This window comes from Lissotriton vulgaris, chromosome 8, assembly GCF_964263255.1.
Source record: "Lissotriton vulgaris chromosome 8, aLisVul1.2, whole genome shotgun sequence".
Taxonomy (NCBI): Eukaryota; Metazoa; Chordata; class Amphibia; order Caudata; family Salamandridae; genus Lissotriton; species Lissotriton vulgaris.
The window spans coordinates 286,462,044-286,606,222 of record NC_141696.1 but is presented as its reverse complement, the minus strand read 5'-3'; the positions used below and the strand labels follow the sequence as shown (position 1 = coordinate 286,606,222).

General features: G+C 45.6%; 1 protein-coding gene across 1 annotated transcript; it reads right to left on the bottom strand.

The window, feature by feature from the left end:
- Window positions 1-77,940: 77,940 nt before the first annotated feature.
- HSPA13 (heat shock protein family A (Hsp70) member 13) lies at window positions 77,941-125,607 on the bottom strand. The gene is made up of 5 exons (XM_086934059.1): window positions 125,419-125,607; window positions 101,682-102,022; window positions 101,210-101,423; window positions 91,085-91,252; window positions 77,941-80,031 (listed from the first exon to the last, which is right to left on the bottom strand). Exons 1-5 carry the CDS (start codon window positions 125,441-125,443, stop codon window positions 79,313-79,315), a joined length of 1,467 nt encoding a protein of 488 aa, XP_086790185.1. The 5' UTR covers window positions 125,444-125,607; the 3' UTR covers window positions 77,941-79,312.
- Between the last annotated feature and the right edge of the window lie 18,572 nt (window positions 125,608-144,179).

Sequence of the window (144,179 nt, the reverse complement as noted above, 5' to 3'; positions counted from 1 at the left end):
GTGAGTCGTCACTACCCACACCTGTATCCTAAGATAGTGACGAATACATCTGCATGGGGTCAGATCCAGACAGGCTGAAAAGGTACCCAAAATTAGACATCCAAATAGGAGATCACCCTGCCAAATTTGTATTAGATTCTGGAGCTTCTTTAAATTACATCTGTGCTCTTGAATACCAAAGCATGAAGCCAAGGCCGAAACTAGAACCCGCAGCTGTCCGAGTATACACTTGGATGTCCAGAAAACCACTACCATGTTTAGGTCGCTTCAGCACAACTCTATCTTACAAGGATCTACAAATTCCAGCTTATGTTCATGTAGTTGAAGGCCCGGACCTGGCCGACTGCCTACTTAGCTTGCCAACAGCAGAACGCTTGAGACTCTTGAAACTCCTGTACATGACAGAGGATGCCCCAGACATCGTCTCCAAGTTTCTGAACCTCTTCAAAGGGCTAGGGAACCTCAATCAATTCAGAGTAAAGCTACACATTGACGAACAAGTGACCCCAGTGGCGCAACACCACAGGAAAGTGCCTTTTCACTTACAACAGGCAGTAGATGATGAACTTCAGGATCTATTGAGCGCACATCAAGGCCCACCCTGTGGGTATCACCAGTGGTGGTGGTGCCTAAGAAAGGGCAGGACAACAAAGTGCGCCTGTGTGTGGACATGCGCGCGCCCAACACGGCCATTAAGAGGGAGCGCAACCCAGGACCACACATTAGCGACATGATCGCCCGCCTCAATGGAGCCACTGTCTCTCGAAGCTCGACCTCAATAAGGGATACCATCAACTGGAGTTACACGAAAAGTCACAATAAATTACAACCTTCACAACTCACCAAGGACTCTTCCGTTACAAACGCTTAAACTTCGGTATATCCTCGGCTGCCGAGATCTTCCAGCAAGCCATCCGGCGGGTAATCCAGGGGATCCCGAATGTATTTAATTACAGCGATGATATCCTAGTGTTCGGAAAGGATCAAACGGAGCATGACACTGCTCTGGATAGAGTATGCCCGCACTACTGAATGCCAACCTAACTCTGAACTCAGCCAAGTGCGAGTTCCACAGATCAACCCTGAAGTTCTATGGCCCCATTTTCTCCAAAGACGGTTTGAAGCCAGACCCAGAAAAAGTATCCGCTCTTGCAACACTCCAATATCATGAGATGTCAGTGACCTTCGATCGTTTCTGGGGATGGCGAGCTACTGCGCTCACTACATTCAGGATTATGCTACCATCAGCTATCCCCTCAGGGAACTCACCCATCAAGGCCAGCAATTTCTATGGACACCTGCATGTGATCACTCCTTCAACAAAATCAAGAAAGCTGTCAGCTCTATCAACCTAGCATACTTCGACACCAAGAAGAAAACTGAAATCACTGTTGACGCCAGCCCGGTGGGTCTGGGCGCCATCCTGGCACAATATCAAGAAGACTCAGACCAACGCCACATCATCGCTTACGCCAGTCGCAGCCTCACCGACACTGAGAAGGTGTACTCTCAACCTGAAAAGGAGAGTCTTGCGGTGGTATGGTCCAGCGAGCATTTTCATCTCTTCGCATATGGCAAACATTTCACTCTCATCACGGACCACCAAGCCCTCATCACCATATTTGGTAACCCCAAAGCAAAAATGCCACTGCGCATTGAACAGTGGGGACTACGCCTCCAGGACTACGTGTAAACCATCATTCACAAATCAGGGAAGTCAGAAAATCCAGCAGACCACATGTCCTGACACCCTCAAATGCATACCAATGAAAAGTGCTCATTGGCAGAAGAGTACATCCATTTCGTTATTGACACTGCATGTCCGCCTACAGTGCCCCTGGAGGCAATCCGTGAAGCGTCCAGTCAAGACCCTGTTTTCCAAGATGTCATGGCTCGCATACGCAACAACTCATGGAGACATGTGAAAGAAAATCCCCAGAACTCTTCTCAGAGTGTTCAAGAACTCGTAGCATTCAAATACATCCAAGAAGAACTGTCCATCAGTGCGGATGGTTTGTTATTGAGAGGGGGTAGGATAGTGATCCCACAAAGACTAGGGCAAGGAGTGATCAACCTTGCTCATGAAGGTCACAGAAGAATAAGTGCTACCAAGAAGGCTCTACAAGAGCGTGTCTGGTTCCCGTCACTTGATCAGATGGTGGAAGCCACTCTCAAAGACTGTGTCTCATGTCAACTGGTGAGCCGTGATGAACCACCAGCTCTCTTGCAAATGTCAGAACTACCAGATGGAGTATGGCAACAAGTCGCCATTGACTTCTTCGGCCCCCTCAAATCAGGCAAGTACATGGTCGTCGTCGTCATGGATGAATACTCCCGATTTCCAATCGCACATCTGGTACCATCCACCACGGCGACTGCAGTAATCCCAGTCCTTGATGAGACATTTGCAGCGTGGGGTATTCCGCTGGGAGTGAAGTCTGACAATGGTCCACCATTCAATGGTCATGAATTCGCAGACTTTGCAAAGCACCTTAACTTTAAGCATAAAAAAATCACACCATTATGGCCTCAAGCTAACGGCATGGTAGAGCGCTTTATGGGCACAAGAAAGTGGTCTAACAAGCAGAACTAGCTCACCAAGACATACAACAAGCTTTAAACGAATTACTCCGAGCCTTACGCACTACACCTCACAGCACCACCAACCAATGCCCAGCCACCCTGATGCTAGGGAGAATCCCTCGCACCCGGCTGCCCACACTAGATTGTGCCCTACAGCCTCAAGCTGTAAACATCGATCATGACACACTGGTCAAACTGGACCATGACAAGAAGCTAAAAATGAAGACCTATGCCGACCAACAGAGACACGCGAAACATACAGGCATCCAAGAAGCAGACTGGATGATGGTTCGGCGTGACCGAAGAACGAAAGCGGATAGTCGCTATCTTGCCCATCCATTGAGAGTCTGCAGTCGGAAAGGGACCATGATCACAGCAGAGGCAGATCACAAATGGATAACTCGCAACATCTTGCACTTCAAGAAGTGTAACTCTAACAGTCATGACGAGACTCAACTATATGAGTCTACCACTGAGTCAATAAGTCAAAGCGAGAACAGTGACAGAGATTATTACAGTCTGGCAAGACATGGAGAAGCTGCGAGCCACCGAGTTAAGACACCGGAACAGCCCAGCCGTCCTCGGCGACATGTCAGACGACCAGCACGCCTCATTGAACAAATCTGAGAGACAGTAAGACTCTTTTGTATGAAAGGGGGAGGTGTCGTATCGTCATCGACTGACCCTGCGCATGGACAGGGCAGGCGGAACAGGAAGGGGCGTGGGAGGCGGAACAGGAAAGGAAAAGGTGAAAGCAGTTAGTTAGAGGTAGACACCAGTTTAATAAAGATGTGTCTGAAACCTACTTGTGGCTCCTGAGTTTATTTGGGGACAAGGCGACCACCACCTGTGCCATCTCCCATAGCGCATCTGTTAATCGAGCCAGGAGGCACATGGCAATGTTGGTTAGCTCCAACCTCCCAAAGTAGAAGACTTTCTTGTCCTTGCCCTCCAGGGGCCTCATTTATGAAAAGTGACGCATCGCTGCGTGAAAACAGCGATGCGTCACTTTTCACTGCGCCCTCTTTGTGACACCAATGATGCGTCATATTTACAGTATGACGCATCATGGCGCAAGGAGTTACAGATACGTCAGTATTTCTGACGTATCTGTATGGCGCAAAAGTGACGCATTGCCGGAGTGTGTCACAAAAGTGACGCAACTCCAGCAATGTGTCCTTTCACATGGGGCAAGCCGCATGTGAAAGGGCCTGCGTCAGCTTACGCCTGCTGTGAGGCAGGCGTAAGAAATTGACGCATTTGTGTCCTAGAAGTGGCGCAGTGAAATCTTATAGATTTCACTGCGTCACTTCGATGACCCTTTCTTGTGTCAGAACGCCTACATTATACCTGGCCTAGGAATAATGTAGCACAGGGGTTTACAAAGTGACACATCCACCTAGATGCGTCACTTTGTAAATATGGTGCAACAAGGCACATTTTTTACGCAGCTGGTGCGTCACAAAAAGTGACGCACCCGTGGCGTAAAAGTGACGCACGGCCTCATAAATGAGGCCCCAGGTTTTTAGACTCCTTATCTGGCGGAGCTGTGACAAAACAGCCAGGGTTTTGTTTCGAACAACAGGATACATGTATGATGAGGGTTTCTGGTGAAGAGTGCAGGAAAACAGAAAGTTGGATCTCCCGGTGCCAGTCAATACTGATGATCAATCTGCCAAGTCCCAGGTGTTGTGAATGTAGGCGTATCCCAAGCTGCCATAATAGGCTCTATTAAAGCTTCATTAAATGGAGCAAAGACTCTTGAATGGTAAGAAAGGACTGGAGAATAAGTTGAAACGTTTACCTCCATAGACAGAAGCAACTCTAGTAACCCTGTAGCTTACTTAATTACTGCAGTGAAGAATATAGCCCCTGTGGCATGTGGCCTCCAAAGACACTCCAAGTCCACTTCTGCAGCATTCTGCATGGCTAAGAAATGTACTGCGTCTGCGGTGGTAAATATGCCAGCTAATTAGCTGCCTCACTGTCATGTTGTATTACAGAGGGCATTTAGATGTGCCCGAATCTGTCCCAAATAAGCCATTCATTCTATGTAACTATATGTAACTGGCCGAACGTCTGGTTTGAGACTCAACTGTATAGCAAACCTCCTCTACCAGTCTCTGCACTCCTCTTCTTCAGTGCAGTAATATGGCTTTTGTCTTAGGTCCAGGATTCGGAAATGGGTCGACTCTGGAGTCAGTGCATTCGGTTGGAGTCTTGGCACTGATAAGGCTACGGCTAAAAAGGGCCCAAGAGTATATATAGGGTCAGCTGACACCAGGGGAGTACCCAGTCGGTGCCTGTGTCTGTTTCATGGGTCTGAGGGTGCACAAGAGGAAACTAAGGAGCCACAAAAGAGTGCCAAAATGGCCTGTGTGAGGTGATGACCTGCATCCAAATCTCTGGATACACAGAAGGAAACATTGTTACCAGAGTCTACATCTGCAAAGGTTCTTCTGCTGATGTTCATCACCTCTGGCTCCAAGGAGACGGATCCACTCAAGGATGGGAACAGAATCTCTGGGTGTTCACCCACCTGTGACACTACTGTGTCTTGGAACTTGATCTGAAAAGCGAACACTGCCATGCCTGCTGTTTATCGCGAACCCCATGAACTGCTCTGTTTTAAGTTCCTGTAAGGTTTAACAGTGCATGACGTGCAATGCTCACATGACTTGGAGCTCTGTGTTGTAGTCTCTTATTTTATTTCTGCTTGCATTTCCCTTTAATTGACAACATTCTTTCTTTGCTGATGTCATGATGCTACTTGATATCCTTGCATTCTCTGATTGCCAGTTGCTCCTGAGCCTGGACTGGGAACACCGGCTTCTACTCTGTATCTGCATTAAATCCCTTTATTATTTATACTGCTTCCATGACAATCTTCGAGTATATCAGATGGCGACAATTGGCTTCTGGAGCAAGTAGCATACAGAGTGAATTTATTTAATTAAACTCGACTGGTGGAAAAGGACCCATGCGGTGAAATCTATTGTTGGTTGAATTTCTTTTACTTCAAGCTGAAACCGTTCATTAAAGAGAAGAAATGAAGAATCTTCAGCCAAAGAAAGAAATATCTTTGTGACTTTTAAGAAACACAACAGAGAAAAGAAAAAAAAAACGAACAGCTAAACGGTAAACTGTCTGCTGCATCACTGAAAAGCATTGGACTGCCTGAGTACGAGAGCGGTCAGCACCTGTATCGGAATACAACGGTGAGCACGCATTTATTTATTCAAGGTAGTAAACCCTTTTATTTGTCAAGATTGGACATTATCGAACTAGTTTGATCTGCTGTTGTAAAACTTAGCTTCATTTAAAATTTACTCACTCGCAAGCCGGCCACTCGTTCCTTCCATTCTTCCTGACGCCGGATTTCCTCTTGACGCGGCACGTCCACGTAAGAAGCACAGTGCGCATAACGTGGCAGCCATTTTGACTCCTTCATGGTATCCTAGCAACCGTACAAATTAGCGCTTGGTTCACGAATATCGCTACCCTCTACACTCGGTGAGGTCCATAGTGAGAAGGAATAAGTGAGGAAAACATTACAAGAAGGAATAAGTGAGTAATTTTTGAATTATTTACATTTCTGTGTTTCTTCAGTTTCAAACGAGTTTCAACCGCATTCGTGATCTGAAGAAAGAAAACAAACATTGCGAAGCGTATCTCTTGCAAGAGAGAAGGAAGTGTATAAAGCGAACAAGAGCTTTATTAGCGGAGCATGGAAAACCCAAGCATCATAGCACCCCCAATGTTTTTACAGTCAAGTGGAGAACCGCCCATAGAGTTGGATGAGTGGATTGACATATTTGAAAATTATATAGAGGCTCTGGATGGTAAAGACTTTAGCGCAACAAGGAAAAAAGCTTTATTATTGAGTGTTCTTGCAAAAGAGGGTCAACATTCTTTCAAGTACTTGCCTTTCGGTTTAAACCACGATGGTAGGCCAATTAACAATGTTTATACCGAAGCTAAAGCAAGAATGAAGAAACAATATTCGAAGGAGGTGAATATTGTTATGGCGAGACATAAGTTTTATACACAGCCGCAGAGGGCTGAGGAATCTGTTGACCAATTTGTGACTAGACTGCGAGAACTTTCCTTAAAGTGCAATTTTGGTGAGATGAGGGACGAGATGATCAGGGATCAAATGATTGTCCAGTGTAAAAACAAGAAAATGCAGGAAAAACTTTGGGCGGCGAAGAATCCTACTCTACAAGCTGCAATAGATATCGCAAAAGTTGTTGAGGAATCTACTGCATGTATGAAAGAAATGGAGAAGAAAGACTGTGATAGAGAGTGGGGGTGGGTTAAATGTGTCATCTGTTGCACAGAATGAAGTTGCTGTTATGAACAAGAAAGGTTTTGATAATAATGAAAAAACGGAGAAGAGGAATTCAGGAGGGTACAACAGTGGTGAGAAAGGGAGATATCAAGTTAGGATGTGTAGCAGGTGTGGCAGCACTTATCATGGTGCTGATTATAAACGTTGTTTTGCTATTGATAAGGAATGTAGGAAGTGTGGGAAACAAGGTCACTTCTCAAGGATGTGCAAAACGTCAAATAGTGACAAAGTTGCGATTGTGGATGTGAAGCGTGAGGTTAGCGTGCAAGTCAGTGTGGAGGGTGCTGATAAAATATTATGTTTGGGTGAAGTGAATGCACTACGGATGGAACCTGGAAGGAAGAATAGACCTAAAGCTACTTTCAACATAAATAATAAGGTGGTTGAATTGATGGTTGACCCTGGTTCGTTTTGGACAATAGTACCAGAATCCTTATTTAAAGAGAATTGGGAGGGTACTGTTTTGTTCCCATAGGATATCCATCCCTGTGGGTACCAAGGAGAGTGTATTGATTTATTGGGCTACATGGAAGCTGTGATTGAGTTTCAAGGACGATCTATTCAAGGTAAAGTTTATGTTGCAAGTTCTGGACCTGCAATATTAGGATGGGGTCACCAGTATGACCTTCACAGTGTCATTGATCCTAGAGCGAGTCAACAGGTAATGGTTGTTGATGCGATGACTTCCGAAATGATTGTTGAGGGCATGCCGAACTTGTTTGCTGAACGCATTGGCGAATTAAAGGGGTATGTTCATAAAATTGTGCTTAAAGAAGATGCAGTTCCTATGCAGCACAAAGTCAGGAAAGTGCCATTTATCGCTAGACAGGAGGTGAGGAAGTTGTTGGATGATATGCTTGAGCATGGTGTGATTGAGCAGATTGAAATTTCTCGTTAGGTTTCGCCAGTTGTGATCACGACCAAATCGGATGGCAAATTTAGATTCTGTGTGGATCTTCGCACACTCAATCAAAATATTGTTGCGGATAACTTTCCACTACCTAATATCAATGAATTGATTTTGTCATTGAAGGGTGGCAAGTTTTTTTCGAAACTTGATTTGAGAAGCGCGTACCATCAGATAAAGTTGCACAGAGATTCTAAGGCATTGACTGCTTTCATCACCACTGAAGGTCTCGCGTCAGCTGCAGGGGGTATTTCAGAGGATGATGGGCTCCGTTTTGAAGGGGATAAGTAATGTTGTGTATTTTCAGGATGATGTTCTGTTGTTTGGAAAGAAGTTTGAACAACACAATCAGATTTTGAAGCAGATTTTGTGCAGAATGGAGCAGTCCGGGTTAACTTTAAGGAAGGAGAAGTGTAAATTTGTGGTGGAGGAGGTAGAGTACTTGGGTTACACGCTTTCCGCAAGTGGAGTGAGACCTAAGCGAGATCTTTTGAAGTCAATAAGGAAGGCTCCGGCACTCTGTGACAAAGACCAATTAAGATCAATAATTGGTCTTATAGAATACTATGCGAAGTTTGTGGATAATTTTGCAGCTAGAACTGAGATGATTAAACTGTTATTGAGGAAGGGTTGCAAGTTTGTGTGGGGTGTCGAGCAGGATGTGTTTTGTTAACATCAAGAAGGCAATATGTGAGGCAAAAATCCTAACCCCATTTAACACTAAACGGAAGTCTGTATTGACAGTTGATGCCAGCGCTGTTGGTATTGGCGTGGTGTTAGCGCAAGAACATGATTCTGGGTTAAGGACTGTTGCTTTTGCGTCGCGGACACTTACCAGTTCGGAAAGGAATCATTCCATTATTGAGCGTGAAGCGTTGGCGGCTGCTTGGGGCTGTGAGTACTTTAGGATGTACTTATGGGGATTTGAGTTCAGGATGTTGACTGACCATAAACCGTTGATCAAATTGCTGTCTCCAGGTGGTGCAGGAAAAGGGTCAGCGAGGTTGGCAAGATTAGCCACTAGACTTCAAGAGTTTTTGTATAGGGTGGAGTACATTCCTGGGTGGAAGAATGGTCAGGCGGATGGCTTGTCTAGGCTTCCTTTACCTTGGGAGGTTGTCGACAAATTGGGTGTTGAAGCTATGCAATCGGAAGGATCAGTGGCAGCTATTGATGAATTGGTGGATATCTGCACTGGTGCTATCAACAAAAGCAGATGGAACTCTTGTATGGCTAATGATGAGGTGCTAAGGTGTGTGAGGGATCTGATTGTGAAGGGTTCTAGGAGAGAGAGTTCCCTACCTTTGGCTGTACGTCCATATGTGAAGGTACTTGAGGATTTGTCAATTCTGGATGTTGAGGGAAATGTTATTATGAAGGATGATAAATTCATCCCGCCTCAGGAATTAAGGTTTGTCTTGTTTAAGTTAGCACACGAAGGACACTTAGGGCAATCTCTTACGAAAAGTAGAATTAGGGAGTTCTTCTGGTGGCCAGGAATGGACCAGCAGGTCTCTGAGTGGGTTGAGAAGTGTACAGAGTGCTTCGAGAGCAAAAAGAGATTGAGAGTTGGGTCTCAGAATGATTTTGGGAAAATTGATAATCCAAATTTGCCCTGGCACACTGTGTGTCTTGATTTTATTGGCCCTTTTTACTCTTTGAGTCAGGACATGAGATTTGGCTTGTTATGGTTGATGTTACTTCAAAGTGGTTGGTCGTGAAATTCACAAAAGAGATAACGACTAAATCGACAATCAATTTGTTATCTGAAGTTTTCAGGGAAGAGGGTTACCCTGTTAGATTCAATGGGACACAGCTTGTTTCAGAGGATATGGTCAAGTTTTTGGATGCTTGTGGTATAGTTCGTACGATGACCTCGTTATACAACCCACAGGTTAATGGTCTCGTCAAGAGGGCTAATAGAATTGTGAAGGGGGCCATCCAGATGGCTCTTAGTTCTGGTGGGTGTGTGAGAAGCATGGTTAACGACTTGGTCTGGGCATATAAGACTACAGTGAATGGTGTTACTGGTAAAGTTCCGTTTGACTTGATGAGGGGTCGTTTGGCTGGTACCAAACTAGTTCCAGCTTGGATGAAAGAGTGCATTGGACTTGCAGATCTGGGTGGTGATGTATCCAAGACAGATTTAGGTTGCAATGAGTCTAAGGTTTGTGCGAAAAGATTGGCAGTGAATGATTGGGTGAAAGTTAAGCCTGGTCGTGTTTGTTCGGGCTTAACCAAGTTTAGAGGCCCATTCAAAGTCAAGTCGGTCCATGACAAGTGTGTGACACTTTACAATGGTGAACAATGGAATTTGAGGAGGGTTGCTCTCTACAAGAAAGCAAATGGTGACAATGGTGGTGATCTTCAGTTTCATTCTTCAAATGATAAACAATCTGGAAGTGATTCTACCAGTTGTGGTGATACCAGAGTTCTTCCACCAAGGATCAGAAAGCACCCCAGTTATCTTCATGGTTTTGTGTGCCATTGAGTTTGTGTACGGAAAGCATGTGCATATGTTCTTGTTGTTTTTTTCTTTTATCTCCTTTGTTTTTTTTTCATTCTTTCACCTTTGGTTAGAAGGACCCAGGATATGTCGTATTCTCTTATTTTATTTCTGCTTGCATTTCCCTTTAATTGACAACATTCTTTCTTTGCTGATGTCATGATGCTACTTGATATCCTTGCATTCTCTGATTGCCAGTTGCTCCTGAGCCTTGACTGGGAACACCAGCTTCTACTCTGTATCTGCATTAAATCCCTTTATTTTTTATACTGCTTCCATGACTGTCTATCTTCGAGTATATCACTCTGCTTGGACCACACGCAAATCTCATGGAGGTGTGCAATGGCATTGACTTTTAGATGGTGACATCCTGCCTAGCCTAGCAACACATTACATAAATAGATTAATGGAAACCTAGGTATTTTTAGAAAAATGTTGCATGGAGAGCAAATCAAGATGTGCGTTGAGCGGTGTGGAGAAAAGGGTTCAGCTGTCAAGGTTCAGAAGAGGCATTATATGGCTGCAGGGATTACATATATGAGTGGTAACCAACACAGACCGAACCAACGCCACCTACTGGTGCAAAAGAGCTGTTGCAAAAAGGTTCAGATCCCGTCTGATGTCTGGGCATATTAAAAAAGGTGCCAAAACTGCAGGTAGAAGTATCCTTTAGAAATGCTTTCTTCAGATCCAAATTAGTCTTGGTAAATGGGTTGACTTTTCACTAGACCTGGAAGATCAGGTATATGCATAGTGCAAGGATATAAAAATGTTAATACAAGATGAAGCTGTCGAGCAGTATCAAGTGCAGAAAAAAATGCTAACTTTTATTGAAAACATATTTTAAGCACATTAGAGTTAGAAAGATCATAAATCAGTATGAAGTAATATTTTTTAAATGTATGAGGACCCACTAGTGTTTCTAAATCCTTGCAACTTTTGGCATGTGGCATATAGTGCCACTTCCACCCAAACCTGCAACAATACCCCTTACATTCAGGTGCACACAAGACGTTTTCAAGGTTAGATGATTTTCTAATCCCAGATATTGTGACCTGACTGCTGTGCTGTCTCCCAGATGCAAATCTTGGCTTTTGCCCTATCAGACTACTCACCAGTGGAGCATATATTGGGCAGCCTAAGCTGTAGAGAGATGACCATCTGGGAGACTTCATCAGGGTCAGAGCTATTGGTCACATAAACATCCATGATGGGTGACAGCAGGGTGAATTGACCAGCCTTAAATCATGCAAGACTATATTAGCACAAATCCTTAGCCACATATATCAATGGGAAAATAATGTCAGGAGGTTACTACACTGGCTTTGTCAACGTAAAGATACCAAACCATATCAACTATTTACAACATTCTCAATGTAACACGGTGATCAGGGATCTACTGATTGTTCAGGCATTTGCGAAGTATTCATAGAACTTATATGCCTAAAAGGACCCACCAGATCCAATCGAAGAATGTTCGTACAGGTTATCCCAAAGCAATGTCTCAGTGGAGGATAGGGTCTGCTTATAAGAGGAGGATAGTGAGGATGAGTTGTCAGCAGCTTTCAGCAAACTTCACAGTTGGAAGATTTCCTATCCCAATGGCTTTCACGCTGAATTTTTCCAAATGAAATTCACGACCACATACCCTTCAGAGGAAATGGTAGAGTGAGTGGTGCTGGTTAGTGAGCTTCCAGCTGACTTGCACAAAACAGAAATAGTATTTTTACTCAAACCTGATCAAATGCTTGATCTCACTCATCAACTCTGAAGCCAAGATAGTGGTGACTTGCCTTCTGGGGTGGGTCACTAAATCTATAATACATCCAGACCAATGTGGCTTCAAGCCCCAGAGGTCCATCAGACAAAATACTGCACTTCTAGAATGCACTGGCGCTATGAAAAGGAATTTAATCTGTTGGATGGGAGTATCTTGTTGCATTACTTGAAAAAATTAAACTACGGCCTAGATACCAGGCTTATATGTGGCTATTTTGTACCAATGTAGTGGCTATGGTGCCAGTTGGAGTAGTACTCTTGGCTCCCTTTCCAATAATGAGGGGCACCTGGCAGGTACTCTTTGCATAAAAATAATGGATTTATACTGGGGGGAATTTATGACATTGATCTGCATTGGTCCATCAATTGTTTTTTCATTTGTCACTCCAAGTGGGACGGGTATGCCCTGACTTCGGTCCTGTGCTCTCCATGCTACTGGAGTCAAGCTATCCTGGCTGATGAGGAGTGAAACCTCGAAACCAGTCCTAGAATGCTTGTTTCCAGTCCAGGAAGGACCTGGCCTGGCAGTTTGGCCTGGCCTGTTCCCATTTGGCACAGGGTCAAGACTGATTTGCATATGGCTGGGTTCAAACTGGAATGGCATGGGGAGCAAAAAACGATGGATTTAGGCCCAGATCTCTGTACTGGGAGGAATGTATGACATTGTTCTGCATTCTGTCCATCAATTTTTCTTTTTGCTGTTTGCCATAGAGCTCAAGCCTGTGGCAGAGTGGATTAAAACTGAACCACTTTTTAAGAGGCTACATGTTGGTCCTGGAGGGTGGCAGACAGATCAGTAGGTTGTGAAAATAGTCTCACCCTATCTACACCTTCCCAAATGGCCTACAGACATATACATGCATTCAACCATTGGCAAATTCTAAGGTTTAAATATAAGACAATTAAATTGTCAGGACAGGGAATGTGACTAGTACGCTGACCCACCTGGTAGGGGTTTCAATATTTGGAAATCTAGTCGACAGACAGGGACCATGCATTGAAATACACTCTCACAACACAAATGAACAGACTGCAGAGCGAACTTGCCTTCTGATACGTCCTTCCCACTTCCAGCAGCTATTTACAAGATGTTTCTTCCTGATGCATTTACTATTTCAATTCCCCAAATTACCCTTGTTTTTTCATTTATAAAGTTTTATATAGCGAGAACAAGATGCTGAAGGATAAGCGCTTTACAAAAGGATGGAAGGAAGGATATAAATGCAATATCGACATCAAATAAGAATACAACACAGGAATAATCGCATAATTACAAGACCAATTAATCCAGGAGAGTAATACAATAAACAGGTATATAGCGGGCTACAAAGGGGGGCACACTATGCAGTAAAGAAGAACCTAGCTCAATTAAGGTAAGAATTTGTTCATTAGGAATCTTTTGGCTTCCAGATTGAAAGCAGTCATTGAGGAGATTCTGCGTACTTCCAGTGAAAGAGAGTTCCATATATTTGGGGCAGTGCCGGAGAAGGCTCGGTGACAAGTTCTCTTTTTGCAAAGGTTGAGTAGTTTCAAGAGGAATGCTTTTGCGCACCACCACAGGATAATTCAAGCTTTTGCGCTAGGTACCTGGGAGATTTGAAATGCAGGGCTTTGTGAACCAGAACGAAAATCTTTAACTGAATTTGAGCTTCGTTGGGCAACCATTTAATAGATTTTAGGACTGGGGATATGTGCTAATTTCGTTTGGTACCTGTGACCAGTCTGGCCGCAGTGTTCAGTGATGGCCTTAGAGGAGCCAGGGTGTATTTGATAGCCACAGAGCATAGCGCTGCTGTAGTCTAGCCTTGGCAAGACAAGCACTTAGACCACCTGTTTGAAATCCTTTTGTGGAAGGAATGGTTTGATATTTCTAAGTGTCCTCATCAAGTGATTAGCTCCCTTACACACATTGCTGATACGGTTCTGAATATTCAGCTGCTTGTCCGGGGTGATTCCGAGAAATTTGGCTGAGTCTATGATGAGAGGGGTGCAGTTGAAAGCAGTGAGATGATTTAGCCAAAGGTCTAGCTTGGGGATATGGTTCAGAGGAGAGATGAGAATGAATTTAGTTTTGGAGGTGTTGAGCAGTAGATGGTTTTCAGTTAACCAAGTTTGAGTAGACTTTATGTTAGTGTTGAGTGAGATGATCTTATTCAGGGATGAGATTTTCAAATAAAGTTGTGTGCCGTCTGCATACATATGGAAGAGAATGTTTGTGGAATTTAATGAGGTAGCTAATGGTTCCAAGAAAAGGTTGAAGAGGATAGGAGATAGGACGGACTCTTGGGGGACACCCATGAGTACGGGAGAGGCCAACTCGCCACATTCATTGAAGAACACAACATCCTCGACTCCTCCCAATCCGGCTCCAGAAAAAACCACAGTACGGAAACTGCCCTCCTCGCCGCAACAGACGACATCCGCACCTTACTGGACAAAGGAGAAACAGTAGCCCTCATCCTCCTCGACCTATCAGCTGCGTTCGACACAGTCTCCCACCGCACCCTAATACGCAGACTATACGATGCAGGAATCCAGGACAAGGCCCTCGACTGGATCTGCTCCTTCCTCTCCGGCAGGACGCAGCGGGTCAGACTCCCCCCCCCCTTTCCTCTCGGACCCCACACCTACCACCTGCGGAGTCCCCCAGGGCTCCTCCCTCAGCCCGATGCTCTTCAACGTCTACATGGCTCCACTTGCCCCCATCGTCAGAACCTACGGACTCAACATCGTGTCATATGCAGACGACACCCAGCTCATCCTCTCCCTATCCAACGAGCCCAACACCGCCAGACGCAACTTTCGAGAAGGCATGGAAGCCGTCGCCAAATGGATGAAAAACAGCTGCCTACAACTAAACACCAACAAAACATAAGTACTCATCATGGGCCCAAACCCCGATGCCTGGAGCGACACCTGGTGGCCCACCGCCCTCGGAAACCCTCCAACCCCCACAGACCACGCACGCAACCTGGGAATCATCCTGGACTCCGAGCTCAAAATGGACCGCCAGATCAACTCTGTCTCATCTTCCTGCTTCCACACCCTCCGCCTCCTTCGTAAGACCTTCAAATGGATCCCCCTAGAACACCGAAAGTCAGTCACTCACGCCCTGGTCACCAGCAGACTCAACTACGGCAACGCACTCTACGCTGGAATAAACAAAAACCTCATCCGCAAGCTACAGAACATCTAGAACGCCGCCGCAAGACTGGTCCTCAACCTCCCAAAACACTGCCACATCTCCCAGCACCTGCGCACACTCCACTGGCTCTCTGTTGAGGCGAGAATCACCTTTAACCCCATCGATGCTGATGACGAGCTCAGCTCGTCAACAGCCACGGCGGTGGTGTGCGGATGACAAGCTGAGCTAGTCATCTAACGCGGCTTTTAGAAAAAAGCTGCGCAGCGGAAAAATAACCGCTGCAGCGATGCGGTTAAGATGCTCACCCACGCACACAAGGCCCTCCACGGCACCGGACCAGCATACCTGAACAGCCGACTCAAATTCCACGCACCCCAAAGGACTCTACGATCAGCCCAGCCTTCCTACGCCTTGGTCCCCCGCACCAGAAAGACCAGATCGGGAGGCTGCTCTTTCTCCTTCCTCGCGGCCAAAGCATGGAACGCCCTTCCGCTCCACCTCAGACAGACAACATTGCTCCCCATCTTCGCAAGAAACCTCCAAACCTGGCTCTTCGACAGACCCCCCTCCTTGATGGAATGGAACCTGCACCCACCCCACCCCTAGCCCCTTGAGACCCTTACGGGTGAGTAGTCGCGCTTTAACAAACTCCTGATTGATTGATGGAATGGTTTGCTTTGACTCTTTGTGATCTGTGGTGGAGGAAGGACGAAAACCATTGTAACACCCGACCAGAGAAACCCATCCTGTTCTTCAGAATGGTTAGGATGTTGTCGTGATTAACCGTGTCGAATGCGGAAGAAAGGTCAAGGAGGATTAAGAGGCAGGAGTCATTTTGGTCAAGCATTATTAAAATGTCATCCATAACGTGCGTGAGCCGATTCAGTACTGTGCCCCTTCCGAAAGCCGGATTGATGCTGGTCTAGGATTTGGAAATTCTCTTGGTGAGCACAAAGTTGGGATTGTATGCATTTTTCTAGTAGTTTGGCTAGGGTGGGGATGTTGGAGATAGGATGGAAATTATTTCGGTCAGCTTTATCTGCGTTAGTTTTTTTATTTCTAGTATAGGTGACACTTGAGCTTCTCTTAGGCTGATACCCCTTGTAAATTGTTCATACGCCTCATTGCAAAGATTCGCACCTGCCCCTGGGCAGGTGATATACTCTGAATTGCTCTGAAGCTCGTTCCTTACTCTGGGCAGGTGATATACTCTGAATTGCTTAGATACAGGATTACAAATACCAATAAGAGGTCAACATTAGAGCCACAGATAAGGCGGCATACCATCAGACTGCACACTTCATAGTGAATGAATGGCTTATTTACCCCTATCTCCTAAAACAACTCTGCATTCATAACAGAAATGGGCACTGGGGAATTTATACCTTCTGCAACTCCATGGGGGTGGAGATTTGACCCTACCCTTCCACTTGCAACGCAAGCTTAAATAGAATTTGGCAACGGTCTCCACAAAGCATTGTGCTGGTATAACTGGCTTACCAAAGAAACCCCTCTATGGATATTTTTTTAATCCCTGTAGAGCAAGTAAAGTTTTTGCGATCTCAAAACTCTGAAACATCATGGTGGGAAACAATGTGAGTTCATTTTTCAGATATCCAGGCCAACGTATTTTTTTAAATACGTTATTTTATTATTATTTCATAGAGCTACAAAGCAAATCAAACAAAAGAGTAGATAATGTACAAGCCTGACGTAGATATAGGATCTCAAGACCTGGCTCTTCGGAAGACCACGGCGCTGCCAGCACCCCCCCCCCCACCTTAAAACCCTTGGGGTGTGTAGTATGCTGTATAAGTCCCCGATTGATTGTGGTCAGCAGTAAACTCAGTGAACACACTACATGATAATTTATTGTATGTACAAAAATATAATACTGATGACATTTCAATAGGAGCAATTCAACAAAAAGCCACCTTTTAATAGAGAATAGTCACAATAAAGTTAAAAAAAAATTGTAAAAAGGCTTTAGTCACATTCAGAATGTAGAGGCCGGGGGAGGGCTGGATTTAAAGCGAGGTTCTCTAAATGAGGCCGTCAGGCAAGTTCGCATTATATACAATAATCCAGGATTTCGCTGCGCTGTATTTCGCTAGGAACAGTAACATAGCAGTTAATTCCCTATTGGTACAGGTAAACATAAAAAGGCGAATTTCACCTTTTTTAAGAAAACCCCTCACTCACCAACCTAGTTGGTGACATGCTTCATCATAAGGGTCCCAGCAGAGTGCCATCCGGGTGTGCTACAACACCCGATTACAGTGGAGCTATTTTTTTTTTTTGGGTGGTAAAAGGGAGTGAAAAAAGTGGATAAAAAAGTGGCCAGATTTAACTCCTTCAAGAACTTGTTTTTATTCTGGAGCAACTGGACAATTTTAAAAATCAGTAAGAAGCCGGTCTCGGTTAAATTGACCTTTGGTATCTTGGTAGTGAAACGAAGGTGAAATAAAATGGTCCATTTCTTTGTCTTGTGTAGTAGAATGGAGTTAAAAAGTATACTGTATAATCTTCCATTTGTAATTCATGGATATCAGCTTTATCGGTCTCCAAAAATAAAGATATTTAGTCATCTAAGGAACTGCCCAAGGCTAGTTCCAACTATGTTAAAGGTGGTTAGAAGAAAATTGTAGATGCCTCAACATAGTCAATACTATCTGAACACCTAGCCTTTGGAGTTGGGGGAAATGACCATAAGAACTCTCACAAGTTACGTGTCTGCCTGGGGGGGGTGGGGGGGGGGGGGAGGGAGGAGGGGGGGTGCACAGGCACCAGAAATCGAGGCGCATTTGCACCCTTGTTCTCCTTCACAGAGAAGGCGCTGCATGGCGAGACCAGTGCTGTTGTGTGGCACATAGGGCCTAATTAAAAATGGGCAGCCCACACTGGTCTTTCCTCGGACTCTCTTGACTGACGGCAACTTCACCCTAGTCCCGATGGGCTGGTGGGTGGAACCTGGGGAGAGTCCTCGCACGTCTCTTGCCTCCCCTTCATGGTAGACCAACACCAAAAATCAGGGAGTGTGCCATTTCTTTCCACCTTTGAGATAGCGCTGCAGGATGAGACCTGTGCTGATGTGAAGCCCTGGGGCCTAATTAACACCATGAGGCCCCCACTGGTCTTTCCTTTGTTTCTTCACCTGGCTGTAGCCTTGCCTTGGACATGCAGAGCTGCCGGTGGTACCTGAGGGGGTGCCTTCGCTCTTCATAGGTCACCACTGAGTGGTGCATCAGCACCATAATCAAGGCACAGACCTTCCTGTCCTGAGGCGATGCTGCGGGTTAAGGCCATCACTGGAGTGAGGCCCTGTGGGTCTGCTTACCAGTCGGAGCCCCTGCTGGACCTTACATTGAATTTGCTATCTGGCTGCAGCTTTGCTTTAAACCTGCTGGGCCGTTAGGGGGGCCTGAGGAGAACCCTTGCTTGCCACATGCATCCTGAGTGGTGCACCGGCACCACCACTGGGGCACGGACCCTCTTTCCCCGAGATGGCATTGAAGAGAGGCTAAGGCCCAGGGTTAGGGCTTCCCAGGGTTGGGTTCCTGCCCGTCCCCTCTGCACAGTTGGGCCGTCAGTGGTGGGCTTTCCGTAAGGCCTATTAGAGTGGCCGCAACGTCGCGCAGCCCCATGGTAGCATCTCTGGGCCCCTTGCCTCAGCCTTCCACTAGATACAGTCGACTGCTTCCTCTCCTCCGCTCACTAAGGACTGCCGCTCCAACATTAAGGACCTGCAGGTCCGAGTTGCACAGTTGGAGAACAGGGCAGATGATTTGGAGGGCTCCTCCCAAAGAAGCAGCATTGGCCTTCTGACTCTCCTGGAGGGAGTCGAATGATTGGACCCTCTCACCTATTTGGATTCCTGGTTTCACTCCTCTAATCCAGCTTCTAAACTCACCGCTTTCTACTCCTTGGAGTGGGTGCATTAAGTTCCGGTGCGGCGGCCGCGCCCAGGTTCCCATGCACATCTGATGTTGGTGAAGCTGCTCCAGTTCAAGGACAGAGACGCAATACTTTGAGCAGCCAGATGGGGTGGGCCTCTTCGAGTGGAGGAGAAGGATGTGCAGTACTCATTGGCATTTCCCACACATCTTAAGATGATTTTCGACGGGACCGCAGTGTTATTCACGGACACTAAGGAATTATGGGACTGGGCGGAGCAGCATGGGGAGACCGGCAACGGGTCTGGTTGAGCGCTCAGAGTGTCCACAAACCTGACAGAACCGAGGTCGGAAGAAGAGAAAAAGACAAGTCTGAGTGCATCGGAGCTCTCCGGCCTGGATCTCACCCAACCTGGAACAGATTATAGCAGACCACAGGATGGCCATCCAGGCGGCAGCAAATTTGAGCCCACACCCAGCGAACTCGGACGATGACAGGAGTCCACATCTGTTCTCCTCGGAGAAGGAATCCCTCCACTCCAATGATTACCGGGGCACCTAGCAACCGCTCCTGACTACAACACTCCAGACGGGGGACACCTTCATCTAGGCTCCTCTCCAGAGCACCCAATCTATAGCTAAAAAAATGGCTGCCACACTGCTGTTTGAACTTCATCTCTATGGCCGATAATCTTATATTGGACTTTGATGGGCACTTGGCTGCTCTATGAGCTGGACGTTGTTTTTTTAAATCATCTTTCAACCTCCCATGGTATTCTAAGTGTCACAGTAGAACTTAGGTTTGGGCAAATCGCCATTTGCGATGGGCGCTCAGTATTGGAATTCTAAGGTTATCTAGTTGCAGAAGTGTTTCCTTGCATTTTTTTCTCACATAACCTCACCGCACTGGGTGGCGGATACTGCATGGTCAACCCTGAAGTCCCCTTTCAGGAAATAAATAGGGAAGTGGACAAGGCTGGGCATTATGCCCTCCTGGGAGGTAGACTAGATCGCCGGCCAATTCTCCTGGGCAGCATTTACGCACGAGCACGGTATTTTTTTGGGACATACTTTCTGGCACACTTGCACACCGCAAAACATTGCCATTGGTCCTGGCAGGGGATTTCAATTGTGTTCTTGATATTGCCCTAGACCGACCCGCCCTCCACTTACCCCGTTGCCCACACATGTTTAGGTAGAATACTTTCAACCTTGGACACGCCACTGGTCCCTAGCAGATATGTAGGGTACCCACCACCCATCTCTACTCTAGTTACTCAGCCCCACATGACCAGTCTGTGCGCCTGGATCGTTTCTCTGTTTTTTGGCCCTGGTTCTCCCTACTCCGGCATGCCGATTACTTGGGTTGGATAATTCCTGACGAGGATGAGCACATCATGGACCTCTGGTGGGCACCTCCTCTGCCCCCCTTACGCCTGCCTGGAGGCTACAGCGAGACTACCTTGGGGGATCAGGTGTTCTGAGGAGAAGACAACTGCATTAAACAGTAATTCATGGTAAATCACAAAGCGACGCCCACTAGAATGATAGAGTGGGACGTCTTCAAGATGGTCATCAGGGGAGCTTACATCTGCCAAATTACTGGGGTTTGCAGGAACCTCGAGAGCGACATTGAGAGAGCCGAGTCTGTGCTAATGAACCCAAGTAAGGCAGCAAATGCACATCCTTCCCTCACTTTACAGCCGGTGGATGCTCAGATTGCATATACAGCCGGCTTGGAAGACCTGTATCGCTACAACTTCGAAGCCTACACTGCCAGGATGCACTGGGAGGGGAGCTGACCTGGCTCACTCTTGGTGTGGCTTGCATACCGAAACACAGCAACCCATCCTATCACCGAAATTGAGTCACAAAGAGCTGTCATCCTCCAATCGCAAGCGGACATTCTGCAAGCCTTCCATGACAACTATTCATCAGTGTATACCGTGCCGCAGGATTGGGGCACGGTTTGCCCCCAATGGCTTACTATCAAGTGTTGCGCTCCCCCAAGTTCCTGCCACTGTTAGAACCGCGTTCGAGGCAGCCATTAAGGCTGCGGATGTAACACAGGTGATTCGTGACCTAGGCCATAGTGAAACTCCTAGCCTAGCTGGGCTGCCCCTGGCGAACTACCATACATTCTTAGCCCTTTTGTCACCTAAATCGGCAGCCATGTATGAAGCGGCAGTGAAAGAGAGTCACTCCTTGCACGAGTCCCTCCAAGTTTCCATCCCGAGTGGCTTGCCTCTTACAGGCCCATTGCCACAGTTAGGGGTTACTACAAGATACTAGGCAAGACGCTAGCTGCCCAAATCCTTTCAGGTCTGGAATACCCAGACCAGAATGGGTTAGTCATGGGTAAAAATACCTTAAAGAATCTCTGTCGGCTTTTCCATATACAGGACCAAGTACGTGGAAAGTTCCCCGTGCCTTATCCTAGTCTAGCAGGTGTCCGACACCTTATGCTATCACTATCTATTTACTGTACTGGCCTGCCTGGGGATAGGGACAAGGCTTCTGACTTACACTAAACTGCTATATTCTGACCCAGTCTCCAGTGTGCGCCTGGGCCGCCTTATCTCGGCCCTGTTCTCTGTGCATCAGGGGACACATCAGGGATGTGGGTTATCCCCCTTACTGTTCACGCTCACTATGGAGTCGCTTGCCATGTGCCTCAGCAGGTTCAGCCAGGACTGGGGGTTCCCACTGACAGACAGGACTCATGCAATATCCCTGTAGGCGGACTACTTACTCCTCTATGTGCAAGACATAGCGATGGATCTTACACCAATTCGGGACACATGTATGGAGTTTGTCTTTGTGGCAGTGCTTCGGGTCAATTGCTTCATCCTGAGCAGATCCAACGAGAGGTTGTTATTGTTAGGTAATTTTATATAGCGCGCAGCTGCTTCAGTGAAGGGGCATCCTGGTGCTTGCAGCAGAGCCAATAGAAAGCAAGGGATAGATTGTATGGAAAAGGTAGGCCTTGATAGCCTTGCGGAAGGACAGCTGGCAATCTAACCGCCGGATCTGAACAGGAAGAGAATTCCATAATCTAGCTGCCAGCTATCGAAATGACTTGCCCCCCGCTCTGAGGCGTTTCACTCGGGGGATCACTGCAAGGGATTGCTCTGATGAGCGTAGCTGGTGAGTAGGGACATAGGGGACTAGCAGATTAGACAGGATCTCAGGGGAGAACAGCTTTAGAGTCTTGAACGAAAGGCATAGAGCTTTAAATTGAATCCTTTGGGAATGGGTAACCAGTGAAGGCGCCGTAAGGCACCCGACGTAGAGCTTAACCTAGGGAGCCTCAGCAGGACTCGAGCGGCCGCGTTCTGTACTCGCAACAGGCGAGTGACTTCAGCCTTATTGGCGCCTAGCATTAGTGAGTTGGCATAATCTAATCTAGATAGGATGGTCGCCTGGACTATCAACTGTCGGGTAGAAGGATCAAAGAATCCCAACAGGGGCCTCCGACCCCGCAGAATTCCGAAGCCAGTACCAGCGATCTTCTTTGTATGTTTCTGGAACCCAAGAGTGGAGTCAAACCAAATACCTACATTTTTTACTACCGACTTAGGGGTAGGGTAACGTAGAACAGGAGTCAAACCCATAGACCTGGTCGGGATCAGGGTAAGGAAGTAGAACAATGAACAATATCCCAACCCATAATATTCAGTAGGCAGTTACATATGTATGTGAAAGCATTACACGAACCGAAATAAAGGAGACAATTACTCAATTGGTCTTGTGTAGTTACTCAAATTGTAATTAGAATGGAAAAAAAGCGCAGGGTCATATTCATACAGTTGGAGCAGCACTGTATTGGACAAATCATATGACAACCGAAATTATACTTGGTGCTCAAAAGGTGTGCAAGTGAACAGTGGTGACGCAAGTGTTGAGAAGGACAGAGTGAACGGCGCAGTGTGAGCATAAGTGGAGATATCATACAGTGGGTGACTGGGTGAAGGGAACAAATCAAGTGACTTAAGTGTTCAATTCACGATTAGGAAACGGAGCGGAGTGCAAATGGATGACGCTGTGCAATTCGGTCCATCATGGATTAAACACCATCGATGAATGGAACAGTACTGTCACTATGTAATGGTCCCACACCTATTAGCTTCCTTTCTGTAATGACTCTTTCCCTGCCCTCACCCCTGGAGCTACCACCATCCATGCCTCGCTCCCTCTGATCCACTTCCATGGGTGCAATGCACAAGTGCTGCTCCAACTGTATGAATATGACCCTGCGCATTTTTCCATTCTAATTACAATTTGAGTAACTACACAACTACAGTAACTGCCTACTGAATATTACCTGTTGGGATATTGTTCATTGTTCGACTTAGGGGTAGGGGCAGTCCCCATAGAAGCCTGCCACCAGTGCTTGCTCCACAGGTAACTCTTGGCATCGCCCACCTCCACTGACAGAGCTGGGCACCCTGTTATTTAGGAATCAGCCTTTGCCATACTGCTAGCGACCTCTGTAAGTGGAATCTCCACATGCCACTGGCTAGTGTTCGAGCCCAGTTACATTTCTGGAAACCTTCCCTTTGGCTCCAATAGGGACGATAGCCCTCGTGAAAACGGTCGGGTTACCTATCTCCTCTATCACCTCGTGAACTTTCCGGTGGTTCCCCCATTTCTTTTTGAAGGAGCCAGACTACCTCCTAGAGTCCCTCATAGTGGCTGAGAGGTTTTACCCAAATTACATCTACCACCTGACAAGGGGGGGTCTTGGAGCGTCGTCCTGTGGGGCATATTTTTTAACAGCGCAGATACAATGGCTGTCCCGCTGGGAGTTACCTTTGTGAAGCCACTGCGGAGACCAGCCCTATACCGATTCCCGCTCGCAGACTACTACTTCTCCCTGGCTCCCACCCTGCGTCCACATGGCACCTGCAGGTGGCAGTGGCATGGATGTGTATGTCCAGGATCCACCGCCTCTCCCAGGCAGTCTCACCATACACTCCAGACTTACCCTCATTGGCCTGCCCTGCGGGCAAGACCATTACACCACTAAGGACTTATGGGTCTGGGCTGAGCACACTCTCCTTGAGGTGGAGGACCTCTTCATGGAACGCAACCCTCTCCTTTTGCCCAACTGGCAGAAGAGGGGGGCTACTGTTGGAACAGTTACTTCTAAATCTGCATATTCTTCACACATGTGGGGCCTTTTGGGACCCCTCCGACGGGGAACCAGATACAAATCCCATCCTGCAGAGTATACTGACCATGGGGCAAGGTCACACCTCATCACATGGCTGTACAAAGCCATGCAGGGCCGGACTGCTACCTCACTTCTTCCCACAAATGGGAAAAGGAATTCGGATGAGCCCGGAGTGAGAATGTGTCCTCGAATTCCCAAAGGCGGTCTCTTGCAATGCCAGTTAAAAAAATATCCAATCCACAGGGCATATCTCACACCATGCCAATTGCACCGATACATCCAGGATACACAGTTTGAATGCCCCTCTGCAGCACCGCGGACGCCATGCTTATGTACATGATATGGTCAGCCCTTCAGGATTACTGGTGCTCTGTACACAACACGTTTCAGGAGATCACCAGGCTCCTGGACATAGCCTCCTGGGAAGCATGCTCCCTCTGCATTTTTAAGAGAAGGAAGCACCATATAGTGCAAATATGTTTTGCCACCCTTGCACTACTGCTGGCAAAGCGCGCTATCACCCTGCACTGGTGACCCCATCAGCCGAGGCCTGGAGGGGCGCATTGCATAAATGGGAGCAGCAGAAGACGTGCTTCGTAATGAGGTCAGGTGGATACGTCCCAGGCCTATCACCTCGCGATGGCTTTGGCTTCTCCTGGGTTTCTGACAACTGGGTGAAGATGTTGCTACGGCCCTGGTGGCCTCTGACCTACTGCAGTGTGGTTAATTGGTACCTCCTTTTCTACCTGAACAAACCACCACCCGGTGTGCTGTCACCAATGAAACGCACCCCTTGCTTTGATTCTGGGAATACTATTCATGAATAGAATACCTCTGTCTGAAAAGATTCATGTGCCTCTATCACGAAAACTGCTCTACCACCTCTTGGTGTTAGGCCATGTTTTATAAGTTTTCGAGTGAAGGCTTCCCTTAGATTTGGAGGGATGTTTATAACCCCCTCATCAGTTTAATTAAAACCGGAAGAAATTACAGCGAGATGTAATGCTTCGTCGACTGGAGCATCCTCAGCATTATCCCTGTAATTAGATATTTAAAAAAAAAAATGCAGAACAAGTTTCAAGGAAACAAAGATAAGGTGCACAATATTTTTGGAACACTGTATCCTTCAACGTTGAACAAAACAAACAGCTAATACATAGGATTTTCATCCTACGCAGCTATGGCGGATATTATCCCTACCCACTCCAGACGTCTTATGGAGTATTACGAGTAGGGGTCTCTGAGAAAAGCATGACTGATTTACTTCAGTATCTAGCGTTAAATTAGTGTCTTACCAAACCGTTAGACGCCATGTAGTGTAGTTCCTATTTCCCTTATAGCCTCTGCGCATTGGAATAATATACACTATAGTTTTTGCATAGGACTGAGGTCAGTATGCCTCTATTGAGTATATTAAACCTAACTACTTGTGTGCCAGCTAACTCAGAGGTCACTAGAAACTTCTCGAATAAACAAAAAGGGAGTAGTTTCTGACAACCGCATAAGCATGACAACTTTGTTTCCCTTGGAATCGGAACAGTTCTCAGAATCGTGGAAACAATAGATAACAGTTTCACTCAGTCAATAGTGCATGCTTAGTTTCTTCAGAGTTACACAGAAATAGATAGACGGCCGTTTCAATAAAAGGATTTATTGAACAGTCTTATTTCTCGTGCAAGAGATATGAGTTGTTACAATCACAAGACAGTATGCGAAATATAATACGTACAGCGTGAGAAGTAAGAAGAAATAATACTGCAATAGCATGGTCTTTTAGCTATGACATATATTCATAAAACATACATAAATAACACAGGGTAAAATGTGAATATTCGTCTGGTGCTTCTAAGTAGTTCTACCCCACTGTACCTAACGGAAGTGTAGTACGAGGTTATTAGAAGTAGGTGCCTTTTTCTATAGTATGGTAAGCTATAGTTTTATTGCCAAGAGTCCCTCTAGGTTCTAGTCTGCTCCATACCTTAGAATGAGAGAGTTGGGAATCTCTTTCCGGATCTCAATCCCTAACACCGCAAAGGGAGTCAGGACACTGGAAGCTGGATTCTTTGCAAGCAGGATGACAGTGTCTTGTCAGTGCGTCAGGCAGGGACTCGAATTCCATCCGAACTTGCCATGGCGAGCCGTATCGGGCTGTGTAGCCGAGCCCTGGTTTGCCATTTGGATCGAAGTGAACCAGTCTAGGAGACAAGTTACCTGTTCTACGTACAAAGATTGCAGCTCCACTTATATATGCAATATACAAGGTGAGGTAACAAAATGGGACCCATGAAGTGGCCCAGTGTGATGATGAACCAGAAGGTATACGTGTCTCCTGCACAAATGCATATCTGTCTTATGGCACTCAAACATATTCTGAATTTACCTGGATTTTCAGGACTCAATTGTTTCAAGTGTTAAATGATGCGACTTGTGTTTGTTACAGTTGTATTCAAGCAAGTGCACCTGCACTGCTAAATAAAAGATTGTGGTGCATCAATAACTTAAATAGTCAACCAGGCCACCAATCAAAGTCATGACATTGTGCCTGAACCTTGGTAACATCCTCTACCCACCCTGCACTAAGAAGCCCAAAAAACAATGTCTCTGAAGAAATGAAAAAGCAGACATGAGAAAAACAGTGGACTGCACAAGCGAGAGTGAGGTGGTATCAGGCCTGGCTGTACACATATAGAAGTGCATCCAAAATAAGCATTAAGAACAGCTTTAGACTGATGGCACAGTTTATTTAACAATCTTAAAGCACTAGAATCAGAAGGGGCCTGCAGCTGTATTGTGGGCATCATTCAAAGAACCTATCAGAGGCCGTAATCAAGTTTTTTTCAACGTAACCACATACAAGCCTCCACACTCTGCGGGCCAAGGTTTGGTGAAAGTTAGTATTATTAAGTATCGCTAATTTATTCATGTGATTGTGTTACTCCGGTTACTGCTTACCTATCGTCAAATAGGGGATCACAAACTCTCTCATTCCTACTGACACACTTCGCCTGGGTGGCCCTACCCAGTACCCGCTGTTCTGTCTGTTTTATAGTTTGGATGATTGCCCGTTGTATTCTCGCCCTACTGGCGTTATATGTTTTTGATTCACGTTAGCTTAGTTACCCAACACACACCAACTCAAATTGATAGTAAGAACAATATGGAAATGATGTGTTGTGTGGCACTTTCCCCGTGCTCACTCGCAGGCACCATGGTTGACCTAGGGCCCCTCGCTAGTCCTTGGTTCCTATACCTTCCTGTTGAATAACTTCTATCAAAATATGCACATGGAGTGCTAGGGGGATACATATACCTCCCAGGAGATACCTGATCTACTTCTACCTCAAGCGACAACAGGCTCAAATAGCTCTCCTCCAAGAGACACACCTCACAATGCCGGAGACGCTGAAACTGCAAAGGAGATGGAGGGGACAGCTATACGCCACTGGCTGCTCAGCCTTTGCCAGAGGTGCACTTATCTGGGTCAGGCCAGGCACTCCTTTTTGAGAAGATGAATCGCTCATAGACACAGACTGTCGATATACCTTTGTAAAGGGTCGACTGGATAGCAGACCTGTTGTACTGACCTCTATATACACACCTAATACTGAACAGGCATCAATTTTGGACGCTCTATCAAGCAAGCTGTCAACATGGTATACCATGGCTACTTGGGGGGGGGGGGAGGGGTACTTGAATTGCGTACTTGACACATCCCTGGACTGCTCTTTCCCTCCTCTAACTGGGACACCCACTGTGGCAGTCATGAAGGCTTTAAACCCTTGGACTACACAAGGGCATTTAGTGTACGTTTGGCGGCACTGAAATCCCACGGACCGGATCTAGTCATATTACTCTGGGTCACATGACTTACATGTCCAACTTGACAGAATAGTAGCCGCAGAAGATTTATTACCAGTAATCACTGAACCTGAATACCTCGATAGAACTCATTCAGATAACTCACACACTGAATAACATGGGGTAACAAAACAACACAGATCCCCAGATGGTAAAAGCAACCCAAAACGTTAGAAGACAAACCCTTCCGAGACTCCTTAGGTACTGCCGTGCTGAATTACTTTGACAAAAATGCAGATACTGCATCCTCGGCCATGATTGAATGGGACGCCTTCAAGGCAGTGGTGCAAGGACACTGCCTAGGCACACAAATAGGCATGCGTAGAGCACTCGAAGTAGATCTAACAAAGTTGGAAAACAGATTGGCTCACCTTGAAAAACACGCATCCACAACACACTAACACAAACAAGACGGTGAGAAAGTAAGGCAGAACACACCCGCCCACTGGAAAAACTTGGCTGTCATAATTACACAGCACACTCAGCAAGCACCCAAAACGCTGCAGGCAAAACTGGCAGACTACTTGCGTGGTTCATCAGGCAGGATGATGCCAAGTCCCCTATTGCATCTATCTGCTACCCGCAGGGAACACTACTATACACACAACAAGGAATACACCAAGAATTCACATGGCATTATACTGCCCTATGCAAGTCCACAGTCATAGCTGAGGAGATCTGTCAGTATCTCTCGGAAATCGCCCTCCATAAAATAACCCATGAACAGACACTAGAACTGGACGTCCCACTCAAACAGGAAGAAATCCTAGCAAGCATGCACTCTTTAGCCACAGGGAAAAACACGGGCCCTGACGGTTTGTCAACTTAATTCTATAAAGCTTAGGCCACGATATTAGCACCTCCGTTCAAAAAAGTGTATGACGATGCACTATCGACGTCTACACTTACAGAAACACAACGAGAAGCACTATTGATCCCCACCCCCAAACCAGACAGAAACCCGACCCTCCTGGACTTCTATAGACCGCTGGCGCTCCTCAACATGGACTACAAAATCTTAGCTTCCATCATTACTTCCATCATTACTGTGAGACTAGCACCATTGGTAAAGAGACTAGTGCACCCTGATCAAAACAGGATTTGTTTCTACTCTGAACACTTCCTTAAATATACAAAGATTTTTTAGACTCCAGGAACATGCCACACATGTCTGACCCAACTCTGGCTGCATGGTGCTTGATCTAGAGAAGGCCTTCGCCTCCCTCAAATGGCCCTATCTCTTCGCGGTACTGGGCAACTACAGCTTCGGAGACACAGATTAAGCTGCTTTACACACAACTCATTGTTCGGATATGCATAGGCAGCATAACTTTAGACAGTGTAGCTACCAACAGGGGCACCAGACCAGGTTGCCCCTTGTCCCAGTTACTGTTCTCGTTAGCAACACAATTGCGTAGGAGGGGTGATGGTAGCATTTGGTCTCCCTATACGCGGGCAATTTCCCGCTATATCTCAGGGACTTACAAAATATCCCAGAAACTGTAGCAGACACATTACGGCAGCTTGAAGTGACATGAAAGTGAATTGGACCAAATCGTGTTTGTATCCCTTTGGGGTGGAGACCCGGAACCCCGATCTCCTGATAACTAACCCTTCTCTCAGTTGGCAGCCAAATTCCTTCCAATACTTAGGCATTTTAACATACCACAATCCCACTGACATTTTAGAAGGTAACCTGACCAGAGCGATTTCCTCAATCAGATCACAAGTAACATTCTGGAAAACGTTTCCATTAAATGTGATGGGCAGAATAGCCTTGACCTAAATGGTAATATTAACCAGATTGCTGTACTACTTCCCAAACATCTCTGTCTATGTCCAGATCAAAACGTTCCGGGAACTGGAGCAATTGATCAAGGATTTAATATGGAACAAAATTGCCACAGAATAGCACTCTGGAAACTGTAGGCGCCCTCATACAAGGGAAGACTAGGTGCCCTAAACATGGAGCTCGATTATCTGGCTGCGCAACTGCAGTGGTGACGAAGTGGCTTGCTGGGCTTAACCTAGCTGAAACAGCCATGACACAACCAACATGAACGTTATCCCAGATCTACCACTTGTTCCACCCAATGGCATGGCATGGCCCTCCATTCCATCGCAAAACTGTCTGGCCCTGGTGTACCGATGTCAGACATAGCCTATACTGGACCAGAAGCACAAGCCCCTATGCTCCAGTGCTTCCCCTCCTTGGCACCCCCGAGAAACAATAGGGGCACCTCAAATGGCGCATCACACACTGGCATGCTGCAGAGATACACACCCTAGGGGATTTGTACGCGGCCGGCACATTGGTACCCTTTGACGGGCTGACCCACGAGAACGACTGGCCAGCAGGTCTAAATCATAGGATCACTGGCAGCGGCCTGGGGGGACAAACACTGAACCACAAATGCACCTGCTGATTCAATACCTATACGTAATGGGGAATGGGAGCCACATTATACACTGGCTGACAGAAGCACTACTAACACACTCTCAAGCCGCTGACGTCATTGCGCACAACATGGGATGAAGACAAGGGAGGTCCATGGAGTATAAGCAATCAGACATAATTCTGGCCAGTGCAATGCAGTTCCCATGAAACGCCAAATTTCACGTTATACAGACGTACATCCCACACAGAGCATACTGTCACCAGACAAAATAAACAAATACTTTCAACTCAGCGTGCCCTCATTGCAAACAAGAGGGAGCAGACTTCCTCCACATGTTGTGGTCCTGCCCCATGCTACAATAGTATTGGCAGGAAGTAACAGCGGGACTGGCAGACTATACTGATCGACCCCAAATACATACATGGGAGGAATGTATATTGGTAGTGTTCCCTAGATCCAAAAAGCATAACGCCACCACACGATTCATAGATTTAGGGCACATAGTTGCTAAAAGACTAATTACAAAGCAATGGAAAAATAGCCCCCCCCCTGTCCTTAACAACTGGAAACGTTTGATGCGGTATGGGCACAGGCAGAAAGCACTACACTACACTACACTACACAGGGAAGAGATAGCGGGCTTACGTAAATATCCCATTGCACAATGTTGGGACACGATCAGAAATATATCATGCGTAACAAGAGTCAGAGGGAAATAACTCACAAGATGGAGATGTGGTCAGACAAGATACAGGTACTTAAACAGTATACAACCCAGGTTTCACACGCACTAACAACAAATGACATTGAATACAAGACTTGTACACAGATAACTCAGGGGTGTGTACAAACACTAACTTTAATGTAGGTTGGCTAGTAACGGTAGATAGCGGGGGCTGGGGTTGGGCATCCCCACAATACAGTTGCTACACTGGATTAAAATGATGTATGTGTGATGCTTGTTGAAATAAGTTCACTTTCAAGTTAACTGCATTACTCTAATATATTGACTATTGGCAATACAGGTCCAGCGAAAACTGCAGATGACCAGTTGTCTTATATGTATGTCAGGATAAAAAGATACTCAAGAATATGTGAAACATTTTATGTTCTCTGTGAAACACAATCTTATATAGTACCAGATGAAGGTACATCAAGAACTGCAGAACTTACCTAGCCTAAGAAATGTTTTTAAACTGTTATGCCTCTTCAATGTAAAGCGATGACTGCCAGCTGAAGCCTGCCGCATATCTTGTAATGTATAACCTGTGGACATTGTACTTCTAAATACTAAAAATGCAAATAAAGAAATTGATATTGTTGGAACCTGGGATGTCAGGTCACCTAGGGTAGCCTGGCCGAGGGTAAGACATAAATACTAGAGGCTCAAGTGTGAAGGTTGCAAACCACCCAGCAGTAAATCCACGCAATAACACATAAAAAGGACACTACACCAATGTTAGGAAAATACGTGCTTGTTTATAAAAATAATATTTGCTTTCTTGACTTCTAAAATCACAGTTCAGTATTGTACATTTATTCCTGTAAATAATCTTAGTCTGTCAAAGTTGCTAAATCATCACCTTAAGCAGTTTTCCAATTAAAGTAGACAGTTCAAAATAATTTAGTCATGAGATTACTAGTTTTCTCACTAATTTCCAAAACTTACACGTTACATAGCTTTGTCAAATATATCGTCACAATACAGCAATTCACAGTTAATTATAATTTGCAGTTTTTATCAGCTTTTCCCACCTACTCAGTAACGTTTTAAGTTCTTCACTGCCTAAATCCCATCCCAAACAGAGAATTATAATTGTCCCGTGCTCTTCCTATAGATGCTGATTATCCTTATACAGTAATGGATTTCATCCCCAACTGGGGTCTCCTGTAAATTTCAACAAAATGTTACTCTTAGAAGTCACAAGAGGAACTGACTGTACTCTAGGCAATTTAAGACTATAAAGCCTTAGGGGATTTCCAGCTTACCCCCTGCTCCACCACAATTATGTCAGTGCTTATTTCCAGTCAACATCAGGGTGTTTACCCGCACTCTCCCCTCCTCCTCCTCTTGACTGTATCACAGACTGACTAACCGGAGGCTACCTCCGGACCGGGAACCTCCCACCGTTATTTCCGAGTGATGAGTTGACTTGAAAACCCCTTTCCAGGGCCTTATCGGTCTCCCCGGCTCCTGCCTCACTTCCTCCCCTTGCTCCACACCTTACTTGCTTCCGGACCGGCTGTAGTCCAAGTTCCCCGCTTCTCCGGGGATGAGGGCTGTTCCTTCGCCCCAGACCTCACCAGGAGACGGAGACGCTGAGGAGCCCAGAGACGCGTTTCCGCTCGGGGATCCCTCGCTCCTTCCTGACTTAAGCCTCAGCTGCGCAGGCGCGGGGAATCAGTGGCTCGGCCGGCGCCGCCTCCCTCACACGGAGGGTAACACGCCTCTGCCCTTGCGTGGAGGATCAGTGTCTCGCCGCTTCCCTGCCCGCCTCACCTTCAGTTACACCGCGGGACTTTAGGCAGCTGACAGCGCCACTCTCCGCAGTCTGATCACCTCAACGCCCCCTCGCGCATCCAGCTCAGAGACACCTCAGCAGCGCGAGATGTTAGAACACACCGGGCACAATTCTTCCAGACCGGGTAGGCTGGGACTTCAAAAGGAAGGCAGGGAACCAGTTACTAATCTGAAGGGGGGTGAAGGCGGATGGAGAAGTGTGGCTCAGGGGTTAGAGGCGGCAGACCTGGAGCTTGAGTTCGGCCCGGGACCAGGGTTCAATTCCCCGCCTCGGCGGGTCTTGGGCTCAAAAATTCCACGGACTCGTTAATTCTCGCTCCGGTGCCTTCTCGACTCACGGGTTCACACTCTGCGACTCTGGGCAATAGCTTGCTTAATCTCCACAATGGCCCCTCGCGGTGGGATGCCTGGCTTTCACCTTGTGGATACCCTGCCAGGGTTATCTCACAGGGGAATACCAGGACGGGTTCCCTAAGCAAGCGCTGAGATGCCCCAGGGTAAGTCGTGCGCTATATAAGTTTCATTCATTTCATCATCATTTCATGTAGTACACGGCTCAAAACGGGAAGGTGGCCAAAGTTCACGATTGCCTGACTGTCCCAATTTAATGACAGACCAATGAAAGGGTTTGGTCAGGAGCACAAGGGGGAACGTCTTCTGAAAGATGTTGTCAATCCAATAGACCAACTAACTTCTTCTAGCGCGTCCTCCTCCTCACACCACTGCCTCTCTCCTCTCACCCTCTACACTACACAAAATGGCTCCCTGACCCCTGCCCTTTTATAGACAACCCACACAGGGTCCAGTAGGGTCCAGAAAGTTCTGGAAGGCCTAAGGTTAACCTATGGGGCAGTCTAGGATGTGGCAGTTGGAAACAGTTAGGGGCCACCATTTTGTGAACTTCAGACTATTCTTGTCAGAAAAATCCTCTAGGCCTGAGGTAAAAAACTATGAGGGGGGAAAGAACACCTATCCCCTTGACCAACACCTGAAAAAAACTAGTGGACACAAAAATTAACAAAGGTATGAGGGGCGAAAAGGGGACAAAATAAATAATAAGTTGGAGGGACTACGCAAAAAGTCAGACAAGTCTAACACGCGTCCCCCCCAGCTGAAAGTGGGGAGAACTACCCAACCCCTTGGGAGTCCTCATCACTAAGGCGGAAATACCTGGAGAGACCGTCTGCATTGGCGTGGTCCACTCCAGGCCGATGTTCCACCCGGAAGTCCATTCCCTGTAGGGAGATGGACCACCTCAACAGCTTGGGATTTTCCCCCTTCATTTGCATCAGCCAACGAAGGGGTCGGTGGTCAGTCTGAACCAGGAAGTGCGAGCCAAAGAGGTATGGCCGCAGCTTCTTCAGCGCCCACACCACCGCAAAAGCTTCCCTCTCAATTGCACTCCACTTCTGTTCCCGGGGAAGCAGTCTTCTGGACAAGAAGACCACAGGCTGATCCAGGCCCTCTTCATTTAGTTGCGATAACACTGCCCCAATGCCATGTTCTGATGCATCTGTCTGGACAATGAACTCCTTGGAGAAGTCTGGGGCCCTCAGGACCGGTGCTGCACACATTGCCTGCTTCAATTTCTCAAAAGCTTGCTGACAAGCGTTCGTCCAAACTACCCGTCGAGGTTGTTTCTTAGAGGTGAGCTCTGTGAGGGGCGCTACAATAGTGCCATACCCCTTCACAAAGCGACGGTAGTAGCCTGTGAGGCCCAGGAAAGCTCGGACCTCAGTCTGTGTCTTGGGGGGTTCCCAGGCCATGATTGCCTCTATCTTCGCCTGTAGGGGCTGCACAGTCCCCCTACCCACCAAGTGTCCAAGGTACACAACCGACCCCTGCCCAATCTGGCATTTGCTGGCTTTGATGGTCAATCCAGCTTGTTTCAGGGCCTGGAGAACTGCTTGCAAATGTTGCAAATGGTCCTCCCAACTGCTACTGAAGACAGCAATGTCATCCAGGTAAGCAGCAGAGAAACTCTCCATTCCAGAGAGAACCTGGTTCACCAGCCGCTGAAATGTGGCAGGGGCATTTTTGAGCCCAAAGGGCATCACGCAAAACTGGAAGTGTCCCTCAGGCGTGGAGAAGGCTGACCTTTCCTTTGCTCCATCTGTCAAGGAGATCTCCCAGTACCCCGAAGTGAGGTCAAAATAACTCAGATATTGGGCAGCTCCTAGCCGGTCAATTAATACATCCGCCCTAGGGATCGGATGAGCATCAGTCTTTGTCACTGAGTTCAGTCCTCGGTAATCCACACAGAACCTCAGTTCGGGTGTGGTGCCTGGTGGCACGGCTTTTGGCACGAGCACCACCGGACTGGACCAAGGGCTGTTAGAAGGTTCGATAACTCCCAGCTCTAGCATCTTGGCAACCTCTCCATGGATGCTAGCCTTCACCTTGTCGGACAGCCGGTAGGTCTTCGACTTCACTGGTGGGCTGTCCCCGGTGTCCACATCATGGGTACACAGGTGAGTCCTTCCCGGGACAAGGGAGAACAACGTAGAGTACTGCTCCAGTATCTGGCGGCAGTCCTCCCGCTGCTCAGGAGTTAGAGTGGGAGAGAGAATCACTCCCTCCACTGACCCATCCTTCTCTTGAGACGAGAATAAGTCTGGGAGAGGTTCGCTTTCCGCTTCCTCTTCCTCTTCCCCATCAGTCACCATCATCAAAATGACCTCGGGCCTCTCATGGTGGGGTTTGAGACGGTTGGCGTGCAGCACCCGTAGGGGCTGTCGAGGGGTCTTAAGGTCCACCAGATATGTGGCCTTACCCTTCTTCTCCAACACTTCAAATGGACCTGTCCAGCGATCCTGAAGGGCACTAAGCTCTCCAGGCTCCATCACCCACACTTTCTGGCCAGGCTCCAATTCCACCTGGTGAGCATTGTGGTCATACCACTCTTTCATAACTGCCTGGCTGGCCTCCAAGTTGTCAGAAGCCTGCTTCCACAACTTCGCCATTTGGCTCCTGAAGGCCAGCATGTAGCTCACCACATCCTGGAGGGGTTTCCTGGGAGACTTCTCCCAACCATCCTTCACCAGGCTGAGAGGACCGCGTACAGGGTGCCCATACAGAAGTTCAAAGGGGCTGAAGCCCACTCCCTTCTGTGGCACTTCCCTGTAAGAAAAGAGCAAACAGAGTAGGAGGACGTCCCATTTCCTCCGCAGGCTTTCGGGCAGACTTCTGATCATGCCCTTCAAGGTTTTGTTAAACCTCTCAACCAGTCCATTTGACTGGGGGTGATAAGGAGTGGTGAACCGGTAGGTCACTCCACACTCCTTCCACATTGCCCGCATATAAGCTGACATGAAGTTGGTCCCCCTGTCGGACACAACTTCCTTGGGGAATCCCACTCGGGTAAAGATTAAGCATGGGCGGAAAATCTGTTACGCTCGCGGATTTTGCGGATTTTTGGGAAATTCGCAATCCGCGAGATTTGCGAATTTCCTGCAAAATCCGCAAATTCGCACGCAGCGGATTTTTTTTGCGGCGCGCGGCGTTGGTGATACAATTTTTGCGGCGCGCGGCGTTTATCATCGTTTGCCGAGTTGTTTTTCTCGATAGTTTGCGAGTGCTGCGCCATTTTGGATCTTGCTGTGTGATCCCGCGGGAATTGGCGAGCGCGATTACGTCATCGCGGCTTGCCAGCGATAGTTTGTCAACGCGAGTACGGCGAGATCACGTCTCGCGGTACTTCGCAATTGCGAGATTTGAGATGCGGCGAGCAGCAAGAATCTCGCACAAGCGAAAATATAAAATTTGCAATTCTGCACAAGAAATCCACCAGCAAGCAGCATAAACCTTCTTGAAATGATGATTTTTATCTGAATAACTCCTTAGGTTGACATTTGCCTGCACTTTTTTAGCGAGGAGTCCATTTTGGGGAGGGGGGAAGGGGGGTGGGAGGAAGGAAGTGCCCCACAGTCTTCAACTTCCTGTTCCTGTTCAGCAGGCTCCTCCCAGTGCTTTGTCCATCTCCTGGTCACTTTTCATTTGGATCTGGAGCTGGAAGGATTACTTTTTGTGGATGCTGCTGGATCTTTGGATTTGAGGCCTTTTTGACTTTCTTTGGATCACTGTTGGATTAGAAATTTTACAAGTAAGTTTGTTTGGGGCATTACAGTTGCTGCAACTAAAATTTTGGAATTTTCGATTTTTGGGCTGTTTTGGGGCCTTTTGCCCAGGGGTACTCAGTGGTGGGTGGACTGAGTCTTTCTGTGGGTTGTCTTGAACTTAAACATCATGGAGGCCATGGATGGATTGGGATTGTGCTGATTTTTCAGTGATTTTCGTTTTTTGGGGCTGTACTTGTGGCCTTTTCACCAGGGGTATTTGAGTCTAGCATGGGCCTAGTCTTTCTGTGGGCTGTCTTGAACTTAAACATCATGGAGGGCATGGATGGAATGGGATTGTGCTGATTTTGCAGTGTTTTTCGATTTTTGGGGGTGTTCATGGGGAGGGACAGGCCATGTGGCTGGTGGCCATTTTGAGTGCAGCTACAGGCACTGGCCATGTGCTGGCAGGCAAGTGGCCATTTTGAATGCAGGCTTTGTTGTTAGGCCTGCAACCATTTTGCCTACTTTTCAACCTTTATTTATGCACAGGGGTAGTGAGTCTTGCATGGGCCTAGTCTTTCTGTGGGTTGTCTTGAATTTAAACATCATGGAGGGCATGGATGGATTGGGATTGTGCTGATTTTTCAGTGATTTTTGTTTTTTGGGGCTGTACTTGTGGCCTTTTCACCAGGGGTATTTGAGTCTAGCATGGGCCTAGTCTTTCTGTGGGCTGTCTTGAACTTAAACATCATGGAGGGCATGGATGGAATGGGATTGTGCTGATTTTGCAGTGTTTTTCGATTTTTTTTGTGCTGTATAACTGAACTGATGTTCCTCTGTCTTCCATTGTTTTTAGGTGCACAAGACTCAAGAGAACCACCAGTGCCAGGAAGAAGTCCTGCAGCGGTGTGTGTGTGCAGCATAACGTCACGCGACATCACGTCTGGCCTCAGACAACTCTACAATTCGTGCAACTGCGGCCTGCTGTCTGACCTGCTCTGAAGAAGATGGCCCCAAAAAAGTTCTCCGTAGCTCCTCTAGCAAGAAAGTTGCTAGTAAGGAGCAGAAGAAGCAAGTTACCAAGGAGGCTGATGTGCCACCCGCCACGTTTTTTGGGAGCAAAAAAAGTACGCCTGCAGCAGCAGGATCTGCTGGGGACCAAGCTGGGAGCAGCACCCCTGCTCCATTGGGTTCAGTGCCTCCACCACCACGCCAACTTAAGTCAAAGCCCTTGAGTGCTTCAGAGGCAGTCAGTGTACTTCTCCAATCACCATCGACCAGTGATGTTGGCTCATCGCAAGAAAGTAGCAGCAATGTCCCTGAATCAACACAGGCTCATCTGACAAGTGTTGAACAACCACAGCCGCAACAACAACACCATGTGCAAGTACACGCCCAAGTACATGTGGAAGGAGAGGCAGCAAAAGGAGATGCGCAAGCAAAGGTGCATGGAGGTTCACAAGTGCCCACAATAGTTGTTCCTCCCGAAGTAGGGGCACATCAGGAAATCGACAATGAAGCCGAGGTATTGGAAGCCACTCCTCCTGATGATCATTCATTGTCTTCCACATCCCTAGCAAGGAAAAGATCAAGGGAAGTGTCTACATCTTCTTCAAGCCCACCTCCTTCTGATGCAAGTGATCCGTCTTGGGAACCACAACTGCGGTCTGACAGTGAGGCACACCATGATCTGACAAAGGTACCTAAGCGTAAAAGGAAGGTCGTCGAAAAACTCATAGCTATGGATTGTGATGAGGCTCAACAAGAAGTGACAGATACTGCTGGTGATGAAGCCTCTCACGATGACGACGAGCCAGTCATCACAAAGGTCACTGCAGCCCCACCGGGCATGCAGCAAAGAGACATTTTGACCCTATCCCGAGAAGCTGCTGAGCGTGATGATGATGTCGACGAGGAGGCAATGGAAATGGAATCATTAGATTTGGAGTTAAGTAGTACACCAAAACCTACCGCTTCCATATTTCTTCCTCGCAAGAAGGTACCCACCTCGACCTCAATTCGTGGTGGTGAAAGTGCAAAACGTACTGAAGTTCGGCAATCCACATCCTCCACTTCATCTGGCATTAGCAGCAGGACCACCACCACCAGTATCGCCGCCTCCTCCGGCCCCCAAAGACATTTCAAGTCTCCAGTTTGGGACTTCTTTAGTGTTTGCCCAAAAATGGAAAACGTAGCCATTTGTAGCATTTGTAAGCTTCGAGTTGGTCGTGGTAAGCTTGGTTCTAACTATGGTACCGGAGGCCAGAGAGGTCATCTTAAAAGAGCGCACCCTGTCCAATGGTTTCCACACCTAGAGGCGTTTAAGCAAGCCGGAATTGCACGTAATGAAAACGTTGATTTTTCATCTGATGATGACGAGGAGGAAGAAGACGATTCAAACACTTCACTTACACCCAGTACCCCTGTCAGCAGCACACCCCATGTGAGGCACACTAAGAGTGTGGGAGAGAGTGAGACATCAATGCGGAAAAGTTCATCAGCGAGCGTAACTGGGTCGAAGATATCATCATCATCCCGTAAATCCTTGGTCCAGGGCAACATTAAAAAGATGTTGTTTACAGAAGCGCAATATGAACGCAACCACCCACTGACGCGTCTGTATAACACTAAGCTGGCTAAAATGCTAGCTCTGGACCTTCTCCCTTTTTCTTTTGTAGAAGGGGTTGGTTTTCTAGAATTAGTGGCAGCGCTCTGCCCTAAATGGAAGGTTCCTAGCCGGTTCTATTTTGCCCGAGTTGCGGTTCCAGCACTACATGAAGATGTTCTGAAGGTGATTGGGGCAGCTTTGCAGAAGAGTGCTGTTCACACTATACATCTGACAACAGACATGTGGACCAGTGGCGCAGGCGCTGATTACATGTGCATCACTGCACACTGGGTCTCTTTTTCAGGGGCTAAAGCAAAGCTAAACGCAGGTGTTGACGCGGACATTGTTTTTAAAGCTGCTCGGAAACATGCAACACTAGCCATGTTTGGTTTGGAGAAACGTCACACAGCAGATAACATTTTGGATGTCTTTAACACAAAGGTCCTTAACTGGCTGTCCCCACTAAAACGCCAGGTTGGTTATGTTTCCACGGACAATGGCTCCAATATAGTTAAGGCCATGAGGGACGGTGACTATTTCAGAGTGCCGTGTTTGGCGCACTGTATAAACCTGGTTGTCCAAAAATTCTTGGGTAATAAAGGCAGTGCAGCGTACAGTGTATTGGACACCTGCCGAAAAATGTGCAAGCATTTCAGCCATTCTTTTAAGGCCCGGAAGCAGCTGAGGAGCCTGCTATATCAACGTCAAATGCCAGTGAAAGCACTCATCCAGGAGGTGGTAACACGTTGGAACTCAACCTTCTACATGCTTGAGCGTCTGTATGAGCAGTATAAGGAACTCGATCAATATTTCCTTACAGAGGGTACAGAGGAGCTGAGGATGGGTGCGGCGCAATGGAACATAGTTCAAAGCCTGACACGCATGCTTCGTCCTTTTGAGTTCTTCACGCGTGCAGTCAGCAAGGAGGACTCTAATTTGGGAAAAGCTATCCCATTGTTGTACATGCTGGAGGACCAACTGAAGGAGGTGTGTTCTGTGTTTGAAAAAGATGAAAAAAACCAAGACTCTTTGCTTCTGGCTGAGAAATTATTAGAGCTCCTACAAGGTGATGAAAGTCTTAAAAAGATCCACTCAGAAGAGCATTACATTTGTGCTACTATTCTGGATCCACGCTACAAAAAGGCGCTGGCAGGCCAAGCATTCTTTCCTTTTGATGATGAACATGTTTCAAAGTACAAACGTTGGCTAGCCTTGTCAGCCAAGAGGTTTGAAAGAGAACGACTGGAAATTGAAGGAAATGGCAGTACATCAGCAGGCCATCCCCAGTCAAAACAATCCACTTCTGCACCTGTGGCTGTGGCACAAGTGACCTCTCAGCCGTTAAAGACACCGGCAACCGGATCATCTGCACGAGACACAACAGAAACATTGGAGGCTGAAGAGGATTGGCTAGCTCTGCGTGGGTTTGGTTCTCAAAAGGTCAGAGGCACAGCAAGAGCTAAGCAAAGTGGAGGAACCTTGGATGAGGACCTTGAGTCGATGGTGAAGGACTATCTGAATGACTCAACAAAGGTCTATGTTAATTCTGACCCATTGGCGTATTGGCATGGGAAAAAAGAATTGTGGCCACAGCTCACCAACCTGGCTTTAAACTACTTGTCTTGCCCACTCACAAGCGTGTCTTCTGAACGGGTTTTCAGTGCTGCTGGTGGCATTGTAACTCCCAAACGGAGCCGCCTCTCGCCCAAAAATGTGGAGAGGTTAACAATGATCAAGATGAATCAGCACCTCATACCACCAGATTTCAGAGTACGAGAAAGCGTGCCGGATGAAGAGGAGGTGGCCAGCAACATAGATGAGGGAATTTCTACTCTGTCAGGTGACACTGAGTTCACCCTGCCTGAATTCGCAGAGTATGATGACGAAGCCTTATTCTTATTCCTGGACCGTGATACCGAGCCCTGAAAATGAGACAACGAATCAATAACTTTCTTTTTCGTCCTTATTCACTTTTATTTCTGTGTGTCTGTCTTTCTTTGTTGTGCACAGTTAATATATTTCAAACTTTAATCAGATAATCACAAAATCAAGCCCATCAGCAGAACTGTCTTCACTGGTTTGCTAATTGATTTGAAGTTGCCGCAGTCTGCATTCCTCAGGTTCACAAGTTCAGAAGAACATGCTCCTCTATCCTCCTCCTCCAGACTCCTATTTCCATCAAACCAGAGGGCTGGTTTACGCCCAATGAAGAAAGACTCAGCACTTGTGGGGGTGTTGTTGTACTTCTTTGCAGGTGAGTTGACGGCTCTGGGATCATTGTTGGGAAGCTCTAATACCGGATAAAAGTGGTTTGGACCAAATCCCAGGCGGAAAATTTTTTGTGTTTTTGATGACTTGCTTGCCTTTGAGGTGCTCTTAGGGGGGGTTCCGTCTGTTTGTGGGTGAGTTTCGTGGTCTGGGAGCACTGCTGGGACACTAATCTTGATTGCATTTGCTTTTCAGGAAATCCGTCGTGGCAACCCCGACTTATGGCCTAGCTAGGCAGCGCGTTTGGACCGAAGGCCGAGAAATATTGCAAGTATGAGATTTTGCTTTTGGCCTGTTTGGGGGTGTTATGCTTCTTGGCGGGTGGGTTGGCGGGTCTTGGGGCATTCCTGGGAAGGTCTAATACCGGGTAGAACCGGTTGGGACAAAATCCTCGCGGAAAAGCCTTTTGGCACTTTTTGTAACTTAGGGTTCGTTAGGGTTAGCCCTAGCAGCAGGATTGCATGTGTTTCGGGGTGTTCTAGATTTTTGCAACTGAGTTCTGGGGTCTTAGAGCACTCGTGAGAATGTGTAATTTTGGTTGCAAGTCATTTGAAGAAAATCCATGGTGGGAAAGGGGGGATTTGGCATAGTTAAAGAAAGCCTTTGCCACTATTCTTAACTTAGGGTTTGTTAGGGTTAGCAGTATTTCTATTGCATGTGTTTGAGTGGGGGGGATTTCGAGTCTTGGAGCGATGCTGGCTATGGATACTTTTGCTTGGTTGCTTGCAAGTGGTTTGAATGCAATCCACGGTGGGTAAGGGGTAATTAGGAAGGGGGTACTTCGGCCTACTTTTACTTTCAAAGTAAGTTTTGTCACCAGTTTTCTGCTAGGCCTCGTTTTTTGAGATTTGATTGGGGGTCTTCTACATTTTTGCGACTGGCTTTAGTAAGGGTCTGGGTGGGAGCACTGCTAGGAAGATCTAATTTTGTTCTAAAACACAGTTTACAGTACACCTAGCTTGAGGGGGAAGATCCCCTACATTAATTTGCCCCTACTTATTTATCCTTCAAAAGGTGACTCAGACAGAGTACACACTTTCAAAAATATTGTACTGTCTACTAGGAAAATCAAATTGTAAATGTATTGGCATTTATATAGCGCACTACTTACCCGTAGGGTCCCAAGGCGCTTCGACCGCTGCGAAACCCTTCCTGGCTTCCCTGAGAGATGGTCCCTTAATGGGTATCTCCAGGGTGAGACCAGGCATCCCCGGCGGTCTGGTGGGGCCGTTAGTGAAGATGAGGCAAGCTAATGCCCAGAGTTGCCGAGTGTGATCGCTGATCAGAGTGGGCACCGAGGCGAGAGAATTATCTCTGCAATGGGGGGAAAAAGGATGGAGTCAGGCTTCACATTAGCGAGCCACAATTCAGCATCAGGCAGGCAGTGGACAGGGTGTCTTCTGGTGACCAACATCGATGGACGAAGCGTCGGCTGCAATGGAGGAGTGCCGCTAATAAGAGGATTTTTTTTCTGCAGGCAACTTACTTACCACTTCCAACAGGACAACTACAACAACATAGATACAGTATCCCTTGCCTTTTTCTCTGACTGTGACTGCATTTCTTGGATCCCTTAACACATCACTTACTCCACTCCACTATCACATCTGCACCACACATAGTCATTTGTAAGTGCTCCTACGTAATTCGCAAGTCGCAGCACGCCCCAGCCCGTAGAGGACTGGGATGGCCCCAATGATGAAGCATGTCACCAAGGGGCAACCCTGGTGAGTGAGGGGACACCTAGAAAAAAAGCTATTTCTCCTTTTCTATCTACTATACCTTCCAGACCAACCCCATTGAGTGTTGTTGTGAATGGATTTATAGTGACCAGCAAGGCTCTCGGGTATCTGGCTACAGAGACCTTATGTTGAATATCGTTATGAATAATTCCACACAGGCCCTGTACTGTCGCATTCTTTCTTCCACAGTTGTCGAAAGTACTACTTACTTTTCACTGACATGCATTGCAGTAGTGCATGCACTTTCAAAGATTGATGGATAGGTTTGTACCCAAATAATTGTTTATGTTCAATTGTTTGTCTATGCTGTGCTTTTTTTACAGAGTGTCTTCTGGTGACCAACATCGATGGACGAAGCGTCGGCTGCAATGGAGGAGTGCCGCTAATAAGAGGATTTTTTTTCTGCAGGCAACTTACTTACCACTTCCAACAGGACAACTACAACAACATAGATACAGTATCCCTTGCCTTTTTCTCTGACTGTGACTGCATTTCTTGGATCTCTCTCTGCTTCTAAATTGATCCCTTAACACATCACTTAGTCCACTCCACTGTCACATCTGCACCACACATAGTCATTTGTAAGTGCTCCTACGTAATTCGCAAGTCGCAGCACGCCCCAGCCCGTAGAGGACTGGGATGGCCCCAATGATGAAGCATGTCACCAAGGGGCAACCCTGGTGAGTGAGGGGACACCTAGAAAAAAAGCAATTTCTTCTTTTCTATCTACTATACCTTCCAGACCAACCCCATTGAGTGTTGTTGTGAATGGATTTATAGTGACCAGCAAGGCTCTCGGGTATCTGGCTACAGAGACCTTATGTTGAATATCGTTATCAATAATTCCACACAGGCCCTGTACTGTCGCATTCTTTCTTCCACAGTTGTCGAAAGTACTACTTACTTTTCACTGACATGCATGCAGTAGTGCATGCACTTTCAAAGATTGATGGATAGGTTTGTACCCAAAGATTTGTTTATGTTCACAATTGTTTGTCCATGCTGTGCTATTTTTTCTTGTCTCCCAAAACCTTTCCCAAAAACCCCCGTACCCATCCATTTTTCAAACCCTAACCCTCTTCCCCCGGGCTGTGTGGTTTTGATTGATGTGTGACTAAATTACAGCAATAAATCCACACACTTGCTGGGGAGGATAAGGTGATAGCAACAGGCTGGTGAAGAAATCCGAGGATATATTCTTACTCTGCTTGACAAAGACCCATGGCTAATGTCAAAGAACTTCAACCGAATTAGTAGTTATACTTTACCATTTGTTAGGCTACAATGTGGCACTGTTCTAGTGTACTTCTGTCACCTGCTATATTCTCAGTTGTACCGTTGAATTGCTCAGGAGGACAAACCAGATTTAATTTTCTTTTTTTTCATAGGCATGCAACTGCCACTGTGTCACACCACTAGTACCACCGCTATGAGGAAATTTTATCCGACCAAGATTGCCAACCTTATTCGCTGTTTCCCGTGGAGCCAGCCCTGGGTCTAGCCCTACTTTCAAACACAAATTACAGGTAAGATAAGCGTTTGGTGGTATAATGGAGTATTAGTAGGAGAGACAAGAGACTGACGGTAGTACTACTAAAGTCCTTGGACTCTTGGATTCACTTCACTTAGTCTGTGAGAGGCACTTAGTGTTGAAAACATTTGGGCATTTACACTTAAAGGAAGAAAATGGAACTAAACTTTCAGGAAAACAAAGTCACTGTTAAACCCCCACCCACCAGGCAAGCAGTAAGAAACGGGTATGCTCAGATAAAGTTTGAAAAAGTATATTTATATCCCTAACAAAATAATCTCCCGCAAGACCCTCCCTAACCCCAACGATTGTCCTTCAAAAGTCCCCAAAAACCCAACTCCCAATTCCCACCCCCCAAAAGTCTCTAAAAAAGGGGCAAGGGACACTATGGGTGGATGCTGTCTACTTTTTGGGCCAGGGCATCATGCTCCTGGCGGAGCAAGGCGTGCTCTACGCGGAGCCCCTCCAACTCGTTTGAAAAGTGGTGGAGCTCCTGCTGGAGGCGGGACACCATCAGGGTACTGCGGCGCAGGCGTGCCTTCAATGCCTTGATATTTGATATTTGATATTTATGGAAATTTGTAGAGCGCGGCTATCGCTCCGGGAGGAGCATCTTGGCGCTGTGCGTGCAGAAGAGGAAAACGAGGTGATAAGATGGATCATATAGCTGCTAGGACTGAGGTGTCAGATTGCTGGAACACCCAGGTTTTCAGAAGTTTCCTGAAATGGAACTCAGTTTCAACTAGCCTGAGATTAACAGGGAGGCTGTTCCAGGCTCTGGCAGCCAGGAAGGAAAAGGTTTTTCCCCCTTAGTTTTTAGCTTGAATCTTGGAATTGTAACAAGATTGGTTCCTGAAGATCTTAAACAGCGTGTGGGATTGTAGTAAGTGAAACGCTTGGAAAAGTAGAGGGGGCCTGTTTTCCTAGTAGCTTTGAATACAGTCAGTAGAAGTTTGAACAAAATTCTTTTGTGGAGTGGTAGCCAATGAAGGGCGTTGAGGGCTGCTGAGGCAGAGGACCTTCTGGGGAGTTTAAGCACGAGTCTGGCCGCGGCGTGTTGAACGCTTTGGAGTTTCCTGAGGGTGGACTTCTTCACCCCTGCCATTAATCCATTGCAATAATCCAGTCGGGAAAGAATTAAAGCAACCACGACTGATTTTCTGGCTGCAATGGGGAGGAAGTCAAAGAATTTCTTCAATGATCTAATAAGACTGAAACAGCAACCGGCAGTGATACGAACATGATCATCAAACGAAAGGGATGTATCAAATTGAATGCCAAGGTTGCGTGCCGAGGAGACAGCGCTCGGAGGGGCTTCTGAATTTTTAGGCCACCAATCTTTTGGGCAGAAGGATAAGTCTTTTCCTAGAGGTATTATTTCAGTCTTTGCACTTTTGCATCTAAGATGATTTTTGTTCAGCCATAGAAAAACCTCTGAGAGGCAATTCTGGAATCTAAGTTCTGCATCAGTGCATTTTCTATCAATAGTGACGACCAACTGAGTGTCGTCAGCGTACGATGTAACGAGGATTCCATGAGATTCAATCACTGCAAGGAGGGGAGCCATGTAAATATTAAAAAAGAGAGGACTGAGTATGGACCCCTGGGGAACTCCTGATGTGATAGGTCTTTCGTTGGATTGATAAGGGCCTAATGCTATCGTTTGAGATCTGTTGGATAAGAATGAAACTATCCATGTCAACACAGTGTCTGCCACACCAATCTCGCGCATTCTGTTAATAAGAATGGCGTGCGAGATGGTGTCAATTGCGGCCGTTAGGTCAAGCAGGATGAGTACAACCTGTCTCCCCTCATCCTGCAAGAACTTAATAGAGTCTGATAATTCTATCAAGGCAGTCTCGGTGGAGTGGCCAGGGCGGAAGCCTGATTGTTGTGGGTGCAGAATATGGTTGTTTTCTACGAAGGTTTTTAACTCCCCGTACACTAATTGCTCAGTAATTTTACCTAGGGCCGGTAGTAACGAGATCGGGCGCATATTAGTGAGATCCGTGGGGGATTTGTTCTGCTTCTTCATTAAGGGCTTTACAATGGCCGTGCAACGGCTTTGAGAGGAAGCTGTTGTCCTTGCTACTCGGCGGTGGCGTTTGGCTTTGGCAGCCCGGCTCAGTCTGGGTGGACCACTGTGCTGGGTGGCAGCCCGTGGGGGCACGGAGGCCGATGCAGACGACGTGGTTGTTGTGGTCGACTGCACACTTTCTTCGTCCTCCAGGGCCACCAGCCGCCGATATTCGGCCACAGTGGCGTCGATCCTCCGTTGCCGGGCCGCTCTAGCCAGCTCCTTCCTCCTTGTTCGTTTGGAAGGAGAACCTATATGAAGAAAGAAAGACATAGTCTGTAACCAATGCTCTTTAAGATTAACTCAATCATTCAGCAGAAATTTGTGTTGCACTACAACTAGCAACTTGCAAGCGCATTACATAACTATTGAGGCCAGTATCTATCTAACCTCACACTTCTTCGTCCTTGCTCTAACATTAGTGGGAGTTTAAGGAACAAATTCTATGAGCACTATGGACTTCCATTGGAGTCGACTATGAAAGTACACCAGTCTTATTCTTCTTCTTGTCTCTTGTTTAGGAAAATTGGTACGTTATCTTCTGCAAGCCGGCATAATGCCAGCGCAGTAAACTTGCACCCGAGAAAAAGAGACGCACGCCATGAGGAGTGACCTAGACTTGCGTTGCGTTACTGTACCCGTCCAGTTGAGGAAATAGAAATTTTATGATCAGGAATGTTCCCTAACGTGTACCCCACCGTCTCCATGTACGAGCTTAAAGTGCATGTAACTTCCCTCCTGTGCCAGCTATGAAGACGCAAATACATTTGCGTCCAACGTTAACATGTCCTCTTTCAGATCCACCATGAATGGGTCAGATATTCCGTTCCTAAGTATGCCTTGCCACCGTCTTTGTATGGTGCACTTTCTGTATTCCTGGCTCTGTGTGAGCTAGGCCCCGATTTCTGTCATCGAGCCTTTTCTTTTAACAAAGTCATCTCTGCCTCCTGAAACTGCAACGTGGGATGCCCCCATGAACTCTGTCCTACTCCCTGCGAGGCGAGCAGGGCCTGGCTCGGCCTGCTTGCCTGCCAAAGACAGTATTTTACCTTCACGTTATCAGCATAGCCAAGCTCAGCTTCCCGAAAACACATTCCAGTCTAGCAGGGTAGATAAGCAACCCCTCAGCTGCAGAGCAAAGGGCCCGGCCTTTCTGTCTCCATGCAAGTAATGCATAGCTCCCGTTACCATGGTAGGCCCATGGCCCCCTCGCTTTACACACAGACACGTAGGCACATATGCACGCATTCATAGTCAGTATAGGATAGCCTCTGCCCAAGAGACCTTTCCTTCTAGATAATATGGTTCCCAAACATCAGATATCGGATATGATATATGATATAGGAACGAGTTGATCTGACATGCCAGACTTCTGTCTCTTTCCTCTAGTGTAAATGTCAAGTCCCCTGCACCCTCCAGCTTCACGTCAATCACACGTCATGCAGCTGTGCGCGCATCCAGACCTCCGATTTCTGCTGACATTGCAAGATTCTGCTATGTACCCACCCACTTGTGACACTTTCATGTGACATTTCTAGCACACACCTCTGTGTACGCCCTAGTTCACGCCTTCTGATTTCGTATTTGCTAACACGTGTGTGTTCTTATCTTGTTCCTCTCAGCTGTTACGCCTTCTGTATTGGTTACCATTCTGTGCATTAAGTATAAAAGTTATGTATTGTCAATAAAGTATGCTCTATCCCTTCCTGAACCCCAGCGGTGTCAGGAACATGATATCCGGTTCAAGACCATTCCTTTTTAAGGAATAAAACCCCTTAGAACTCTAACACCACGGACTCTGTCTCTTTCTTTCCGACTGAGTTATTTTATAGTACTTACCTGCATAGAAATTAGGACGGTAATTAAATATTTACCACATTAATTTGGCGCCCGAACAGGGACCCCTCCCCCACCCCACGCGCCGGTAGGTGCGTTGCAGCCTTTGCCCCCTGCCACAGTCAAGACGGACAATTACGCGTACCCGCAGGATTTCCTGTATCTCCCTCAGGCCTACGGAGGTGACGGAGACTGCGATCAGCACCCAGACGAGGCGGTGAGGAGTGCGGAGGATCCCGACCAGAGCCTAGCCGAAAGAAACAAGGTCCGAGGTGTCAAGAGGCCCACCAGTTCCGAAGTATTCACGTGTCGAGCCGAGTCCAGTCCGGTCCAGTCCAGTCGAGTTGTCCGAGGCCTTCCGTTCCGTGCTTCCCGGTGAGTACCGTTGCTGGGGACGCATCTAGACGGGTGCATTATTATGTATCCGGTAAAGACGGGTTTGGGTACACAAACACGGTCTGCACTGTTTTAGACAGTGTATCTGTACTGTTTAGCAGTATATCAAGTATTCAAGGGTCCGATTTTTGTTCTCGTAGATAGTCCATATGTGTTCAAAATGTTTCATGTGATTAATGTCGTGGTATGAGTGACTGTTTTGATGTACATTACTGTGTTTTTGTATATTAACTGTGTTCGAGTTAGAGTAAGTAACAAGTATCAAGTATCAAGTATCAAGTACAAAGCAACAAGATGCCATTATTCAATAAATTAAGACAGTTAGGAACTAGGAAAGGGATACTAGAGGAAGCGATTCCTGTCCCACCTAGGGACACTCCCGGAAATTTTATGTACCATAAACATGGCCTAGATGCCATATTGTATCTAGATTTATGGGCCGATTATACCAAGCACCTAGAAGAGAAACATAGGTGGCCTGTTACAGGGACATGGGATGCCGAGTGCATCATGAGAGTAGAGGAAGCACTATGGAAAAAGAAAGCCAGACAATCTCAGAAAGACGCCATAGAATTGTGGCGTAAAGAATCGCATAAACGTGCAGAAAAAGCATTCCGAAAAGCAGAAAAACATAGAGAAGAGTCGGATGAGGTCCGAGAAAACGAATTAGTTGCTGAAGGTATCCGAGTACAAGCAGAACAAGTAGACCGTATACGAAACACTCTTGCAAATGGCATGTATCTAGTGGCCGAGGGTTCGCCTAAAACCACTCCAGAAATACCGAAAGATCTGCCGCCACCATTGGTTCCGACTAAAGTAAGGCACAAGACCACAAAAGACATATTCCTTTCTTCCTATCTAGACGATGTAGCTCCCGCTTATACAAATCCACGTGCCCACGTACCGCCTACTGACGGTGACGGAGATGGCAACCTACTCCAAGACAATGCCCAGCCAGTACCGCAACAAGCTACACCCGTTCAACATCCTCTACCACCTATTCCCCCACCACTTCCCGCTCCTACTATTAATCCACTAAATCCTTTCGGGCCTGATCCTGGTAAAAGACAAGTTCCGTTACACATACAGACTCCACAGACAAGCCATGCTCAAGCCTCCGCCTCAGGAGGTGCGACAGGAGGTTACCAGACCCCGCCACATACACACAGATTGACCCTTAGGGACCTAGCAAAGCAACGTACACCCCGAATCCAGAATTACAACCTACTTAAAGAACCCCTTCCAGATTACAGATACGATCCAGTACCCGGTAAAACCGATAGAATGGAGCTAGCATCACTACGCCTACGACGAGTTACAGATTATTTAATGTTATTACCAGGAATGACTGATCATCTAGACAGAATATATCATTTTATCCAGACAGGGGAAGGTCCTGAAAGTATTAAAGAGGCCATGGCTCACCAGAAAACTGACACTCAAGGTTGTATATTACGCTTCTTCATAAATTGTCTAATAAGAGAACAAGACAGGCCTGGTGTAGACAAGGACGAGATGGATGCACTAAACAAGTGGGGCCAGAATATAGCCGAGGGAAAGCATGATAAACAGAGCAGTATAGCAAATATGTACAAAAGAATCAGGAAAGCAGTAATAGAAATACATGAAAGAAAGGAACCAGAAAGGGAAGGAGATAGCGACAAGATTGAATCCTCAGAGGAGGAAGAACCAGAGGATAACGACACGACCAAAGAAATGATAGCATATGTAGGTAAGGGAAATTACCTTAAGAAAGGCATTCGTCCAGAAAGCAAGAGAGTTTTTCTCTCTGGCATCTCAAAAACGAGCTCTCCTGAATATCTGTTTCAGGTTACCGATAAAATACTTCAAGAACGAATGGGGTACCATGTACTCAATTCTATGGATGAACAAGAACTAGCCCGGTCAGCAGTACAATGGGCTGCCAATCCTAGCACATATAATGATGATACAATAGCTCAGACATTTTTAAATCTTTCCCCAGACGAGCAGAAATTAGCTGGTATGTACATGATTCAGCATCTCATCACGTTATACAGAAATCAACATTCTGATCCAGGCCCCCTACCTGATACATTAGAAGCACTACTTTTAAATAGATGGAGAGGCCTAAGTACCAAGTTAATTAGAATAATTCTAGAACAACGGCACAGATATAACGCTTTCTTAGGCCCACAATATGTTTCAGCTCCGCCCCCAGAAAGAAAAATGTTTTACCTCGACAGACAGAATCCTTTACGAGAAGTACATCCAGTCAGAAAAGATGATGACACGCTAGAACGCGTATTTGTATATACACCTTTAACTAAAATGGAATTGCTAGAAGTGAAGAAACTAGTACCATGCCACGATAAAGACCCGGCAGGTTTCCACCGAGAAATTAAAGACATGTTACTCATGGGAGATTACACGTATACGGATATTATGAAAATGTTAAAAGTACTGTTGCCCACAGGCATTTACGAGAAACTCAAAGAAAAAGAATGGGAGGTGGGAGATAAAAAGATTATTTGGACTGAAATAGAAGACGAGGAAAAAGGTCGCACTCCAGGGCTGGGCCTTGGGGAAAAAGCTAAAGCATTACCAGGTTTAATAGTACAGGTTTTGCCAAGACTACTGACAACTAAAAAGGAAGACTGGGACGCAATCTCAGCCTGTAAACAGAAACACGATGAAGATACTAGTGATTTCTATTCAAGATTCGAGAAATGTTTTATTATTAATAGCGGCCTGAAACCAAGTAGCGAGTCATACCCGCACCTTTTTGTAACAAAATTAGTCGAGAATTCCCTGACACAGGTTAAGAATCGTGTATATAAAGTCGAAAGCACTTGGCAAGCAAATACGCCATCCCAGATGTTACAAATGTTACAATATCACCAGAACAGAATTAGAGAAGAACAAGATCACGAACAGAGACGCATGAAAGACACGAAAATGAAAATGCTAGTTGCCCAGTCAGTTCCAGCTGACGGTCAGAAAAAGGGTATGACACAAACAAGTAATTCAGCGGCTCCCGTTAAAGGGACATGCAACTATTGCAAGCAGCCAGGTCACTACGTACATGAATGTTCGGTCCTAAAATATAATATAGCAACAGGTAAAACTAAAGAAAGACCACGTCAGCCTAGACAAGATCAGGTCCAGCAACAGACTTCACAGAATATACAGCCTACGCATGCTCCACCTCAGACAGTACAGACCGTAGCGGTATCACAGCCACAGCCTATTGCCGCGACGCAACAAGTTTCACAGCAGATGTACCAGTATGCCCAATCTGATTATCCCGATTATCAGAGATACACATGAAACAGCCTAGAGAGGGAGGTTGGCTTGCCTCTTATTGAAATTCCTGTAGATCAAGAGGGTCCTTATGTACATAGTCAAGTATTGGGAAAAGACAGAAAGTTTCTAATTGACACAGGGGCAAGTCGCACCACGATCAGTCATGACGAAGTTCCAGGGGCACCCCTCTCAGGCTCACAGAATGTTTCCCTTGGTTTTTCAGGACAGCCTATTGTAAATGAAGTATCAAAACCTGTACCCCTAGCAGTAGGTCCATTATCACGTGTTACAGACTTGTTACTCACGAAATCATGTCCAGAAAACTTGCTAGGCATCAAGACACTGAAGGCTCTAGGAGCAGTGATATGTTGTTCTCCGGAGGGAGTTCGACTTTTCTTACGAGACTTTAAAGGTCACTATGTACTACGAGAATTTGATGTCAGATTGAAAAATGTACCGAAACACCTGTGGGCACAAGGCCCAACCGATGTAGGTTGTATGCACATCACACCATACCCTGTTACACTCAAGCCAGGAGTTGTATTACCCCGAATCAGACAATACAAGTTACCACCCGATGCTGTAGTGGCTTTACTGGAAATCATTGAAGAGCTCATTGCCCAAGGAGTGGTCGTAGAAACCGACTCCAATATCTGTAATTCCCCTATCATTCCGATTCTTAAACGTACTGATCCCAATGCACCACCAGTATATCGGCTGGTGATTGATTTACGAGAACTAAATAAATGCATTGTACCACAGTATCCTGTGGTTCCCGACATCTCATCATTATTGACTGCTATTGATTCAGAGGCGACGTTCTTTACTGTAATTGACCTCAAGAACGCCTTCTTCAGTGTACCCATTGATCCGGAGAGCCAATATCTCTTCGGATTCTGTTTAAATGGCCGAAGTTTCAAATTTTCACGCGCACCTCAAGGATTCACAGAAAGCCCCAGCATCTATAGCCAAGCACTGACAAGACAACTTGACTGTATCCAAATGCCAGTTAATACTGCCTTACTACAGTACGTCGATGATCTGCTGATCACCGCACGAAGTGAACCCGAATGTGAACAAGCATCACTGATAGTTTTACATTTTCTGGCTGGCAAGGGACACAAGGTGTCTCCTTCGAAGCTACAATTCTGTGTTCAGCAAGTGGTGTACCTTGGGCACTTGCTGTCCAAATGGGGAGCTCACACCTGATCGCATTCAGTTAATTGCACAGTTACCACAACCCAAGACACAAAAGGAAGTGCGGGCCTTTATAGGCCTCACCTCGTACTGCAGACAATGGATTCCTCAATATGCATTTCTAGCTAAACCACTGATACAGTTGACAACACAGGAGGCAGCGACTTCGACTGTCCTCCCTTGGACTCAGGAACATACACAGGCTTTTGAGGAATTAAAGAAAGCTTTATGTCAAGCACCAGTTTTAGCGACACCATGTTACAGCAAACCTTTTACACTTTTTGTTACAGAACGTGATGGTACAGCATTGTCTGTCCTCACACAAGATCAAGCAGGTTCACATAAGCCTTGCGCTTATTTTTCAAGTACATTAGATCCAGTGGCCCAGGCTCTGCCTGCGTGCTTAAAATCAGTTGCAGCGACAGCTCTAGCAATCAGACAAAGCGATTCAATAGTATTAGGACATCCATTGACAGTACAAGTTCCACATTCTGTAGAAGTTCTGCTAAATAGAACACAGACTCAACACCTGACTATAGCACGATTGACAGGTTATGAATTGACGTTATTCCAGCCACACATAGAAATCAGACGCTGTAACATACTCAATCCTGCCACATTGTTACCCTCGATTATGACAGATTCAGCCCTGCATGATTGTATAGAGATCATTAATGCAGTAACAAAGCCTCGACGAGACTTGACAGATGTTGCACTGACTAATCCAGACCTGACACTTTACGTGGACGGTTCATGTATGAGAACAAGCACAGGAGAATTAGTGGCCGCATATGCAGTGACCACTGAAACTGAAGTCAAAGAAACACACCGTATTGATATACTGTCTGCTCAAGCAGCAGAGCTTATCGCTCTGACCCGAGCCTGTATACTAGCCAAGAACAGGAATGTCAACATATACACAGATTCACGTTATGCCTTCGGAGTTGTACACGACTTCGGAATGTTATGGCAAGAACGAGGTTTCTTGACCTCTCACGGAGCCAAGATCCAACACGGTCCATTCAAGCACTGTTAGAAGCAATACATCTACCTTCAGGCATATCCATCATGAAGAGTAAAGCACATACTAGAGTTACAGATTCTATTTCCCAGGGTAACGACCTGGCAGACCAAACAGCAAAACATACAACATTGACTCACACCCAGACAACTGATGTGACAAAGACAATAGTACCGACACACTGTATGACAGTTAGGGATCCCACACTAGATGTAATTGATATTCAGACACATGCTACTCCAGACGAAATCAAGAAATGGACTGAACTAGGAGGGATCCAGACAGACCAGGGATGGGTGACAAAAGGGAAAGCCACATGGTTTCTCCCCGACTCTATGGTTCAAGTCATAATTAATACAGCACATAGTCCAGCACACTTATGAGAAAAAGCTATGTTAGACAGTTTACAGAATCTCTGGTACAACAAACATTTACGAGCAGCAGCAAAACAGAAAGTGCGTACTTGCATGATCTGTTGTCAGTTCAATCCAGGTAAAGGCGTCCCTGTAGAGCAAGGTGGATTTCATCCTCCCGATCACCCTTTTGAAGTCCTCCAGATGGATTATATCCAGATGGAACGTTGTCGAGGATTCAAGTACGTCCTTGTAGTTGTTTGTGCACTTTCCCGTTGGACAGAAGCATATCCAGTCCCAGATTACACTGCTCCGACCACTGCCAAGCAGCTGGTTCGAGAATTCTTCCCACGGTACGGCTTGCCTCGTATCGTGTACTCAGATAACGGACAGCCATTCTCATCCGAGCTCATGAAGCAGGTTTCACTCTTGCTAGGATATCAGTGGAAATTCCATTGCGTCCGACATCCCGAGGCAGCTGGCCTTGTAGAGAGGCACAATCAGACACTGAAGAACACGCCTTGCTAAAATATGTAAAGAAAAAGGGGTTGACTGGATAGTCGCCCTGCCAGTTGCACTATTCTATATGAGAATGGTCCCACATTCGAGATCAGGACTATCCCCGTATGAGGTGGTCTTCGGCAGACCACCAAATATGTGGGGGACGCCCATGCCTAAGAGAATAACTGATGTTGATTGTAATATGCTGACAGATTACCTTGCCTCCTTGATGTCTGCACTCCAATCATGTCGTTCACAGGTTGCTGCAGCTTTTCCCGACAATACTGATGTAAAGCCACACGATGTCCGTCCAGGGGATACTGTCCTAGTGTGAAATTTCGATAGGAGGAGTCCGCTGGAGCCCCGCTGGCAGGAGCCGAAGCTCGTCCTTCTGACCACGAGGACTGCAATCAAAATTGAAGGCCGTAAGGGGTGGATTCATTCGAGTCATATTAAAAAATGTAATGAACTGTTGCCAGAGACTGACTCCTCCACCCCTTCAAAGGACTGCCCAGATTCTAGTGACTCTAAACTTCCCATGGTAGAGAAAACTCCGCAAGAGGAGTATAAATCAAAGTTGCGGTCTAGCAAGTCAGACAGTTTAATTGTTTAAGTCCTCCCCTAGGTGAATCGGTTAAATAGTTTCTGACATGTATCCCCTAGACCCCAATAGAGAGAGAGATAGAGAGAAACAAATCAAGAAGCAACGATATTGCAAATCTCTCAAAAGTTACTGTATTGTTACCTTATGGATCATGTTTTCTCTAAGTCTTACGATTATTGTCACAAGTGTAATCTTGCATATCTATTTTCCTATTGCTACACGTGCACATTCTTCTTCTAATAACACTGCCGAGCATTCTTTCAGCGAATTACCGCCTCACGAGTTGTCTTACCGACTTGCGCTGTGCAACAATACATTCATTAGTATGTTACATCACTCTCATCAGACCAGCAACGCTACAAATTGTTGGATATGTGGCCGACTCCCCCCTTACCAGAAATATGAGGGAGTTCTGCCCCTTTTTCCGTACCCGTTCACACACAATGGTTCATGTGGCGCATGGTTTAGTTTGATTAATTCTTTAGATTCAAATTCCGTAGTTTATCAGGGTAACTGGGTATGGGGAAACCTGAACACAGTTCTGCATAAAGTATGTTATCCTGACAAGGAGGGACTTCCCAAAAGGACAGGGACTGATCTAGAAAATGAAGTATATGGATTAGGAAATTTTACACTTAACCTTATGATTCTGAATGTTGAATCCGAAACTAAGCCAGACTTGCCCACTATGTCAGTATTACCAGTCAAGTGTGAATTATGTGTCAGAAAGAATGGTTCAGTACACCTGGGTCATAGTAAATGTACTACTGTGATCGAATTTAGCGATAAGGGCAAGTCCACGTTCAAAGCTACCCGTCATTCCTACTTCATTTGTGGTCAGACAGCATACATACGTTTGCCACTAGATTGGGATGGTCCCTGTTATATTGGATTCTTACTGCCACCTGTTTTCCTAGCTCCACCCGATTATCATAGAAATTCCCGTCTAGTTCACAGACCAAAAAGAGATTTCCCAATTGTCGACTATACTGAGACAGCATGGGAACAGTACACAGATTTCAATAAAGGTTTCTTTCCCTATTTAGGTGCTATCTTTAATAGTAAGTCTATCCGTCACTTGACCAGAACTCTCGAAGCAGTAGTGAAAGACTACTTCTGCCCTAGGTAACCTGACCGAAGAACAGTCTGCTATGAGACTTGTCGTTCTTCAAAATCGTCTTGTCCTTGACGTCATACTAGCCGATCGAGGAGGAGCCTGTAAGGTCCTCGGGTCAGCTTGCTGTGTTTTCATTCCAGATAATGCTCCGTCCGTATATAAGGCTATTACCCGTCTCCATAAGATAGCTAGTCAGATACATCAGAACCCAGGCACCTGGACTTGGTCCGGTTGGCTCTGGACTACTATTTCAGCTTGGGGATGGAAAATACTGTCACTCCTTGGAACAATACTACTTGTAGTATTCAGTTGCTGTCTATGTTTACAATGTGGGCCAGCGATTTGCGGCTTGTGCGCCACATCCTGCACTCCCCATTCAAGTCAACGTTCTAAATCCCGTTTGAGAAAGGATGAGCAGATGATGCTCACTACACAGATAAATGGATTAATGAAGATTGATATATCATGAAGGGTCCGTAGGGAACAAGGAGGGAATGAGGAAATAGAAATTTTATGATCAGGAATGTTCCCTAACGTGTACCCCACCGTCTCCATGTACGAGCTTAAAGTGCATGTAACTTCCCTCCTGTGCCAGCTATGAAGACGCAAATACATTTGCGTCCAACGTTAACATGTCCTCTTTCGGATCCACCATGAATGGGTCAGATATTCCGTTCCTAAGTATGCCTTGCCACCGTCTTTGTATGGTGCACTTTCTGTATTCCTGGCTCTGTGTGAGCTAGGCCCCGATTTCTGTCATCGAGCCTTTTCTTTTAACAAAGTCATCTCTGCCTCCTGAAACTGCAACGTGGGATGCCCCCATGAACTCTGTCCTACTCCCTGCGAGGCGAGCAGGGCCTGGCTCGGCCTGCTTGCCTGCCAAAGACAGTATTTTACCTTCACGTTATCAGCATAGCCAAGCTCAGATTCCCGAAAACACATTCCAGTCTAGCAGGGTAGATAAGCAACCCCTCAGCTGCAGAGCAAAGGGCCCGGCCTTTCTGTCTCCATGCAAGTAATGCATAGCTCCCGTTACCATGGTAGGCCCATGGCCCCCTCGCTTTACACACAGACACGTAGGCACATATGCACGCATTCATAGTCAGTATAGGATAGCCTCTGCCCAAGAGACCTTTCCTTCTAGATAATATGGTTCCCAAACATCAGATATCGGATATGATATATGATATAGGAACGAGTTGATCTGACATGCCTGACTTCTGTCTCTTTCCTCTATTGTAAATGTCAAGTCCCCTGCACCCTCCAGCTTCACGTCAATCACACGTCATGCAGCTGTGCGCGCATCCAGATCTCCGATTTCTGCTGACATTGCAAGATTCTGCTATGTACCCACCCACTTGTGACACTTTCATGTGACGTTTCTAGCACACACCTCTGTGTACGCCCTAGTTCACGCCTTCTGATTTCGTATTTGCTAACACGTGTGTGTTCTTATCTTGTTCCTCTCAGCTGTTACGCCTTCTGTATTGGTTACCATTCTGTGCATTAAGTATAAAAGTTATGTATTGTCAATAAAGTATGCTCTATCCCTTCCTGAACCCCAGCGGTGTCAGGAACATGATATCCGGTTCAAGAACCATTCCTTTTTAAGGAATAAAACCCCTTTTAACTCTAACACCACAGACTCTGTCTCTTTCTTTCCGACTGAGTTATTTTATAGTACTTACCTGCATAGAAATTAGGACGGTAATTAAATATTTACCACACAGTACATGCAGGTGGTGAAGCTCTTACTTTTCTATTACGGGTGGCACTGAGAATACTCTGTTACAACTCAAGGGCTACTGCTTAATTAATTTAACTTTCACCCTACAGTGGAAATGAGTACTAGAAATGGAAAATTGAAGAAGATAAATAATCGGATTATCTATCACTTCACATGGGATGTTTTTGCTTATATATGGGATGACTTTAGGTGCTTTGCTTTTTATTGAGTGACCAGTGATACATCCACACATGAATGACTGAGTACTACTAAACTTATTAAGAGAGGTAGGGAGTGGCCACCCTAATAACCGGATCTATGCTGTGCTTGCAATACAAACTACTGCTACTATTGATGGTAGTATTTGGACAAAATTAAAACTTCTTTTCCTTGCCTTTCCTACACTGGAACGGACGTGCGGGTGCAGTGTTACATGCTCTTCAAAGTTACACTTAGTTCATCCACTGACCGTCTACTCTCTCTAGATCATGGGTACTCACAAACTTTCTCTCAGGGGCTAAATTTACAGTGTAGTTTGTGGCCGAGGGCTGCACTGGTGGGGGCGGAGTCAGAGGGGGCAGGGCTAAAGCAAAACGAAAACTTGTGACCATGAGGTTGCACACAGGTCCCTGCAGCAGATGCCTTCATCCACTGAGCCACCAGACCCAGCATTTACATACATCTCTCTCACTCATGCTCTCCCTCCTGCCCTCCCTCTCCATCTCTCTCTCCCTCCTGCCCTCCCTCTCCCTCCCCCTCCCCCTCCCCCTCTGTCATCTCACTGTGTGTGTGTCTGTCTGTCTGTGTCAGCCTTCAGCCCGGGCTGAGACAGCTTCCTCAATGCGCACACACAGACAGCCACACCAAAGTACTTAACAGGTCTTTAAAAGACTATTAACATATTATTGAGGCTTTGTTTGTTGTAGCGCCCCTGCATCTCCACCCTGACAATCACTGCTTGCCCGGCCCCACAGAGCAGAGGCTTTGTTGTATTTCACCTCTTTGTGGCCCTGCATCTCCATTCTGCTCTGTGGGGGCCGGGGGAGCAGTGATTGTCTGCAAGGTCTGCACACCGCCAAGGAAGGCTTGCCGGGCCGCCACCGGCCCGCGGGCCGTACTATGAGTACCCCTGCTCTAGATACACATATGCTATCTAAGAGTCAGATAGTAGCATGATCCAGGTATATGGACACATACAGTTTCTGTGTCACCCACCCAGGCTGTTGTCCTTCCACCAATCATTGCTTCATCATTCACCCAGCCATGCATCTCATATTCTTTCCTTCCCAGCCACGTCTTCAATCTCAATAAGTAAGGAATATATAAGAGCTTACCTCTGCCCGCCACCACCACCGTCTGAACTCTCACAGCCGGCACTGGAACCGCCGCATCCTCCCCTGAGGAATTGCCCTCCGCCTCCGTGTCGAGCACCACCACCACCTCCGCGTTGGCCCCGCCACCAGATGTTCCACCTACAAAGTACATTTAAGAATGTTAGAATAAACCACTCACTAGTATTTGGTCAAGGAATGAAGACATGTGAAAACAATTTAATGCAGCACTTTTTGGCACAACTGATGAAGGCTGGCTTTTTAACACGCACCATTTTTTTCCACACAGACAGAAGATGGACTTCTAACAACAAGATCAAGTTGAAACAAGGTGAGAGCTCGGCTCGACCACAAGAAATGTCTTCAATTAATCGTCAGCACTAACCACTTTTACATTCTCAGTTAAACGTTTCGTTTTTTTATTATGACTTCATTTTAATAAATGTGTTTACTTTTAATAAAGCTTTTAAACTTAGAGAGACTCTGTGTTTTTTGGTCCAGAGTGACTAGAGTGACTGAGCGAAAGGTTTTGCAATTTTTGCAAGCATGAGTCCGTGCCTCTGACACTTCTTGACTCTGACTCCGTACTCTTCAGCTAAGTTGGATAATAATCATCATTGGGGATCAATGATCGATGAATTCGGGAGGTAAATGACTGTGCCACACTATGTAGTAGTCAGTCAGTAAGGACATTGGGGGTTCAACTTCAAAGTCTGTTATCACAGAGGTATGTGGAAACTCTAATAGCGCCTATTATAATTCATAAGCAATGCACTATTTATTGTCCATAGTTCTGTTTCTGCAGAAGAATTGTCCGCGCCACTGTAGTGGTATGGATTGTTCTCCTATCCAAACCAAAAGGTAGTATCTTATTATTTCTTGGTGGTCATTCACATTTTATAGTTGGGAATTTTCAAAGCAGATAGAACACTTCAAAAGACATTATGGACAATCCCAGAGGACTGCACTAAGTTGATAGAGCTATTGCTGACTAGAATGGGAGTTTCGCCAACCGTGCAATCTTAGTTGGCTACACAGACAGACTAATAAGAATAATCTAGTAATACCACAGGGAGTCATAGTAGAGGCAGGATAAGAATTTAGATACAGTCTACAAGAAGATCAAAGACGATTTTGAAAAAATCAAATGAGGAACGCTAGGAAAAATAGGTACTAGTCTAAAATGAAAACTTACTGGGGCCAGCAAAGGAGCCCTCGCCTGCCCGATCCTGGCCCTGTTGAACAGCATCCGCCGCCTGCTGCTCCTGTGTCCTCCCCTCGCCCGTGGGGGGAGCTGATGTACAATATGAAAGAAAGAACAGAAAACATGGAAGATTGTTGCTTGTCAATGTCAACCAAATCAAACATTTCAAAAGAACAATAACAAAATATTTCCGCGAAATTATATTGATTAGGGTTACTTTTCATTTATTTGCGGACCTGTGACTTCAAAAGTCACATAACTCACTAAACAAAGTACTGAAAGGTTCACCTAGGACTGGCAGGCAGCAGTCCGCAGGCAAGACGCAAAGTGACAGACAAACTCCATTGTGATTTCAGTCAGATCAGTGACAACACTAACAGTTGCCTGCTACATTACCAGTCATTTAAATAGTCAAACTATCAATCCACCGCCACTATTTTTCTTATTGTCAGGGGTACAAAGGACGGGGCAGATTTAAGCCCCTTGCGGCTCTTTTGCTCCGTTCTTGCGTGACTTTTGTGACACAGCAGCTAAACAAAAAAGGGCGCCATGGTGCGGCGTATAATATTATAACAACGTGACGCATTTGGGAGATGCATCCCGTTATAAAGCCCTGCGCCATCAGGGGGCGTTCCGGCGCAAGGGAGGGCATTCCTGCGCTGGAACACATCCTAAAAGTGGCTGAGGGAAATCTACAAAATTTCAATCAGTCACCTTTAGGACAATGATGCGTCACACAAACCCTGCACCTGCTTGAAGCAGACGTACGGCTTGACCCAGCATTGGGGAGATAGGGTACCCCCAGAGCATTGCTGGAGCTGCGCCATCGTTGCGACGCAACTCCAGCAGTAAAGCTTCGGTGACGTTTTGGGCCCATGGTGCGCCGCATTGCAAATACGGCGCACCATGTTTGGTGGTGGTAGCGGGCCGCACAATTAATGGCGCATCCCTGCTACTTTGCAGGGATGCGACGGTAATTGCAATTCTGCCCCTTAGGGGCATACTTACTTACGCGTTCTGGCGCATCTCCAGAGATGCGCCAGATCAAATGCGTCACGCAAAACTACCCTTGCGACACGGCAGATGCGCCTCATTTACAATGCGGCGCGCCCTGGCGCAAGGGTAGGCACTTGCGTGACGCATCTCGTCACGTAAGAGCGGCGCATCGCTGGAGTCACGTCGCCAACGCAATGCAACTCCAGTAATGCTCAGGGCCACCCAATACTTAACATGCTGTGTCAGTCCTTTCGCCTGCTTCAAGCAGGCATAAGGAATTGAATTGACGTAGCAGCGTCGCAGAAGTGCCTGCGTTAAATCTTGTAAATTTCACGCAGGCAATTTTGCGAGGCGCACAGCCGCCGGACTAGGAACGCACCCATTGTGGTGCAGGCCCATGGCTTTATAACGTGACGCATCTCCCTAGATGCGTCATGCTGTAAATGACTCGCAGGGATGCGGCACGTTTACGCCGCTGTTGCGTCACGCAAGGCAACGTAAACGTGGCGCAAGGGGCTTGTAAATGTAATCTGCCCCCTAGTGTCTAGCATTACGCAGTTCTGTAAAGTACACTCATACATAATAGTTACTCAGGCCAATGAGACCACAAAATAGAAAACAAATAAGCATAGTAGCAACGCCACTGAGAAGGAGAGCAGTGCACCTGAAATGCACAGAAGATTTTGAAATATAATTTAACTACAATGTAATCGTCATCAGCGGCATTATTGGCTTGCTCCATGTAAAAAACAAATATTTGCAATACAACAACACAGAGCAGGAGAAAACATCATAGTAGTGAGTGATGAAATGGCTACTACTACTCACCAAGCCCGGGGATCTCCAAGCCGAGCTGGTCCAGCAGGTCGCGCTCCCGGTCCAGGAGGTCCGTCCAGCGATGGGTGACCTGGCTGTAGGTGCGCTGGACCCCGTAGAGGTGGGATATGGCCCAGCACACCTTCTCCCACCGCTTCCTGCGCTCCCGCATGTTGTAGCCGCCGGCCGTGATCCTGCCGCCTCCCGCGATGGTCCTGGGCAGGTGGCGCTGGACGAAGTAGACCAGCGCGCCCACTTCCTCCGGGCTGAAGATCTCCCGTCGCATCACCTGCTCCCCCCTCAATCGACCGCATGGTGTCCTGGCACGGGGTCCAGGACTCCTCCTCCCCGCCGCCGCTGCCGCCCTCAAGTGCCTGGGCAGCTTCACGGCACCTGGCTTCACCATGGTCTGGGCAGGTAAGGTAGGATGTAGAAAATTAGGAAGGAATAGGATAGGGAAGAAGAAAAGAAAAGAGTTTAAAAAAGTAGTTTAAAAGTAAAGAAAAATAGCAGAAAAGACAAAAATATACAGCTAGGAAAAGAGAGGGATAGATAAGAAGCAAAATCGTAAAAAAAAAACTGAAAACAAGCAAAGGATGGCAAAGATAGCAAGAGAATTAAACACCATGCCCAGACACAGGAAATGAATGAAAAACAAGATGGCCGGCGCCCGTTCACGAGCGCGAAAGTAAGTTCGCGCGAGATTTTCCTCGCGATCTCGTGCGAACCTCTACTCGCAATGCGCTTACTGCGCGAGATTATACATAGCGGGCGGAAACACGTCACGCAAACAAAATGGCCGCGCCCGTACTCGACCTTGGGGTAAATTCGCGTGTTGCGCTGCAAGCGGCTCGCGAATACTGCAAAAAAACTCGCGAAACAACAAGCCGCAAAAAAATAAAAAGCTCATTCGCACGAATTGGCGGCTTCCGCGGTCGGTTTCGCACGCCGCCGCGCCCCGCGAATAGCGCGAAAAAAACGAAAAACGATTTTTGCAAAAGCAAAAGCAATGAGCAGGTGCAAAAGGTCAACCTCATGATTTGTAACGATTCCCTGTAGTGCTTCCTGAGGGGGCCCTCCAGAATTCGGTTGCCTGCTTGCAACTATTGTGTGACCCTGCTCTGACCTTAACTGTATGCCACAAAGGTCCTGATTTACAGCTAAAGGAGCAGACAAGCAGGTGCCAGGCTGCAACTTCAAATTCTTTCAGTGACACATTAATTAGCCCCTAATTCATTATGGTCAGTTGGGGCAGGGCAGGTGTTGTTAATAAACTAACCCCAAATTAATTCATGTCAGTTCAAGCAGGGCAGGTGGGCTTGCTTTTCCCCCCATCTTCTACAGTGATGATGAACCAGAGGGTGGCATTGATGTAACAGAGGGTGGCATGGGTCAAAGAGAGGGTGCCAGTGGTGAAACAGAGGGTGCTGGGAGGCTGTGATGATGAACCAGACGTAGAAACAACATAGTCGCGACCGTTGCGAGCCGACAAGTAAGTTCGCAATTGCGAACTAGTACCAAATCCTCGCGAACTGGCAGAAACACTTGCGAACACAAAAAAAAATCCGCAAATTTGCGGATTTTGCGGATTGCAAATTCGCAAATCCGCAAAATTCGCGAACGCGAGATTCGCAAAATTCGCCCATGCTTAGTAAAGATCCCCATTAGGGCTCTAGCCACCACAGGTGCAGTGACTGTCCTCAGAGGAATTGCCTCTGGGTACCGTGTGGCATGATCCACCAGAACCAGGATAAACCTGTGACCAGCAGTTGTTGGTGGATCTAAAGGCCCTACAATGTCGATGCCCACCCTCTCAAAGGGTGTGCTAACGACCGGTAGTGGTTCCAGGGGACCCTTCAGCTTCACCCCTGTTTTCCCACTGGCCTGGCAGGATACACATGTCCGACAGTAAGTGTTGGACGCCACTTTCATCTGAGGCCAGTAAAAGTGGAGGACAAGCCGAGCAAAGGTCTTGTCCTGGCCTAAGTGTCCTGCCAGAGGTATAGCATGAGCCAATTCTAGCCGAAAGGCTCGGTATTGTTGCGGGACTACCAAGGCCCTTGATGAACCAGGTAAGGGTACCTTGGGTTCACTGTAGAGGAGTCCATCCTCCCAGTAAATATGGTAGTGTCCCGTAACATCACCTGCTGCCTGGGCTTCAGCCTGTCGCCTCAGTCCCTCAAGGGTAGGGCACTCCCTCTGCCCCTTACAGAATTCCTCTCTGGTAGGACCTCCCTCCACATGCCACTCAGCAGGGATGGGTAAATCCTCCAGAGAGTCTACTTCCCCCTCCACGGACTCCTGGTCCACCACCGCCGGTGGCCGATCCGTCACATGGGGTGTGGAAGCCGGAGCAGGCTCTTCCTGTCTCCGGGTCTGTCCCTTTTTGGCAGCGGGTTGGGCCATTGTTCCAGGCTCCAACCCAGGCGAACTCCCTCTCCGGGCAGTCGCAGACCGTGTGCTCGCACAGGCCCAGTCAGGTGTACCCAGCATCGCAGAGTGCGTCCGGTATTCCACCTCTCTCCAAGTGTTGTGCTCCATGTCATTCCCCAGCAGACAATCAACTGGCACGGCAGGGCTTACGGCAACTCGAAGTGAACCTGCAACCCCCTCCCACTCAAAGGGAACCTCAGCCACTGGATAGTGGCCCATTCTGCCGTCAGCCATCGCGGCGGGGTGGAGTACATTGGGAACCACCTGCTCTGAAGACACCAGTTGACTTCTCACCATAGTCATACTGGCTCCTGTATCTCTCAGAGCCTCCCCTCTCTGGCCATTGATGGTGACCCACTGCCCATACTTTGTAGTATTTGGGGGCACCTGGATCTTTGGAACCATCTCCCGCTCTCCCAGGGACACTAAGGTGACACCCGCCCACTCACCCCCCTTATTTAAGGGCAACTCCTCCCCGAGCGCTACACTAGCTACTCCCGGTAGTTTTCCTCCGGTGGGAGGGGGTGGTCTCTTTGGGCATCTGACATCTCCCTTATAATGTCCAACACCACCACACTCAAAACAGTGGAGAACCCTTGGCTGCTGGCTTTGGCCAGGATTAGGGTTTCTTGGCGGGTTCGCCTTAGGGGTGAAACATGCTCCCTTTCCTTGGAAATTATTTTGGGGACCTTTAGAGAACTCCCTCTTTTTATCTCCCCCCTCCTTCTTCTGGGGGGCGCCCTGTCCGGCCTTTTGGGAATCCCCTCCAGTCCCCTTTGAGGACACCCGGGTACTTGCCCAGATGTCTGCCTCCTCTGCAAGCTTCCGGGGATTGGTCAGCTTGCTGTCCACCAGGTGTTGGCGCAGCTCGGGAAAACTTTTCTCGAGGAGGTGCTCTTTCAAAAATAGATCATACAGCCCCTCATAGTCCTTCACCTCACTGCCCTTGACCCAACCCTCCAAGGCTTTCTTGGCGTAATCTAAGAAATCCACCCAATTCTGGGTACTCAGTTTGTGACTTCCCCCTAAATCTTTGTCTGTATTTTTCAGGGGTAAGTCCAAACTTTTTCACCAGTGCCACTTTCATGGCAGGGTAGTGGGTTTGCTCATCCTGCTCCACTGCTCCAGAGCCAACAAGGTATCTCTGCCAGCAGGTGGCATATATTTATACAGCCCACCCCCCCAGTGAGTGTCTGAGATTCCATGAGCCCTTAAAGAAACTTCATATGCGGCTAACCATTTGGCAATGTCATCACCTGTGGTATAACTAGCAATAACATCCTTGGGTAGATAGGGTCTGGGTTCCCTGGTATTTACTTTATTTTCGCTGCCACCATTGTCTGGATTAGGAGACCTTAATGTTAAGGCTTGAAGGTCTAGCTCCTTTATGGTTCGTTCGTGGGCCAACCTCCTGTCCTCCCTTTCCATTTCCATTCTAGCTAAATCCAATCTCATTCTCCTCTCCTCCCTCCTGTCTTCCAACTCGGCATCAGTTAAACTCCTCACCGAGACGCTGCTGCCCTCCCTCGAAAGTGTCCTGGGACCTGTCAGCAGATTCCCCCTTCCAGCTTGGTACAGCATTGCAGTCTCAAGGACAGTGTCCCTATCACTCTCTTCTGGGTCCTGTTCCTCCACTATATGAGCTTCCACCCATGCCCTTATGCTTGTCAGTAACTTCTTTTTTTCTTGGCACCTTTTTTGAAGAATACCCCCTGTTGTTGACACCACTCTTTCAGTTGGGTCACAGTGTAGGACTCTAGCTCTTCAAGGTTTAATTCCATTTTTCAAATATGGGATTAAATGAGTACTCAGGAGAGAACTAAGAAGTGTGATCTGAGGATAACCTCCACCCACCACCAGGAACAAATTTGGAAAAACAAAATTCAAAATTAGGAGGGCCGCAAGGAGAAAACTCCTGGTGTAGGCCAGTGTATTGCGTTGAATTACTATTGAGTAGCTGCAACCAAGTCAGGATCCCACCGCTAGACACCAATCTGTTGGAACCTGGGATGTCAGGTCACCTAGGGTAGCCTGGCCTAGGGTAAGACATACATACTAGAGTGTGAAGGTTGCAAACCACCCAGCAGTAAATCCACGCAATAACACATAAAAAGGGCACTACACCAATGTTAGGAAAATACGTGCTTGTTTATAAAAATAATATTTGCTTTCTTGACTTCTAAAATCACAGTTCAGTATTGTACATTTATTCCTGTAAATAATCTTAGTCTGTCAAAGTTGCTAAATCATCACCTTAAGCAGTTTTCCAATTAAAGTAGACAGTTCAAAATAATTTAGTCATGAGATTACTAGTTTTCTCACTAATTACCAAAACTTACACGTTACATAGCTTTGTCAAATTTATCGTCACAATACAGCAATTCAGAGTTAATTATAATTTGCAGTTTTTATCAGCTTTTCCCACCTACTCAGTAACGTTTTAAGTTCTTCACTGCCTAAATCCCATCCCAAACAGAGAATTATAATTGTCCCGTGCTCTTCCTATAGATGCTGATTATCCTTATACAGTAATGGATTTCATCCCCAACTGGGGTCTCCTGTAAATTTCAACAAAATGTTACTCTTAGAAGTCACAAGAGGAACTGACTGTACTCTAGGCAATTTAAGACTATAAAGCCTTAGGGGATTTCCAGCTTACCCCCTGCTCCACCACAATTATGTCAGTGCTTATTTCCAGTCAACATCAGGGTGTTTACCCGCACTCTCCCCTCCTCCTCCTCTTGACTGTGTCACAGACTGATTAACCGGAGGCTACCTCCGGACCGGGAACCTCCCACCGTTATTTCCGAGTGATGAGTTGACTTGAAAACCCCTTTCCAGGGCCTTATCGGTCTCCCCAGCTCCTGCCTCCCTTCCTCCCCTTGCTCCACACCTTACTTGCTTCCGGACCGGCTTTAGTCCAAGTTCCCCGCTTCTCCGGGGATGAGGGCTGTTCCTTCGCCCCAGACCTCACCAGGAGACGGAGACGCTGAGGAGCCCAGAGACGCGTTTCTGCTCGGGGATCCCTCGCTCCTTCCTGACTTAAGCCTCAGTTGCGCAGGCGCGGGGAATCAGTGGCTCGGCCGGCGCCGCCTCCCTCACACGGAGGGTAACACGCCTCTGCCCTTGCGCGGAGGATCAGTGTTTCGCCGCTTCCCTGCCCGCCTCACCTTCAGTTACACCGCGGGACTTTAGGCAGCTGACAGCGCCACTCTCCGCAGTCTGATCACCTCAACGCCCCCTCGCGCCTCCAGCTCCGAGACACCTCAGCAGCGCGAGATGTTAGAACACACCGGGCACAATTCTTCCAGACCGGGTAGGCTGGGACTTCAAAAGGAAGGCGGGGAACCAGTTACTAATTTGAAGGGGGGTGAAGGCGGATGTAGGACACGGCTCAAAACGGGAAGGTGGCCAAAGTTCACGATTGCCTGACTGTCCCAATTTAATGACAGACCAATGAAAGGGTTTGGTCAGGAGCACAAAGGGAACCTCTTCTGAAAGATATTGTCAATCCAATAGACCAACTAACTTCTTCTAGCGCGTCCTCCTCCTCACACCACTGCCTCTCTCCTCTCACCCTCTAGACTACACAAAATGGCTCCCTGACCCCTGCCCTTTTATAGACAACCCACACAGGGTCCAGTAGGGTCCAGAAAGTTCTGGAAGGCCTAAGGTTAACCTATGGGGCAGTCTAGGATGTGGCAGTTGGAAACAGTTAGGGGCCACCATTTTGTGAACTTCAGACTATTCTTGTCAGAAAAGGCCTCTAGGCCTGAGGTAAAAAACTATGAGGGGGGAAAGAACACCTATCCCCTTGACCAACACCTGAAAAAAACTAGTGGACACAAATATTAACAAAGGTATGAGGGGCGAAAAGGGGACAAAATAAATAATAAGTTGGAGGGACTACGCAAAAAGTCAGACAGGTCTAACAGATATGAAAAAAAATAGTTTTTGTTATCTTCTATTTAAAAAGGTAAGTGTAGTCTACCGTTACTCATTTTCCTATATTGCAGGTGTGTTAGCAGAGATCTGCAGTGCAGTTCTGTGCGTGTGTCTTGAGGTAAGAAGTCGTGACCCACGGTCTGGCCAATCTAAGGTTATATTCAATACAATTCCTGTAGTTTTGACAAGGGGCACTCTAAGGCCAAAATAACGATAAAGAAAGGGTTCAACGTATGAAAGGGGGGGGGGTTGCTGTAATTTTTATTGACTTGTAACAACTTTCTATTTATCTATATATTCACTTATATTAAATCATAAATGCTTACTTCAAATAATGTTACAACATACCTGCTAAAAAGCCTAGAAAATTTTAAGTATGATTATTTTGATTTATCACTGCAATGACTTGTCAACTACAAGCCAAGTCACAAACACGTTGGCCCTGATTTTGTACGAATGATAAATATTAGTCAAACAGCGCAGGTAATTCATGCAATCCAAACATGGCATCTGTGCAAATAGCACCTGTAATTAGATTCTGGTTGAAAAAAGCTGGTGCAAACATCCACTGAGAGGGTAAACACATTTTAGATTTAAAAAGGAGGTTGCATTCAAATCAGGATTAAAGGGTCGATCTTGATTGGAGCCTTTGAAGATAATAAAGTGCCATATATCTCACAGTTGCCACTGCTAATAACAAATGATGTATAATAAGAATATAAACTTTAAATCTTCTGTTTGAGGAAACCATTGATGACTTTGTTCCACCCCTTGCCCGTAACTTATTTCTCCAATCTGATACAAGTCCCTTCCCACCACACAGTTTTTTAACAAGAGGCGTAGTAATGTTCTTTTTGATGATAAATGCCCAGAATGTAAAGAAAGCTTTGAATCCATAGTTTATCTGCTATTTTTTTGCCCCCGCTGTAAGACCTTGAGGGGGAAGTGGATAATCCCCTTGTGTAGGCTCATTGGCCCTGGCCACTATCTTGATGTATTAAGAATTTTATCAACTGACACTGGTAGAGTAATGGTCTTCGGTTTGGTCAAATGTTGGCAAGATTTATGGATCAAAACCTCCAAGCATATTGTATAACACCTTGTTTTGCAATTTTATCTGCATATATGGAAGAATTGTATCCTTTTTACGGCTTTTATCTTTGTATGTTCTTACCTCATTCTCTTTTCTATGTATTTTTCAAGATCTTTGTGATCGAAATAAAAGTTATGATGATGATAATAAGCACAAGAAAGTAAAATGCCTAGGACTCAATAGGTGCAGACCATTCCATACTGTAAAATTGCTATTAATACAAGAAAAAACAAAATTCATATTGGCAATATTGTTTTAGCCTGGGTGATATATCCGAAAATTTCAAACCTGAATCAAGCCGAATTCATAAAACGAATCCTATTTTAATTAACAACAAATATGAGTAAATGTATTTTCACACAGTTTAACAGCAACTGATAATCAGTGCAATGTTTATCTCTGAAAACATATTGATCACTACAGGAAACAATCTACAACCAAAGATATAGTTACAAAACGACTTTAATGGTCACTTGCAAAGGTACAATTGAAAACACGTGGACCGAATTTCATTTTAACTAAGAAATAAAGAACAATCTTTGAATGCATAGCATTTGGAATCATAGTTTCCTCAGGAACATAAAAATGGTAGATCAGTGAGAAATTCGCATATTACTGTTCTACAGAATTCTATAAAAGCAATAGTAATTTATAACATGGTCAGAGTACGGGCAGCTCGGGATAAAACTGTATGGAAAACAAATATTCAATAGTACAATATTTTGCATATGACAATGAAAATCAACTAAATAACTTGGTCTCAGTAACCCTGTTTTTTTTCTTCTTATGTACTATATTTTGCTATTGATTAATTTCCAAACATTCAAAAGATGATTAATAGAATCTAAAAGAGCAGCAGCCATAGTATCAAGGGACAAAAATGCAAGATGTCTCCCTAAATGGCCCAATTGCAGGTAACGTGATTCTACCTTTCAATATGGTCTCTTTTAACCAGACGTTGTTCCCCCAAAATACCTCACATTAATTTAAAAGGAAAAAAAAAAGAAAAACAAAAATCACCTCAAAAGGGATGGCGCACTCAGTTCAAGTAGCTGAGTGCTGTAAAGTGGCCACAATGACCTAGTCGGACAGCTGTGTAAATAGATAGAAATGCACTGGGGAGACAGCATTCAGACTCTCTCCAGCAGTGAAATTAGGATTACATGCATAACACATTCAAAAAGATCTAACTCTGAATACATTACAGGTTTTCATAAAACTGACTGTGGTTAATTTTGAGGCACAACATTGATTAGTAAAGGCCTAATTCGGAGGAATCTTTCAAAAAGTTAGAATTTGCCTTGTAGGTTTTCTCCTGTGTTTGGAATAGATATTAGATGTTTAGTAAATTAACAAGTTCCAGTATATACTCATGGAAATCTTCAAAAGAGATTTGCTCTCATTAGTACTTGTATTGTCCTACTGCATCACAACTAAAAGTAGGGTCTGCTCAATGGAAAACTGGCAACAGCTTGTATAGCGGAATTGTACATTTTCAAAATATTTTCCCATGCGATAAGCTTCTTCGCAACCCGCCCATTTACTTTCGATTTTCAAGTTGCAATTCACACATAGGCCCGATTACAATGTCATTAAGATTGGCTCTGTATGGGATTTGTTATTGTCGAATCTGAATCGGAACCCTTGCTTCCCACTGAATCGTACAGTTTTCCCAACACCCAACTACGATGCCCTGAAACCGTTTGAGCAGACCGAATCAGTTCCGAAAGGCATCCAGACAGCCAGAGTCTTTCATAGCTGATTTGTACAGCTCTATGGACACAATTTCTGGATGAGTGATTACGATGACCGATTTGGACAGCCATTCCAATTCGGTTTGCCCAAGACAAAACGGCCACCGGAATCTGTCTTTGGGGGTCTGTTGCGGATCCCCCTTCACCCGCAGGCGTTCGAATGTGGCCCTTGGCGGTACCCATGGGACCCCTGTTACCAACCATGCACATTGTGGTAGGCACCATGGGAATGTTGGAAGGCATCGTAATCAGTCATCCAGACTCACAGGACCCGATTCGTTGGGAAACTAGTCCAGAACAGATTAGTTCGGGACAGTTTCCAAATGTCATCGTAATCGGGCCCTTAATCTTTTCTTTTGCAGGAATCATGGACCAGATGTATTGTATGACAATTTGCAATCAATATTTGTGCGCCCTGTAAAGAATTTTACACACCAACCAATGTACTAATTCCAATTTGGAGTGGGTTACAATCTGATCTACCTTATAAATATTGTGTGTCAGGGCGCAAATGGAAGATCACCCCGATTGGTGGCCATCAGAAGAATCGTGGTTTGCCAATAAGCAGACTACAATGTCTACAATTGCATTCAAGAAACCTTTTTTTTTTTTTTTTTTTTACAGAAAACTATACTGAGTTTAAAAATAAAATTATAACTTTATTTTTTTAAAGTCCAAGAGCTGGCAATAAATAGTCCCTTCCTTTTTGCGAATTGCTTACCACCGCAACTCCGGGATTGGATTAGTATTTTTTTTTTTACATTTTTATCGACCGGATTTCCGTCCGAATACATCACATACAAATTTAGAATATCAAAGGCATGTCTCCAACAAACCCCTAGCAAACACGAAATAAGTACGAGGTCAATCTCATTTTAAGAGTCAGTAAAACCTCAGAAAAAGCATTTTTCCATTCACAAACTTCAAATTAGAATGTTTGTGATAGTAAAAATGCTTTGTACAGGTGGACCCATGTTCTGTGTAATTCCTATGTTCTTCCTCAATGCAAATTTACTGCTGGAAAGAGCGCTAAATAGGTTCAATTTCTTGTAGGAGTGCATGGACGTAATTTCATGAGAACCTAAAGATTCTGATTCTGCATGATAGGATTTAAAATATACAGAAACGAATCCACCCTTTTGCAGTCTAGCAACACTTCACTATGCACAATGTTTGGTTACTCATGCTTCTTAAAAAAAAATCACTTGCAAGACAGTTTACCATATAGTTTGAAAACCAAATCATAATGCCTAACCGAAAAACCAATATTAAAATGTACCTCATAAATTGAGGAGATAAACGTAAGAAAAATCTCATCAACATTCATTTGTTGAGAAGGCAGTAGGTATTTTTGGGAGTGTAATCATTAGTACATTTACAAAAATCCTTTAAAAAACAGCGTTCAGATTCAGGTTTCTGCCTCGGACCAATTTGTCAAATACTACATGTAAAAAAATGTTGGCGACAAAAACACCTATTTGTTTGGATTTCTTGCCACATGAAAATCTTTTTGTCAGAGTTCCTGTCCCTCATGATTAGATGCGCTCATGAATACCACCAGAAATGTTCATAAACATCACAACAATAATAATGTTTGGACGCCTTAAGTTGTTTCTATTAATTTTTACCACAGCATTTCTGTGACTAATTTTTGTCAACACGAGTGCCTGTTAAATTATTTAAGAATATCCCAGTAGAGGATATGGCTCTTCTGTTCTATGTAGCGTATTTATGTTGTCACAGTGTACTACATAGCTGCCAAGGTTTCTTATTGCTGTGTGTGACATTTTCATAATTTCAGTCAAATTATGAGTGACATTTGAACGACTATGAGTGACACTTTCTCACGAGCCAAATCAAGCAATGTAGATGACGGAAACATAAATATTCAAAATTACACCCATTTGAGGAACAAGAAATTCTAAGAAGATCTTAAAACTGTTGCAAAACACCAGAATTGGAAGTGCACTAACCGGAGACTGAGTGACTGCAGTTCTCAGTAACAGAGGGCAGACAGGCACTGCAGCTGCTCAGATTTCATTGATCATTCATGACAGCTTGCTAGGCGAAAAGCTAATTTTATAGTTTAACTAGATTAAAACATCACTCAGTCTCAGGCATAATCGGGTGCTAATGCACTAAGGTAAAACAATCATATACGGTTTCCACCTCGTGTTCCTAAGTTGTAAGGGTGTACATTTCCACTGAGATGAGACACTCTAGCTTTGTCATTTATAGGATGACCACTTCCATGATAATTGTACTTGTTACAATAACTGCCTCTCTGCTTGACAAAACATAATGTCAGTTAGGTCAGCTGAGCCCAACCCGCGGCGGCACCAGCGCGCAGTTCTACTTAACTTGCAGGCTCAGGCAGCTTGCCAAAACTAAATTATTATGAATGTGTTAAATCAGAAAGCAAAATGAATTGTCAGACCTGAGTTGCGATGGGACGAGGGTGATCTCTTCTTTCAGCATGGGCCGCATTGTGGAGGCCCTCAGATTTCTAGAGATCTCCCTCTGCACAGGTGACTGTCCGACCTCCGCTGAGTGCTCTCCCTGTCCCTCGTGATGATGGGGCAGCAAACTACTGGTGGCACACAGGCTGTTAAAAACATGATTACTGCCCGCGTTAAATTGCCGCCTTACTACTAGTGACATCCTGTTGAACAATCGACAGTCACGTGACGGCACGTAAAGTGATGCCGCCGCAGCCGACCCTAGCTGAGTGAATCTAAACAGCAGCTCAGCTGACTCTGTGAATGTTGAATATGCCGCCTGCGAGGGCGCGACCCAATACATTGCAGCTTTCATTTAGTCTGCACCAGCCAGCCGGCCCGCAAGTGAAGTCTGCTGCAACCCGGCCCAGGTAGGCATAGGCAGCCAGTTTCAGCATTGTCAGCAGAGTGCCAGTCAGCGGCAAAATGCGTGACAAAGCATTTCAGTGCGGTGATGCGGGAACACCACACTGAAATGCTTGGCGTCACGCGGGATGCGTGACACTTGGCAGGACTGGTACTACACTGATGATATGGGCCATTAGTTCATTTGTGCTGGTTGCTACCAGCTGGGCCCAAAGGCACTAATTTAGAGGGCTGGGAATCAGCATCATATTTAAAGAAAATAAAATCAATGCCACTGAATAAATTAAGGAGCCGTACTGTTGCTGACAGTTCCCAACAGACTCCTGTAACTATCGTAATGCTACTCTACCTATTTCTGCCAATGCTTTTCAGAAATAAAAGTCGCTAAAGGCATTTAGAAGATAGTACAATAATCAGCAGCAACCCTGCCTCTGCTAACATTTCATCTAACAGTGACTTTATAAAGCGATGTTTCACATAACACCAGGGAGTAAATTTAAATTAATTTTGCTTTTTCTCTAAACAGGAAAAAAGCTCCACGGAAGGTAACAGCTAAAAGTACAGACTGCAAGAGGGTTACCTTTCTTAGACACAACAGGTTAATTCACTTGCAAAAGCAGAACAAGAGCAAGATTATCTGACACTCATAACGAGGGGTGCAGCTATCATTAGTGCAGCAGGTATGATGGGGCTGTAAGTGGCCTACTGCACCCTAATTGTGTTTCTGCCTTACTATTTAACAGTGGCCCATTACCTATTTTACTCCACTGTTTTCACAGAGACAGCATCCCCTTCTCGTCCCAAACCTCAATGAGGTTAGACGCACTTGTAAGAAAAATTTGTGGCCAGTTCCGGGAGAGGAAGCAGAGGGTGCAAGTGGTAGACATGGGTGACCGCATCTCAAGAAAACCTTTGGGCACTGCCGTTTTTTTTTATATTAAGCACTATTTAGTATAGTAGTACACTGGTACCAGCAAGCAAGAATATAAAAATTGGAAATGCATTTGCTCCATTTTTGCTGCTAGAGTTGCAAGCAATAGAGCCAACACGTCACAAACTGATCACGCTCTTTTTAGCTGCCTTTACAAAGTAAGACGTCTGGCAAATACACTATTAAGAAGAGTAAGATGGGATCCGGTTTCTGGCAAATGCAGAGTCGTACATTTTCTAATACACAGTATCAAAACTATTATTATTTTAAGAGTTATGGATGGATTAAAGATTTCATTTGTGATATGTCTGTTACTCATTTACATTCACTATACCAATGTAGGCGTTATATATGGTTTCACAATCTGCTTCCTACATATATGTTCAAGCGCAAATATCTTTCGGCAATGCGCACCAGACAGCAATACGTTTACTCCATCTATAAGACACAAAATGCAAACAAAAAAAAGGACAAATGGATCTGCATTTTTTGCACAAATCTTGCTTCAACATGCCTCGTTGTAGGCTAAATCCACCTTTTACAATGTCAAAGCATGTTAGGATTTTATTTGCCAGCAATTCCTTCCATTAGGAGTTTGGATAAGTAGCAAATTATTTACAAATTATTAATACTCAATTCTCAAAAAAGATCCTATTTAGCACATCAAAAAAAAAAAAAGGAAGAAAATCTCGAAACAGTCTCTACTTGAAGAACCGCTAATTCCTGAAAGAGTACTTGCCTTTTGTGCTGTATTTCTTTGGATTTAGGAGAGCACGTTATGCCTTTTGTTTTCAAAATCTCATCTGAAAAAGCACAACATACTTTTAAAACTGTTTTGGAATAACAACAGTGTCAGAATAACAGTATTGTACATTTCCAATTAGATTGTTATTGAGGCATTCAGGGCATATTAGTGAAAGGAAGTTTCACTAAAAAGCATGAATTTCAAAAGATTGTGCTTTTTAAACGTGGTATATGTTGCCATGATTGTAAAACATTACTATTGCTAAATATTAATAAATGCAAAATGGACTAAGACGAAACAGCAATAATGTTGTGTACAGTATTATGACAACTGAGAATAATTGTACATCGATAACCTTCAGGGTTGTAACAGAAATATTTCACAAACAAGTTTTATGTTCTACAAACTTTTTATGTAGACTGCACATACAGAATGAAAAAAACTGTTGAAATGCAGAATAATTGAGATTAGACAGTAATTTTTTGGTCTGTCATTATACTGCACAGCGCACATATGTGCATCAAAATGCAACCAAACAGCTATCCCTCATGGGCATCCTTAACATTTATATATGACGCTTATGCTCATTTTCAGTAAACATCATGTGGGTTCATTAAAAAAATAAAAATGATATCTTTAATACTGAACCTTGACCTCACATCATAAATAAATACTTATGGCACGTTTATGGAATGATTACAAATCAAATCCAGTCAACAAAGTTAAGAGACTTGATGATTACCAACAAATGTTGGTCCAATACATGCATATCACTGGCAACCTCACTTAACATACCATGCTAGCCTTCATAGATGGCAATACAAACCACTAGATGCCTACTTCAGCATTAGTGCTCGAATTAATGGACACAACAACAAGGAAGCTAGATTGTAATAGTGGTATATCCTGCTGCAGCAGGTTGCGTGTCTCATCAACATTCCACATCATGAGGACAGTCTGTCCTAACAATAAATAAACATCAACTGACATATGTGGTCAGCGAAACTAAGGGAAGCAAAAGCATTCACAGCCATTTCCTCTTTTTGCACTCCCAAATTGCTTTGGTCGTGCAATTTGGCAAAACAGAGGAAGACTGAGATTGAAGAGCCCCCTCCTTTCCTACTCCCATGGTTCCAGCCGCTACAGCATGACAGACAGAGGTGAAGGCATGGAAAAACCTCTTCATTCTAACAGCCTAAGCCTCTGTCACGCTGCCTCACATTAACAAGAGGCAGAAGCTATATATGTGGGGATTCTTACAATAATAACTGATACAACAGTGATTTAGGTTGCTGCCATTCAAGTGTTTTCAATTAATCTCCTAAAAGTTCAATGGTCTACATTTCTTAGAACTCATTTGGTTCCCCCCTCTGTGCTTCCATAAGGTTGTGGATTCATGATTACATGGATACAACAGAACTTTGGGTAGAATACTCAAATGTGCCAGCTATTATAATGCACGTTGCTTTGGTCTGCCAAGAACCATTACTGGGATAACAAATCCACAGTTAATATTCATGGCTATAGGCAAGTACTGGAAAGTGGTTTTAAAGCTTGAATACTGCAATGGACAACTCTAAAACCCCATTCCATTAAAACTGATTTTCAGTGTCAAATTAAAACAATGTCTTCATACAAGACCATACACTGTATAATACAATTTTTGGTCACTAATTGCAATTTAAATAATACACTTTTTTGAATAAATATCTTCTGGAGTCAGTTATCAAACATCAGTAGAGGTATGTCACAAGCAAACAGTTCAGTGAAAGTTTTTCTTCCGTAAATGCCTATTAGGAATTTCTATAGCACTGACTTGAAGAGGCCAAGATCCACCAACAATTCCTGCTTGTATTGCTACTCCAGTCACCACAGCTAAATCTGGATCTACGGATGTGTTTGGAGATTTCCCAAAAAAATCTTCAATCATCTTGCGTATTCGTGGAATCCGAGTTGAGCCTCCTACTAACACAATTTCATCCACTTCTTTCCTATGCAAATGGCCTTCTTTCAGAACTTGTTCTATGGGTTCTAGAATCTTCTGAAAAAGATCTTCATTTAATGTCTCAAAGAGTTTTCTTGAGATTTCAACTTCAAATGGAACTTCAACAAATCTAGAATTTTTGGCGTCAAATACTTCATTTTGAGCAAATGAATCTAATGGATTTTCATCGGAGAACGCATCTTCCTTAAGAGTACTAAAAAGTTTACCCGTTTTAGAATCTCTTTCCATTTCATTAGAATTATGATCAAATTCCCCAACAGAATCTTTCAAAGCGTTTTCTTCTATTAAGGTCAGAGGGACATTGACCCAGGAGGAATCATGGATGGTTAAGTTCAGTTTCGCTGCTTCCACCGCTTGCCTCAATTGATGAATCTCTTCCTTGCGGGAGGGTAATGTGCCAAACTTTGAATGAATCTGGTCATATAAATATTGAAGCAATCGCTGATTGAAATCTTGCCCTCCAAGTTTATTGTTTCCTGGAAAATAAAAATAAACTGTAACAAAAATAGCGACTATGTGACTTAAACAATGCATCACTGTATTTATTATTGTATTAAATATGCAGGATCAAGTGTTTAATAGCACACTAATATCTGGTCATGCTATTATGACAGGTGAGACAGAAAATCTGTAATTAAAAAAAGTCAAATTTCTTTGCTTGAAAAAGTGATAGTGTTCCATGAACTGCTATTACCTTCAAACATCTTTATTTAACACTAGTGAAAACTTGCTTTTTTTTCCCCAGCAGCAACTTGAAATGTAAACATTATCACTTTTCATTGTTTAATGCCTTTCTTAGCCACGGTTTGCATTTCATGAAACACTCTGAAAGATTATCACAAACATTTAAAAAATGCTAGCAAACACACGCACTTAGCAACCAAGTACATAGCTCAAATGGCCTTCCATCCTACAGTCTAGATGTAAACGGAGAAAGAGGACACTTGCTGATGAAGTCAGGGGCAGACAGAAATGGCATTGGCTCATAGAGTGCAGAAAGGCCATTTGTGTAAAGTATCGCAAGCAGCCTCATACTGGATTCTCTTGACATTAGCGAATTTGTGAAACACAATCTCAGCAACAGCCTGGTACTGCAGGAAGCCTCTTTCACCAGACATCTAAGGGCTTTAACAATTTGGATGACTTCTGCATGTAACATATACATGATTCAGAATTAAATATTAATTCTCCATAATACAAGGTTAATTTCCTCCCCTAGAGAAAAACAAATTAAAACAGTTATAAGGAATATTTTAGCCAGAATACATTTATTTACCTGCTTGTAGATTACACTCTGATTAGTCTATGGATAGGAAGAATCACATTAACTGCCACAAATCATAGGCAAAAAATGACACTGTCATATTCGGTCATTTCCTCGGTGGGCAACTATTAGCCCCCATGTTGAAGGTCTGTAGTGGTAAATATGTTCTATTTGCAGCATTTGATTCTGCCATTTAGAAGTAGTCAGAAGTACAATATCACATTGAAAGGAAAAATGTATTTCAAGCCTATTAAGAATCAAGCAGTAATCTCTTAAATTTTAGTTTTAATAGACTAATTTTTTCTTTAATTTGTTTTGCATTTTAACAGATCCTTATATCCGACCAACATTTTGGGTAAAATTATAATGCAACGTGATTGCAAGCACAAGAGAATGTACGGCATAGTAGTACAGCTGTCTGAACCCTATCGTTATTGCTGTTGGAGTGACTAATACTAATGATGGGAATGCTTCACTCAATTTGCAGGAATTGAAAGTGTTAACATGGAACGTGAGAGGGCTAAATGATTACCGTAAACTACGGAAGGTACTCAGTTACTTGCACAGACACCATATTGACCTCGCTCTCCTCCAGGAGACCCATCTTCCACTCACTAGTAGGATGCTACTGGCCAGGGGGCTGGGGGGGCACAGTGTGGCAGCGGGGTTCACGACACATTCCAGAGGTGTACTCACTTGGGTTAACCCTAACGCACGGCTAACACTGGTACCACTGATGTCAGACCCGGAGGGTCGGTTTGTTATAACTAGATGTGTGGGCAGGGGACATGAATTGGTAGTGGTCAATGTTTACGGGCCGAATTTTGATAGTCCTGAATTTTACTTGACGTTGGCTGCACAATGTAGAACACACGTTCACTCTAGAATGTTGTGGGGAGGTGATTTCAACTTTGTATTTGACCCTGATCTGGAGAGGTCGGCGGGGCCGGCCCGGAGGCCAGTGGCCTCGGCTTTGTACATGAAGTTGGAGCTGCTTAAATTGGACCTGGTGGATGTATGGAGAAGTAAGTACCCCATGAAAGGTGGTTTCACTCATTACTCAGCATTCCACAATATCCACACTAGAATAGATTACTGGCTAGCGTCCCAGGCTCTACTAGATAGTATTAGGTGCTGTCCCGTACCCTCTCTGATCACTCCCCTGTTCTGCTGCACCTGGTGGTCCCAAAGAAAACAATTCCCCCCTTCACCTGGAGGTTCCCCCCTACTCTCTCCTGGATGATGTGTTTCGGGGTGAACTTGCGGACGACATAGATACGTTCTTTGAAGCAAACATGGGGTCTGTTGACAGCTTCCAGACTGTGTGGGACGCTTTTAAGGTCTACATCAGGGGTATGGCAATGTCCAAGCACTTGAGTGTGCTTAAAACTATAAGACGCGACTTGAAACAACTTGAATCCCAACTGTCCGATTTGGAGAGACGTCTACAGAGTGGCTCTGACACTAACGCTGAGTCCCAACTCAAACTCCTACTAACTGAATACCATGGTCTGGCAGACAGGGAAGTACAGCACATGGGCAAATACGCTACAGCGCAAACTTACGGGGAGAGGGAAAGACCGGGTGCACTACTGGCTAGAATGATACGCAGTACCAGGAGGCCCCTGGTGGTGGATGAACTGCTCACGTCAGATGGTGAGATCATATCTGACAAGGAGGAGATCCTCCAAATGTTTAGGCAGTACTATGCTGAGCTGTATAAATCCAGGTCACTGCGGGTCGAGGAAGAGATCGACGACTACCTCGAACATATTGCCATGCCATTTTTGCCTGATTCGGACAGGGAATTCTTGATGTCTCCCATTCAAGAAGATGAGATTTTGGAGGCACTGGCGAGCATGCGATCTGGTAGTGCCCCGGGCGCGGACGGTTTGACAGTAGGCTTCTATAAGTCGTTTAAAGACAAGCTGGTCCCACACCAGATCACCTTATTTGACGACATATGCGAGGAGGGTAGTATGCCCCACTCCATGAGGGAAGCCCTGCTCATCACCGTTTTAAAGCCTGGGAAACCCCCGGAGTCTTGCAGCTCCTACAGACCACTTTCCCTGATAAATGTGGACACTAAAATATTTGCTAAAGTGCTGGCCACAGGGTTGGCGCTCCTGGTACCAGACCCGGTAGCGCCTGAACAGGCCGGCTTCGTCCCCAATAGGAACCTGACATACAATATCCGTACTGTGCTGGGGACAATGCAGCACGTGCGTCAGGAAAACACTGTTTTAACGATTTTCCTTGACATGGAAAAGGCCTTTGGAGTGGCCTTTCATGCTCAGAGTTCTGAGAAAGTTGGGGCTGGGTGAGCCATTCTTGCAGATGCTGGGGGCCTTGTACTACAAGCCCACAGCAAGGCTGAAGATAGGAGACAGAGTCACGGACCCATTTGATATAAGTAGAGGAACTAGACAGGGATGTCCCCTTTCGCCCCTCCTGTATGCGCTGGTGGCGGAACCGTTGGCGTGTGCAATCAGGGAATACCACAGCTTGGAAGGTATTAGTTTTCCAACATATAAAAATCGGCATATCAACGTATGCGGACGATACACTCCTCTATTTCCGCGACCCGGAAACTAACCTTTCAGCTGTCCTGAGGGAAGTGGTGCGTTTTGGCGCCCTCTCGGGGCTGAAAGTAAACTGGGATAAATCAATTGCTTTCCCACTGACGCCCGCGACGCGGCCCTTTGAGATGGAATACCCTCGGAGGTGGACCACTCACTCAGTTAGATACCTAGGCATACAACTTCACACTGACCCGGACGTATTAGTCAGGGAAAATTATGGCGTGGCATACGCAAGACTAGTTGAGGATGTGGACGCATGGTGTAAACTCCTGCTGTCCCTAGTGGGCAGAATAGCCATCATGAAAATGGTGGTACTGCCTAGGTTCCTATTCCTCTTCAACAATATCCCAGTGGTCCTGTCAAAGGCGTTCTTCAAACAGCTAACGCAGGTGCTTATCAGACTAGCATGGGGGGCAAACAGCCTAGAGTTAAGTGTAAGACCCTACTGCTATCCTTGTAAAATGGGGGGGGCTGGGGGCGCCTGACATGGAAAGGTACTACCGCATTGCGCAGGCAGCCCACCTACACTAATGGATCCATGGGGACCCATGCATACCACATGTGACTTTAGAGCGCTTGTTTGCGGAGCCTCTCCCCCTACCGGCCACTGTCTGTCTTCCGGTAGACCGAGCTATTGGACAACTAGACTCGCTCAAATCTACCAATCACGCGTGGCTCGCGTTGACCCGAGCGCGAGACTGTAGATTTCTGTATTCGCCGCAGATGCCGATAGACTGGGCGCTCTGGCTGGGCCCGCTGAGGGAAAAAGGAGTAAAAGGGGCACTGCGTGCGCTGGGACTCACGAAAATGGAGGACCTTTTTGTTGATGGGATGTCTAAGACCTGGGAACAGTTCTCCTCCACGCAGCCGGAGTTTACGCTCCTACAGCGCTTCCAGTTTCATAGGGTTCGGAGTGCGTTAAAGGAAATACTGGGCCCTGAAATGGATGAACCCCCGGAGGTCCCTGAACTTATGTAATTAACTCTACGTCATCCCACAAATTAATCTCCAACCTAAACAAACTGGGTGTCGCACATCACCAGCTCCAGCACTCGAAAGCTAGGTCAGAATGGCAAAGAGATCTGCAACTGCAAATTGATGACGACATGTGGAGATACTGCTGCACCAGCACGAGAAAACTCTCCCTCAATGAAAGGCATAGGCTGGTGCACTTTAAGTTTCTACAACGGGTATACTATACCCCGGAGAGGTTGCACCGTTACGGGCTTAGGCAGACAGCGGAGTGCGAGAGGTGCCATGCACAGGTTGTTGATTATATCCACATAGCGTGGTACTGCCCGGGAGTTCAGAAATTTTGGGTGGAGGTTTTCTCAGAACTCAGTATGATTTTGGGCTCGGAGCTGACTGTTAGTCAGGAATTAGCGCTCCTGGGATCCTCTAAGCAACTTCCGTTATCCCAGCGACTCGTTGATATGGCCCTGCTGATAGCCAGAAGAGTGGTCGCCATGTGTTGGATGAGGGGCCCGCTTCCCACCAAGAAGAGATGGGCGGGTGACTTACTTTACTGTTGTACACAGTCGGAATATTACAGCGAGCTACTCCCGCCCAGGAGCAGGCCCAAAAATTTCTGGGGTTTATACCAGGCATACATGCATCAGAGGGAGGAGGAGAGAACCCTGACCATGAGGAGGCGCTGGACCCCCCGGAATCCCCAGGGGACAGGTGGAACGGTAGACGTAGTGTCTCGGGAGAGGGAGGGGGGTGGGACTTGATATTAGTACACGTAGCGTTCCTTCCAGCTAGTCTAGATCTTGGAGTAGGGACTTCAACGTAGTGCTTGAAGACAGTGGGGAATGGACTAGCCGGCAGCATAAACACAGGTACATTACTAAGGAACATGGTTGATGGCACACGGGGGTGGGGGGTGGGGGAGGGGTGGTGAGGGGTAGTTGGGGGAGCTTGTTTTTTTTCCTTTGTTCCCCCTTTTTTTTTTATATATATACTTAAGGTTTTAGACTAATATGAAGATACGACCACTGATGCGTGACTCACAGACACAGCCAAGTCATGAGTATGTTGGAAGCGTAACGAGAGTGCAAACACCTACGGAGTTATATACACTGCTGCATGGTTACAACTAAGAACTACTATCTTTGCACATCTGATGTACTGAACGCCGCCGGGCCCCCGCGATGCCGGCTAAATGGCTGTGTCCAACATACATGCACTATGACGATAAGCAGTGCCGCTTTGACTACTTGTATAAGAAACTGTGCGATACATCTTGTACACTATGCTTTATGAAGAATAAAGGTCTTTCATAAGAAAAAAAAAACGTAACGTGGAAAACTCTCTAAAGCATGATATTATCAAGGAGTTATACCTTTATTCTATGAAACAAGTTTTGTTTATATTGGTTCTCAATTGAACACATGAAACGGTCATTCATGATTACTACTGAAAATAACAGAGGGCAAAGAAATGGTTCAAGATTTTTCACGTTAGAATGATCGAATAAAAAGGAAAATAGAAAAGTCACTACACCCTTAGCACAAGCATATTCACAATTTAAATGCTCTCTGGGCGCAAAGATATAAATCAGCAATGTTCAGACAACACTAAATACAAGATTGACTCGTTGCGAGACTGAAATACAAATAAATTTTATATCTTTCTGACAAGCGTTTTTCTATTTTTCATATTTCAATTAATAGAATAATAAGATTTGTGGTTTGCTTGATGTTTTGATTGCATGAGAGATGAGTGAACTTGCTGCAGCAATGTCAGGTTTTTAAAGAAAAGCAACTGATGATTGTTAGATTTGGGGGTCTCTAGTTGGCACAGGTAGCTACTTGTGACAAATAGGGACCCTTGCCTCTAGTCAGGGTAAGGGGGTACACACTTAAAATAACCCCTGCTCATCCCCTTGGTAGCTTGGCACGAGCAGACCGGCTTATCTCAGAGGCAGTGTGTAAATCATGTGTGAACACATACAGTAATCAAGTGACAACACTACAGATGGACACCACACACGTATATAGATTTAACACAAGACCACAAACGATAAAAATCCACAATACTGTACTTAAAATGGTAGAATTAGCTTAGTTCTCTTTAGATCTTAAAATGAGACACTTTGAGTCAAAGTACCTTAATATGCATAACACTTCTATAACTAGAGTGTTACAGGGACGGTGATGCAGTTGTTCCTTACAGGCAAAGACGTTGATGCGTTGAAGATCCGGTGCAAAGAAACAAACATGGCGTCTTCTTGATGCGGCACGCTCCTCCGATGTTGCGAGATGTCTCGACTCAATGCGACAGCTGCAGCGGCGACACCCTTGTTCAGTGATGCGACGACAGAGGCTTTGGCGGTGACACGCTTCTCTGTGGATGCGAGGCGCTTCTGCAGTGCAATGCGACAGCTACAGCGGCGACACCCTTGCTCAGTGATGCTGCAACTGCGGCACGCTTCTTCGATGTTGCAAGACGTTTCTTGTGATGCGGTGCAATGCGACAGCTACAGCGGCGTCATCTCCATGATGCAACGGTTAGGACACGCTTCTTCTTTGTGAGTCGCGGTTCCAGCTCCTTGTGACACGCAGTTCCTCAGAAGGCCCAAAACAGCTGCAGGCACTTCCAAAGAACTCTTGGGGAGCTGGTGGTTGAAGTCTGTTGTCCCTGAGAATTCAGCAAGAGGCAAGCTCTTCTCTCTTCTCTCAAGCCCTTGGAAATCCTTCACAAATTGAATAAAGCACACAAAGTTCCTTTCTCCTCTCTTTGGCAGTCAGGCAACCACTGCAGGCCAATCCCCCAATCAGCACTTCAGCTTAGGGATAGTCTCTCCTCGGTCTCTCTGGTTCCACTCCTCAGCAAAGGTTTCTTCTTGTTGTCCAAAAGTGATCTAAAGTTCCTGGGTTTGGGTACCAATATGTATACTACTTTTCTCTTTGTTCTCTGAAGACAGAGAGTCCAAACCAGTTCTGGTCAGTCCTGGAGCACTCTGTTGACATGACTCCTTTCCTTTCACAGTGCAGGGCAGAGTCATCAGGCGCACCACAGGAGGTGGAGCCAGCATTGTGGAGGGAAGGCACAGTCCTATTCAGGTCCCAGGTGCCACTCCTCCCTCCCATCTAGATGCAGATCTCTCTATTCACCACTGGGCTGACTCACCCTGTCTCCTGGAATCCCCCAGACCCGGCCACTCAAAATCCAGACAAGGAAGACACAACCTAGCAGAGGCAGGCTTGGATAGTTAGACAAGAAAATACCTACTTTCTAAAAGTGGTGTTTTCAAACACAGAATGTTAAAACCAAATTCACTAAAAGATGTATTTTATCATTCTGAGTTTAGGCATACTAAACCCGAATTTCTACCTAGTTCCCAGTTAGGATTATAAGACGTAATACTCTAAATGCCCATTCTGGCCTATGGGGAATAGGTAGCCTTGCAATAGTGAAAAACGAAAATGGCTATAATTCACTATTAGGACATGCCAAACACATCAGGGCTTGTCCTACCTTATACTTACAATGCACCCTGCCCTTGTGCCTACCATAGGGGTGCCTAATATGAAGAAAAGGGAAGGTTTGGGGACTGGCAAGTGGGTGCACGTGCCAAGTCAACATGGTAGTACCAGACTGCACACAGGCTCTGCAATGGCAGACCTGAGACACATTTTACAGGGCTGCTTCTGAGGGTGGCACAACCAGTGCTGCAAGCCTACCAGCAGCACTTGGTTTACAAGCCCTGGGCACACTCAGTGCACTGTACTAGGGTCTGACCAGTAAACCAAATCAGCCAATCATGGAATCACTAATCCATACATCAATTTACAATAGGGGGAGCATATGCACTTCAGCACTGATCAGCAGTGGTAAAGTGCCCAGAGTCATAAAACCAACAAAAACAGGTCAGGCAAAATACAGGAGGAAGGCAAAATGTTCAGGGATGACCCTGCAAAAAGGGCCAAGTCGAACAATTATGCTATTTTTGTATGTCATGACAAACACATTTTAAGAAATTAAAAAATAAAAGAAATCTAAATGTCTGTCCACACTGGGATTGACTTGATTGGCCAAGGGGGATTGCTTTTGATACCAGGTTTTTCTTTGCCCAGTTTCCCTGCATATATAGAAATAAAAAGGTAATTTTTGTTTTTGTTTGGGGGAACTCCATAACTTTCTACGGTAGTGTACCATTCCTTAGCAACCTTTAAAATGCCATCTTAATTTAGATCAAACTGAAGCTCAATTATATGTAGCCTTAGGTTTAAACAAAATCCTAGAGCAATGTATGTATCGCAACAAGAAAATATTGGGGGTGTATTGCAAAGATTTTGTTCTACAGTAAAGAATAGTACCACTAAAAGAATAAGTTACTTCCTCTAAATGTGTTCTTCATAAAGAGAAGCATTTATAGATTGGCGTTCTATCTGAATATTCATCCACAACAAGCCAGTAAAAAGAAAACACAAAACATGTGCTTTTACACAAAGCCCTGCAACTATGGTTAGTTTTTTTTTTTATTATTTCAGTTGAGCACATTTTTACGTTTAACTTCCTGTCTTGCAGTGATTCTTCACTCCAACACCTCCGTTATTCCCATACAGACCAATTCTTATGTAAAGATGCAATAAGAAAAATAATATATATATATATATATATATATATATATATATATATATATATATATATATATATATATATATATAAGTTTACAAATACTAAAAAGACACCAGGTAAAAGAGTGAAATGCCATTTCAACAGCATCAAACCAAAGGTACTTGGGAGGCAGATTAAAGTTGCATTATCATCGAAATAGGTTATTTAGCACCAACCGGTTACCCATCTACACCCAAGCAGCAAGCTTAAGTTAGCAAGAGTTATACAGCAGTGCACTGGCCATGAACGTCACTGTGGCTGCCCAACTTCTTGTCATGAGTGCACTAACTCTCACAGGAAACAGTTTTACGTGGGGAACCTCCTACCCCTTCTAGTCTACTAGTCCTAGTCTACGGTGGTTTTGGTGTATGATAGGAAATCATGATGATGCAAGCCATCTGGCGACATTGTGACCTGTCTGTAGGTGCTATCCAAAAGCCACACCCAGATGAGGTGCAGACCCGCTGGTCTTGGTTCTATCAGTATAATAGATCAGTACTTTTAACACCCAGTGTAGGCAGGGCTACTTGAAGACTATTTGCAGCTGCACTGTCTGGTTGAGATGAAGTACAAACGCAACCATGTTTGCTTGAAATCTGAACAAGGGATCCGAAGGGAAGTATACTCATATGCACCTTGCACTTCCGGGTGAGGTGATAATTACTCTCAAACAGTCTCAACACCAGCTGGGGAAGACAAGAGCTTGGCAAGAACATGCAGAGGAATTCTCCTAGGCAGTTCGTGGAAATGCATCCACTGTGTCCCTGGTCCCAGAAACAGATGAGAAAGAATAAAATATGAAATTTGTCCCGGTCCATCATCAGATCAGCCTACATAGTGACTACTATACTAGCACTGCCAAAAGTGACTCCAATCTGCTGGTGTTCAGGAATTTCCCCTGTTCAACAGACTACACAAGTCAAAAAATAAGCGAACAGAATTTGTTCAAAATGAGGACTTTTAGGATATCTTTATTTGGCACAGTTCCAATTTAAAAGACTTACTGGGTTTCTACAGTGAGAAAATATCCATAAAACTTTGCAAAAATAGCCTTTGTTGCACCAGATTGTTGATATATTTGCGACACGGCAGGGCCTTGTAGTAATCACAAATGTCTCATTTTGTTCATCTAACAAATGCAGATTTGCTTAAGATTTGAAAAGAAGTGCATTTTGTTATAGAGAAGACAAATAGAAGTGGATTGTTTTGATTAATCAGAGCATCTTACACATTTTCTTGGGGTTAGGTTACTAAACAGTTTGTTTTAAAAAAACTATGATCTCCAAGCAAGTAAAGGAAGAGTTCCTTGCTTATTTAAGAAAATAGGAGTTGAGTGCATTTGGCCTAAATACTCGTATTTTATGCCCTTGGAAATCTACACACTCCCATACTACACACAGATAAGAGGTGCACCACTACATTGATTTTGTGACTTGGTAAATTTTTTAATCAGAGTAGACAAAATATAGCAGGTAAAAGAGAGACATACAAAATTAGGGACTAAGTAGGGATTGCTTATAAATAAATAAAAAAACTGGCAAGGCCTATTAATACTTTTTTTACTGTGGCTCCTCAGGGCTCCCTGTATATACTAGGGCTTGTGGTACATGGTTCTGCAGAAGTCTTAAGCGTCAGTAAACTACTAAACCATAAATCCAACAATTTCTCAACATAGTCTTGATTATAAAGGATGGGACAGTGACTATAAGGTATTTCATAGGCGAGATCAGTTTTTATTCCCATTACCATAGATATCGGTGTTGATTCTCCATTATCCTCAGTCCTAGAGGATTTTGAATATGGAGCAATGCACAGCACAAATGAAGAAAACACACAAAATGTCCAGTTTATACACCTTCTCTTGTTAACTGTTTTTTTTTCAACTGTTTCTTTATTTTTTGTAATTACATAGAGGTTGACCTGGATATTCATAACAAAAAGAACATGCAATGCACTTAAAGCTAAAAAATAAAGATATATGCCATTGATAAGCACTAAAGAAAGCAGAGGGTATGATGTTAAAACAAGAGCATTAAAATATAATTTTCTCCATCTTACCGGCCATAGCTCGAGTGAGAAACATGCCACCTTGCTTATTTAACAAAGAAACATCCAAGGTTCCACCACCCACATCCACGACCATAACATTGAAGACATCAGCTTTGTGAAGTCCGTATGCCATGGCTGCTGCAGTGGGCTCATTAATTACACGCAGGATATCCAGACCTACAATACAAGAAATAAACATTATGCAGAAAGACTTTTGCTCACATGAGGAAACCAGAAAGAGTTTTAAGAAATCAGCACTCATAGTATAACGTACTCCAGCCGTTCAAAGGGCAAAACAGGTTACATACATTGTAAAGTTATCCAGTGATTTCTGTAGATGTAAAATTCAAAGAGGTTGGTTGGCGGTCAGTTTCACAAGGTTGACATCACTCCTTTAATTTAAGGCGGCCAGCTCCATGGAGCAAGGGGGCTTACTTTACAGGCAGGATAGTTTGTGTGGAGGGAGGGGCACCTTCCAGCAAAAGAATTAAAAAAATGAATCCTTAGAGGCATTTTGAAAGCAGCACAGCTTAGAAAAAGGAAACAACAAGGCGAATATAGATATTTCTCCTAATTGTTTCTCTGGTGGAAAGGTGTACAATTCTGATAGATCTACTAGTGTTGGTAAATCTGGGAACGCTTGCGGACACATGAATGGATGGGCGGGAACACCCACGCTCCACCAAAGTAATGTCCCAACCACTCAGAGTAATGCATGGCAGCTACTGCCTTGCGTTACACCAGATTTGCCAAGCCACACAAGGTGGCCTTGCGTGGCTTGGCAAATCTCATTCTAGGTTTTGCGTTGGCCTACGTCCTCTTGCACAGGGCAAGGGGGACACAAAACCTTAATAAATCTGGCCCTGATCTTTAGTTCCGAGTTAGCTGGCATCAATGTTGGTGGGCTTCTGCATAGAGAGTGGTCTGAAAGTCACCAGAACCATTCTTACCAAGTTATATCTAAAAGGAATAGCATACTCCAATCCTCATAAAGTATCCTGTTTGTCAAAGGGCAACGAAAGGCTTCCTGACAAGCTCTAAATATATGGTATGAAAGACTGATTCCATATTAAATTCTGAAGTTAAAAGCTCGTCATAAATGAACGTAAATCCTGTTAATTGAGAATAACAAAAACAAACTGACACAAACGTAATCAAAAAGTTAATCATGCTTAAACTTTCCAAACAGGAGATAGCCAGGACACTCAACTGTAACTTTCTGCTCAAACTCAATTTTACTGTCGACCCTTCTAGAGAAATGTAAATAAGCTACATTCTTAGCAAACTCTATAGCCTCTTTTCAGTAGAAATAATTTTTCATCTCATCTGTAGCAAAGGCCACAACAACGAAGGCTTTCAGGTAAATGATACATTCCTAGCATTCCCCTTGGAAATAGTTCCAACTAATTTAAACACAGCCGTTGTCACCACATCTTTTATAATCCCCAAGCTAGAACATATGAACAGAGACAACTACAAGCCTATAAAAAAGTTACAGCTTTCAGCTGAAATTTTGCCACAGAAAATGGAACCCGTGCAGAAATTAAATAAGATAGTAGACTCGTTGTAGAGTCACCAAATCTGTACTAATCTCCATTCTGGGTGACCTAAGACGGGAGACTGATGTTAGTGTGAAGCACAGATGTTCATACCTCTTGGAGGCAACGGACAACAATGATTATCACCTACTATTAGGCAGACCACATCAAGTAAGCCTTTCTTTTATTGCATCAGGTTGGGCACATTCGCTTTGCCATTTGAAGCCCAAAAACTTGTTATACCACACTATTGCCCCCAACATGATTAACAAGTTCAGGATTCCATTTTAGTACTAATCCGATGATGCACACCTCCCTTCTTGAGGTAAATTTAAGATGAAAGCCGTTATTTGTTAGACATACCTGCAATATAAAACTACGAATTAGGATTACTAACTGAAGCAGATCAAATACTGGTCTCCAAGATAACTGTAGGCATTAAATTTGAACTCTTCCCCCTTACAATGCTCCGAAGTTCCCTTAACTCAGGCTTCTACATAATAAAGTCCAAAGAGTTTTTGCATTAGTAATTTCAAGAACACTACACAAGGTACCTGGGCAAATTACCTTAACTTGCCAAACTATTTGGGCTACCACCTTCATTGGATCAAAACACTTTGCAAAAAGAAAAAAAAGGGTATATGAAAAAAAATATATATATATACACATACATATATATATATATATATATATATATATATATATATATATATATATATATATTTATATAAATATGTTGGAAAAAGTATTTCCTTTAGGTCTATTTGCGCGTCATGCACCTTTCACTTTAAATGGGTGGCCAGCCCCCATGACTGCGTCATGTGATCAAGGCTTTGGCCGAAACGCGTCGTGGCAAACTGGTGTTTGGGTTCACAATAAATATTTAAACACCAAGAATTGGGTCTCGCATCATCCTTTGGCAGCACATGCTGAGCTGAATCAAGCTGAGGACGACACATACCACAAATATCTTCGGGATTGCTTCCCTGAACTTTGCGAGACCCCTTCCCATTACGGGCGAGTGCGGCAAGAAGCAGCAGTTTCCGAGTGTCCAACTTGGGATCTTACAACTCCGGGAGGAGACGCCGCCGAAGCCCCAGGAGAAGCAGAGATTCCGAGTGAGACGTGGAGGGGAAGAACGTGAGTGGTTCCGGGTCGGAGGTCGGCGGAGGCGGACTTCGACTGGGACTGCACCGGGAGTACCTTCGAACCTCGCTGGGTTCCTGCAGAAAACCCTTTGTGAAGTGGTCTAGGAACCGGAGGACGGCTGCCCAGCATTGTCGGGTAGGAAAGCGTGACCTTTCTTCCTATTGAATAACATTACCCAAACAAACAAGCACACCATGTTTGCGGACGCAGTACGGGGCCGTGTGGAGGCTTCAAAGGGAATGTTTACGGACTCCCCGGCCGGGGAGGATGTTCCGAGCACAAACCTCACCTCTGTGCCGGAACCAGCAAATAGCGTAAGAGACTTGTTTAAAACGTTGGAGAAATGCCGAAAAAGCGAGCAGGCGAAGTGGTGGGAGCACAGCTCCCTGACAGGCTATTTGGAAGTAGGGAGAGTACCTCGGGGGCTTAGAATTATGCTGGCCCAGTCCTACGAAAAACCAGACCCACAGATGCTCAGTGATTGGGCGGCACGTAATCTGGATGGCTCAAAGCGCCTAATGCAGATATTGGTTCAATATGCAGAGAGTGATAGAAACAAATTGCTGGTTGAGATAGAGAAACTGGAAGCTGAAATTGAAAAATCTCCCAGCACCCCTGCTACAACCAAACTTCGCGAAGAAATGGAAACGCGTCTTAAACATGAAGAGGATGTAATAAAACGCAGAAAGGCATTCAAGTTCCAAAGAGATAGGCTCGACTACGAGCACGGACAGATCTTTACTTTTGCCCGCAGATTTGAAAATATCAAAAAAAAACAAAACAGATTCCAGATAAGGACGATGCGGTGCACGTGACCAACACAACGACTCCTTCAAGTGGCAATAGAGTAGTTGTGCCCTCTACCTCTGAGGAGAGTTCGCAAGTCGAAAGTGACTCGGACAATGAGGCAAAAAGAAACAAAAGATTGGGGTTTCGCAAATTCACCCCGGGTCAGGAATTGGGGGTGGTCCAACAAGACAGGAAATTAACCCTCCGTTCTGGCACACAAGGAGCCAGCTCAAACGCCAACAAAAAACCAGGAAACGTTCAGAGCAGAGGAAATGCCACAGGTGGCAACAACACAGGTGGGAGGCAAAGGAGGCAACGATCGAACTGGCAAAAGAGACAAGCCCCCAAATGAACAGTTCAAAGAATGTAGTTAACCTCACGGACGTGGAGTTAACTGAAAGTGAAACAAACATCTTATCGCTTGGTCTCTCGTACTGTCCTAGACGAGACTTTGATTATGCCAACACGCGAATCGATCTATTCAAATACGTGCGCACGCTAAAACTTAAAAAATATCACAGCACACGTAAAGCCAACAGCAGCAGCCGCACGAATGCGGGGATCCCCCCATCAGTACCTGTGGAACTCATTGAACCTGAACAACCACAAAGAGGTTTGGCACTAACACAAGAGTTGGAGGAGTTACTAACAGAGGGTGAAGAAGAGCCCACCGTCGTTGAAAATTCACCGGGTGGGGAACCTTCGCAGACTCCAAGTGAAACACCTTTCAAACGCAAGTCGAAGTTTTGCCCACTTCTCCTTAAAGACAATCTGGACCTGTTTCACGACAGAGTATCGAGTGAACTGAAAGAATTACAAATAAAAAATGCAAATGCAATCAAAAAAAGAAATTATCGAGACTTACAATACCACAAATTAATAAAGAAACTGAAAGACAAAAAGCAGATAATAATAAGACAGTCAGACAAAGGCGGCAATGTCGTGCTCTGGCCAAGGAAAATGTACATGAGCGAGGCCCTCAAACAGCTCAATGACAGAGACTGCTACAGAAAAACCAATGTCCAGGAAATGTCAGCAGCTAGAAATGAAATTGATTTGAGTCTAATGGCCTGGAGGAGCAAGGGTCTATTGACTATGGATGAATTTAAATTTCTTAAAAATGATTATCCTGCGACACCAGTGATCTATTTTATCCCGAAGACACACAAAAACTACCTGGACCCACCTGGAAGACCGATAATATCGGCTAGGAACAGTCTTCTTGAAAATGTCAGCAAGTACATTGACTTTTTTTTACAAGAGCATGTGAAGAGTTTACCTTCGTTCATTCTTGATACAGGAGATCTACTTAAAAAACTTGTGGATTTTGAGTGGCAACCAAGCTTTCTCCTGGTTTCTTTAGACGTTACCTCCCTGTATACAAGTATCCACCACAGGGATGGAATCAAGGCCATTGAACACTACCTGAGAAAAAGACCAGTTGAATTCACGGAACATTCCAACATGATTACCGACATGATCAAAATCTGCCTAGATCATAATGTATTTTTGTTTGCTAACCAATTATTCTTGCAGACAAGAGGGGTGGCGATAAGGGCCTGCTTCTCTCCCAGTTATGCCTGTCTGCATATGGGCTACTGGGAGGAGCAGTTCCTCATGGGCCTTTATGCAGAGGTCATGGATACGAAAGTCAAATGTTGGTGGAGATTCATTGACGATCTCTTCCTCATTTGGGACGGTACTGTTGAGGAAGTGAATCTGTTCATTAACCAACTGAATGACAATAGTCTTAACCTTGAATTCACCAGCTCTGTCAGTGAAAGCTCTATCGTGTTTTTAGATGTTGAGATCTATATTATCAACAACCAGTTACACACTAGACTCCATCGCAAACCCACTGCGGGCAACACGGTGTTGCACGCAGACAGCCATCATCCAGGGCATTTGATAAAGAGCATCCCCTATGGGGAGATGCTCCGAATCAAAAGAATATGCAGCAACGAGTCAGATTGCCTTCAGGCCCAGAAAGATTGCAAGATCAGATTCCTGGCAAGGGGCTACCAGGAATCAGTAATCAACAGTGCCATAGAAAGAGCCAACAAACATGATAGGCAAACACTACTGTGTAACTTGGATGTGAAAAATAGGGCCCCAAAAGTCAGCGTAGAAAGTGACACCCGTCTCATAGTCACCTATAATAACCAACACAAGTCCATACGCAAAATTGTGAAGAACAATTGGTTCCTGATCAAAAGCGATCCTATTGTAGGCAATCTAATGGCACCCAATATCACCTTCAAAAGAGCAAAAAGAATGCAAAACAGCCTAGTCTCCAGCAGCCCTGAGCTAGCCACAGGCTCGTGGTTAGGGGGTAGCAAAGGATTTTTGAAATGTGCAACGTGTAAGGCTTGTAAAAATGGGATAAGCAAAACAGAATTTAAGACACCACTATCCCCAGTCCCAATCAAGATCAGGGAAAAACTAAACTGCAAATCGGAATTTGCTGTTTATGTTTTAGAATGCCCGTGTGGCATCAAATATGTTGGCAGCACACGTCCTCAAGTACATAAGAGAATCCTGCAGCACTTGAGAGCAATTAATAACGCTGATCCAACTTACCCTGTTGCCAGACACTTTGAAATCGAACACGATAAAAATCCTATAGGCTTAATATACTACGTCATTGACTGTGTTCCCCCGCAGAGGAGAGGGGGGAGACAGAGAGATGTTACGGAGACTAGAAACAAGGTACATTATCATGTTGGATACCAGAACCCCAAATGGTTTAAATAACAGTGAGGATTGCCACACACATCTTTGAATTGGCACTTTTGTAGAATGCATATTGAGGATCTTTACAATATTGATGCAACTTTAACATGCATAATGCACATATGGTTATTTAATATCTTAACAGCTCCATAGAACGTTCCCTTTGACCTCCACACGATGATTTAACATATATTGAATATTTCTTTTACATATTATTCTATTAGATCCACTTTATATTTATACACTGGTAGCACTTTATACTATACTGTATCGCGCAATTTGCTCATCTAACCAATTTGGATTAATTGCACTAGCTTAATTTGCACAATCATTAGGACCTGAGCCCACTTGGGCAATACCAATAGACAATTTAGGTCCCTCTCTGAGAGGTTTAAATGTGTACTATGTTTACATATCTTATTGTTGCTTTTTAAGTATACGGTTGATATTTTAAGCATGAACTGATTTTACTACGTTTTAGATTCAGTTGACAACATCACTAGGTTTTATAAGTATTTTAGCTATTTATGAGCTGTGGTTTTACTCGTAATATGCTATGCACGTTTTTAACCTCTCATGTCCTGTATGGTTTTATCACATAACCTATGGATTTTATGATTGTTGCGAAGCCATTGTATTTATACGGAGATTATGAGATGGCAATTGCCCTTATTCTTTTAAGTTGTAGTGCAAGCTTACAATTTACAGGCCTTTATGCAGTAATATGTTGGAAAAGTATTTCCTTTATGTCTATTTGCGCGTCATGCACCTTTCACTTTAAATGGGTGGCCAGCCCCCATGACTGCGTCATGTGATCAAGGCTTTGGCCGAAACGCGTCGTGGCAAACTGGTGTTTGGGTTCACAATAAATATTTAAACACCAAGAATTGGGTCTCGCATCATCCTTTGGCAGCACATGCTGAGCTGAATCAAGCGGAGGACGAATATATATATATATATATATATATATATATATATATATATATATATATATATATATATATATTCCGAGCACGGTTGGCCTCCAGGAATTGTCCCATGCAGAGGGAGTGGAGCCCAGATGAGGACTTAGATTGTGTCAGAGTTGAGTTTGAGGTAGCTCTCTTTATTTTGCCACATGAATGGGTCCATATACTGTACACAATGAAAAACCATTGTATATCACAGCTCAGATTTTGGCTCACCGTGCCCTAGGGCAAACCTACAAACCCTACATATGCCTGCAACCAGTAGGGTCTAGCTGACGTAATGGTATATTGCTTTTGTGATCTCCCATTGCGATAAAAAGTTCCAGATGGAAGCGTTGTCATAAATTACCATTTTTCCCTCTCATTTTCAATTTTACTTTATTTCAACAGTTATTTTCTCTGGGAACACCTTGAAGGATCTACACATGACCTCTTGCTAAATTTGTAATTTGGTCTACTTTTCAGAAGTCTATTCCTTTCCTGGCTCACCCACTGGTTTCACACTAGTTTCCACCACAAACTGGAAGTAGGTTGAGAGCACATACAATAGGTAAAATGAGCTATAACTTTGAAAAATGACAAAACTGTGGTAACATTTTTTTTATTTTTTATTATTCAGCTCTGCGAGTGGGGAAGATGGTGACTTTAGCACAGCAAACCGTTTGCTAATGCCATTCTTCCGAAAAATAAAAAGATATACACTTGTCCAGACCACTTTTTTTCCAAGTTCCCCCAGAAAAAACTCAAACTTTAGCAATGTTTTGCCTATTTTCGCAGGGCAATTCACAAACCTTGGCTATCTTTAGAATCCCCAAGATGTTTGAAAAAAGGGGACGCAAATTTGTTGTGGATACCTTATGTGGAAAAACGTTATAGAGCCCTAAGCACAAACAATCTCAAATACCCAAACAAGCATTTGCAATGCAATAGGTCTCGCATTATGAAAGTTTGAGCTATTGGTATTGTAAATGGCAAAGTTTTTATTTATGTTTTTTTTTTAAATACCTAAATTAATAGCTTTGTCATTTACAATGCCAATAGTTATAACTTTCGCAAATGTGATACCTATAGCATTTGTAATGCAATATGTTTTGTATTTACATGACTTAGATGTATTGATATTACAAATAACAATGGCATCCACGTCAGCTTTTCACATCATCATCATTATATAAATCTCGACACAACGATTGCAAATGGATCTCTTTTTACCTGGCCAAAGGTTACCCGAAAATTCTAACGCTTACAGCAGATCAGTAAAGCAGCAAGTTCTTGGGGATCGTTCTAATGAAAGTCAAGAAGAATCATGGAGTGATGGGAAAGTGATGGTGAGGGGTTAAAGGGGAGGGTTGAAGCATCGGCAGGGAAGTAAATTAGATTTTGTGAATCCTTAGTAATGAGTGGTTTTGTCCTGGGTCCATGGGATTACATTTTAGGTCTTTGGAGCTCCTAAGCAGGCCGCAACGAGACATTTCCTCCCTCAGCAGAAATCAGCAGGCTCTGGAAATAATTAATTCCACTGACAGCTTTCAACAAACCTTAAAGTGTTGAGTCTATGCAATATTCCCAATAGTACATCACCTGCATCTTATCTAGGAAGAGATCGAAAAAAAATGAGACTAGTAATTATATGCAGATTAGACCAAGCAGTCGAGAGAGTACTGAGAAAATAAAAAAACAACACCACCAGACTGTGAACAGCACTCCCCTGGCCGCCTAAATAAGATGCACAAACGAATGCCCTCTGGTCCAGTGCAAATTGCAGAATAAATGAAACAGTGTCAGTCGCAGGAAATCGAGGACACTTTCGTGAGATTGCACTTTATGTTTGACCTACCGTTTGTTCCTGTTAATGAATGGATGAGTTTTAATATGGGCATTCAGTGGGCTGTTTCATTTATTTCAATCTAACGCATGAGCGAGAAATTGCATCTTCACCCCTACAGCGAGATTCACTTGCAACTTAAGCTCGTGCTGCAGTCCGCCGCCGGCCTGCGACCAGGAAGTCAGGCGGCCGGGCGGGACAACCGGAAACAGGAAGTAGGAGGGCGGGAGCCTACCCCGCTTCCCACGGAAGAGGCGCGATTGTTTGGAGCACCGGAACAGGCAGGAGTCTACCCTGCGCCCCGGTGCCGAAGAAGGGAGGAAGAGTCCTGCTGCCGGTGAGAGCCGCTGCACCAAGGAAGCCGGTGAGTGGGGCTTCGCCTTGTTGCTGGGCTGCGAGGGCGGGGCATGTGTGTGCGCGCGCGCGTTCGGCGGCGGGCTGTGTATGTGTGTGAGCGTGCGTGTGTGTATGTGTCTTGGAGTCTGTGTGTATGCGTGTGTGTGTGTGTGTGTGTGTGTGTGTGTGTGTGACTGTGGGGGGGGGGGGGTTGCCTGTCTGGGTGCCTGCGTGTCCGTGTAAGTGTAAATGCGTGTGCATGCATGCGCGTTAGGCTGACTTGCTGCGAGTATAGGAGGGAAGTGCACAGCGCGGCGCAGGACGGAACGTGCGCGTTCGCGCACCCAAATCTGCTCGTGACAGTTTCTTGTCCTCCATTCCCCCGTGTCCGATAGCTATAAGTCTCCGCCCTGGACGCATCCTTCGGATGCGAATTCCAGGGCGAGACCTAAAAAGGGCTCAGTACTGAAGCGGGGAAGGATGCCGTAGTTAGGAGCAAATGCAACGGTAACTTCTTTAACTGCCTCAAGCAATGCGCTGGTGATCTGTCCCCACCCAACAGGTCTTCGAAAAGGAAAAACTGCTGTAAAAATTCTTAGTTTATGGATTAAGATTTCCGATTTTATGCAAAACCCTGTTACTTTTACACGGGTAGGGTGGAACTTACAAGTATAAGCTTTATATAAAAAAAAGTGGAACATTGTATTTATTAAAACATAAACAGTCTTATTTAATTGTGCACCACGTTTAATGCAATGGAAAACTATCAAACAAGAATTACAGTAGATGAAAGTACCTGCGAGGTTAGCTGCCTTAACTGTGTAGTTTCTCTGCTTTTCATCAAACTCTGCTGGCACTGAAATTACAGCCTTTGACACTGGAATGTCGAGATGTCTCTCAGCCATCTTCTTTAACTTTAGCAAGAGTTGAGATCCAATATATTCAGGAGTTACAGTGAAGGTTTCATTGGTGGTCACAGAAAATTCAACAGCTCCATTCTTATGTAAAACCTGTGAAGGGATAAGAGTCAACTTCACATTTCATAATAAAAACAGCCTTTTTGCCTGATGGAGTAATTGACTGGTAGCATCAGGGTACAAACATTACAGGGGATTTGTTTATAAGCCTTTTTAATGGTACACAGGTATTTGAGGTTTATGTAAGAATGAGGAGCGGTTCCTAACAGACTTGCACTTACTCTAGCAGTACACTACAAATACTCACACTTTGCTACAGGAAAATGTGCCTCAACTAGAATTGCCTCTTACCTTGAACGGATACCTGCTACTTTCATGATTCAATTCATCCTGAGTGAAGGCTTTGCCTATGAATCGTTTTGCATCATATATGGTGTTCTGGGGATTAGCATCTGCGAGATCCAAGGCATCATATCCTGCATATACGTCTCCTTCTGTGAATGACACTATGCTTGGAATACTGTGATGACCGCTTTCATCGGGTATGACCTTCACTTCACCTGTGCCAGGCTGGAACACCCCAACAGAACAATATGTTGTCCCAAGATCAATTCCAATCACTCTTGGTGTAGGCAGTGGTAAATACTGTTGTGCAAAATATCCAGCTAACAGAAGAGCCAAAACTGCAGATCCTAAAACAAAAGAAATAAATGTAAACACAAATGGATGAATACTGTATATTCAACTGGAAAGCAATGATAACTATATTATTGAAAATAACACGTTGCTTTACTATACAAGAGTTAAAATCCAACTTTAAATTGGCAGTATTCGTAGAAACAAAAACTCATCAACTCTACGGCTAAAAGTAGTTTTGAGTTTACACCATTCCCCACGACAGTGATGGAAGACTTGAATTAAATCATTACTTGTGTCTTTTGTGTTACGTCCATTAGTTTTAACTAGGGACACGGATTTGGCATTTATAACTGAGGGCAGAGTATGCGAGAACTTTTCAAGATACGCTTACAGATATGCCAGAGACCAAGAAAGGAATGTCTTGATGGATGACAAAAGTTTGAGTGTCCCCGTAAGTCAAATGTTTGATTTGGTGACTAGTGTTATATACTATTACAAATGCTGGGAGGATCGACCATTATTCAAGAGAGATTAAACAATGAGTAATGAGGTCCCCATGTTTGTTAGTACACTTATTTCCTGCAGTTTTTTCTGGGCTACACTTGTTTTCACTCGAATGGCTGGCTTGACTCATTAACTGCTACTATTTCCAGTAGCCAGCTATCCTACTAAAATTGCTAGGCACAGTCTCTACAATTATACATGCTGTTGAACCCTCGTTTAGCGTGGATTGAGACCCTACAGCTGTGCCCGAAGTCAAAGTGAACACTCAAGGTGCCTATCAGCTGAGTGTCAGGTCAGGTCAAGTAAGCTTTATTCAAATTCGCACATGAATTAGAAAAGCTAGAAAGATAACAGCCACAGAGAAAATGATTAAAAACCAGTATAAAAAGTTAAAACAGGTTAAAAAGCTAAAAAACGTACATTACATAGATACAGATACAATCATCAAGTGCACAATCAATTCCATTTACTTTTTCGATTGTGGACTACAGCTGCTTCCTGCAATTAATAACGAAGAACAGAAATCGGGACATTACAGCACATATGTAAATGTTCGGTAGCATTTGCAGGTACAAATAAGCTGGTCGGCACTGTACAAAGCCCAGCTGTAGTAAAAGGGTTTAATATATTTCTTCATCAACCCAGTAAAATGTTTACGGAACAAAACAGTATGCATGGTGCTCTGCACAGAGATGTCGTCACAGGTGCATTTCCCCAGGTCAGATGACCAGTTATTAATAGTGGGGAAGCTGATTAAAGGATGGAAAATATCAAAACGGAACCGCGTCAGCACAAACCTGCGGCGCGCGTTGAACACATTGGCTAAGTAAAATTACATGTTGAAGCTAGTCAGTGGCATCTGGTCCCTCAAAATAGAGGGTTTCAGAATTTCAGACGCTAGTCTTGTTTCCTCTAATAGTGATCAACATTTCATTTTGAGTACTTTTCTTTAAACAAGTGCCAAACTCTCGGGATTGTCGAAGTACTCCGGATGACCAATATCTCCCAGAAAATGATGCACATATTTCAGGGGATTTTAAGGGCCGACATAGATTGGAGACAGTTACTTATAATGGAACGGGTGAGGGTAGTGTGTTCTGATGACCAGATTTTATGCCATAATAATACTGGCTGTATCCTAATCAGATCTATAATATAGGGGGCTCCTAATTCCGCATGACATGCGAAGGTTGCGCTAATTTTCGGGACAGCAAGGAGTTTTCTTAAAAATGCGTTTTCTTCCAATTGAATCAATCTGCCCGTGCCCCCATAGTTCGGATCGCTACATGGCAATGGGTCTGCTTTTGGCTTTATAAATGGTCCACATTTCCATCGGGTGTTTAATTCCTTGAGTGTTAGCAAACTGCAGCAAGGCCCTAGTAGTTTTAACGTAGTAAAGTTGCCTAGATTTTATTGCACGTTGCCACTTCCCAGTATGACTGAATACAATCCCCAGGTAAGAGAAAGTAGTTGAATGCTTAATTTGTACGCCTTCAATAAAAATGTCTCAACATCGAATGGCCTATGCCGATTTTCATTGCAAAGGTTTTGCCAATGTTGATTTTAGGTTTGTGGTTCTGCATAAAATTAATAAAAAATTAATTTGACTAAGCGCTGGAGTCGAAGAGGAGTACTAGCCATTAAAACAGCATCGTCAGCGTACAAAAGTGCCAGAATTGGACGATGGCCTACTTGAGGTAAGTTAACGCGCTTACTTACCAGGATGTTGCCTATGCTTTTGAGATCGAGGTTGAACAGGAAAGGAGCAAGTACGCAGCCTTGTCGTACCCCTCTTCTTATATTGAACCGCTCGATGCAATTGCCATTAAGGCCATAGCGCACTGTGCCACGTCATAGAGCATACAAAATACTAAGGAAATTTACAATGGTGCACTCAAATCCCAGGCTCGTCATGATGGACCATAATTTCTCGTGAACCACGAAGTCAAAAGCCGAAGATAAATCCACAAAGATTAAAAACAGATTTCCTTCCTTAATATGCGTGTATTTACCAATGAGACAATCCAGGTTAATGGCGTGTTCTACGGTCTCCAACCAAGACCTAAAGCCATACTCCAGGTCAGAGAGAATATTGTTAAACTGCCTTTAGTCCTACAGTCGGTCTAAGAGAATGCGCCCAGCCACCTTCACTAGGTAGTGTAAAAGGGAAATTGGCCTGTCATGAGCTGGGCTGTTACGGTCACCCTTCTTAAGTTTGGGGACGATATGAGACTCAGGCCAGGTCTGCAAAAAGCATGTTTCCCGTCAGGCTTTAAAGAGCAGGGATGATGGGGCCCTAAAGATCAATATTAGACTTAAATAAGTCAATGGGGATCCCGTCCGGGGCTTTACCATCCTTGCTCGTCTTCAGTGCCACAGCTACTTCATCCAGGGTGAATAATCAATCAATCATAACACTTGTATAGTGCGCTACTCACCCGGGAGGGTCTCAAGGCTCTTGGGGAAGGGGGTCCGCTACTGCTCGAACGGCCAGGTCTTGAGTAGTCTCCTGAAGGCGGGATGGTCCTGGGTCAGTCGAAGGTGGAAGGAGGGGGGGGGGGGGGGGGGGGGGCGGGAGTTCCATGTCTTGGCCGCCAGGTAGGAGAAGGATCTTCGGATGCGTGGTACGGCGGCGAGCGCGAGGCTGGTAGATCGTAGTTGGCGGGTGGGCGTGTAGAAGGTCAGTCGGTCTTTGAGGTACTTGGGGCCCAGGTCGTGGAGAGACTTGTGTGCGTGGGTGAGGAGCCTGAACGTGATCCTCTTGTTGATGGGGAGCAAGTGCAGGTCCCTCAGGTGGCCGGAGATGTGGCTGCGTCGGGGGATGTTCAGGATGAGTCGGGCGGAGGCGTTCTGGATGCGTTGGAGTCTCCTCTGTAACTTGGCTGTGGTTCCGGCGTAGAGGGTGTTTCCGTAGTCCAGTCGGCTGGTGATGAGTGCCTGGGTGACCGTCTTCCTGGTTTCGGTCGGGATCCATCGGAAGATCTTGCGGAGCATGCGTAGGGTGTTGAAGCACGATGAGGAGACGGCGTTGACTTGTCTGGTCATCGAGAGGGAAGAGTCCAGGATGAAGCCCAGGTTGCGTGCGTGGTCTGTAGGTTTGGGAGCGGTGCCCAGGGCGGGAGGCCACCAAGAGTCGTCCCAGGCGGAGGGCGATGGTCCCAGGATGAGGACTTCCGTATTGTCCGAGTTCAGTTTCAGGCGGCTGTTCTTCATCCACTCGGTGACGTCTTTCATCCCTTCGTGTAGGCTGGTTCTGGCGGTGTCGGGATCCCTGGTGAGGGAGAGGATCAGCTGGGTGTCGTCGGCGTAGGAGAGGATGTTGAGGTTGTGTTGGCGTGCGATGGCTGCAAGAGGTCTCATGTAGACGTTGAAGAGGGTGGGGCTGAGTGATGATCCTTGTGGTACACCGCAGATGACTTCGGTGGCCTCGGATCGAAACGGGGGGAGGCGAACTCTGTGTTTTTCCGGCGAGGAACAAGATGATCCACTCCAGTGCCTTCTCTTGGATGCCGATGTTGCTGAGGCGTTGAACTAGGGTGCAGTGGCAGACCGTGTCAAACACTGCAGAGGGGTCCAGGAGGATGAGTGCCGCTGTTTCCCCGTTGTCGAGCAGGGCTCGGATGTCGTCGGTGGCTGCGATCAGGGCGGTCTCGTGCTGGGGTTGGCTCTGAAACCGGATTGCGAGGGGTCGAGGGATCCGTTCGTCTCGAGGAAGGCGGCCAGCTGTCTGTTGACAATCTTCTCGATGACTTTCGCAGAAAAAGGGAGGAGCGAGATGGGGCGGAAGTTCTTGAGGTCGGTGGGGTCCGCTGTTGGTTTCCTTAGTAGGGTGCTGAGCTCGGCATGCTTCCAGCTCTCCGGGAAGGTTGCAGTGTTGAAGGAGGTGTTGATGATGTTCCGGAGTTGGGGTGCGATGGTGGAGTCGGCCTTGTTGAAGACGTGGTGGGGGCAGGGGTCGGTCGGAGATCTGGAGTGGATGGTGTTCATCGTGCGGGCTGTGTCTTCGGTGGTCACCGTGGTCCAGGTGCGGAGGGTGACGGTGGGGGGGCATTGGTTCGACGGTTGGGTGCGTGGATGGTGCGCCGAAGCTGTTGTGGATGTCGGCGATCTTGGGGTGGAAGAACGAGGTGAGAGAGGCGCAGATATCTTGTGAAGGAGTGATGTTGTTGTTGCCGGTGCAGGGGTTGGAGAACTCCTTGACGATGCGGAAGAGTTCCTTGCTGTCGTGGGCGTTGTTGTCCAGTCGTTCCTTCAGTGATTTCTTCTTGGTGGTGCGGATGAGCTGGTGGTGCTTGCGGGTGGCTTGTTTGAGGGCGGTCATGTTGTCTGTGGTCTGGTCGAGGAGCCAGGCTTTCTCGAGGGTGCGGCAGTTCTTCTTGGAGTCCTTGAGTTCGCCGGTGAACCAGGAGGCCTTCTTGCTTCTGAGTCTGCTGGGAGGGTTCTTCAGTGGTGCGAGGTCGTCGGCGCAGGCGGTCAGCCACTGTGTGAAGTTGCGGGCTGCTTCGTTGGGGTCCGTTGTGCTGGCGGGTGGGCTCTGGCTAAGGGAGGTGGTGAGCTGGTCGGCGGTGATCTTGCTCCAGCTCCTGTGAGGAACCTGTTGCTGGTGGTGGTGGGTCGTGGTTCTTCTGAAGCTGAAGTGGACGCAGCTGTGGTCGGTCCAGTGGAGTCCGGTGGTGTGGCTGAAGGTGATGTGCTTGCTGGAAGAGAAGATGGGATCAAGCGTGTGGCCGGCGTAGTGGGTGGGGGTGTTGACCAGTTGCTTGAGTCCAAGTTTGGCGAGGTTTTCCAGCAGGGCGGCGGTGTTGCGGTCCTTGTTGTTCTCCAGGTGGAAGTTGAGGAATACTAGGTAGTTATTTTGTTTAGTGATGGGATGGTTACAGGCTCACCAGGGGAGGGTGCAGTGGGCAAGGGAATCACAGTGTCGTTAGAAGAGGAATATAGAGCTATAGAATGGGATAGCCAAGCGGCCTCAGTAATGGCTATCTCATCTCGATGGCTATCCGCGGGGTCGTAAGAAATAGAATTAATAATATGCAAGAACATAATGTTGTCGTTAGACAGACTGGCTTCAAGTAGGTGATTCCAGGTATCCTCCTTAAAGATTTTTTTCCTTTGGTTGATGGCCAATTTATACACGGATCTACATTCCCGTACCTCCAGGCCTGTCTTGGTTTTTTGGCTAGGGCTTATTTTAGATTTCTGAGTGTTTTGGGTGCATGTCGAGTCAAACCAGTGAGGATGGCATTCCCTTGCTTTGCTGTGGTTAAAATAGAGCCCTTCAACAAGGTCCTTTTTTATACGGTCAACCACTTTTATGAACTTGTGTGCCTCCGTGCTCTCGTAGAGGCATTATTCGAAGGCCACCCTCTCTTTCCGAATCAGGTTTGCTAGGAAATTGGATGGATCCACCAGGGACCATCTCAGTGCATACCCGTTACAGCGATAAATGTCAATATTCTCCAAGAAAGTGACTCTGTGTGCATCCCGCTTCTGAGTCGAAACGTTGGTGTCCAGGGCAACGCTTTGGGGAAAATGATTACTAATTGCAATTCCATGGATAAAAAAAAGTCCTAAGACCAGCTCAGTGTGACACTGAATTTGAATTTGAAGGGATTTATATAGCGCTCGTACACCTGGCGGTTTCTTGTCGCTAACTGGCAACTGTTACTCAGCGGGTCGGAAAGGGGGGGAAGGTGAGCATTCAGGATGGGAAGGCTTGGGTGAAGAGGAAGGTCTTAAGGTCTCTGCGGAAGAGGGGGTACTGGGTGCAAGTTCTGAGGGACAATGGGAGAGAGTTCCAGAAGGCTGGACCCGTGGTTGCAAACTTGGAACCACCCCACTTCTTCCGTTTGAAGCGGGGAACCAAGAGAAGGTGGTGAGAAGAGGATCGGAGGTCTCGTGAGGGAGTGTAGGATTGAATGGCCGAGTTGATGAAGGAAGGGGCCGAGCCTGTCCGGGCTTTAAAAATGATGCAGCCGAGCTTGAATAAGACGCGTTGCCGGACAGGGAGCCAGTGCAGGGAAAAGAGGAGAGGGGTTACATGGTGTGATTTAGAGAGGTTAAAAACCAGCCGAGCGGCCTGGTTTTGAACAAGCTGGAGACGCCTCATAAGGTAGTCGGGCATGCCATGGTAGAGGACATTGCCATAATCTAGGCGAGATGTTACCATGGCTAGAAGAATTAGTTTGAGCGCGTCTGGGGCGAAAAATCGAGAGACTCTGCGGATAGTCCTGAGTGAGAGGAAGGCTGAGGAAACCACAGCAGAAACTTGAGAATGTAGGGAGAGTTGGTTATTGATTTTAAATCCAAGGGTTTTGACAGAGGATACAGGAGTGGGTGGGGAACCTAGTGAGGGGGGCCAGAAGGAGGAGGTCCAGGGACTGGAGCAACCACCTGTCAACACCAACTCCGTTTTATCGGGGTTGAGTTTCAGGTGGTTGAAATTCATCCAGTCCTGGATGAAGGTCATGATGGACTGAACTTTAGACATAGACTCAGGGGAAGAGGAAAGGGAAAAAATGAGCTGGAGATCGTCTGCGTAGTTATACACAGAGACCTCCAGTTGCTGTAAAGCAAAGATGAGGGGGGCAATGTAAAGGTTAAATAAAAGGGGGGACAAAGAGGAACCCTGGGGGACACCACACTGGATGGGTTGAAATTCCGCTGAGAACTCTCCCAGACGAACCGCTTGAGTCCGGCCGCTCAAGAAGGAGGATAACCATAGTAGGGCTGTTCCTCTGATTCCCGCCGCTTCAACACGTGAAAGTAAGATGGTATGGTCCACCGTGTCGAATGCGGCGGAAAGATCTAAAAGGATCAAGGCCTGAAGTTGATTGGTATCCATTCCTTGTCGGAGGTTGTCCAGGACCGATATTATAACGGACTCAGTTGAGTGGGCCGGGCGGAAGCCGGCCTGTCTTGGGGCCAACACACCATGACTTTCCACGAACTCGCTCAGGGTTTTTACCACGTGCCGTTCCAATACCTTAGCCAGGAAAGGCAAGAGGGAGATTGGGCGGAAGTTGACTGGATCGGAGGGGTCCGCTCCAGGTTTTTTTAGGATCGGAACGATCACTGCCGATTTGAGTGCAGGGGTAATGATACCCTGAGCCAACGAGCTATTGAGGAGCACTAAAGGTGGTGAGGGGCAGTAGGTGTAAATCTGCTTTAGGATGTAGGCGGGGCAGGGGTCCAGCAGGGAGCCGGACTTGACCAGCGGAAGAATGGCGAGAAAAGAGTCGGTCGAGAGGGGAGGAATAGAGTCCAGATGTGCAGTGACGGGGGGACGGCGGGGGTCAGTGAAGGTCCGGGATGGAGAAGGAATTTTACTTTTGATTTTGCTGATTTTGTCTAGGAAAAAGTGATTAAGCGAGTCGCATAGTATTTGAGAAGGTGATGGTTTGAGTGACGCTCTGTCGGAAAAGGCAAGATCTTGGACGATAGAGAAAATTTCTCTTGGCCGATTCTCCGCGAGTTGGATTTTAGAGGAGAAATAGTTTTTCTTTGTGTCTAATATAGCTTTCTTGTACTGAGTGAGAAGTTCAGTATAACGGTTTTTAGCAGTAGGGCAGCAGTTCCGTCTCCATTGTCGTTCAGCTTGGCGGAGTGTGAGTTTTTGGTTCTTTAGATTGTCTGAGAACCAGCGCTTTGCATCTTTAGGGCGTTTGGTTGCGATGCGTTTTAGAGGAGCAATGGTATCGCACCCGGCTCGCAGCCAGTTGGTGAGAACTTCTGCCTGATCAGAGGAAGGCAGCGCGGTCAGATCAGGGCTGGAGGAAGAGAGGAGAGTCGATAGGGCTTTGATGTCAACGCGATTCCATGAGCGCGCCCAGACATTTCTAGCAGAGGCGGGCTTAAGTGGTGGAACAGGGGATAGGGACAAGGTGATCAGTGAATGATCTGACCATGGACATGGGGAAATAGAAAGGGAATTGACCGGGCAATCACGTTGCCAGATTTGGTCCAGGATGTGTCCCAGCCTGTGTGTGGGAGTATTGACAACTGATGTGAAGTTGAGCGACAGAACAGAGTCTGAAAACTCCTTGGACGTAGCGCATTCCGCGGGGTCGGAGGGCCAGAAGTTAAAATCTCCCAGGACTATGATGGAGGCGTGGTTAACAACCAGAGTCGCCATTAGGTCTTGAAAACAGGGGAGGAAAGTTTGGGGGGAGGACGGGGGTCGGTACACAAGGACACAAGTCAGAGGGGGAGTAAAGGAAAGAGAACGAACCACTAGACAGTCTGAAATTCCCATGGAGGGGGAGACTAGAGGGTGGAAAGTGAATTCCTTACGGGCGATCAGGGCGACCCCTCCACCAGGCCTGCCAGAGGAGCAGTCGGCTCGAATGGCATAATAGGTCGGGGGGGGAGTATCGCTAGCAGGGAGGGAAGGGAACTGTCCGAGAACCAGGTCTCGGTAAGAAATAATAAGTCTGGTTTATGGGAATCAAGTAGGGTGAAAAGATCGAGCTGGTGTTTTACTGCCGATCTTGTGTTTAGGTATATAGCAGTTATTGCTGTGGGGGTAAGGGCATCTGGAAGCCGATTAGAGGAGCTGGTATTTAGGGACGTAGACAGGGTGTTGGTATGAACTGAGTTCTGTGAAGTTAATAGTCCGAAATTGGAGATGCGATCTAAGGTAGCAGCCGGTAGAGTCCACTTGCCTTGAAGGGCGGTGAGTTGCGAATGGGAGAAGCAGGGTGGGTGGCCTCTGGTCTCGGTCGGTCGCGGACGGGCGCAGACGGGCTTTCCTTAGGCGCGCCTTCGGCGCGCAATCGGCGCGCCCGCTGCGCTTGTCCGCTGCGCTTCCTGGGGAGGCACATACTTATGGAGTGGTGAGTAGATGGGCGGTGGGCGTGGCCTCCAAGGGGGGCGTGGCCTATCGATCGGTCGAGGCGCTGGCAAGCGTTTTACACGCCGGTTTCAGCTCAGCGAGGGGTCCGCTTGTCAATTTCAGAGGCTTGGGGTGAGTGAAGTTGGATTTAAAAACACAATAAATCACAAGAGAACACTGAGAGAAAAGTAAAAAATCTATCACACTGTTTTCACCTCTGCCATTGTAGGTACAACTCACAGTAACTGGAGTGCTAATAAGCTCATTGCAAAAAGACAGATTATGTTTGAAAAGTAAATCGTTTAGAGTGTCCCCATATAATGAATGGGAAAAGTGAGTAATATAACTATTGTCAGGAGACGGCATGCCATAGACCTTATTAGATGAATGCAGGCAGGCACGTATGTTGAAATCTCCGCCATATAGTATAATTGGGTTCTTGCAATCAGAAGGAAAGACTGTCTCCAGATCATGATCTAGTCGATTAAAAGCTCTAATGATTTCCTGAGTACAAGCGTTATTATAGAGGTTTACAATAGCAATAGAGGAGTGTACAGACATTTGCAACATAATAATTTGATAAAATACACTGGCAGCAATCAGAGTTGTTTTCAGGGGAGTCAACAAGTTTGATATGTAAATACACAAGCCCCCTTTAGGACACGCCCACTGTTGGATTGGATCGCTGGATGTTTTAAAGCCAGTTAAATAAATTGGGTCCACTGACCAAGTTTACTGTAGGTATAAGATGTGAAATTTAGAAATAAAATCAAACCACTTAATCACAGTACTTTCATGGCGTAAGCCAGTGACATTCCAATACAAAACTATGTTGGCTTCCACAGGAAGCTTAGAGCCAATAGGAGATACTCTTGGCGTTCAAGAGGTTTGACAGGACCGGACAGTTTGCTATCAATTGGGTGATTGGAAACCCCTAGTCAATCCACACCACAGAGAGTGGAAAGGCAGTCAAATCTATTGGAAATTTCGATAGGTGGATAATAGGGCACGGGGTAATGTGTCTGGAGATGTGGGCAGGCTAATGTTAGTAGAGTGGCTGGGGGCTGGTAGAAGCCAAGAGGTAAAAAAAATCTGCTTTGTGATAAGGGATGGTAAGCTGGCTCTTTCAAGTATAAGTTTCACTAAATTAGGGATGTAAACGTAAGTACCACTTAGTCCCCCTCCAACGATCTGTTGCCCGAAACCACCCATTAAACTCTCCTAATTATTTTCAGGTCAGCAAAAATAACCCCTCCCAGACCTACCCTTGCGTTCAACCAATTTAAGCATTTATTCAGAAGGGACTCCCATGATTCGTGTTTTGGGCTGGAGATTGTGGGGACGTTGGCTAGGATTACCACATGGGGTGTGCCTACAGGTGGGGGCTTCAGGAGGTCCATTTTAGAGGTAGGGAAGACACGTGATTAGAAATTGTGGAGATTGATGGATGATGTAGGAGGGGAGTTACTAGGGGCCGAGTGGGATGGCAGAGTCAACGGGGCAAAGTTGGAGCTAAGCCCAGAGGGTTTATTTATAACTCCTCACGGAGGGTGTAGGAGAGTGATGTAAGCCTAGTGAGGTGGAGAGGGAGGCGCTATTCATGTCCCCAGCCCTTACTGGAGCTGTGGAAGAGGGATGTAAAATGTCTTGGGGAGTTTGCTCAGTTTCCAACAGAGGAGGATGTTGGGTCGGAACTATGGGTTCCCTGGGATGAGGGGGGGGGGCATGCTGAAGTTGTCTGGGTCATTCCCAGCACATCTAGGCAGGATAGCACATTCCTCTCAAACCCTTTTAGTTGATCCACAAGAGAGCTGAGTGCGATTGTAACTGTGTCAGAAAGGGTCTGTACTAAAACAATCAAGGAGACGTAATCTGTGTGTGAATGATTAGCCAATGTTTTAGGGGGGTTTTAGGTCGATGGTTGCTTTTGAGACTGTAATTTCTTAAGACGTCTACCTCCCCCGCCCGCTCCCCCAGGAAAAGAAGAAGTCGGGATGGTAGTAATTGATTGAGTTTTGGAACGTTTTCTAGGTGGTTGGTATCTGGTAAGACAATATGGGGGGATTTTTTAATACACTTGTCGAGGTCCTTGGCCTCCTGCTGCCCATTTGCTAGTGAGCTGCCGGGGGTAACAGTGGGAGTTACGACTAGGGCAGCTGGAATGGAGCCTGAAGATGTTATTTGTGAAGTTGGTTAGGGATTCCTCAACATGAATGATCCGTTTGTCCAGCCCCCCATTGCACCCGTAATGTAGTTCAAGATTGAAGAAAACGGCAGGGAATCCCTTTGTGATGTGGCTGATCATGGATTTTAATAATATATTGCTTATTTTATAACGCAAGTGACAATCTGTTGCATATCTGCACACAACATTAATAAAGTACTGCCTCTGAAAGCGTGTTTATAGTTTAATATCATAGTTACATAATTGTTTTACTGTATGTGCTTTGAAGCAGTTTCAAGATTTTCTTAGAGATTCTTGTTGCTCAAATGGGTGTAATTTCTGATATTTTTCTGTGTCCATGGACTTCATTGATTGATTTTGCTTGCAAGAAAGTGTCACTCTAAGTGTCACACATTTGGTTGTTGAATGTCACTCATAAGTACACTGAAACTATTAAAATGTCACACATAAGCAATCTGAAACCTTGGCAGCTATGAGAAGTGACGTAGCCAATACAATACTACAAAAGAGAAAAACAATTGTATGCCCTCGGTGCACGAACTGTCCAAGGAAATAATAGTAAAGACAGAATAAAACGACAGTCAAATAGCCGAGTCATTCTGAATAAGTAACAAAATGTTCTGCACGAAAATCACAAAGACTGTAACAATGTTCATATCAACAAAGTCGGATGAATAAAAACGAGCCAATAAGCGAAGTGTTCAATGGTTCTAAGTAAGTTAAAGCGAGTTCTAAAGCTATAATATATGGATTAAAAATAAGCTCTTGCAACAAAAAACAAATGTGCAAAATTATCTGAAAAGAGCTCAAAATAATTGCCCTTGCAAGAAGTGCTTTGAAAAGTAAAAAGAGCAGTAACGAGAGAGTCCAAACATTAGTGGGAACAGAACCCCAAAATTCAGACATGCTTAAATTTAGATCACCCCAAATTTCACCTATGGCGGGTCCGTTCCACCCTTGATCTTGTGTTAAAGATCACCCTCCCCAACATAAGGCCCAACATTAATTTAGCAGAGTAACCAAATAAGAAATCGGGTCCACTCAATAACTGAGTTTTAGATCAAAGGAAAAGTTAAAGGGTTATATTACAAAATCACAAAAATAAAGTGGTATAGGGAAAACGTTACATGCCATAAATTCTCAAATTAAAAAGGACATAATCAGAAAATCTGAATAAATTTGAAGACGCAAATGAAGAGCAAAATCATAAAATGAACTTACAGTACCCTAGAGGAACAGGAAAGCATTCTCGGGAATAAATTGGACAGTGGCTGTTGCAGGCAGGATACGCTCTCCCCCATCGCTTTAATTTTTTTTGTTCCTAGTACGGCACGCCTCATACAGCGGAGGCCGTCCCTTTAGTTTCTTACAGCACCGAACGCGGCCAAAAGTTATTTTTGTGTTTTTTTAAAACTATTTATTAACTTATTGTTTTTTTAAACTGCCCCATGCCGCACTTTCACGGCTCCGCACTCCTTTCCTTATACGAGCTGTGTCTAAAGAGAGGGGTACGGCCGCCATTAAAGTGAAACCGCAGCATGGGGTGCTTTTATTTTAAAAAAAAAGCTTTTGTTTGTCAAAAAAGCTTTTGTTTGTCAAAGCTTGTCACAGAAGCACTCTAAACAGAGGCTCCGCTCCTGCTGGCTCTATCGGCTGCAATAATTAGCGTGCTACTACGATGTGGCTCTGGTGATGTTCATAAGGGTATAGGGAAAGTACGTCCAATGCGGTCTGATGTTGTGGGGCATCATGTGGCACAACAGCGCCTTAACAAGGAGCCCTTGAAGATTGCTGCAGATCTAGTACCGTGATAGGTCCTGCTTGGCAGGAAGACTGTTAAAATAGTAAAGAAAGTTAAACAACTATTTCAAGTTCTTTAAATTACCAAAATGTATAACAGAATAGGAAAATAAGTTTCCTTTGCCAGTAGCTAACAATATTTTGGGCAATTTAGTGTGCTTCTTTATCGATGAACTTTCAGCACTCCCAGTGATCGAGGCCCTGTTTTTCAAGCAGCCTCACACAAACATGGGCTGTGCAGACACTGCCTGATGCAGGGCAGTATTGCATTACACTTCTCTGCCCCGAATGGCACACAGCAGATGATGGAAAGCAGGAAAAGGCCCAGGCTACAGAGCAGTATTCAACCTTAAGTATTGATATTAAGAAAATTGCCTTTATTGACTACAAAAACACTTGCGATCACAACAGTATCTGGTTTATCTGTTTATAGGTAATACACTGCTCTTCCTATCGGATTGCAACGTCTTGGAAAGGAAGCGGAGCTGCCAGCACTGAGCTTTTGCTCAATCTAACACCACAATATCTGGAAGGCAACCACTATTTAAATTTGGCATTACAATGTGGCTGCTATCGCTTCGTATCTTTAATGAAATGGCACGACAGTGTTGTGTTCAGTTGATGGGTGCCACTGTGCCACCCTGCTACTGCCCAATAGCTTAAGTATTCCGAGCCATCTCTGGCAATCAATGATAGTAATCATCCTCATTGTGCATGGGGGTCAGTGGGGGCAGCTTTCCCAGAGTGTTTTGTGTGTGGCTGGCAATGCTTTGCTGTTACACCGAGTCTTCACACTACCAGAAAATATGCGGGCACTGTGTGTGAATCTGCGATTGCTGGTGAACACATTGGTGCTTGATTTGCACACATTCAGGATATCTGTATGCACTGGGTTTAGGAGCATGAGATTACATACAGTCACGACTGCCACAAACTAGATGTGTGTTTGTGAATTAAGAGTCAACACCTCTCTGGCAGTCTATGTCTACGAGACCTGCGCACACTGGGTGTGTGTCTGTAAGCGTGTACTGGCCAAGCGTACACACAGAATAAGTGCCCGAATGAGAACAGAGCCAGAAGGTAGGCAAAATCAATTGGTTTTTAACATATACAGTCCTGCAGATTAATTTATGGCCGATGTACTCACTGTGTGTGGTCTGTGGGTACTCAGTGCAGGGAGCTGGCACGTTGAAAATGCCCATGGGATATGGCCTTTGTCTTTTGCCTTTTGTGTAAGTAACGATTTTTCCTTTTCATAGGCATGGCCACTGAAATTCTATGTCAGGACAGGAGGCTTCGATTATGCTTTCTCATTTCTTTAATGAAATGCTCAGCAGCCAATAAAAACAACCAAAAAACTACATTTCCCATGAACACCAGGGAATAACCATCAAGAGTAGTGTATAAAAGGTCCCAACATTAGTCTGTCTTCCTCTTTCTTTGCTGCTCCGCAGCCAGTTAAGTGCATTATTTTCTCTCCTGTTACTTGCTTGCTTGCTTTGACATTGTTGCTTGCCTTACCTATTGTGCTTTTGCGCATTGTGTTTCACGCGTTTGGGGCTCCGTTTCCGTTCTTCGTGCGTGTTTTCTCTCCGCTGCCGGTGTGCGGTTTGCTTTGGTTTCGGAGCATGTGGCTCACCTCCGTTTGTTGGTCCGGGCGCTTCCTAGCGCTCGCGTGCCTTTGGTGGAGCGGGAGCAGGGGTTTCCGTCTTGTTGGGGAGCGCAAGCGCTCTCGAGACGGTGTTTGGTGACAGGCGACAGTCGCGCATGCGCGTTGTCCTATTTCCGGTTTCGGGGTTTCTCCTCAGAGCTGGTTGAGTGACGACGTTGGTTTGGCGTCCTGCCCACAGCCTGTTTCCAGACTTTAACCCCGTCTGACACCGAGGTCTTCTGAGGGCTTTGGTTGCAACTTTGTGGCATAGGCTCTGCCTAGAGTGTTTTGGTGCTGCGCAGGCTTTGGCTCCCTCCACATTTGAATATCTTGGGAAGTCAGGTTTGCTCCTACTTCTTTCAAAGCCTGATTTGGGGTCTTGACACTCCCCCTTGACTTGTGTTTTGACACTCCATATTCTTTCAGTCGTCTTGTGGGCATTTACTGTCTACCATTGTGTAGAATGGCTGATTACTACGACGCTGATGACGACTATTACTATGATGAGGAGGAGGAAGGCTCCTTGGAACAGAATTTGGTGGAGCAGTTGGATAGGGGTGTCCAACAGTCTGTCAACAAGGCACTGGTGCGTGCTATTAACCCCTTGAAGCGTCATTTAAATCTTTATGCGCAACAACAGGGTTGGTTGCCTGCTTCCAAGAAATCGGCGAAGTCTCCGGTTAATCCTCACAAAACAGACCTTCAACGCCTGGCTAAGAGTTTGGCGGCTGCTCCTTCCGCTACTTCCACTCTGCATGAGACCGAATCGGACAATGCCCAGTCTTCCGCTTCTTCGGGCCATGCTTCTCCACCTCCTAAAAAACTGGTCAGTAAAGAACATTTTGTGGATGCCCCTGAGCGCCCTCCGGTGCTCAATTTTGAACCGGCAGATATCGTTCACCCGAACTCATCCACCTGGATGCCTTCACCTGCTGTGGCTACCTATACTGAGGCTCACATACGTCAACCTTTTGAGGCCTCGGTTCGGGCACGGTTGCGCTCGGAGTGCCCGAGACCTGAGCTGGCAGACCATTTGGCAGAGACTCCGGAGGTTGACCCCATGATGGTCACGTACTTGAAAAAATATGCGAAGGACCCGAAGAAGTGCCTAGATAGATCTTGGCGGTCCTGTCAGGATAAAGTACTGGACTTGCTTGGTCCGCTCACCAAGATTTTAGACCTAGGTTACAAAGCGAAGGAAGCTTCTGCCCTGGTAAACCAGACTGAATTGATTGAATGGGCCCAACGGGCGATATGTTACTTAGGAAATGCCAACTGCGCGATGTCTGCGGAACGTCGCAGATCCATCCTTTTGAAGCTTGATCCGAAACTTTCTGAGTTGGCCACCTCGGAATCTGGGCCTGAGGCGCAAGGCCTTTTGTTTGGTCAGCCGTTCCTTAAAGAACTCACACGGTTTGTCTCTACCTTCAGTGGGATAGACAAAGCACAGGCCTCCTTAAGACGGGCAATGCGCCCGGTTTTTGCAAAGGCCGGACGAGGTAGGGGACGCTCGTTCGGCCGTGGCTCTGCGAACCAGTCCCAGAGAGGCAATTCCTCTCAGCAAAGAGGTTCCTATGACGCCGGTTATTCCACCCGAGCCAACTTTTATCCCTCACGAAAAGGAAAGGGCCAGTACGGCAAAGGACGTTCAGGTGGTCAACAAGGACGCTACCAGGATACCCACTCTGCAGGTGAGCCTGATTCATGCATGCGATGTAATGTTGGGGGGTCGCATTCAATTTTTCCTGCAAAATTGGCGCATGATCTCCAGCGATGCATGGGTGCTGCAAACTGTTCAAGGGTTCAGAATAGAGTTTTATCACCCGATGCATCAGACCCGTCCTCCCCCTTGTTTACATTTTTCTCTACAGGATCAGGTTTGTCCGGGGAAATAGACACCCTCCTCAAGAAGGGGGCGATTGTTCCAACAACCTGTCATCCGATGGGGTTTGCCAGTTCAGTCTTTCTGGTCGAGAAGAAAGGGGGCGGCTCTCGCCTAGTTCTCAACCTGAAAGACTTTAACGGAGGGGTGGTCTATCGACATTTCAAGATGGAGGGCATCCATCTCTTGAGGGATCTCTTACGAGAGGGGGACTGGATGGTCCGTCTGGATCTCAAAGATGCGTACCTCTCGATTCCAATCTACAGGCCTCATCGTCGTTTTCTCCAGTTTCACTGGCAGGGAGTTTGGTACGAGTATCAGGTTCTCCCGTTCGGTCTCTCGTCGGCACCGTGGTGCTTCACGAAACTGTTGAGTCCAGTTGTGGAACATCTACGGTCTCGGGGTGTCAGGTTGATTATTTATCTGGACCATATTCTCCTTATGGCGGATTGTCCTCTGCAACTTCTACGACATCTGGAATGGTCCATCGATCTGTTACAGTCTCTAGGTTTTCTGATCAATGTTCAGAAGTCGGTTTTGGTCCCTGCCCAGTCTATAGACTTCCTGGGTTTCCAGATCGACTCTGTGGCTTGTCAACTTCTCTTGCCCAATCAGAAGATGCGTTACATCAAGAGAGAATTGACATCTGTTATTTCCAGACCGACTGTGTCGTTGAGGTCGTTGGCACGTGTAGTGGGTCTGTTGGCGTCGTCCATTCAAGCGATCTTTCCAGGTCCTCTGCATTACAGGGCGATGCAGAGGCTGAAAATTCAGCATCTCCGGAAAGGTCTCAGGTACTCCGACCAGATTCCTCTTACGGAGGAGGTACGTTGGGAGATGCAGTGGTGGTTGGACCACATGGAGGCCTGGAATGGTCGAGCCCTCTTTGGTGCGACCCCGGACCTAGTGATAGAATCCGATGCCAGTCGGTGGGGTTGGGGAGCCAGCTGCAGGTCTGTCTCGACGGGGGGTCGTTGGTCCCCTCAGGAGTTAGCTCTCCACATCAACTGCCTGGAACTCCTAGCGGGTTCTTTTGCGATCAAGTGTTTCTCCCCCCTGCAACCAAGCTGCTGTGTTCTTCTCCGGATGGACAACATGTCCGCAGTCCGCTATGTGAACAAACTGGCCGGGACCAGGTCCAAGGTATTGGCGGAGATCACCAAGGATTTCTGGCACTTTTGTCTTCAAAGGAAGATCACTGTTATTGCGGAATATCTTCCGGGGTGCAACAATCAAATAGCGGATTGGCAATCCAGACATCTTCAGGATTACAGCGACTGGAGGCTTCACCCTCGAGTCTTCCGTGCTCTCCTTCGGCGTTGGGGTCAATGTCAGTTGGATCTGTTTGCCTCTCGCCTCAATACGCAACTTCCGCGTTTCTACAGTTGGAGGCCGGACCCTCAGGCTCTGGCCACGGATGCTTTTCTCCAGCAGTGGCTATCGACCCTTTGTTATGCCTTTCCACCGGTTCTGATGATTCCCAGGGTGCTGGCTTACACCAAACGGTTTCGAGCGGAGCTGATTCTGATTGCCCCTCTCTGGAGGGCTCAAGCATGGTTTCCGGTGCTTCTGGAAATGTGCTGCGCTCCACCGTTTCTTCTCCCCCGTTGTGGAATCTCTTGTTGGATCCTCTCGGAGACCCGCATCCCCTGATCCTCTCCGGCTCTCTTCAGCTGCTAGCGTGGAGGATCTCGGGGATCGTTGGACGCTCCCGGGCATTTCTAGCGACGCTTCCAAATTCCTTAGTGAGGCATGGGCTCCCAATACTCACAAACGGTATAAGGGGTCTTGGAAGCGATGGTGCGATTGGTGTGCTCAACGGCAAGTTTATCCCGTTTCAGCAGATATCAGTATGATTGTTAATTTTTTGGCCTCTTTGGCCACCTCTGGTCTGGCTTATTCGACGGTCAATGGTTTCCGCTCTGCTATTTCAGCGGGTCATGCCCACATCGATGGAAAACCTGCGGTTGAACATCCCTTTATTTCCAGGTTGCTTAAAGGAATTCGTTTTGCGAAACCTCCCGCACCTAAATATGTTACTTTATGGGATGTTTCTGTTGTTCTCCAGTTCTTAGAGGCCTGGCCTTCGAACTCTTTGTTATCTCGCAAACAGTTATCTGCGAAGTTGAAGATGTTACTCTGTCTGGTTTCCTGTAAGCGTGTGTCGGATGTCCACGCTTTGGATCTAGCAGGTCGCAGTTTTACTCCTGAAGGGGTTACTTTTCGTCTTTCCAAACGTACGAAATCTAATACGTCTTCCATTACATATCCTTCTTTTCCTTCGCGTCCCAACCTTTGTGTTGTACAATGCCTTAAGGATTACGAGGTGAGTACTGCTTCTTTCCGTTCAGACATGCAGGGTCAATTACTGATTGCATTACAAAAGCCTTTTCGCCCCGTCACTCCAGCTACTTTGGCGCGCTGGGTGAGGTGGCTTATGTCTGAGGCGGGTATCGATGTTTCTGTGTTTGGCGCGCATTCTGCACGAGGGGCGATGGCCTCTAAAGCTTATTCCATGGGTGTTACTCTGTTTGATATTATGAAGGCTGCAGATTGGTCATCTGATTCGGTGTTCAAAACGTTTTATTACAAACCTATTGATTGTGTTGCTTCTGTAGTGGTGGATCAGCTTTAAAAAAAGCATAATCGGAGCCTCCTGTCCTGACATAGAATTCAAAATTTGCAAACATTCGTGACAAGAATTTTCAATTCTATTAAGGACTAGGAGGCGAGGATTATCCCACCCGTGGTTCATATTTGCATACTAATGTATTGTGACTGTTTACATGCAATTGCAAATATTTCACTCCTTGTTCTTCCCTCCCTGGATTGCTATTGACATTCTTGTTACCTTTGGATATTACGGCTCCGTATCTTTTCCAGGTTCAGACCAGAAGTGATGTGATTTGTTCCCCTCCGGAGTCTCGTTCTCCTCCTGCCGTCTGGACCCAAGGTTCTTCTGCTGCCTACTTCAGGATTCTCTGGATGACTGCGGCTTGTTTGGAATTGTTCTTACTTTACTTGGGATTTTACTTTAACTTGGACGTGTTTCCACAAAGAAAGAGAAAGACAGACTAATGTTGGGACCTTTTATACACTACTCTCGATGGTTATTCCCTGGTGTTCATGGGAAATGTAGTTTTTTGGTTGTTTTTATTGGCTGCTGAGCATTTCATTAAAGAAATGAGAAAGCATAATCCTCGCCTCCTAGTCCTTAATAGAATTGAAAATTCTTGTCACGAATGTTTGCAAATTTTGAATTATGCACCATAAGAAGGACAAATTAGGAGGCACGGTAGCCTAAATTATGCAGCAAGAAAAGGCCAATTATGCGGCGTAATGCAGCACCTTTTCTGATAGCATTACTTCATTATTTATTCCTTTTTAGGTCTTGCTGAGCCAGCCCATGCGCTGTCTGCGAGACATTTAGTTAGCGGCTTTTGAAAGTGCCACCACAGGCTTTTGGTGGCCTAAAGCTTGCGTGCACACGAGCGTGCACGCGCGCAGCTGCCATGCGATCGCGATCACTTTTACGGCCGTGTCACTTTCACGGCCACACGGCCAATGCTTGTTTACTATTATTCTTTGCGCATTCTGTCCATACTTGGAGTATTTTTTTCTAAATGGCAACATGGTCTGAGAATAATTAGAGACCGTTTCCAATGAGATCCAGTTCCCCCCATCCTCTTTCTTCAGAGTCATTTACGTTACTTTCAGGTTGACACATTGTGTTTACTGATTTCCTTCTGTCCAGTGCTGCCGCAGCCACCACAGCAGTCAGCATGCGTTCCCAAGTGACATTCTGTGCTGCCCTCACATTCCAGCAATAGTGTTTTCATTCAAGCGCCCCCGCCAGTTTGGCACGTTCCTTGAGCGAATGTGCTTTCAGCAATCTCTGGTAATTTCACCCCTAGCTGCTTTACCAGTAGTGCACTAGCAGTTTCTCTGATTAGATCTAATTTTCCCAATTCACCTACTAATATTTTATGCTGCCTTGGCCTGAGGCCAAGTAAGGATACTTTTCCTTAATTTACTCTCCCTGCGGGGCTCGTTTAGGATGCTTCTTTGACTCCAGTGCAGTGCTTCCTCCAGCAAACATCCTTTCCACAAGTTTTAAGTAAGGATCTGTCGCCCCTGAGCAGCATGTATATTCCAAAATGCATTTCTGGACCTGAATTATTGAAGTAAGAGACACTCTGCCAGCACTCCTTTGAACTGAAACAGATTAGATGGGGATTATAGCATTGAATAATAATCACTGTGGATTTTTCACGAGTCACACCTTTAAAAAGGTTGGGATAAGCAAGCACAACATCCATTAATGTTCGAGAAAGGGTCTGGGAGGACAGGCCCTTCCCTTGTAAGCCAAAGGTCACAGAACTAATAACTTCTTGTGTTCTTCTTAATAGGAGAACGCTGGTATAAATAAATTAGAATGCTGGGAGTTCATTCAGTCACACAAGCCTGATGCTATCTTTCTAAGGCCTGGCTATGAGATTTCTTGGGCCCGGACCTTGCCGCATCTATTCCCGCAGGCTACACTATACTCAGACAGGATCGGCTTACTAAAATGAGAGGTGAGCTAGCTGTGGTCTACCAAGACAAGTTTCAGGGCTGCACTTCTTATCTCAAAACCTTTTACTGTGAGGCTATTTCTTTCTGCTGTGAGAATAATGCCCTCCACACTTTCTCTGGAATGCTTATATTCTGTCAGACCAGGTTGAAAACTGACTTTTCCCAAGCCCTGAATCGTTGGCTGCAGAAGCGGTAGCTTTATTCCAAATATGGACCCACAACACAGGAGACATTTGGATAGGTCTGATTACTGGCCGAGAATGACCATTCTTTGAACTAAGCTGTATGTTCCAAATCGAATACATATCATAGGTACGAGGATTTTCATATAACAACCCATTCAATCACAATAGGACCCCAGTATAGCCATACTACATCACCCTCCCCACATAAACAAAACAAAGAAAACCAGAGCAAACAAATGAATGACAACTACATTGCAAATATATACCAACAAGCATTGGCATAGCCAATAGGTCTCGCCTTTGGGACCTTATAAGTATTTAGTTATGCTGCACAATATCCTTGGTGCAACATAAACTGTTGCATGGGTAAACACGTATAAGGGCCCAAAGGCGAGACATTTGGCTATGCCACTGCTTGTTACACTTGTGAACACTATGGGCACAGGTTGCACCTCAGTTGAACACCCAAACATAGCAATAAGCAACAGAAAAGTGAGAAGTAAACCATTGCAAAAGACAGGCATCCCAGCGATTTTATTAACTTTTGAATCATTTAAGCTAGAAACTAAATTGTATTTGTTAAGGTCTACAGATTATGCAGCAGATGCTGTATTATGTGACAAATGCGGCAGATCCATATTTATAGGCCATGCAAATTGAACACAGCTGCTTGATGTGCCAGACATTGCCTCTAGCCAAACCCTCTATCCAGATTCCGTATCTGCAGAACAAGATCTTCACTTGGCGATGCAGAACAATGTCTACTCTTTGCCATGTGCGGCAAGTACTGGTCACAGGCTTTGATAACATTCTGCACCCCATCCCTAATGACCTGAAGAATATTAAGCAAATAACTAATACTATTAAAACAAATCGTACGTGGCAGTGGATATTGTGCTTTTTTGCCAACTTAGTGCCAGAGGTACTTCGCTAATATTACATTTCAATTTAAATATAGATTAGGAAATTACAAGAGAGTTAGCAACATAAACGACAGAAACGGACATAGTTCCACGAGTAAAAATTAGATTTTTTGTTTTAGTATTCGCCATTGGCTGGATTAAAAAAGAAATAAAAAAATTAAGAAAAGATGCACGTGTCACATACATGCACGTCACTTAGATGACATGTATTCCTACGTCTTATCTTTATCTCATTTTTCGTCTTTGATGCTTGCCCTCTGCCTCCTTAAATATTCATTCTCTACTACCTTCATTATCTCCTTTCACTCCACAAAGTAATTTCTTCATGCTTCTTCTCTCTCAATATCTGTATTTCTCTCTTTGAACTGTAACCATATTTTTCTGCCATGCAACATGGCATATTTAAAATAAAAAAAGAACGCCTTTTTTCCCTTTAAACCAGGTTACACGGTAACTCGCCTACTGTGCACCATTTAAAAACACATTGCCAATAGGTTTCGCTTCTCAGGTTAGATATCAGATGGACTGCAATAAACAAGAATAACAAAGATAAAAGATGTAACATAGGCTAAACCTACTGGCTTTGCCAATGCGTATTTCCCTTTCCAACATTGCTGATAGGTTAGACATGTTGGCTAGTGTACAGCACTGTTGTGTACTTGCGGAGTCGTCTATGTCCTAATAGACTAAGGAGACTACAGTACGAGTTGGCTTTCGATCTGACGTACTATAAGAGACCTCTCCTCTCTTTCCCTGCTTGGCCCTCTCTCCCTTTCCCACTTCTATATTGTCAACGCCATTCTCCTTCTTTCAACGCCTTTCTGATCCCTAGCCCACAAGTCAGCGTTCTCGTTTACTCGAATACATCAACAGGAGATTCTCGCACACAACCACATTTCTCGGAGACTCACCCAGGATGGTCATTTCCCCTGCCATGGCGACTCGTACTATCTGCCAACAAATGTAAGATGACCACCTGTCCGCTAAGTGCACGGATGGTCCGTGAACTCAGCTTACTCTCCGTCGTCGGTAGCTGATGTTTTAAAACATGACGTGTAATGAAAGTGTAGTGTCATTTCTCCATAAACATCGCCGCTTCCGGGTTGGATGTCAACCAACCAATCCACCCATTGTTATTATTCAGGGCGTGGAAGCCAGTACGCTCGATATACCGTCATCTGGGATTGGATCGTTGGCGACATCGTGGCCAATCCTAATGCGCTGTTCAGAATTCCGAAGTAATGATTGGCTTTGGAGTCGGCGCCGGCTTCATCTAACTAAGTCGTCCTCTAATACTTGCCTGATCTAATGACTGTCGAGTCTATCCAGGAATGATAATCGCACCAAGAATGATGGATCATGTGAAGGATCTGTTAGCTGCAGTCCACTAGCTCGGTTTTGTACTAATGCCGTGGTATTAAACCAGCAGTCCTAGTCCGTGTTGCTACCTTGAATGCCTTTTTATTAAGAAACTGCTGTAAAACCGTGAAGCTTGTTGAGATGTCTGTGTAGGCGGGCGCCGTTGAATTTGCTCCTTGACTTTAAATTGAATGTGCTATGTGTACCACCTACGACACTCTATTTTATTTTATTTTATGCCCTTTTATATAGCGCGGACTTTACCCGAAGGTGTCAGAGCGCTTCACAATAGGAACGTTAATGATACATGAGGAGAAAATTATAAGTGAACAAATAACAAAAGCAAACGTTAAGTTACAAGAGGTAAAAGTGACAATTGTGAGCAAACAAAATATAAGAGGTAGCAAACGGTACATTACAGGAGGAAAAAAAGTGACGTGTGCAAGTTACAAAGGGGTACAAAGTATAAGTAGAGGCATAATACTGCAATAAATGGCAGACACAAACACAAGAACAAACGTTACGTAGGCAATGGTGACACTTGTGCAAGTATCTAAAGCAAACAAAATGTAGGAGGTAGCAAACAGTGTGCTACAAGAGAAAAGTGACGTGTGCATGTTACAAAAGAGTACCAACCACAGGTAGAAGGATAATACTTCAATAAATGGTAGACCACTCAAAACACAAGAACACACTGGGAAGGCACTTCCATAGTCATGGAGAATAGAATTTCCTATATTTGGAAGGTCTTCCTTCAGATAATAGAGAGGGCGAGAATTACATTTGGAAGTGTCTTTGAAGGAGGAGAATTTTGAAGTCAGTTTTGAAGGCCTGGGAGGAGGTGGTGGTCCGGAGCTGAGGCGGAAGTGAGTTCCAGATTTTCACCGCGTTGCCTGAAAAGGATTGGGCCATCGATCTTTCCTTCTTGAAAGTGGGAGGTTCAAGCATTAGATTTTCCGCATTACGTGATGGTCTAGAGCCTCCAGAGAGTTTCAGTTTATTCGCCAGGTAGCTAGGAGAGGAGGAGTGCAAGGCTTTGAGGGTGATACAGGCAGTCTTGTAGATAGATGGGAAGCCAGCGGAGGGTGGATAACATGGGTGTGATGTGGTCACTTCTTTTAGTCCCATAAATGAAACGAGCTGCTGAATGGAGAACAGATTTAAGGAGGGACAGGTGGGATTTGGGGAAGCCAGTAAGAAGAGAATTACAGTAATCCAGTCTGGAGAGGACCAGCGATTGGATTTGGGTTTTAAGGTCTTGCTCCGGGAAGAAGCAACAAATTCCCCAAAGAAGGCGCAGTTGGTATCGATCAGACTTTGCAACGGAATTGATGTGGGAGATTAGATTGAGTTTTTTGTCGAGTATGACACCAAGGGATTTTGCGCTGTCGACAATGATGGGTTTATTGTTAAGTAGATTCATCTGATCCATCTATGATTGAACCGGGGGAGGAGAAAGTGAGGAGAAGAGGAGGAGGAATTCAGTTTTGGAGGGATTCAGAATCACTTGATGAGTTGACATCCAGTTTTGAATGGATTCGAGAGTAGAGCTTAGGATAGAGAGATCGTGAGTGGAGGAAACTTGAGGTAGATTTGAGTGTCGTCTGCATAGAGGTGATAGTGGATCCCAGATTTACTTATGAGATTTTCCAGTGGTTCTCAGTAGAGATTGAACAATGTGGGTGCAAGTATGGAGCCTTGAGGGAACACCTTGACCTACCGCCAAAGGAGATGAAAGACTGTTCGCTATTTTGATCATTTGAAATCTATCAGAGAGGAAGGAGGCAAACCATTTAAGCACAGTGCCCTCCATGCCCATTCTCTGTTGAAGAGTGTTGAGGGGAGTGTTGTGATTGACAGTGTCAAAGGCTGCAAAAAGGTCAAGGAGGATTAGAAGACCAACCGCCCGAATCGAGTATCCGCAGCGCGTCATCAATCACTTGCAGCAAGACTGTTTCAGTGCTGCAGTTTTGGATGAAGCCGGACTGAAAATTTTCAAGTAGATCATTGTCCTTGATATGACGAGAGAGTTGTTTCGCTACACATCTTTCTGTGATCTTCGCAAGAAAGGGTAGGTTAGTGATGGGGCAGAAATTGTTGAGGTCATTCGCATCAGCAGTGGGTTTTTTAAGCAGAGGGGTGACCTGCCCAGTTTTGAAGGAGACAGGAAGGGAGCCTTGACAGAGGGAGAGGTTGACCAGAGTGGTCCAATAGGAAAGAGAATGGGTATAGAAGTCAATGGCAATGGCACTAGGGATGGGGTCAAGAGAATGGTTGGAGGGCTTTGTTTTGAGGATGTAATTGAGGAGGGTATCTTCAGAGATGGAGTCAAAGTTCTGCCAAATGGCTAAGGATTTGCGCTCCTCTGGAGGGGTAGGATGAAAGACCTGATCCACAAGTGATTTCACTTTTTTTCGTCAACGAATATAGCGAAATCCGCTGCTTTATTTGTAGAATCCTCCAACTTGGAGGTTGGGGGGAGAGCAGTTGGGATTCTTGATGAGATCGAATAGTTTTTTGGGTCTATTTTTGGCTGAGTCAAGTAGGGCTCTGAAGTGCGACGCTTTCCCAAGGAAGATGTGCTTATGGTACTTGGATCTTGCTGAACGAAGCGTGGCCAAATTATCTGTGGAGGGCGCTTGCCTCCATTGTTTCTCCAGGCATCTTAGGTGCTTCCTTTCTTCATAGAGGGATTTGTTGAACCAAGGTGCTGAGGGAGTGGGCCTTTTTTTTGCTGTGGAGAGGAGCGCCGTTATTGATTTTGACTGCAAGGACTGTGAGGTATTGGAAGGTGAGCTCGTCACCATCTAGGTTCGGGTCTAGCCTTGGAAGTGATAGCAAAGCTGAGTCACAGAGGGAACCAACGTCAATATTGTTAGTGGCACGGAACCATGAGGTAGCCCTCTTAGGTAAGCCAAGAGTTATAGAGTGTGATAGGTGAAGAGCGAAAGGGAAGAGGAGGCGGTCAGACCAGTCTACATGAATAGAGGTAGCGATGGAAAGCATGTCTGCTTTAGAGATAACAAGGTCCAGGATTGAGCCCTTGGAGTGTGTTGATTCTGTGCAGTGTTGGATAAGATTGTTTGCAGAGAGGAAGGTGGCCAGCAGATTCGCAGAAGCGTCTTGCGGTACGCCCCAGTGGGGATTGAAGTAACCCACAAAGGTCTGATTGTCACTTTGCGAGTATTGGTCACTGATGAAGTCAGTGAGTTCCTCCAAAAATGAAGGGCCGCTACAAGGCGGGCGGTAAATGGCATAGAATCTGAGGGGTGAGCGGTGGTGTAATTGAAGCTCAAGAGATAGGCATTCAAAAGTGCGCAAGAAGCTGATAGGAAAAGCCTTAAGTTGAAGGGAGTTTCTAAAGATGACTGCAACACCTCACCCAACTTTGTCAATTCTGTCATTCCTAAATAGAATAGCCTGTGGGTAATAGGAGATCAAACATAGAGTGAGAAGTATCGTTAAACCAGGTCTCTGTGAGGAAGAGCATGTCAATATTGTGAAGGGTGATGATATCGGAGATTTCAAGTTTGTGTTTTATTGCAGATCTGCAGTTGTGGAGCAGACAGCGCAGCTCTGTCAAGACTGTTTTGGTGACGGGGGCACTTGGGCTATGAAGGGTGATAGGGATATTGTTCTTATACGGGGTGCTTGGTTCTGACAGAGGAGATGGTCGGAATAGAGTAGATAGTAGGGTTACTAGGAGGTGCAAGTTGAGGAGGGGTGGCGTTCAAAAGCTTGTGTGAGTTTAAGATGTTTGCAGATGACAGGTTATGCTTGGCTATAAAGGGGTGCGGGGGCGAGGTGCATCTCGTGGGAAGATGAGAGTTTTCCAAAGGAGTTGAGGTGTATGGAAAAGTGAAAATCTTGGAGCTTAAAAGTGAAATGGAAGCTACAAGCTGGGAGATGGAGGTGATAAGAGAGCCTTGCTTATTTTCCAGGGAGAGTAGGGCAGAACACGGAAGGTTAGGTGGATCAATGGAAGCAGGAGGGGATGAAATTGGTGGTGGAAGGGAAGGAGATGTGGTGGGACAGGAGGAGAGTTGGGGTATAGGGTTCATCGGCGGGGAAAGGTGGAGGTTGAGAGCGGAAGTTGGTGTATCAGAGAGGAAGGGAGAGTTGTTTTTGTTGGTGTTGACAGAAGGAACGGAATTAAGGACATATTTAAAGGGAGATGGGTGCGGATCAAGGCGGTGGGGTAGAATGAGAGGGGAGGACTGTGTGGAGTCATAGGAATGTAGGAGGTTAGGGAGGAAGAGAGGGGAGGTGGTTGGAGAGGTCCTGTCAGCTAGGAGAGGTGGCTAAGAGGGAACGGGCATCCGGCAGCTTTAGGGGGGTAGGGAGACAGGGAAGTTGAAGAAAGGAAATGGCTTTGTTGGGCCTGAGGGAGAGAGATGGACAGGGTTACCAAAGGGGGAAAGGGGGTAGCACAGCATTGCTGGAGGAGCGGGGGAAGGAGAGAGATGCAAAGAGTTTGTGGAGAAATCGGGGTAAATAGTGAGGGGAGGAGGGGGTAGAGAAGAGGGGAGAGGGAGGAATAAGGGGAGCGTAAGGAATGTTAACTGGGGGAGAAGGTTGGAGGAGAGGTGGACTAAAAAGGGGGGTGGTAGGTAGGAATAGGGGTGAGGAGATGAGATTGGAATGCTGGGACGATGCAGATTGGACGATGAGCGTATTAGCTAGAGGTAAGGCTGAAGTGATGAAGGGGGGCATACTGTGAGGGGGAGTAATGGGGGAGTAGGGCACATGAGAGGGAAGAGGGCAGACCTGTGCTTCTTGAGGGTGCAGTTTATTAAAGTGTGGGGGGGGTCAGGGGAGGAGAAAGGGAGTAAAGGGTGGAGCTAGATGAAGAGTCAGGGGATAGCCCGGCCGCAGAGGAGGGGCATAGGGAGGGGAAGAGGTGGTCAAAAAAAGAGAGACAGGTGTCTTTGCCTTGGATCATGACAGTACCATTGTTATAGAGTGAGATAGTGAGGGAGCCGGTGAAACATGCAGAGGGGGACATTTTTAGTTGTTTCCCATGGGGGATAGAGGAGAAGGAGGTGACATTAAGGGAATTATGTATACTGATGGACCAAGAGGGGGTGTCGTGAGAGAAAATGAGATCGTTTTTGAGCCTCCCAAAACGACCATTGTAAAAATTATCAACAAAAATGGAACAAAAATGGAATCAGGGAAACATTCAATAGTGTTATGCTTCAGTCGTTTTATTGAAGCTTTAGTCTGGTCGGGAGGATAAATGATTTGTAGCAATTAATTCCATCCATAACTCGAGAGGTGGCCATGTTGGGAAAATGAGGAGGAAGAGGAGGAAGAGGGTGGGGGGGATATGAGAAGGGTGTTACTAGGAAAGCGGTGATGAGACGGATAAGGACATAAATGGGGCACATATTCCAGACGTCGGGTGAAGATATCCGAACTAATGTGCCGTCCGGGAAGTGAGGTGATTAGGAACAGGTTACTTCAGAGCAGAAGAAGATGGGGGGCTTGGGAGTCTCAAAGGTTCCGTTAGTATTTGTTGGGCCCTTCATCTAGGTATACAGGATGCCATCTGGCACTGGATATTGTTTGAAAGGGAATCATTTACATGTGGCAGGGCCAACTGGACCACTGTCAGAACCATCACAGAGTAAATTTAGTAAAAGTAAAATAGATCATAAATGAGCACCCAATAACCACTGGTGATCACTGTACTTAGTATCAGCCTATAACAAAAACCATATTTGGCACCAACCGCATCGAACACCCATAATCTCAACAGACTAATATTGGACCCAAACCTCCTGTGAATCTCTAACATTAGGGGCATAAGGCACAAGGTGGAAGAAAATCTTACTAGCATAACCAAAACATGCAAGACAGCCTCATCATCATAAGACCACCTTTAGAGGTACTCAGAACAGGGTGCGTAAATCAATCAAATTACATGAAAAACATTTCCTAGCACCACATAATCGTAATAGGGCCTGGCGCCCAACAAAACCTCCCAGTCTTCCTGGCCAACTGGCTGTCTCAGAGGCCATATCACAACAGATATGCTCACGAAGTAAGATATAAATCAGAAAATATCCACTTTGTTCAACAGAATTTTGCAGAAGTGTCCTTGAAAAATCTCCGAACACAAAGCAATTTTTCATAACTACCAATTTTCACAGGCCCATATGTAACCAGTCAGTTCAGTACTTTTGTTTTCTTAGAATTCTGGCACTCGTAGACCTGTTTTTATACTGAGTTAAATATGGTTACCGGTCCCAGAATTCTAGGAAAAATTTAGTACTGGCCTTACTAGTCACACATGAGAAACTTGGCAGCTATGGCTTTGTCTATAAAGGAAGGACAGACCAAATGTAGAAAACTACAATTCCCATCCCAGAATTTATTATGTTGTTAAATTACCTCTCTTCCCTGGGCCAAGCATTTTACAACAAAACTCCAGGGCAACTTTATTATCAACTGCACTCAAGCAGCTCTCAAAAATGTAACCAGTGACGTTTGGGTTATTGGCAGCTCTTGGAAGCTACTGAGCTATTTTACAATACATTTATAGCATGTCTGTAATTCTCATAAACAGTATACTGTCACCTCAAATGGTACTCAAGTGTCAATAATTAAAGAGCAGGGTTAAATTGGGACAGGAAATAGACTCTGGCACATAAATAAAATTGCCCCCCATTAAATAACTAAGACAGTGGCCTAGGTTTACACACTGGGGCACACTACAAGACTGTTTTGCAAGTTATTGAAGGCCGCATGAATGTGAGATCAGTTCAGCAATTTTTGTTTTAATATAAGGAAAATCAACAGTAAAAACGGGTGCAGAAGACCATAAAACAGGCCCACCTACAGCCAAAAAAAACCCACACTCTGATATGTCAGAACAGTCTGTCTGGCATTGCCTGATTGCTCTTTAGGCCAGTCCGACCCTGATAATCACTGATGCAGAGCTAAAGACTTATAAGATGCAGGATTGCAGACCGGGATGAATATGTGATGGGATTTAAAGACAAGTTTTTCTCTCTAAGACACAACGTTTACACATCCAAAACAGTTTTTACTTTTAAAGAAAATGTTACAATTTTAGCATGTCATAATGAAAAATAAACGATATATAATGGGATTGCATTTTTTCACCCTTCAATTGCAATAACTCAACCTACATGAACTACATCACCTTTTAAACCTGATAAAGAAGTAAAAGTAATATTTATTTTCATTTTTCATTTTTATGAAGGCCATAGGTGTTTTATTTGGGCCAGGTTCTTTCCGTGCTGCAAGGCAGGTCTGCTGGGCTTCTGACTGCAATTCGGTATGAGCTTTGTTAGCCTTAGGCTCCGTTGCAAAGATAATAGGGCTCTGGAATACTGCAGGACATTTTTTCCCCAAGAGGCAGACACTACTGAAATTCACTATACTAATTTTCCTGGCAATCAGGTGAGTAGCGTTAGAACAGATTCATTAATAAAGATTAATGTTCTTTTTTAGCGTAACTAGGCTGCAAAACAAATTTTCTGGGCCTGCTGGTCTGGTTCCACTAACAGCTAAAAGAAGCATGGCTTTCAGGAAAGTACAATGGAAGATTTTTTCTGTGCATGTTTTTCTCTCTGCAGTGCATCTCATTTCATAAAATAGATGAAATGTTATCTGTTTGGTGGTGCTGTTTATTTGTACTGTATCAAATAAAGTGCATCAAAGAAAGTAAGCTTGCCGGAGATGTTACAAATGTTCAATGCACTTCCTGATCACAGCCACATCTATTTGTAACTTCAGTTTAATAAATTAATTGTTCGATAATGTAATATAATTTCCTGTTGTATCTGAGACAAAGAGACTCATATGGGCCGATTCACAAAGGTAATCTGAGCCAAAAGTCTAACTTTACGACTTTTGGTTTTCACAAAAGTAATTTACGACTCGTATCTTTAAGACCGGGACGGAATCGCCGCAGCCGGGCTAGAATCTCCACACCGGTGCCGGAATCTCTGCACTTGGGCTGGATGATCATTGTCTTCACCGTTAAACACCTGTGTAAGTGCTTACCATTCCCCCACTGCTCCAGCTGAAACACTGCAGCCCAACAGCCAATCCCAGCCCTGCAGAAAACATAAAAGTAGAGTTAACACATACAAACCTTCCAACATGTCATTGAATGTCTTTGTTGCTATGCCCCTTGCCAAGTGGCAAGAAGAATTGATGAGGAGGAGGAGAGCAGAGAAGATTTTCAGACAAAGGATTGACCTATTTAAAATTTCCAGCCAAGATGTCAGGGCGAGTACTGTTTCCCGCTTATGCCATCTTGGAGATGGTTTGTGAGTGGGGGCAGAAACTTGACTCTGTGACCTGTCGTTCTCATGTCATCCAAGCTTATCTTAAGATCCTTGCTGCTCTCCGTTTTTTGTTACAGGGTCGTTCCAAAGGGTCTACAGTGACCTTGTGGGCATCTCTCAGGCAAGCAATCCCGGTGCTTGCACCAGGTATTGAGCTGCATCAATACGATAGCCCACCTCCACATACAAATGCCCCATATACTGGACAGAAGACAGAAGTTAGCTAGATATTTCTACCTCATTTCCTGTTTCCCACGTGTGCTCGGTGCAATTGATTGTACCAATGTGGCTCTTCAGCCACCTCACTGCATTTCAACCATCTTCTGCAACAGACACCAATGGCATTCCATTAATGTGCAGGGTGTCTGAGATGCCAGTGGTAGATTTAATGATTTGCATGCCGTGTTTCCAGGCAGTACCCATGGCATCTTTGTATTCCCCATGTCACCTCTTGCCCGGCGAATGGCTGCGGTAAAATTTGGCAACATGTGGCTACCGGGTAAGTACCAAGCACAAAACATGTGTGATATGCATAAATGTAATGTATAAGTCATCTCACATAAACAACTATTTTACAATAATATTCATCATGCCATATACACGGCCTCAACAGACACTACATGTACCAAAGTATAGATCATGTTCTGTACAGATGCAAGAGGGACCAAAGGTGGTAAGACAGCCTTGATCCTGCTGGACCTCTCGGCGGCTTTCGGTACATTGATCATGATCTTCTTATCAGCCGACTCTTTGCTGTTGGTATCAGGGGCAGGGCTTTGGCTCTACTGAAGTCTCTTCTCAGTGACAGAGAGCAACAGGTGGAGCTTGACGGACACAGGTGTCCTTGGTTCAATTTTCCTTGTGGGGTGCTACAGGGTTCTTTTCTGAGTCCGACACTTTTCATCCTTTATGTCACACCCTCTGCTCTCTCATCGTGTCCTTCGACTTTAAGACGGTGTCATACGCCGACGACACGCAAATCATGGCATCCTTTGCAGGGGACCCGATGGACACTGCATTGAGATTTCACAAAGATATGGGCAAAGTCGGACACTTGATGTCCCAAAACTGCCTGAAGCTAAACACAGGAAAAGCGGAGGGGCTTCTTTTTTGGACGTGATAGCTCTTTTTGCCAACCAAGCTGGTGGCAACAGGAACTGGGAGAAATTCTAAATCCAGTCTCTAATGTGAATACTTAGGAGTATACTTTGACACCAATCTGTCCTTCGAGGGGCAGGTCAACGGGACCACCTCCTCCTGTTTCTTCATGAATAAAACTCTTAGGAAAATCTTACCTTTTATTCCGCTAGAACTGTAGAAAGCAGTGGTTGAAGCTCACACCCTGTCAAAAATTGATTATTGCAGCGGGGTGTTCCTCAATATACAATCATGTTTCCTTCAATATAAGGCAGGTCTTACAAAATGCAGCAGCTCGCATGCTGCTTGCTATCCTGAAACATCAATCAGTGGCTCATGCCCTCCCAATATTGCACAGGCTACCAGTTGAAATACTAATCAAATTCAAGGTCCTTTGCATCGCCTTTAAAGCATTCCATGGTCTTGCCCTGACTACTTTACAAACAGTTTCAAGTGGTACAACCCAGAGAGGCAGCTCCACTCAGAGGCCTTCTCCTCACATTTGGTAATTCCCAGGGCTAAAACTGCCTCATGGGAGTGAGGGAGAAGCTTTGTTGCAGGCACAGCAGAATATGGAACTCACTCCCTTTAGCACTTAAGTCTAAAAACAATCTTTTGGCATTTTGCAAGCTTTTAAAAACCTGGCTTTTTAGCAACTAGCCTGATCCCACCAATCTAACACCCCATCTGTTGAGCCGACACTGTAGAGCCACCGCACCTAGAAACTCTTGGGTATTAACACGCTTTATAAATTAAGATTTCATTTCATTTCATTTCAAGGACCAGGAGATCTTGGGCCAGTCCTCCCAGCACCATGTGCACCGCCTCTCACCACTGTACAGGAGGGTCCTGAAGGCAGCCTAGCCAACCCTCTGTGCTCAGCTGGAGGAGAATGAGCAGCAGAGAGATAGTAAGTGAATTAGCTGCAATATGTGTCTGAAAGTGTGATGTGAGGGATGACAAAGCTCTACAATCAGGTTTCCCATGCCTCCATTTACCTAATCTGTGCAGTCATTATAAGGCCAAAGGCTCACTGTAGCACATAGAATGCACTGATCAGAGTGCATTATGGGAGCAGTAGTTTTTCCATTTCACCAGGGGAATAGAGCCACACACATGCATTTGTATATAAAATTGCACAGGCAGCACCATTACCAGTGAACCAAGGGCCATATAACGGATGTGTGCATTGAGTGAGGAATGGTAAAGACATTGTTCAGTGTGTGGATGAGAGGCCTTTGAGTATTGGATGCTGTGACTTGCATTGCCTTTGGTGTGTGTCTCAGGTCTCCATTTACCTAATCTGTGCAATGCAGCTGTCATGATAAGGCCATAGGCTCACTGTAGCACATAGAATGCACTGAGCAGAGTGCATTCTGACAGCTGTAGTGTTTGTATGTCACCAGGGTATTAGAGCCACACATGCACATTTGTATATAACATTGTACTGGCAGCACCACTACCAGTGAACCACGGGCCTTATAACTATTGTGTGCATTGGGTGAGGAATGGTGCACACACTGTCCAGTGTGTGGATGAGAGACCTTTGGGTGTTGGATGCTGTAACATGCATTGCCTTTTGTGAGATTGGGTTCTCATTAAGACAGACCATTATGTGCCATTAAGATAAGGCAGACTTTGAGATCCCTGCCTCACTCTTAAGTGATACCAACTTCTCTAAGGGGGTCCACATACAAACATCTTCCCAACAGTGGCGTTCCTGCCATTTGTCCAGTCAAGGTAGCTGTAACAACTAGCCACAACTGTTCACCATGGTACGACACTACCTGAGCAGTCTTGGAAGGCAACATGTGGCACTAGACTGTCTGCTTTTGTGAGAGAATATCAAAATGTTAGACTCCTCACTTAGCAAAGCCAACATCCCAGCACCTATTCAAATATGTACACCAAAATCTGCATTTGTGTTGTCTCATACAATGCTACACAGCAGATAACATTCGTTTAAAATTGTAAGAGCGCAGAGACTCCATATCACAGGATCCTTCCAATCCCATCCGGACGGTCTCCAATCTCCTTTTGCAGACTGGGATTGAAAGATGTCTATGTAGTAATGACAGGAAACACAGATTACAAGAATGCAGAAGGTGAGGGTTGGTCAGTACAGAAGTGTAAGCCATCAAAATTCAGGCAAGATGTCTATCTGTGAGTCAAATCAGGACATCACAGCGAACATACACTTACTTTAGGCTCCAAGTCACTTATCTTTATATAGTGTGATCAGAGGAGAACAAAGTCTGCACTTCTTTCATGTAGTTATGTGTGTCGTTGTTATGTGTACAACCACTACACTATGATTTGTCTTCCATTTCAGTGGTCCCAGCTGGCCAGGAGAACCAGGACCCGGGTCAGAGCAGGACATCGTTGGGGCACCAGAGGCCAGGACCTCTCTCTACAACTGAAGAGGAAAAGGAGGAGGAGGAGGGACCTTCAACACCAGAAGGCAGGGAAATTGCGCCCACCCAGACAGTACAAGACAACACCTCAAGTACTACGGTCCGGGTGGAGGCTGAGGACATTGTAGGGAGGAGGGTGAAGACCTGGACTTCTCTGGCCAGGGGGGGGGAGGAGATCAACTCGCCCCCTGACAATTTACAACTTTCATTTGGCGAGGTGTCCCTGAGGCAGGTCACTCCACAACCTGGACCTGCCATCAGCGCCTCCCTGACTCTATAGGCCCCCATTCCATCGGAGTCTCCAATGGCATCCCCTGCCACTTGTCCCCCTTCAAGTGGCTGTCAGGAAGACCCTAACATAGGCTCTGACCCGAGACACCACAACCCTCATGTTCAACCTACACCCCTCCCTCTATTGTAATTCCTATGGCTGCATCTCAGGAAGTGATGGGTGCATTTGAGGGTCAGCTAGGCATGTCCTCTCACATCATGCTTTAGCTCTGTGATGCGGTCCGAATGATGGGAAAGGAACTTGCAAGATCTATGGCCATACTCACTGGCAGTGTCACTTCCTTGTGTGCAGCCATGTTGTCTGTCCTTACAAAACGTCCTTCCCAAACCTCCCTCAATGTTTCCCCCCTGTACAATGCCCCACACTGTTTCCTCTATACTCCTTGTGTGTTCCAACCCTGTGTGGTTTCTGGTCCTACCCTGGCTAGCCAGGAGCCTGCATAAAATTCCGAGGATCTGAACATTGTTGAGATTGAGGATGAACAGAAGGACAGTTGACATGTTGGCCTATGACTTTCTTTTGGACATTCATTAACTTTGCTCCTTGTATATAGACTGGTTCCCTAAACGCTTCCTGTTGTATTTTATTTATGTTGGCCAACCCCCTCCGAATCCCCTAGTCCATTCTTTTCAAAGAACATTATTTGCTTTCCTTTCTTCCTTCCAAACGGACTGAATGTTGCTTTTTATCCCTTTAATTTTCATAAATCTATGTTTAGAATCATACTTTCCCTATCATGTTAACCTCATTGTAAATGTTGTGTTCAAAGTATGGACATATACATTGAAGTAGTTATTTGCTGTGCACATTATAGCTTGTTGCACTGATGGGGTTACACTTTTACATGTGTCACTCACACACATTCATCATCACATCTCTAGGCAACCTCAAGGGTAAACAATTGGCCATCAGTATATAATAAACATCTTAGTATTTATACATATTCAGGATGATATTTCTTCCTGTGATAAAGAGGGTGGTGAGGATCGCTGTGAGGAAGTGTGTTTGTGTTGTTGCACAGGTGGAGGTTGGTGTGGTTCATCCGCCTGTACAGGTGGAAGTTCCTGGACAGGAACTGAGAGTGTCTGTACAGTTAGTGGGAGTGCCTGGCCAGGGGGTGGTGGTGGATGTTCAGGTGGTGGAAGTGCCTGGACAGGGGTTGGTGGTAGATGGGTAGGTGGGGGAGTACCTGGACAAGGGGTGGTGGTGAAAGTACAAGTGGGGGAATGCCTGGACAGGGAGTTGTGGTGGATGTGTACTCTTGCTACAAGCCAGGGCAGATTTTGGTACAGGTGTGTGGGTGTGATGTGCTGCAGGTAGATGTGATGGCCCCCCTCCCTGCATTGACTTTTAATGGAGACTTTGGATACGTTTCAGCATGCCCTCCATCATCTTAATGGCCAAGGCAAGGTGTCTTGCACTCTCTTCCCCATGGATGGATATAATATCATTGATCTTCTTAGACATGTCTTGCCAAGATTTATCTATCCAGTCCTACACCTGGGTTAGTCTGTCCACCACTTGAGGGATTTGGCACATGTCCTGCAGTGCCTCGGACATGTCTGACAGGGTAGCCCCTATGGCTCGAATGTCCTGCCTCACATCAACCTGCTGTTGGAAGAAATCCTTCTCCCACTGGCCACCATGGCCATCTGCTAGCCCCCTCTGCATGGGACGGCCATGGATAAGACCTTTAGGTCCACCAGCAGGGGGAGGGTGGCAGGTGGTAGTCTGTGGACAGGAGAATGTTGCCCAGGGGATACCTGCACGACACCAGGGGTGGTGCCTTCCTCAGATGGTGAAGAGAATGCCAGGGATGCACTGCATAGGTAGGAGTGTGAAGGGGAACCACCACATCTGTCCTGAATGTGAAGGCTGTCAGGGAATGATGTATGTGTTGGGGTGTGTGAGAGCTGGGCTGGTTAGTGCTATGCTGAAGACAGGCAATCATGGGCTTTGGATATTGAGGCACTTTGCTGGGCTTGGGGGTGGGGGGGTGACCTTACACATTTTAGCCAGTGTAACACATGTTCTGGTCAGGGAATTGGACTCCTCATCGTCTGTGAGAAGGGCCAGATAGTCTCCATCATCATCCAATTCCACAGCCTTGTTTGGTACTTCCTCTTCCTCTTGAGCAGTCCTGGCAGATGAAACTGCTGCTTGCAAGAGTAGTGGGTTATCCCCTTTGATTGCCCGTCACCCACCACTCATCACCTGGAAGACAGAGGTTGCAACAGGATAAGTAATTGACCTAGTAAATGATGTTGTGCAACACAAGAGTTGACTCTATTGTACTTTGCATCAACAAATGATGCACACCTGACCTGGTTTGGGTACACCTACACTTGACAGCTCATACCATAGCGCTGAGATGTTGAATGGAAATGTACAATGCACAAGCAAACTCACCAGCTCCAGCTATACAGCTATGTGTTGCTTTGCAATCTCCACTGCTAAACCTGGCTCCTCATAGGTTTAGCTGAAGATGTGGTCCCCGATCCAGCAGCTTGAGAGGGAAGTGACACCATACTTAATGATCTGCTTGACTAATATTCTAACAGGCACACGTGACACTCACACAACTGAAATAGTATGTATGTAACTTTTTACACACTAACTACAGATGCTATGCAGAAGGGGATTTGAACCTTTGGAATGATTTTGGAATCCATAAGAGGGAAACATTTTATGGCACATTTACCTGATGGACAGATGCAAGTGGGTTTCATTGCTGCAGCCAGGATGTCTTGCATACCCTGGGTTGTCTGCAGCACTGATGGTATCCTGCCAGCAGTTGTTATGAGACATACATGTCCATATTCAAGTACACAGGATGATAGCAATGAGTTAACATGTATATGTCATTATCATAGGTCATTGATATTCTATTTCTGGCCAGTGTGCCACATGTTTACTGCCTGAACTTTACATATGGGCCCCTGCTCACCAGCAGCAGTTTCTAGCTGTTACCTTCACACAGCACTGACATCAATGAGATAACACATTAACTGACAAACGTGTATGAGAAAGTAACTGATATTTGAAGGAAGAGGATAATTATGCTGAACGTCTCTGCCTACATTTGGTTACACCTTCATTGTTAGGCGCATCGTGCCTCATGAGTATTGTAGGGAAGTAGGATCTGCTTTTATGGTTACCCCCACTTGCAACTGTTTTCTGGCTAGTCTGACTGGGATCCTGCTGATCAAGACCTCAATCACTGTGCTTCCTCCCTAAAATGGTAACAGTACGCACTAAGGTACATGCCAGATTGTATACTGGTGTACCCTTGTAAGTCCCTAGTATATGATACTGAGGTACCCGGGGCATAGGTACACCAGGGGTCCCTCCATGGGCTGAAGCATGTATTATGCCACCCATGGGAGACCACTCAAACTGTAGCGACACTCCTGCCATTGCAGCCTGTGTAAGCTGATTCTAGAACCACTTATGACAGATATAGGTCTCCCTATATCTAAGGTCACTACACTTAAGACCCATAACTCACCCCTCTAGCAGGACTTCCAGTCCCGAAGGCAGGGTGCTCAGTCCTAACTGTGAGGGTGCCCCTGTATGAGCAGGACACCCCAACAGCCTACGGAGTACATTCTCCTGGGTTGTAAGTGCATCAGCAATATAACATATAGAGGGGCATCACCTCATTACGCGATGACCATCTCTAAACTGGCTGGAACGAACAAGGGTATGTTTGGTATCAAACAGGTTGGAATTCTACCCCAACACTGTATGAGGTGTTGAAGGTATGATTCCATCCACGGTAGGGCCCCTCCGGGAGGCCCTCCATGCTCCCGAGACTGATCTATCAGAGCCTGACAACCAAGGGCTGCTGCCTACCACAGACACAATTCTGCGCCCCTACTGCTGTGCCAAGCCTGAGCAAGGGAAGGTAGGAGAATAGTTTTCCTGTTGCAAGGAGGTGTGACCATTTCCCAGACAGGACTCAGTGTATTGGACCGGGGCGGGAGTGCTTGCCAGTGCCAAATAGTCTGCTCGAAGGGCACATTTGGTGTCCTCCTTGCATACACCAGTTCGTACCAGATCAGGGAGCCGTCAGCTTCCCGATCTGGTGCAAAACTGGACAAAGGGCATGGGAGTATCTCCCCCACTGTCCGACCCCTCCTCTGGGAGGGACCCTCGAATCCTTCCAACACTCACCTTATGGAACTTAAGGGCTGACCTGTGGGGAGGGCCCTAGATTAGCTGAGGAATTCGATTCAGTTCCAACTCCACTTCTTCTTTGACCTGAACATCTTCACCGAGTCGTGCTGACTGGGCCGAACTGATCACATCGTCCTCTTGCTTAAGGACCAAGACTACAACAGAGAAACCTCTGTCGACTCCTGACCTCATCGTCCTGCAAGCTCGCTGCAACATCAGTGTCATGCTCCATAAAGGAATCTTCCTTGGAGTGAAGGAGTCACTCCCCTGCGTCCGCAGGCACTACAACATGATCAACTAGTTTGCCAAACATTGGCTCCCACGGACTCCACAAGGCTCTGCAATGCAGGTGGAGGTTCTGCGTTCCCTCAAGGTTTGAGCTGTCCTCTCGTCGAGTTAAGGCAAGCATCTTTCGAAGAATGCCCTGGAACTAAACCCCTGTACACCATGTCGCTGCATCACTTTAATCACCCTGTGACCGCAAAGGTTACCACGACTCACTCGTGCCAACGGAGTCGGACTAATTGAGAAGTTCTGGCGACAAGTTTGTCCCCGCTATAACTGACCCGTGCCAATGCGGTTAGTTGGACGGAACGTTTCTGTTGTCTTCAGCATCTCGGTAGCTTGGACAGAGCTACAGCTTCGGTGTACTCCAGCTTAAACTCTCTTCACTTAACTTGTCTTCCTCAACTTGAGTGGCCTTCGTCTTCCGTGCCTCCTGGAAGTCCCAGTGTGGCATAGACTCTGTCCCCTCTGCTTTCAGGTACTCTTCGTTGCAAACTCACTTCTGAGTTCAAACAGACTCTTTTGTCCTTCTGTGGTAAGACTGGAACTGCGAAGTACTCGCTGAATAGTATTGAGTGTACGGTAAAGTATCCCTTCTCACCTGACCGTTGGCGGGTTCCACGACTCACACCTGGGGTGGTTCATTGAGTCCCCGACTCTTCTACATCTCCTGGGTCCAGTCTCTGTTTTGTCGTGGGTGACTTCCTACTAATTTGATATATGGTCTGTCTTCCCTTTGAGGACTTCTGTGTATTAGTGCTAACTGCTGTTCTATGACCAAAGTATTGCGTGCGCTGTGAATATCTCTGGATAGGAGATTCTGTAATGTGTTAGTGAGTGATAGTAATAAATACCTATTTTTATAAGTAGACCGTGTGGTTCTATTTCATTTAGTCTATACTAAACAATTAGATACTGGTAAACCGAGCTGCTTTGCAAACCTCCTAGATTAAACCTGAAGGCTGCTCTCTACAGCTACCACTTAGAGAACTTTATATGGATATCTTAACCCCTAAAATGGCCATAATGGTCGCCAGGGTTAGTGCAGGGTGCTACACTTATATAAGTGAGCACAATATACTGACCCGGCTTCTCACAAGTATGATTTTGACTGTTGACAAATCTAAATCATCATGCAAACCAGTTTCACATCGATCAGATCATTGCATTGGAGAGTTAATATGTGAGATGTCCAATAGTCAGGTACATTTTGTAGCACATTTGTGCTTCCCTCCCCATGAAGTCACAATGCCCATTTAGGACTGGGAGATCATACATTTGTTCTGTTCAAACTTAGTATGACATCTGTTCCCATTATACATGTTCGACATCATGGTAGAACGTAGCTGCCAATGGATGATATCTTGTACAGCACACATCCTAACCTCATATATTATCCTGTCACTTATATATAGGAATGCAGTAAGAGAGGAGGCATACTGAAATCAACATTTGACTAGGATTACATATTGGGGTAAAGTATAGAGGCTTAGATGGTTGCTGCCTACACTGGATGTGAGTTGTGCAGTTCAGCCACCACATATATATGTATCACTTCCTCTACATCCACCTTAGCAGCCCCTACACCCCTCCCAAAATTACACAACCTAACTGGCATCAGTGCAACCTCATCCACATCAATTTCCATACATTTATTTCCCTGTGGTTTTCCTTGAGAGTTT

What these genes read in the sequence shown, in the direction of transcription:
- HSPA13 (XM_086934059.1), bottom strand. Translation starts at nt 125,443, where the DNA reads ATGGCAGGGGAAATGACCATCCTGG. An exon ending in AGGGGAAATGACCATCCTGG is followed by an intron (nt 102,023 to 125,418) that starts GTGAGTCTCCGA and finishes CTTTTGTTTTAG; the next exon opens with GATCTGCAGTTTTGGCTCTT. An exon ending in TCTCACTCGAGCTATGGCCG is followed by an intron (nt 80,032 to 91,084) that starts GTAAGATGGAGA and finishes TTTATTTTCCAG; the next exon opens with GAAACAATAAACTTGGAGGG.